The sequence below is a fragment of the Haliotis rufescens genome, unplaced genomic scaffold (assembly GCF_023055435.1).
Source record: "Haliotis rufescens isolate VD_foot unplaced genomic scaffold, xgHalRufe1.0.p SCAF_3, whole genome shotgun sequence".
Classification (NCBI taxonomy): domain Eukaryota; kingdom Metazoa; phylum Mollusca; class Gastropoda; order Lepetellida; family Haliotidae; genus Haliotis; species Haliotis rufescens.
Window position 1 is genome coordinate 51,962,985 of NW_025964001.1, and position 126,043 is coordinate 52,089,027.

At 41.7% G+C, this 126,043-nt stretch overlaps 1 protein-coding gene across 1 annotated transcript; it reads right to left on the reverse strand.

Moving 5' to 3' along the window:
- Positions 1–28,943: 28,943 nt before the first annotated feature.
- On the reverse strand, positions 28,944–99,359 carry LOC124141971 (potassium channel subfamily K member 12-like). The gene is made up of 2 exons (XM_046510178.2): positions 98,242–99,359; positions 28,944–34,167 (listed from the first exon to the last, which is right to left on the reverse strand). Exons 1-2 carry the CDS (start codon positions 98,579–98,581, stop codon positions 33,290–33,292), a joined length of 1,218 nt encoding a protein of 405 aa, XP_046366134.1. The 5' UTR covers positions 98,582–99,359; the 3' UTR covers positions 28,944–33,289.
- Positions 99,360–126,043: the final 26,684 nt, after the last annotated feature.

A 126,043-nucleotide genomic window follows, 5' to 3' on the forward strand; every position in this document is an offset into this window, starting at 1 on the left:
CCTACTGGATACCGGGTATCACCTATCACTGTTTTGTTATACACACGTCCTACTGGATACCAGGTATCACCTATCAATGTCTCGTTATATACACACGTTCTACTGGATACCGGGTATCACCTATCACTGTCTCGTTATATACACGCGTCCTACTGGATACCGGGTTTCACCTATCACTGTCTCGTTATACACACGTTCTGCTGGATAATGGGTACCACCTATCACTGTCTCGTTATATACACTAGTTCTACTGGATACCGGGTACCACCTATCACTGTCTCGTTATATACACGCATCCTACTGGATACCGGGTATCACCTATCACTGTCTCGTTATATACACGCATCCTACTGGATACCGGGTATCACCTATCACTGTCTCGTTAAAAACACACGTCCTACTGAATACCGGGTATCACCTATCACTGTCTCGTTATACACACGTTCTACTGGATACTGGATACCACCTATCACTGTCTCGTTATAAACACGTCCTACTAGATACCAGGGACCACCTATCACTGTCTCGTTATATATACACGTTCTACTGGATACCGGGTACCACCTATCACTGTCTTGTTATATACACGCGTCCTACCGGATACCGGGTATCACCTATCAATGTCTCGTTATATACACGCGTCCTACTGGATACCGGATATCACCTATCACTGTCTCCTTATATACACACGTCCTACTGGATACCGGGTATCACGTATTAATATCTCGTTATATACACCCGTTCTGCTGGATACCGGGTATCACCTATCACTGTCTCCTTATATACACACGTCCTACTGGATACCGGGTATCACGTATCAATGTCTCGTTATATACACGCGTCCTACTGGATACTGGGTATCACGTATCAATGTCTCGTTATATACACTAGTCCTACTGGATACCGGGTATCACCTATCACTGTCTCGTTATATACACACGTTCTACTGGATACCGGGTACCACCTACCACTGTCTTGTTATACACACGTCCTACTGGATACCGGGTTTCACCTATCACTATCTCGTTATATACACGTCCTACTGGATACCGGGTATCAGCTATCAATGTCTCGTTATATACACACGTCCTACTGGATACCGGGTATCACCTATCACTGTCTCGTTATATACACACGTCCTACTGGATACCGGGTATCACCTATCACTGTTTTGTTATACACACGTCCTACTGGATACCAGGTATCACCTATCAATGTCTCGTTATATACACACGTTCTACTGGATACCGGGTATCACCTATCACTGTCTCGTTATATACACGCGTCCTACTGGATACCGGGTTTCACCTATCACTGTCTCGTTATACACACGTTCTGCTGGATAATGGGTACCACCTATCACTGTCTCGTTATATACACTAGTTCTACTGGATACCGGGTACCACCTATCACTGTCTCGTTATATACACGCATCCTACTGGATACCGGGTATCACCTATCACTGTCTCGTTATATACACGCATCCTACTGGATACCGGGTATCACCTATCACTGTCTCGTTAAAAACACACGTCCTACTGAATACCGGGTATCACCTATCACTGTCTCGTTATACACACGTTCTACTGGATACTGGATACCACCTATCACTGTCTCGTTATAAACACGTCCTACTAGATACCAGGGACCACCTATCACTGTCTCGTTATATATACACGTCCTACTGGATACCGGGTACCACCTATCACTGTCTTGTTATATACACGCGTCCTACCGGATACCGGGTATCACCTATCAATGTCTCGTTATATACACGCGTCCTACTGGATACCGGATATCACCTATCACTGTCTCGTTATATACACACGTCCTACTGGATACCGGGTATCACGTATTAATATCTCGTTATATACACCCGTTCTGCTGGATACCGGGTATCACCTATCACTGTCTCCTTATATACACACGTCCTACTGGATACCGGGTATCACGTATCAATGTCTCGTTATATACACACGTCCTACTGGATACCGGGTATCACCTATCAATGTCTCGTTATATACACGCGTCCTACTGGATACTGGGTATCACGTATCAATGTCTCGTTATATACACTAGTCCTACTGGATACCGGGTATCACCTATCACTGTCTCGTTATATACACACGTTCTACTGGATACCGGGTACCACCTACCACTGTCTTGTTATACACACGTCCTACTGGATACCGGGTACCACCTACCACTGTCTTGTTATACACACGTCCTACTGGATACCGGGTTTCACCTATCACTGTTTTGTTATACACACGTCCTACTGGATACTGGGTATCACCTATCAATGTCTCGTTATATACACGTCCTACTGGTTACCGGGTATCACCTATCACTATCTCGTTATATACACGTCCTACTGGATACCGGGTATCAGCTATCAATGTCTCGTTATATACACACGTCCTACTGGATACCGGGTATCACCTATCACTGTCTCGTTATATACACACGTCCTACTGGATACCGGGTATCACCTATCACTGTTTTGTTATACACACGTCCTACTGGATACCGGGTATCACCTATCAATTTCTCGTTATATACACGCGTTCTACTGGATACCGGGTACCACCTATCACTGTCTCGTTATATACACGCGTCCTACTGGATACCGGGTTTCACCTATCACTGTCTCGTTATACACACGTTCTGCTGGATAATGGGTACCACCTATCACTGTCTCGTTATATACACACGTTCTACTGGATACCGGGTACCACCTATCACTGTCTCGTTATATACACGCATCCTACTGGATACTGGGTATCACCTATCACTGTCTCGTTAAAAACACACGTCCTACTGAATACCGGGTATCACCTATCACTGTCTCGTTATACACACGTTCTGCTGGATACCGGATACCACCTATCACTGTCTCGTTATAAACACGTCCTACTAGATACCAGGGACCACCTATCACTGTCTCGTTATATATACACGTCCTACTGGATACCGGGTATCACCTATCACTGTCTTGTTATACACACGTCCTACTGGATACCGGGTATCATCTATCATTGTCTCGTTATATACACACGTTCTGTTGGATACCGGGTACCACCTATCACTGTCTCGCTATATACACGCGTCCTACTGGATACCGGGTACCACCTATCACTGTCTCGTTATGTACACACGTCCTACTGGATACCGGGTATCACCTATCACTGTCTCGTTATATACACGCGTCCTACTGGATACCGGGTATCACCTATCCCTGTCTTGTTATATACACGCGTCCTACTGGATACCGGATATCACCTATCACTGTCTCCTTATATACACACGTCCTACTGGATACCAGGTATCACGTATTAATATCTCGTCATATACACCCGTTCTACTGGATACCGGGTATCACCTATCACTGTCTCGTTATATACATACGTCCTACTGGATACCGGGTATCACCTATCACTGTCTTCTTATATACACACGTCCTACTGGATACCGGGTATCACCTATTACTGTCTCGTTATACACACGTTCTGCTGGATACCGGGTATCACCTATCACTGTCTCGTTATATACACACGTCCTACTGGATACCGGGTACCACCTATCACTGTCTCGTTATATACACGACCTACTAGATACCGGGGACCACCTATCACTGTCTCGTTATATACACACGTCCTACTGGATACCGGGTATCACCTATCACTGTCTTGTTATACACACGTTCTACTGGATACCGGGTATCACCTATCACTGTCTCGTTATATACACGTGTCCTACTGGATACTGGGTATCACCTATCACTGTCTCGTTATATACACACGTTCTACTGGATACCGGGTATCACCTATCACTGTCTCGTTATATACACACGTCCTACTGGATACCGGGTATCACCTATCACTGTCTCGTTATATACACACGTCCTACTGGATACTGGGTATCACCTATCACTGTCTCGTTATATACACACGTCCTACTGGATACCGGGTATCACCTATCACTGTCTCGTTATATACACGCGTCCTACTGGATACCGGGTATCACCTATCACTGTCTCGTTATATACACACGTCCTACTGGATACTGGGTATCACCTATCACTGTCTCGTTATATACACGTCCTACTAGGTGCCGGGGACCACCTATCACCGTCTTGTTATACACACGTTCTACTGGATACCGGGTATCACCTATCACTGTCTCGTTATATACACGCGTCCTACTGGATACCGGGTATCACCTATCACTGTCTCGTTATATACACACGTCCTACTGGATACCGGGTATCACCTATCACTGTCTCGTTATATACACGACCTACTAGATACCGGGGACCACCTATCACTGTCTCTTTATATGTACACACGTCCTACTGGATACCGGGTATCACCTATCACTGTCTTGTTATACACACGTTCTACTGGATACCGGGTATCACCTATCACTGTCTCGTTATATACACGTGTCCTACTGGATACTGGGTATCAGCTATCACTGTCTCGTTATATACACACGTTCTACTGGATACTGGGTATCACCTATCACTGTCTCTTTATATACACACGTCCTACTGGATACCGGGTACCACCTATTAATGTCTCGTTATATACACGCGTCCTACTGGATACCGGGTATCACCTATCACTGTCTCGTTATATACACACGTCCTACTGGATACCGGCTATCACCTATCAGTATCTCGTTATATACACGCGTCCTACTGGATACCGGGTATCACCTATCACTGTCTCGTTATATACACACGTCCTACTGGATACCGGGTATCACCTATCACTGTCTCGTTATATACACACGTCCTACTAGACGCCGGGGATTACCTATCACTGTCTTGTTATACACACGTTCTTCTGGATACTGGGTATCACCTATCACTGTCTCGTTATATACACGCGTCCTACTGGATACCGGGTATCACCTATCACTGTCTCGTTATATACACACGTCCTACTGGATACCGGGTATCACCTATCACTGTCTCGTTATATACACGTCCTACTAGATACCGGGGACCACCTATCACCGTCTTGTTATACACACGTTCTACTGGATACCGGGTATCACCTATCACTGTCTCGTTATATACACACGTTCTGCTGGATGCCGGGTACCACCTATCAATGTCTCGTTATATACACGACCTACTAGATACCGGGGACCACCTATCACCGTCTTGTTATACACACGTCCTACTGGATACCGGGTACCACCTATCACTGTCTCGTTATATACACGCGTCCTACTGGATATCGGGTATCACCTATCACTGTCTCGTTATATACACACGTCCTACTGGATACCGGGTATAAGCGGGCTTATGCTGGATTCCGGGTTGTGAACGTTTTCGTCAGCCTATTTGTGAATTAGTCTAGTTAAAACATCTTTGATATCATGCATGTCAAACAACGTAAAAGGCGACTAACGGGATCGGGTGGTCAGGATCGCTGACTATGTTGATACATGTCATCGATCCCAATTGCGTGGATCGATGCTCATGATGTCGATCACTGGATTGTCTGGTCCAGACTCGATTATTTTACAGACCGCCGTCATATAGCTGGAATATTGCTGAGTGCGGTGTTAAACAACAAACAAACGAAAACAAATCATGTCAAACAAGCCATTTATTCCGCCTGTTAGATGCGTTCATGTAAAACAATGATTTCGGGTTTCAGAATCACAGTTTCCCACAGTGACCATGGGACGTATGTCCAGATGGGCCCAATCCGCTATACAGGTATTGTGTTCACAATTTCCTTGTAGTATCCACACAATATTTTTTTGATATGTGTAACTATAGAAGCACGTGTTATACTGTTCAAACACAACGATGATTACACAGCAATCACTTATTCACGGTGTCCACTTCACCACCAGGTGTTGAGAGCGTGTGTCGGGCGAGAATCAGCTCAGTGTCATCTCCAGAAGGATAATGCATCGAAGAAGAAGAAGAGGAGTTGTCGGCTGTGGCTGTTTAGAATAAGGGGGAAAGACAGAGGCAGCCCACGTCCTGTTACTTGCTCAACAGCAACGGCAGCAACAACAGCAAAATCCCCAACGGCTGCTTCAGGACATGATAGTGAGTTGGTTACAGCGCCTCTGACTAAAACAAATCCGCAGGAATTCAGAATGAACGGCTTAATTAATTGGCAATGTAAATCCTGACCCCAAGCAGATGAACGTTGAGACCAAATGTCGAAAGAGTGAATGAGTTGTATTTCAGTTATATCACGGCGTGTTAGCTTGATGTGGGAGAAAAGCCTGAATTGATGCAGGCACGTTTACAAGCAGGGGTATGGTGTTAACAAAATCTAGAAACATAATCGGGGCGAACCGGGATTTGAACTTCATATCATAGGCCAAACGCCGAAAAAAATATTTCTCTCGGTAACCACCGCCGTATTTGTCCTGAGTACATGTACATTCATTTGAAGAGATACTAAGAAAACATGATCCCCGAGTTATATGTTATTAGCCCCCGACACGAAGTGGTGCTGGGGATATTGGAACGGAGTTCGTTCGTCCGTCTTCCCGTCCGTCCGGTTCTCAAAGGGGACAAATTTTCTCAAAAACCATATAAGTCAGAGAAATGAAATTTTGAACACTGGTGTTACTGGTCGTAATCTCAAATGAGTTCGAAAATTGATGTACATTCAATTTTTACAAAGCTATGGTCCTTGCTCCGTGATTTTCAACTTGCACACTACTGAAATGAAGTTACATGAATGGAAGGCTTTCGAAAATTGGTCCCGTCAATTATTTGTTTACAGAGTTATGGCCCTTGATACATGTTATTTACATTGAGCATAGTGTGTGTCATGGGGACAAGCTTCCCCAGAAACTACTGAAGCTACATGAAAGAAAGTTTGCATGCTTATCTAAGAGATACATGTTCTTTCTAAGAGATAAGACTGCTTTCAAAAATTGGCCCGGTCAATCAATTGTTTACAGTGTTACGGCCTTCGATCCATGTTATTTGTGCAATGGGGACAAGTTTTATCAGAAACAACTAAAGTTAGCTTACCTAAGAGATACTTATCAAGACTGAGTTATTTTTGCCAGAGAAAGGGCCGTTTGTGTGTATTAATTTCACATTTAATAATTTTTTCTGATGACAAAAAGCGTCCCAAGTGCCTATCTCTTCTTCAGGCTTTATGGGGCTCTTTTATAGTTTATGTTCACTACTATATGAACCAACACACTTCTAATGTGCCTCATTGCGGGGGATTCTTCCATTCCATTATTACTCGATTCCGATTGGTCAATCAGAGGTTATCAAATCACAATAAACCCCCTCTGAAACCGTTTTGACGACCAAATCACCAAGGAAGCTAATATTTATAGAATAGAACTCCTTTTTCAGTCATTGTGGGTAGGCTTTTGTAAATAATTATATGTACAATTATAGATTGAAATTCGAGATTTTATATGAAATTTATAAGTTATTATCGACCTACACGGGCACCCCCAAACCACAGGCACTTACCCGGACCCTCACCACCATCCCAACCCTCGCCTCTCCATCACAAATTAGATGATCATGGAGTTATGCTTAATAATCATTAAACGATGTTCGACAGGCACAAATGTTACTGGTGCGCATAAAGAGGAGACTGTCCACGGAAATACGACTTCAAGACGAGGTAGACAAGAGCTGGTAAAGGAAACGTGCGGATTCTCCTTACCTACCCGTGGTACCAAGACGCCTGGCAAGCCGCCCGTGTCTCACAGGAAGCGCGAAGAACAGACACATTTGTGGGCAAAAACGCGCGAAAGGAAGACGTCGGTGCAGGACACAAACACGGTACCTCTACCAGTATTCGGGCCCCTGGGGAAAAATGGGGCACATCGACCAGTAATCATGTCAGGAACTCGACAAGTTGAGAAAAAGGTCTCCTTATCCAGGTACAAGGAAAAGGCGCATCGAAAACAGCCAGCAACCAGGATGAAGGAAAGATCGCCACATCAGCCAGCAACCAGGGTGAAGAAAAGATCGCCACATCAGCCGGCAACCAGGCTTGTAATGGGTAAGGTGGTCCAGGTTTCAGGAAACAGGCAGACGCAGAAAAGGGCTTGGGGAAGTCCAGTCCATATGCGAGTAGCCAAACTAAAGAATAGAAATACGCTACATCAGGTATCTAGACATCTTAGCCCAATGGTAGTGCATGAGACACCAGTGGATAAATCACTACGGTCAGTCCTCAAACGGCTGGACGCTGACGTCCCAGGAAGTTCCAAAACGAAAAAGGTGACATTCGGAGAGAAGGTAAGGGTTATCAGGGTCAACTCCGATGTTCCTGTATTGAAAGCTGGTACTGCTTGCATTGGCCTCAAGGCAACGAGTGCACCCGTGTCCGTCGAGACACTTCCTACGGAAGACATACCTCCCCGACATGCTCCTCCTTCACCTGTCGCACGTCCAAGTGGGGCAGTAGATACTGCACATCCGAGATTAAAGGAAGTCGGATCTTCTGAAGATAACTCCACATCTTCTGAAGGTTCTGTCAAAGACTCACATGACCAACCCCCGCGTTGAGGATAGTCTGGAGCACTGGTTCCAAGTCCCTACTTCACAAAAAAGACGTGTTCACACAACACTGACAAATAGTCCACCCCAACATGTGCATCATACCACATGACACCTCATCGATGCTTCTAGTGAAGACCTGCATTATGAAATGACCAACACTGATGATGGTGTCAACTTAAAGCTCCCCTTCCACCCGGATTGTCCAGGCGTACCTCTTCTGCTTTCAAAGTCAGGCAAAAGAACGTCCGCATCATCAGCAGCAGCTCCAGGATGAATCGACAAGGAAGACCGCATACCCGTGTTTAAACAATATGTGTACCCAAAAATCTGTGCGTAAAAAGAATTTAGTGTGAAATCAACCAACAATCAACAATTGTATTACACAATTAATTAGATTTACAAATCAATGCACATTACTGTAAATCAATTACAATGGCAGTACACAATGAAGTGGTAGTGCAATATTCAACGGCAGTATTAAATGCGAGAGCAGTGGAAATAACAATGACAAGAATGATAATCACCACGCCGCAACTGGGCAATTTTCCGAGATAGGCCTAGGCTGAACACCAGGGCGAAAAGCGATCTTCACACGAAGCTGGTCTTGATGTAATGTCGGATGGAATGTGAGATGAGACAGGCACGCGCCGTTCCACTTACATAGTCTGACGAGCTTCCAACACACAGCGCTAGACCAGCCCAGTGTCCCTAGAACATCACAGAATATTCCACACGTTTCTATAACGCTTGACATCCATTCATGCTATTCCGGAAGTTAACAGATAAGTCGAGCATCGAAATATAATAACTTCCTCACCACTGCTTACATTACATAGTACTACATTCCTGACAACAAGTCATTGTCAAAATACTATGCAATGATCTTGTACTAAGGAAAAAATCTAATACAGTTACACTCATTGTTTAACAATAAATTACACTGCCATATAACACAAGGGAGAACATGCACCAGCGAGCTCAGCCCTCCTCACAAGCCTGTCCCCGACATTGCTCGAAAGTTTGCTTGCGAAGATATTGTGACAACAAATTGCTCTTCTGGTGTAAATTTGGACCAGAGCAATTTCATTTCTCAAACTAATTTTTCGTTTTTATTTGATATACAAGATAACACAAGATGACACAAGATTAAAATACACGTGTTGCCTTCCTTTTGAACTTCCATGACCATCAATGGCATACTGGATATTACACCAAGTCATTGAGGTTATATTTCGTATGTGAGTTAAACTAAACTACCGGGCAAGAGAAAGTTTTCACCGACTTCACTTGACCAAACACCAAAAACAAAGGCATGTGTGAGATTTATGATGATTAATTTATAAACAGAAATAATTTTCCATGAATTAGAATGAAAATGCATTGTAATGCCGATATTGCATTCTCCGCAATACACAAAGAAAGAGTCAAGGGGTCCAAATTAGAAATTACACAAATCAGAGTTCATTGAAAAAGTGCATGAAGAGTCCATTAATGACACAGTAGTCAGGTAACACGTCATCAATAGCGAGTGTGACCACCCTGGGCATCCATGCACGCCAACACACGCCTCCTCATTGACGTCGTCAGTCGGCGGATAACGTCAACAGGGATCCTGTTCCATAAGTTCAATAGAGTCTGTTCAAGTTCCTGTCGGTTCGCTGGAGGCGGTACATGTTGTCTCAGCTGACGATCAAGATGATCCCAGAGATGTTCAATGGGGTTCATATCTGGAGAACAAGGTGGCCAGGGCAATACATTGACGTTAACGTTGTTCAGGTAGTCTTGAACAATTCGGGCGGTGTGAGGCCTTGCGTTGTCTTGTTGCAAAATTAATCCTCTTAGCTGATGTTGAATAAAGGGCACCACAACAGGTCTCAACACTTCATCCCTGTATCGCTGAGCATTCAGGTTTCCTCGGATGTTAACCAGCCGTGCCCATTGCAGTCTGCGTTGACGGCGTAGACGGGTCAAGGCCATTCCACGGAAGGGTCGGTAGGCTCGTATACCAGCCGTACGAAGTCGTCGAAGGACTGTTCGTCTGCTGATGGCATGCCCTAGTGCTGCTGCCGCCGTTGACGTCGCCGTCACACATGTGTTTCGGAGGTGAATCTGCCGGATGTAGCGGTCTTCGGCCGGTGTTGTCACTCTCGGTCTTCCCGATCTTGGCCGCTCTTGAGTCTGTCCTGTCTGTTGGTAGCGGATTATCAACTTGCTGATGGTGGTCTGGGAGCAGATGCAGGTTCTGGCTATCTGACGTTGAGTAGCCCCCATATTGGCCATACAGATCGCTCTGTCTCGTTGCGCTTGTGTAAGTCTGGGCATATTCTTGGTGGGTTTTTTTGCTTACAGAATGCCTGCTCTGTCCAACGTCGGTATTTATGCCATAATTTGCATTTGGACCAATGTCTCAAAATCACGTTTTCCACGTTTTCAACAATGCATGATTTGGAAAGCTGCGTTCGAAAATCTGCGTTGTGGTTGTGGTCATGTTGCATTTGGGCGAATGTTTTCTGCGGGGGTTCAAACCTATACCAGCTTTTTTGCTTTTTATACAACTATTTTTAAAGTGAAAACTTTCTTTTGCCCGGTAGTTTTATTACAATTGTGGAATGACACATTTACCATGTTGTTGTTTTTGTCTGAAGAACCACAAAGCTTAAACTGTGTGCATGATACTCGTTCTTAGAAAGTTCAAGGCATCATGAGAGGAATTTAGCTTCGGTAAATGCTGCAAAAACAAGCTTTTCTCTGTTTTGTATCATATCATATGTGTTGAACAAAATAAGTGTATATAATAAAGTTGAAGTGTTATAAAATCATTACAGTGATTAAGTTACTTTATAAAAAAATATAAATTGATAAATATGTGTTGCGAATAAAGAAGCATTGTTACAATGTATATGCTTCTTTCAAGTTTCAGTATCTATGCAGAATATATTTGGCTACTGTGTACTGTATGTTAAAACAAACATACACGCATGCGCGCGGACACACACTTATAGCTATTGTATACAGAATGCTTTAGGATACATTTTAGACATACTGTATAAATATCCATGTAGTGATTGTATACAGATTGTTCATGGATACAGTTTAGAAACACTGTATAAATGTCCATGTGGTTATTGTATACAGGTTGTTCATGGATACAGTTTAGAAATACTGTTTAAATATCCATGTGGTTATTGTATGCAGGTTGTTCGTGGATACAGTTTACAAATACTGTTTAAATATCCATGTGGTTATTGTATGCAGGTTGTTCGTGGATACAGTTTACAAATACTGCATAAATTTTCTTGTTGTTATTGTATGCAGGTTGTAAATGGATACAATTTAGAAATACTGTGTAAATATCAATGTGGTTATTGTATGCAGGTTGTTTATGGATACAGTTTAGAAATACTGTATAAATATCCATGTGCTTTGTGTATACAGATTGTTCATGGATATAGTTTAGAAATACTGTATAAATATTCTTGTGGTTATTGTATGCAGGTTGTTCATGGATACAGTTTACAAATACTGTGTAAATATCCATGTGGTTATTGTATGCAGGTTGTTCATGGATAGAGTTTAGAAATACTGTATAAATATTTATGTGGTTATTGTATACAGGTTGTTCATGGATACAGTTTAGAAATACTGTATAAATATCCATGTGCTTTGTGTATACAGATTGTTCATGGATATAGTTTACAAATACTGTATAAATAATCTTGTGATTATTGTATGCAGGTTGTTCATGGATACAGTTTACAAATACTGTATAAATATCCATGTGGTTATTGTATGCAGGTTGTTCATGGGTACAGTTTAGAAATACTGTATAAATATCCATGTAGTTATTGTATGCAGGTTGTTCGTGGATACAGTTTAGATATACTGCATAAATATCCATGTGGTTATTGTATGCAGGTTGTTCATGGATACAGTTTAGATATACTGCATAAATATCCATGTGGTTATTGTATGCAGGTTGTTCATGGATACAGTTTAGATATACTGCATAAATATCCATGTGGTTATTGTATGCAGGTTGTTCATGGATACAGTTTAGAAATACTGTATAAATATTTATGTGGTTATTGTATGCAGGTTGTTCATGGATACAGTTTAGAAAGACTGTATAAATATACATGTGCTTTGTGTATACAGATTGTTCATTGATACAGTTTAGAAATACTGTATAAATATCCATGTGGTTATTGTATACAGGTTGTTCATGGATACAGTTTAGAAATACTGTATAAATATCCATGTGCTTTGTGTATACATATTGTTCATGGATACAGTTTAGGAATACTTCATAAATATTCATGTGGTTATTGTATACAGGTTGTTCATGGATGCAGTTTAGAAATACTGTATAAATATCCATGTGGTTATTGTATACAGATTGTTCATGGAAACAGTTTAGAATAATGTATAAATTTTCATGAGGTTATTGTATGCTGGTTGTTCATGGATACAGTTTAGAAATACGGTATTAATATTTATGTGGTTATTGTATACAGGTTGTTCATGATGCAGTTTAGGAAGACTGTATAAATATCCACGTGCTTTGTGTATACAGATTGCTCATGGATATAGTTTAGAAATACTGTATAAATATTCATGTGGTTATTGTATACAGGTTGTTCATGGATACAGTTTAGAAATACTGTATAAATATCCATGTGGTTATTGTATACAGATTGTTCATGGATACAGTTTACAAATACTGTATAAATATCCATGTGGTTATTGTATACAGATTGTTCATGGAAACAGTTTAGAATACTGTATAAATATCCATGTGGTTATTGTATGCAGGTTGTTCATGGATACAGTTTAGAAATAAGGTATTAATATTTATGTGGTTAATGTATACAGGTTGTTCATGATACAGTTTAGAAAGACTATATAAATACTCTTCTGGTTATTGTATGCAGGTTGTTCATGGATACAGTTTAGATATACTGCATAAATATCCATGTGGTTATTGTATGCAGGTTGTTCATGGATACAGTTTAGAAAGACTGTATAAATATCCATGTACTTAGTGTCTACAGATTGTTTGTGGATACAGTTTAGAAATACTGTATCAGTATCCATGTTGTTATTGTATGCAGGTTGTTCATGGATACAGTTTAGAAATACTGTATAAATATTTATGTGGTTATTGTATGCAGGTTGTTCATGGATACGGTTTAGAAAGTCTGTATAAATATCCATGTGCTTTGTGTATACAGATTGTTCATGGATACAGTTTAGAAATACTGTATAAATATTTATGTGGTTATTGTATACAGGTTAGTCATGGATACAGTTTAGAAAGACTGTATAAATATCCATGTGCTTTGTGTATACATATTGTTCATGGATACAGTTAAGAAATACTGTATACATATTTATGTGATTATTGTATACAAGTTGTTCATGGATACAGTTTAGAAATACTGTATAAATATCCATGTGCTTTGTGTATACATATTGTTCATTGATACAGTTTAGAAATACTGTATAAATACTCTTGTGGTTATTGTATTCAGGTTGTTCATGGATGCAGTTTAGAAATACTGTATAAATATCCATGTGGTTATTGTATACAGATTGTTCATGGAAACAGTTTAGAATACTGTATAAATATCCATGTGGTTATTGTATGCAGGTTGTTCATGGATACAGTTTAGAAATACGGTATAAATATCCATGTAGTTATTGTATACAGATTGTTCATGGATACAATTTAGAAATACTGTATGAAAATACATGTGGTTATTGTATTCAGATTGTTCATGGATACAGTTTAGAAATACTGTATAGATATCCATGTGGTTATTGTATACAGGTTGTTCGTGGATACATTTTCGGGATACTGTATAAATATCCACGTGCTTTGTGTATACAGATTGTTCATGGATATAGTTTAGAAATACTGTATAAATTTTCTTGTTGTTATTGTATGCAGGTTGTTCATGGATACAGTTTACAAATACTGTATAAATATCCATGTGGTTATTGTATGCAGGTTGTTCGTGGATACAGTTTACAAATACTGTATAAATATCCATGTAGTTATTGTATGCAGGTTGTACATGGATACAGTTTAGAAATACTGTGTAAATATCCATGTGGTTATTGTATGCAGGTTGTTCATGGATACCGTTTAGAAATACTGTATAAATACTCTTGTGGTTATTGTATGCAGGTTGTTCATGGATACAGTTTAGATATACTGCATAAATATCCATGTGGTTATTGTATGCAGGTTGGTTATGGATACAGTTTAGAAATACTGTATAAATATCCATGTGGTTATTGTATAGAGGTTGTTCATGGATACAGTTTAGAAATACTGTATAAATATCCATGTGCTTTGTGTATACAGATTGTTCATTGATACAGTTTAGAAATACTGTATAAATATCCATGTGGTTTTTGTATACAGGTTGTTCATGGATACAGTTTAGAAATACTGTATAAATATCCATGTGCTTTGTGTATACAGATTGTTCATTGATACAGTTTAGAAATACTGTATAAATATTTATGTGGTTATTGTATACAGGTTGTTCATGATACAGTTTAGAAAGACTGTATACATATCCATGTGCTTTGTGTATACAGATTGTTCATGGATATAGTTTAGAAATACTGTATAAATATTCATGTGGTTTTTGTATACAGGTTGTTCATGGATGCAGTTTAGAAATACTGTATCAATATATATGTGGTTATTGTATACAGATTGTTCATGGAAACAATTTAGAATACTGTATAAATACCCATGTGGTTATTGTATGCAGGTTGTTCATCGATACAGTTTAGAAATACGGTATTAATCATTATGTGGTTATTGTATACAGGTTGTTCATGATACAGTTTAGAAAGACTGTATAAATATCCACGTGCTTTGTGTATACAGATTGTTCATGGATATAGTTTAGAAATACTGTATAAATATTTATGTGGTTATTGTATACAGGTTGTTAATGGATACAGTTTAGAAATACTGTATAAATATCCATGTGCTTTGTGTATACAGATTGTTCATTGATACAGTTTAGAAATACTGTATAAATATTTATGTGGTTATTGTATACAGGTTGTTCATGATACAGTTTAGAAAGACTGTATAAATATCCATGTGCTTTGTGTATACAGATTGTTCATGGATATAGTTTAGAAATACTGTATAAATATATATGTGGTTATTGTATACAAGTTGTTCATGGATACAGTTTAGAAATACTGTATAAATATCCACGTGCTTTGTGTATACAGATTGTTCATGGATACAGTTAAGAAATACTGTATACATATTTATGTGATTATTGTATACAAGTTGTTCATGGATACAGTTTAGAAATACTGTATAAATATCCATGTGCTTTGTGTATACATATTGTTCATTGATACAGTTTAGAAATACTGTATAAATACTCTTGTGGTTATTGTATTCAGGTTGTTCATGGATGCAGTTTAGAAATACTGTATAAATATCCATGTGGTTATTGTATACAGATTGTTCATGGAAACAGTTTAGAATACTGTATAAATATCCATGTGGTTATTGTATGCAGGTTGTTCATGGATACAGTTTAGAAATACGGTATAAATATCCATGTAGTTATTGTATACAGATTGTTCATGGATACAATTTAGAAATACTGTATGAAAATACATGTGGTTATTGTATTCAGATTGTTCATGGATACAGTTTAGAAATACTGTATAGATATCCATGTGGTTATTGTATACAGGTTGTTCGTGGATACATTTTCGGGATACTGTATAAATATCCACGTGCTTTGTGTATACAGATTGTTCATGGATATAGTTTAGAAATACTGTATAAATTTTCTTGTTGTTATTGTATGCAGGTTGTTCATGGATACAGTTTACAAATACTGTATAAATATCCATGTGGTTATTGTATGCAGGTTGTTCGTGGATACAGTTTACAAATACTGTATAAATATCCATGTAGTTATTGTATGCAGGTTGTACATGGATACAGTTTAGAAATACTGTGTAAATATCCATGTGGTTATTGTATGCAGGTTGTTCATGGATACCGTTTAGAAATACTGTATAAATACTCTTGTGGTTATTGTATGCAGGTTGTTCATGGATACAGTTTAGATATACTGCATAAATATCCATGTGGTTATTGTATGCAGGTTGGTTATGGATACAGTTTAGAAATACTGTATAAATATCCATGTGGTTATTGTATAGAGGTTGTTCATGGATACAGTTTAGAAATACTGTATAAATATCCATGTGCTTTGTGTATACAGATTGTTCATTGATACAGTTTAGAAATACTGTATAAATATCCATGTGGTTTTTGTATACAGGTTGTTCATGGATACAGTTTAGAAATACTGTATAAATATCCATGTGCTTTGTGTATACAGATTGTTCATTGATACAGTTTAGAAATACTGTATAAATATTTATGTGGTTATTGTATACAGGTTGTTCATGATACAGTTTAGAAAGACTGTATACATATCCATGTGCTTTGTGTATACAGATTGTTCATGGATATAGTTTAGAAATACTGTATAAATATTCATGTGGTTTTTGTATACAGGTTGTTCATGGATGCAGTTTAGAAATACTGTATCAATATATATGTGGTTATTGTATACAGATTGTTCATGGAAACAATTTAGAATACTGTATAAATACCCATGTGGTTATTGTATGCAGGTTGTTCATCGATACAGTTTAGAAATACGGTATTAATCATTATGTGGTTATTGTATACAGGTTGTTCATGATACAGTTTAGAAAGACTGTATAAATATCCACGTGCTTTGTGTATACAGATTGTTCATGGATATAGTTTAGAAATACTGTATAAATATTTATGTGGTTATTGTATACAGGTTGTTAATGGATACAGTTTAGAAATACTGTATAAATATCCATGTGCTTTGTGTATACAGATTGTTCATTGATACAGTTTAGAAATACTGTATAAATATTTATGTGGTTATTGTATACAGGTTGTTCATGATACAGTTTAGAAAGACTGTATAAATATCCATGTGCTTTGTGTATACAGATTGTTCATGGATATAGTTTAGAAATACTGTATAAATATATATGTGGTTATTGTATACAAGTTGTTCATGGATACAGTTTAGAAATACTGTATAAATATCCACGTGCTTTGTGTATACAGATTGTTCATGGATATAGTTTACAAATACTGTATAAATATTCTTGTGGTTATTGTATACAGGTTGTTCATGGATACAGTTTAGAAATACTGTATAAATATCCATGTGCTTTGTTTATACAGATTGTTCATTGATACAGTTTAGAAATACTGTATAAATATTTATGTGGTTATTGTATACAGGTTGTTCATGGATACAGTTTAGAAATACTGTATAAATATCCATGTGCTTTGTGTATACAGATTGTTCATTGATACAGTTTAGAAATACTGTATAAATATTTATGTGGTTATTGTATACAGGTTGTTCATGATACAGTTTAGAAAGACTGTATAAATATCCATGTGCCTTGTGTATACAGATTGTTCATGGATATAGTTTAGAAATACTGCATAAATATTGATGTGATTTTGTATACAGGTTGTTCATGGATGCATTTTAGAAATACTGTATAAATATCCATGTGGTTATTGTATACAGATTGTTCATGGAAACAATTTAGAATACTGTATAAATATCCATGTGGTTATTGTATGCAGGTTGTTCATGGATACAGTTTAGAAATACGGTATAAATATTTATGAGGTTATTGTATACAGGTTGTTCATGATACAGTTTAGAAATACTGTATAAATATCCATGTGGTTATTGTATACAGATTGTTCATGGAAACAGTTTAGAATACTGTATAAATATCCATGTGGTTATTGTATGCAGGTTGTTCATGGATACAGTTTAGAAATACGGTATAAATATCCATGTAGTTATTGTATACAGATTGTTCATGGATACAGTTTAGAAATACTGTATGAATATACATGTGGTTATTGTATTCAGATTGTTCATGGATACAGTTTAGAAATACTGTATAAATATCCATGTGGTTATTGTATACAGGTTGTTCGTGGATACATTTTCGGGATACTGTATACAATCCATGGTATGTTGGTAGTATACGGACGACAGCTGGGACAACGTTAACCTCATGTACGCCTCTACAGTGTGTACTAGACTGCCTACATTTGTTGGTTATTAAGCAACACTGATGTGTAGAAGAAGGAACATGGATCTCTATCTATATTTGTAAGTCACATGATCACGGATCACATTAAGATGCTCTGTAACTAAACTGCTTGCGCGAACCCAACTGAAAATGAACAAATAAATGTATGTGCAAAGTAATCAAATTAACACGAAATAAACAGTGCATTGGTGTTTCTATTCTTACACAGTAATTGTGTTTCTCTGTTATAACCCAAACTAAACTTGCTTCTCAGGCACTGCCCACATCATCATTAAGTTCATTGCACGTTTCGTTTTTGTTTCCATTTTTATTTTTGTTTTGTGCATTGTGTTTAAGTATTAGGATTTTTATACTTTTTGGAAAATGGAAATAAAAACAAAGCGTGCGACAGACTTTATGATAATGCGGGTGGTGCCTGAGAACCAGGACTATTTTTTAGCCTAAGCTTACAATAATTACAGGGTTAAGATGACTTTGTGTGAGTGGGCCCTTGAGCTGAACGGGAAATTAGAGATGCCAACTTCTACGATTTTGAGCCTAAAATTAAACTTTTTACGCTTGTCCTCCCCCAAATTACGATTTTTGTCATTTTTTGCACGAAATATTTACATGCATAAAATATCACGGAGAGTACATTCTTAATGTACAGCTGGCATGCGTCATTCTACAGCGAAACTAGACCCGTGAAGATTCCGGGGTAGAATAGGTCTTCAGCAACCCATGCTTGCCGTAAAAGGTGACTATGCTTGTCGTAAGAGGCGACTAACGGGATCGGGTGGTCAGGCACGCTGACTTGGTTGAATCATGTCATCGATCCCAATTGCGTGGATCGCTGCTCATGATATTAATCACTGGATTGTCTGGTCCAGACTCGATTATTTACAGACCGCCGTCATATAGCTGGACTATTGCTGAGTGCGGCGTTAAACAACAAACCAACCAACTACAGCGAAACTATGGTGACCAACGAGAGATTTGCTTCCATTTTACTTATTTAGAGCTCCCATGTAATACCAATTTTATGAAACCAGTCAATAGCTCTGGTATTCGGCGAAACAATGTCATGTGACATCAGCCTATCAACAGGGTTGATAGGGTGATCAAGTGTGCATAAGCTCCTCTCAGTAATCTGTCATCTCTACACGCAATGTCGTTGAATAAGCCAAGGGACTTTTTGTCAGTGAAACTTGTTCCCGCAGTCAATAAGCGTGCGCTGTAGTATTACACAATGTGTAAACCAGTTGTATGTTTATTCAACGGGTGGGGTAATAAAGTGTTAAAATATCAATTACTCTTTGATTAATTGTTATAAGGCTTAAACTCACTCAAGTCATTTTATTGATCGATGTTTGCGGGTATAGACAGGGAACTAATTGCATGTACACCGATATCGACACTACATCGACTTACCGAAAAAAATACCAATTATTTGTGTCACATGATGAATGTTTTGAATGTGTGAAGCTTGACCACGTGTTTCACTCGGAGAGAAAATCTGCATCATGGTACTGTTTACATTACGTTTTTATCATATGCAATTATGTTTTTTTCCCCCACTTTTTGTCCCCAAAGCTTTTAGCAACACTTCATTTGATAATGGACACGATGAAATAGAAATCCATGCATGCAATTCTGTGCTTTAGCATTTTAAGCAGTAATTTGAGTACATTTGTTTGCCTCTCTGCTGAAATGGGTTTTATTTGTCTGTCTATGTTGAATACAACTCTCTGGGCTGGATAATGGATCAATTACTCTTGTAAGAAAGAAGCGTTACATACAATTGCAGACAGATAATCTTACGCGAACACATGGCACAATCAAAAACATAATGATAATGTGTATATCGACTATCCAGCTAATGTCTCATCAATAACATATCGCATTCCAAGAACTGGTGGCGCCACACAACACAACACGTTATGTCGGAAGTACACCCTTGCTCTACCGCCTACCTGTCATGTATGGTCGATTATGGATGGGCGTCAAAACACAAACAACTAACGCAGGTGACATTTCAGAGCTTTACTATGTTGAATGTTCATGTTACACATTATGGCTGTCAGTTCTAGACTGGTTCCGCTTGGTGTCGCTGCTCTTGCTCTGCCTTCCAAGGATGAACTGGAGCCAGTTTATCCGTTCTTACTAAAAGTTAGTGTGTGGAATATTGATGAATAATGATTTAGGGTAGCATAAAAATTGCGGAAACTAAACTAAAACGAACTATGTTACATTCCCGATTTCTAAAAGTAGACACGATTTAAAGCTGAAAGATGTGTTCTTGTGGGCCTAAGCATTATAACAAACGAATAAATGGGAGTCCACTGATTTCTTACGTCCTTGCATTCCAACTCAGAAAGTCAGCTTGAATATAAATTGCGCTCATGACTAAGCTTGCTCTCCTTCACCACATCCATGGCCTGAGACGGTGTCGACTCCAACACTGTAGACATTCAGCGTGCTGACGTGGGGTCTTACAGGTCGACATGCACGATTTCCAACTTCTCTCAGTCGATAACGCACAAGGTCGTCTTCTCTTCCCCCATCCACAATCCAGACACAAACAACAAACACACACTGTACATCCCCTGCGGTACGTGACGAAGACATTCAATGACTACACCATACGCCTTTGCAGTGTATGACGTATTCTATAAACCCTTCCTTACAACAGACATTAGCCTCTCAGCTCACTTGCTCTGGCGCCACAGGACGTTGCATCCAACTGTAAGATGATTGGCGAAGAGCCCGCCCACAATACACCGTCTCCAACGTCTAATTACAGTAAAATTAAGGCTACTTTTGCTTGACCGCAGGCGGGGATGAACTACCCGCGCTATGACATCACACACATATATATACTCAATACAGACGCCCTCTATACAAGAGTTACTCCCCATTTTATCTGGTTTGCAAATCAATTCCATTCCATTCCATTCAAACGAAAAGGACTCCACGGACAAGTCCCTCAACCGGGCATACACACCGGGCGTGTACAGGCGCACCTTGTCTGGTGTAACTAGGTCACAGTTTTCGATACACGTTTAAGCCAGAGGTATTTGGTACATGCCTTCAACATTTCTGACATGTTAACATCATTCCATTTGCCTATGTCACGCAAGACTTTGTCAGCCTCTTCACGTCGCGGCTGATCTCTCTAAATGACATGACTAAACGAGTTTTCCCCTTAGGCTTTCGAACATGGAAGGATAAATTGATAAATTCGGCTGTGTCATTGATTTGCTCTGTCTCGCAAATGACTACAGCTTAACGAATCGTGTTCTGGTCCCGTTCCAGAAAACAACCTTTAGGGTAAGGTCGGCACTCCGATTTAAGATCGAGATAAGGTTTGTGAAACCGGTGTAACATCCTATTAAGGTAACCTTAATAAACCTTAGCAAAGGTTGCTTTATTGGAGTAAAACCAGCATGTCCCTGTTGTAGAGAATGAGTGCGTGAGTTCGGTTTTGAGCCACTTTTAGCAATATTTCAGCAATATCACGGCGGGAGGGGGGTGGGGCAAATTTGCTTCACACTTTGTACCCATGTAGGGATTCGAACACGGACCTTCGGCTGACGAGCGAACGCTTTAACCACTAGGCTACTCCACCTCCCACTTATAGTGAGAAAGTCTCCCTTTTCTTTGTGTTAATGGAGGCCCCATGTTGACTACAGCCTCTTACCCATTAGCCCCATTGCATTTGGACATTTTGGGATGGAAGACATCATCATATTGTTCATTTAGTTTTGAGAACGTATCGCTGGTCAAGTGACAAGCAGTTGCCAGGATCAAGTGAAATGTATGGCGGAGATACCGATCTGGGGGCTGATGGTCGTACGTGTTGAGTTCAATCTCGGACTCCTCTATAGAGGCGATTGTACTTACTCCAGATGTTCACTGCGTTTGAAAAGCAAAGGATCACTGCATGGTTGGGATTGTAATTCTGAGGTTTATCCCACCGACTCAATGTCCTGAGTAGGAGGACAGTCTTTCTCGAGGCAAGGGATTAAACTGACCATAATTGCCGAACTAGGCTGTATTTCTGGGCTCGATCGCAGCGCTACCAGTGGCTATTACGAGTTATGTCACTTCTACGTCCCTCCTTTTGACTAATAAGATTCCGCCACTAACATCACTTGCATCTGCTTCAAACAAAATGGCGGCGCTCAATCAAGATGATCTGATCGATAATCACAAATGAATCTATTTTGTGATAAAACGGGTCTTACCTCGCGAAGTGCATCAAATCAGGTGAGCACCTTGATTAAAAACATCAAAAGATTTGGAAAATATCAGCTGACTCCGATTTGACTATACACATGTTCTGCAAATCCTGCAATCGACCGAAATCTACACGGCAGTTTACGAACCAAATTGCGATTTTGTTACGCGATTTGATTGGACTATGCACAGACTCGTTAGTCCAGCCAAATTATAATTCCAGCCAAGTTCGGCAAGGGTGGAAACTGGACCTTTATAGCCAGTCAACTCCCTTGCGTCGAGAAGATTATTGAGGTAAAGATTCGTAGGACTGGTTAGTCTTGGCTCAATGGCCCATATGGTGTTGAGAATCAGTTTGTATTTCAGTTTGAAGTAACTTACCAGGCAGTGCGCTAGTCAGTTGGGCTGATGCAAGCTGACCTGTGTACGTCTGTCAGGGTCTTCTCTACCAGGTTGCGGTTCATCCGATCCTGAATGACCGGAGAACCACAAATCATTAACAGGCTGGATGGGTAGCAATGTCATAAGTAACGAGAAAAAAACGAGTGCCAGTTGAAACTTCTACATCCAGCTCGTTCATAAATGAGGGCGTCTAGCGTGAAGACATGTTTGTCAAGGGCCATCTTGGTGGGCTTCACCAATGACTTTCAAAAGAAAGACATCACCCGCTTGTCTAGCCATTTGTGAGGCTGGTTTAACTGACAGATAGGTGGCCCTCGCAAAGGAGGACCCGAGTGTTGGTGGTTCAGCAAATTTCGAGCGACGAACTGGGTGGTGGGAATAGCAAGCGTTCAGGAATGGTGATTGTATTCACATTGTTGGATGCTAGCTTATCAATCAAACCACTGGGGGCATCACCTGATGATGTTGGATCTTCAGAATCACCACAGTCACCTGCCTCGTTGTCACCTTCGGGCACAAAGAGCGTGCTGTCCATACTGCGCTCATCAGACTCCGGCAGGAAGTTCGATCAGATTGTGTGATTTGCATAGGATGTAGTTTTCAAACTGTTTGCACCGATTGGTGATGCTACTGAGGACATAGTGTGGAAGGATGGCGTGCGCATCACTTTGATGTCCTGTACAGCACGTACTTTGTCCAAGCGCTTAAATATGGCTTGTGATATTTCAGTTTTCAAAGATGAGATTGATATATTACCGTTCTGATCCATACTGTTGTTTTACAAGTTGGGTCAAGCAGGAATTTATTAGCTACAACCATAACACAACCACTACGTTTCAATAGCATGGTGCTTGGTGCTTCTTTGCACCTTGTAATTCGGTATAGTTTTGAATTATTGACCGAGTACAATTCCAGGCATACAGGCATACAGGCATACAGGCACACCGATGGGGCAGGATACGCCCACCTTTCCGCAAACACCTGGTATCACTATTTTATAATGATTAATAAACACATGCTTATGATATAGTTTGAATCGTAATATGGAGATTTCTCATTATTATCGAAATAGTATCTGTTTCTTTTATTCCAATGGAGCCGATTTATGGGTATAACTATCACCGCCAGACACACAGTTGAGGCGCTAGTAAAATATCCCCTTCTGTACAGATTCGGTCAAGGTATGAGTTGCTGTTGTGCCTTACAGACACCGCCGATAATATACTGATACGGCATACCTGTCGCCACTATGCCTTGTCACTGACACTAGCAAAGTGAAACAATCCAACAGTTTGTAGCAATCACTAACAAGGTTCGCAAAATAGCAATAGCTGCCTTCTCTGATCACCAGATAGGTATACCGCAAAACATGTCAATGTCTTAGAACCCGAATACATTATGGTTTATGAAGTAACAGCATGTAATGATTTAACTTTAAAGTTATAACAAATTAGACAAGTGCGTGATTTCTGGAACCGACAAGCATTCCTCAAGGAGAATATTCTTTCATTTTTGTTGAATAAACCTGTTTTGTCCATTTTGGTCACGTTTCGCCAGCGTTGTGGTCGATACGCTAGGGGCAATAAATACATCTCTCGGCAATCGGTTTGGTCGTAAAAAATAATGCAACCTGTGATTCAATTCGGCTCAGTAAACATATTCATGGCAGATAAAGCACCTGTAGCTCAACTGGTGTTAACGAGTGGATATATTGTGAATACAGACAGAACGATACTTCGGAATCTTATGGAGACCCGGAATGAAAATGTATGAAACATTGGAATATAGTGTAACCAGTCACCGCTTCAGAGAAGGGGAACCTCCGCACACATTGGTTCTCGGGAGACGTTCTTTGGTTCAGATTTAGTATTTCTGTATGAACCGCGCCAAACAGCTGGCACCATGACCGGCTTGAATTGGCGCGGCCTGCTGATGAGCGCTGACAGATGAGACATTGTATCCCGCTCCCACAATGTGTTTATAGGATCTATCAATGAGTAAATGCATCAGTTCTACATGATAGGATTTACATACATGGTCTGGTGTGAAGACAGTCTGAGGAATCCCGGGGGCGCTTTGATTACCGCCATCACCACACCGTGCCGCCCCGGTCACGCTAGATGAGATTCAGGCAAATTGACCAAAGGAATGCTTCTCCTGATGTCGATTGGCAAATTCTGTTAGTCTCTATTGTGCTTTTCCCCAGGGAAGACAATCAATGCACCTTTTAGATAAAAAAAACCCACATAATAATTGAAGCCTTTGTGGGGTTTACTTTGGTCACTGAGTCGAATGTTGTTTTGTATAGTGGGCTGCGAAGCAGTCCCACCCACCACCCGACACCTCACCACATATAGATGCAAAGACCCGTTGTTACTCTTATACTAGAGCACCGGTGGTGGAGACGTAGCTGTCATCTCTCATGCTTGCGTTGGCCTTCAAAAGCGCCGTTCTACTTATCTTTGAATTGTTATCCTCTCGACTTTCCAAATCGTTTACCTGTTAATGCATAGGGTATTTCTTCACCTCTCCAGGTAGCAACGGTGGCCGATGCAGATAACGTTACTGGTGAGGTTTACACGGGACATGGGGTTTAACGTCTTGTTTTAGATTATTTGACTTACATAACGTGCGTGCGTGCGTGCGTGCGTGCGTGCGTGCGTGTGTGCGTTCGTGCGTTTTACTCGTTCGGACAAGTGCTGGTTTTATAGTCTAGCCTGTTTAGGATTGTTGCACTTGCACCTCTTGTTTCTTCACTACACAAACGGGAGCAGGACCAGTGACAACCCTGTCCATGACACGGAAATTGAAATTGATAAGAAGGTGCCCATGGGAATATTTATTTGAGTTACACTGCGGTGAGTTGCTACTGTTCCCTGGAGACATGCGTGTAACATTTCCATTCGATGAGTGAATAATGACACATTGATGTTGTCCCCCTTTCGAACCGAACTTAATGACTGAAATATCATCAATGTTAAACAATTCCAATTATATCCTGTGTTAACCATTGTGCAGCAGTAATTATTATTTTACTATCATGTCTGATCCATATGGGCCGAAAGTAAACGAGCTATAAACAGCGTGTGGCACATTCACTAATGGCTCTTGTTCGGGAAGTAGAACATTTGTGACACGCCTTTCGTAAAATCAGTCTGATGCACTAACTAATAATTATAATGCTTTCTATGTATAACGTATACACTAACTGAAGGGAAGATTGATGTCGGTTACATACAATGTGTCATCATAAGTTAAATTGCCTTGTGTTGTATATACAAGTTGCAGATATGACACGCTGGGTGCAAATGTATCTCCTGCGATATTTCGGAGCTGGTGGCACGGGTAACCTATTAGTCTCAGGCGCCGCAATTTTCGTGTAACATTTCCATTCGATGAGTGAATAATGACACATTGGCGTTGTCCCCCTTTCGAACCGAACTTAATGACTGAAATATCATCAATATTAAACAATTCCAATTATATCCTGTGTTTAATATTGTGCAGCAGTAATTTTATAATTTTGATATCATGTCTGATCCATATGGGCCGAAAGTAAACGAGCTATAAACAGCGTGTGGCACATTCACTAATGGCTCTTGTTCGAGAAGTAGAACATGATATGACACGCTGGGTGGAAATGTATCTCCTGCGATATTTCGGAGCTGGTGGCACGGGTAACCTATTAGCCTCAGGCGCCGCAATTTGCTATGTCCCTTGGGCAGTGAGAAACCTATGAACGTGGGTTCGAATTCCGGTTCGATTATGTTTCTAGGTTTGTAAGCGCCATACCCGTGCTCGGCGTTAAACTAACTCTCTCATTTCTGAGCTGAGGCCTGTTCATGATAGAATCTTCCGGACAGCATGTGAGTAATGACAGCATGTGGGTAGTGACAGCATACGGGTAATGACAGCATGTGGGTAGTGACAGCATGTGGGTAGTGACAGCATGTGGGTAATGACAGTATGTGGGTAGTGACAGCATGTGGGTAGTGACGGCATGTGGGTAGTGACAGCATGTGGGTGATGATAGCAGGTGTGTAGTGACAGCATGTGGGTAATGACAGCATGTTGGTAGTGATAGCATGTGGGTAATGACGTGGGTAATAACAGCATGTGGGTAATGACGGAATGTGGGTAATGACAGCATGTGGGTAATGACATGGGTAATGACAGCATGTGGGTAATGACGTCGGTAGTGACAGCATGTGAGTAATGACAGCATGTGGGTAATGACAGCATGTGGGTAGTGACAGTATGTGGGTAATGACGTGGGTAATGTCAGCATGTGGGTAATGACAGCATGTGGGTAATGACAGCATGTGGGTAATGACAGCATATGGGTAGTGACAGCATGTGGGTAATGACGTGGGTAATGACAGCATGCGGGTAACCTATTAGCCTCAGGCGCCGCAATTTGCTATGTCCCTTGGGCAGTGAGAAACCTATGAACGTGGGTTCGAATTCCGGTTCGATTATGTGTCTAGGTTTGTAAGCGCCATACCTCGGCGTTAAACTAACTCTCTCATTTCTGAGCTGAGGCCTGTTCATGATAGAATCTTCCGGACAGCATGTGAGTAATGACAGCATGTGGGTAGTGACAGCATACGGGTAATGACAGCATGTGGGTAGTGACAGCATGTGGGTAGTGACAGCATGTGGGTAATGACAGTATGTGGGTAGTGACAGCATGTGGGTAGTGACGGCATGTGGGTAGTGACAGCATGTGGGTAGTGACAGCATGTGGGTAATGACAGTATGTGTGTAGTGACAGCATGTGGGTAATGACAGCATGTGGGTAGTGACATCATGTGGATAGTGACATCATGTGGGTAGTGACAGCATGTGGGTAATAACAGAATGTGGGTAATGACAGCATGTGGGTAGTGATAGCATGTGGGTAATTACAGCATATGGGTAATGACAGAATGTGGGTAATGACAGCATGTTGGTAATGACGGCATGTGGGTAATGACGTGGGTAATGACAGCATGTGGGTAATGACGTCGGTAGTGACAGCATGTGAGTAATGACAGCATGTGGGTAATGACAGCATGTGGGTAATGACAGCATGTGGGTAATGACGTGGGTAATGTCAGCATGTGGGTAATGACAGCATGTGGGTAATGACAGCATGTAGGTAGTGACAGCATGTGGGTAATGACAGTATGTGGGTAGTGACAGCATGTTGGTAATGACGTGGGTAATGACAGCATGTGGGTAATGACAGCATGTGGGTAATGACAGCATGTGGGTAGTGACAGTAATGACAGCATGTGGGTAGTGACAGCATGTGGGTAGTGACAGCATGTGGGTAGTGACAGCATGTGGGTGATGACAGCATGTGGGTAGTGACAGCATGTGGGTAGTGACAGCATGTGGGTGATGACAGCATGTGGGTAATGACAGTATGTGGGTAGTGACAGCATGTGGGTAATGACGTGGGTTATGACAGCATGTGGGTAATGACAGCATGTGGGTAATGACGTGGGTAGTGACAGCATGTGGGTAATGACAGCATGTGGGTAATGACAATATGTGGGTTATGACATCATCATGAAAGACCAAGATAAACAACATGAGACAAATATATTACGAAATTAGTTTAATACAAAATGCTGTACAAATCTCAGTTCAGATACACCTTTGAGTCAGGAAACATTCACCAGTATTGTACAAGATGTGATTGCAGAAAGTAATGTCAGGCATCCCACATTTTCACTTTCAGGATGGTGGAAATGGAAACAGTAAGCATCCTAGTACATGTATGAGCGTCAATGAACGACCTGTCTGCCCTACATTTGTACCCAAGAATGTCTTACTTTCGCCACATGTTGACAATAACTACACACACTCTAAGTCTGGATCACCTTGAAAGTATATTTTTGTGTCGTCGTACTCTCCCTTTATGTATTAATACAAAATCACAGTGTTCTGGTAGCAAAGCTGTATATACTACTCAAGAGAAGTTAAGGATCCCCGATTCCTTCATATAACTATAGTTAGTCTGTCATGTGATGAAACTGTATATTAATAATAATACATGCCATCTGCCATGACAGATTAACTATAGTAATAACAAAGCATCGGGTGGTCCTTAAACTCGTTTTAGTATTATGAACCACTGTGAATGTTTGGAAAACCAGTGCCGAAATGGGGAAAGTTCCACCATATTATGTCATTACAGCATGTGTGAAACGTGAGTGTGTCCCTTCCCGTCTTTTATAGTGTCCCATTAGGACAAAAAGTTATACCACGTGTTAAACTACTCACTGCGTTAATTGCCCTATATTTTCCAGCTTCTCCAGGAAGTGCTATTATTCAGAAAAACGTATTTGTCCAAATGTCTTCTGTACGCTCTGTGACTAAGTAGCCAAATAAACAGGAATCAGTACTGCCAGCGGCTTGATTGTTCGGGTAACCACATTATGGGGAATGAGGTCGCAGCGCGGCAGTAATGATCATAGCACGGATTTCAGCGAAAATTCAAATTTTGGTGATTGCGGCAAATGGAACGGGGACGTCGTTAAGAAACACGCTGCAAATGAGGACAAAGCAAATTTTCAACGAGTACTGATAATCCTTGAGATGACAATTGCACCGTAGTTAAAGAAAGGTCACGAGGGCTCAAGATGGAATGAGACAAGAAACTGATTTGTCTGTCAGCGACGGGAAGCATTTACAGAGGGGTGGTGCGATTTGGCATTTCTTATCACAACATGTGGACATGGTGTGGACGAGCTGTTGCAACGCACAACCCTCAAAGCCAGGGAGCATACATGAAAGCTGGAAACCTTTCAGAGTTAGGGTGATAGCTTGCCGGTAACAAGGCTTCGTCCGTGGCAGCAGCATGGCTGTATTATACGGCTTATTAGTAGGAGTCATGACGACAGAAAACCGTGGACGGTGGGGCGTTGTATGGCCACCTGATTAAGGGAAATGTGGGCAACCCTTCATGTCTTCTTTGGATGCCATTGGTCATTATTGTCTATTTCAGTCTATCCATTAATCCCACACGCAGTAAATAACAAGTTAGTCGTCTATAGATGTGACTCCCCTGAGTGTCATCCCGTCAAAGACAAAGACTTGTATGGCGGCGGTCTGGACCAGACAATGCAGTGACTGACATCATTAGCATCGATCTACACAATTGGGATACGATGACATTCATCAACCAAGTCAGTGAGCCTGGCCATCCGATCCCGTTAGTCGTCTCTTACGATAATTATAGGTTGATGAAGACCGATTATAACCTGGATCTTCACGGGGGAAGACAAGCATGGGTTGTTGAAGACCGGTTCTAATCTGGATCTTCACGGGGTTAGACAAGCATAGGTGGGTTGTTGAAGATCAATTCTAAGCCGGATCTTCACGGGGGGAGACAAGTATGGGTTGTTAGACCATTTCCAACCCGGAATTTCAAGCTGTCTGAGACAGATGATTTCACACACTGGCGAGGATGCCTGTTTCGGTGTTTTCAGCCTTTACTGTGCGGATGCTATCCCGTATATGTTACCTATGGTGCAGACCCATGTTCGACATTCAGATAGATGTGTCGACATGCAGCTGTATAACTACTAACACCTGGAAACATGTGTGGTATCACAGAATATTTCTCATGTTGCTCAGCTTTCAGAAGATAAAAAGAGTGAAAATCGAATAAATCATTGTTTTCAATGAGAAAACTTTCGTATTAGAACGTTAGAACAGGGTCGTGAAAGCTAGGGGAATTTAATTGTTCTAGGCCCCGTTCCTCAAAGCGATCTAAGCGCTACGATGATTGTAAGCCTATGTTAAAGTATGGGACTTACGATCACCTTAGCGCTAAGATCGCTTTGAGGAACGGGGCCCTGGAGTACGAAATGTACGAAAAGGGACAAAGTTTGATACAGGCAACTATTGGACTACATGATCGGTAATAATAAAAATTTAGCAAAGCCTCTACAAATCTGTATAGCTATCAGATGTATTCATTCCAAAGAAAATGAAACTTCTATTGAGTACCACTTCCATGTTGTGTTTACTTATTTAAACACATTTATAGGTGATGCTAAAATGTATCGGAAGGGCTAATTTCAGAGGTTTTCAGGAATTGGTTTTCTAATATTTTGGACATGAGCAAAACCTTGTACAGAATCGTGTAAGAAAGACATAAGCTATGAGTCCGCCACTGACAGTCTCATAATTTCCATACTCATTTTTCAAAGTTTCTTACATTTGACATTTCCAATGGGCAAAACGGGCCCTTTTCCTACTTCGCTATTTGAAACACTTTGAAACCACATTGATATGTAGGATGCAACAGGATGCAAGCCACTACATAACATGCACACTGAATGGATCAGTTCTAGATGAGTGTCGACACCATCTGCCATGTGTAGCTTCAGATTCTTTAATCCAGTGGTTGTAGAAAATTAAAACGTTTACGTGGTGAAAATGAGACCAACAACAAGCATATATAGATACATAGAAATGGCAGATGTATGTTCAGACCAGCTTCATACAAAACTTAGTAAAGATCTCTTCAAAAACTGCGATGTAACAGTCCAAATTATTGTATAAAAATGACTACGCTGCTACAACGAAAGCACGAGGATGATGCTAACTCCAATATTTTAACATAGACTTACGATGAACATAATTTGCACATAAATATATAAACATATCGATGACCCAAAACGCCCTTCTCAACATGGCTTCCGTGGCGGCCATGTTGGAGATCGGAATCCCAACCAATGGGGATATCTTACTCATAAAGATTCAGATACATACGTCTATTGTATTCTATTTATTTCGTTATATATATGCAACAGGCTTTATTGGACATTTGCAAGTTAAGCCATATAAGTTTTAATTACAAAGAGAGTTTGTTACAAACGGCTTACCTTACCATAGAAGAGAAACTTAGTGATACACATATTTTTTATTGGATGACAATAATTGATTAACAATGTTCATCCTGGGACTTGAATATATTAGTGAGATACATCTTTCTTATATGATGATAAGCTGGACATACCAACAAAATATTAAACTGATGACACAAGTATGACAAGCTTACATTTTCTTTGCTTGCGAGGTACACTTAATTCTAAGTTCTAATTCTCAATTTTTGGATCTGCATCGAAATCTAACAAGTTATATCGTTTATGTGTTTAGTAGTAATTCGTCTTAAATAATCCTCATAGTTTATAAACTATTTTAACTGCAGGGAAACTGGTGTGCTAAATGAATCATCTTGAAACTTGACCTTTTTATGTTGTATAACCATCTTCCCGAGGCAAGGGCGTTAACTAACTATAAAAGTCAGTTAACTCCCCTTGCCTCTGGAAGATGTTGTATAACTGGATGTAGAAACAACTTGGTTATAACTGATGACTCTAGAAATGACCATTATATGATAACACAGTAATACAAAAAATCGGATGTGAGAAGGAAAAGGATATTAACGGATAGAAACGTCAAAATATATCTTCAGACCCACCACACAGTTTCTACATCTCTAAGTCCACACGGACACTTGCATAAATTACCGTGGCGATCATATTGAAATTAGGATTAGAAAAGTTGAGACCCAATCAAGGGATAAGTTATATAATTGCGTTATATTGTCTTGCACTTACGTCAACTATGTGTATGTACATTGGGGTTATTGTGTTGCAACAAGAAATGGGGGAACGACTAATATGAATGTGAAGAAATTAATCAACAGTCTGCTCCGACAATGTGCTTGTTGCATCACACTTCCCAAGGAGCGCCAACGCAAGAATGAAGTATGGGACTTGTGACAGCAAAACTCAATACAAAGAGTGGTCGTGATTAACAAAAGTTAAAATTAAAAAAAATAGCATGCATATATATGCATGTATGTAACTGTCACACTTATAAATAGGGCACTGAGGGATGGAAAATTACATTTCCCGTCATACACCGGGATCAAATTTCATCCTGTCCCAACTTCCGGTTGAGAATTGCTAGAGGCCCCACACCGCCTTGGAACCCGCTAGAACTGTTCCCGCCTCGCTGCGAGGTTTCCCATAACTGTTTTTGCATCATTGCCAAAGATATCTTGTTGGCCTGCAAGAAATCCCTCATTGATATCATTTCCCCCGAGTTACGTCTGTATTCTGAGTCACTATCCCCATCTGGGTCTGCCACAGTTACTGGAGGGGGCTTAGTTCCACGGTGTAGGTGTCCTGGGGTGATTGCATTACGACGGGTTCTAGTCGGTTTTCGGACTTGACACTGGCAGTTCAACCTGCGCAACAACCAGTTTAGAAACTGTTTTATCACAATCGAAGTCACATTGAATAAACTGTATATGCAACAACACCCAATCACAATGAAAATGAAGTTGCCTAAACGGTAGAAGTGGACATTCACGTAGTTGGCTTTTTGGCTTACTACATAATCACCGAATCCTATAGTAGCAAAGGTTACAAAACAGAAGTACATAGCCTCAAAATAAGACCAATCTTCCACGGGATAGTACATAGCCGAGGCACAACAGGCGACAATCCCCGCCCCCAACAGTAGAATAAGCATGACCCAGTAAACAGAAGGTTTCCATGAATCAAGATTTTCATCCTCGGATATCTGTGACGATCGTCGGTCTTTGGAGTCCCGTGAGTCGTTCATGAGACCTTTCCGTTTCAACTCACGCTCATGTATAGCTCGCAGTATGTAGGCTAGGAACGTGATGATTCTCTCCAGGAACAAATTGAAGAACAATATAGCTCCCGCACAACCGAAAAATCCGTAGAATATGAGCACGACCTTCCCGGGAACAGTCTGTGGGGTTGTCATCCCGAATCCTGCAACATACAAAACTATAGAGTCAGAGCATTCACGCTAACAAATGTGAGCATATCGAGACTGTTCGGCCTTTACGGAAAGTTACTGTATCGTGGCAACCCCGTCTGTTTCATTGAAGCCTTTAGTGATCCCTGCGGATGTTATGACCAAAAACTCTGTCTGATGTTTTTAACACGAGAATGTCGACAGGTAGCAACAATGACAGGTCGTCAACGTCTGCGGCTTGCGTTATTTCAGCTGCAACAATATATACTGTTAGGCCCTAATTCACTAAACATGTATCATCAGAGATAGTTTTTATAGAGTTTGTATCATCAGATAGACCTCATAGGGTTTGTATCATCAGAGATAGACCTCATAGGGTTTGTATCATCAGAGATAGATCTCATAGGATTTGTATCATCAGAGATAGACCTCATAGGGTTTGTTTAGTCAGAGATAGACCTCATAGGGTTTGTATCATCAGAGATAGACCTCATAGGGTTTGTATAGTCAGAGATAGACCTTATAGGGTTTGTGTCATCAGAGATAGACCTTATAGGGTTTGTGTCATCAGAGATAGACCTCATAGGGGCTGTATCATCAGAGAAAGACCTCATAGGGTTTGTATCATCACAGATATACCTTATAGGGGTTGTGTCATCAGAGATAGACATCAGGGAGTCTGTATCATCAAAGATCGACCTCAGGGAGTATGTATCATAAGAGATAGATCTTATGGGTCTGTATCATCAAAGAGAGACCTCAGGGGTCTGTATCATCAAAGATAGACCTTAGAGAGTCTGTATCATCAAAGATAGACCTCAGGGGTCTGTATCATCAAAGATAAACCCCAGGGAATCTGTATCATCAAAGATAGACCTCAGGGAGTCTGTATCATCAAAGATAGACCTCAGGGAGTCTGTATCATCAAAGATAGACCTAAGAGAGTATGTATCATCAAAGATAGACCTCAGGGAGTCTGTATCATCAAAGATAGACCTCAGGGAGTCTGTATCATCAAAGATAGACCTTAGGGAGTCTGTATCATCAAAGATAGTATTTAGGGAGTCTGTATCATCAAAGATAGACCTCAGGGAGTCTGTATCATCAAAGATAGACCTCAGGGAGTCTGTATCATCAAAGATAGACCTCAGGGAGTCTGTATCGTCAAAGATAGACCTCAGGGAGTCTGTATCATCAAAGATAGACCTCAGGGAGTCTGTATCATCAAAGATAGACCTCAGGGAGTCTGTATCATCAAAGATAGACCTTAGGGAGTCTGTATCATCGAAGATAGACCTTAGGGAGTCTGTATCATCAAAGATAGACCTTAGGGAGTCTGTATCATCAAAGATAGACCTTAGGGAGTCTGTATCGTCAGAGATAGACCCAAGGGAGTCTGTATCGTCAGAGATAGACCTCAGGGAATCTGTATCATTAAAGATAGACCCCAGGGAGTCTGTATCATCAAAGATAGACCTTAGGGAGTCTATATCATCAAAGATAGACCTTAGGGAGTCTGTACCCTCAAAGATAGACCTCAGGGAGTATGTATCATCAAAGATAGACCCCAGGGAGTCTTTATCATAAGAGACAGACCTTAGGGAGTCTGCATCATCAAAGATAGACCTTAGGGAGTCTGTATCATCGAAGATAGACCTTAGGGAGTCTGTATCATCAAAGATAGACCTCAGGGAGTCTGTATCATCAAAGATAGACCTCAGGGAGTCTGTATCATCAGAGATAGACCCAAGGGAGTCTGTATCGTCAAAGATAGACCTCAGGGAGTCTGTATCATCAAAGATAGACCTTAGGGAGTCTGTATCATCAAAGATAGACCTTAGGGAGTCTGTATCATCAAAGATAGTATTTAGGGAGTCTGTATCATCAAAGATAGACCTCAGGGAGTCTGTATCATAAGATACAGACCTTAGGGAGTCTGTATCATCAAAGATAGACCTTAGGGAGTCTGTATCATCAAAGATAGACCTTAGGGAGTCTGTATCGTCAAAGATAGACATCAGGTAGTCTGTATCATCAAAGATAAACCTCAGGGAGTATGTACCATCAAAGATAGACCTCAGGGAGTCTGTATCATAAGAGATAGACCCCAGGGGTCTGTATCATCAAAGATAGACCTTAGAGAGTCTGTATCATCAGAGATAGACCTCAGGGAGTATGTATCGTCAGAGATAGACCTCAGGGAGTCTGTATCATCAAAGATAGACCCCAGGGAGTCTGTATCGTCAAAGATAGACCTTAGAGAGTATGTATCGTCAGAGGTAGACTTTATAGGGCTTGTGTCGTCTTATATAAATTGTAGATCGTTCGTATCATCCGATTTAGACCGTATATGGTTTGTAACATCCGAAATAGACCTTATAGGGTTCGTGTCATGACGTAATGTTATGTTTGTATCATCTGACATAAGGGAGCAATTAGGGATATAATTCAGCGTAAGGGCGTTATCACTACAGAAACAGAGCGTTTTGATGTTATAAATATAGCTAGAACACAGTGTCGTGACGGTATCACTACTGATAGAACACAGTGTCGCGACGGTATCACTACAGCTAGAACACAGTGTCGTGACGCTATCACTACAGCTAGAACAGCGTTGTAACAGTATCACTACAGCTAGAACACAGTGTCGTGACGCTATCACTACAGCTAGAACAGCGTTGTAACAGTATCACTACAGCTATAACAGCGTTGTAACAGTATCACTACAGCTAGAACACAGTGTCGTGACGCTATCACTACAGCTAGAACAGCGTTGTAACAGTATCACTACAGCTAGAACACAGTGTCGTGACGGTATCACTACAGCTAGAACAGCGTTGTAACAGTATCGCTACAGCTAGAACACAGTGTCGTGACGGTATCACTACTGATAGAACACAGTGTCGCGACGGTATCACTACAGCTAGAACACAGTGTCGTGACGCTATCACTACAGCTAGAACAGCGTTGTAACAGTATCACTACAGCTAGAACACAGTGTCGTGACGCTATCACTACAGCTAGAACAGCGTTGTAACAGTATCACTACAGCTAGAACACAGTGTCGTGACGCTATCACTACAGCTAGAACAGCGTTGTAAAAGTATCACTACAGCTAGAACACAGTGTCGTGACGGTATCACTACAGCTAGAACAGCGTTGTAACAGTATCACTACAGCTAGAACACAGTGTCGTGACGCTATCACTACAGCTAGAACAGCGTTGTAACAGTACCACTACAGCTAGAACACAGTGTCGTGACGCTATCACTACAGCTAGAACAGCGTTGTAACAGTATCGCTACAGCTAGAACACAGTGTCGCGACGGTATCACTACAGCTAGAACACAGTGTCGTGACGCTATCACTACAGCTAGAACAGCGTTGTAACAGTATCACTACAGCTAGAACACAGTGTCGTGACGCTATCACTACAGCTAGAACATATATAGTGTCGTGACGCTATCACTACAGCTAGAACATAGTGTCGTGACGCTATCACTACAGCTAGAACACAGTGTCGTGACGGTATCACTACAGCTAGAACAGCGTTGTAACAGTATCACTACAGCTAGAACACAGTGTCGTGACGCTATCACTACAGCTAGAACAGCGTTGTAACAGTATCACTACAGCTAGAACACAGTGTCATGACGGTATCACTACAGCTAGAACAGCGTTGTAACAGTATCACTACAGCTAGAACACAGTGTCGTGACAGTATCACTACAGCTAGAACAGCGTTGTAACAGTATCGCTACAGCTAGAACACAGTGTCGTGACGGTATCACTACAGCTAGAACACAGTGTCGTGATGGTATCAGTAGAGATAGAAGACAGCGTTGTGACGGTATCAGTAGAGATAGAAGACAGCGTTGTGACAGTATCACTTGGTTTTGTTGGTTTGTTGTTTAACGCCGCACTCAGCAATATTCCAGCTATATGACGGCGGTCAGTAAATAATCGAGTCTGTACCAGACAATCCAGTGATTAATAACATGAGCAGCGATCCACACAATTGGGATCGATGACATGCATCAACCAAGTCATCGAGCCTGACCACCCGATCCCGTTTGTCGCCTCTTACGCCTTTTAGAGCAAGCATGGTTTGCTGAAGACCTATTCTACCCCGGATCTTCACGGGTGGGCACCAATACATGCCAGTAGCCATGGTGGTATCAGTAGAGATAGAACACAGTGTCGTGCCGGTATCAGTAGAGATAGAACACAGCGATGTGACGGTATCAGTAGAGATAGATTGTGAGTATTTCGATCTACGTTAAAGTCATCTGTATTATGAAAGAGCTTCGTCCGAGTAACTCCACGGTAATGCAATCAGAAAGCAAGTAGAAGGCAATCACGACCCTCGCTCTACAGAAGAACCGCAGCGCAAAGTGACAGGGACATGTGGTCAGAACGTGCGCCGCGTTACAGAAGGCATATAAGCTTCAGGGGGAGACGGCTTCTAATGGGTATTGATTGACTACAACGGGTTTCATGCTCGGTTAATTAATCCCCCGATCTGTGTATAAAGTCGTGTTGACAGCTCATGATAACGCGATATCTGACCGGGTTCCCAGGGGAGGCTGTTTTGGAAATACATCACGCCGTTGGACGAGCAAATCACTCTTTTATGTCAGTTTCTAATCTTCATTTACACCCCATTCATGTAAATTGAAACTTAAAACGCACGTTCATTCTTTTCGACGCAAGCAGGAGGATCATCTGTATTGTGAATGATATATCTATGGAAACCCTCCCCCGAGACATGCGCAGTGTGCCTTACGTGTCAAGCGACTGACCGAGTCTCGCATGTGCCGGAATGTAGGGTTGGGACGGGTACCTCGGGTCCCCGGGTCGGGTGGGTACTGAGCAGGACTCGGGTATCCACAGGGCTACCCGGACCCGTGGTTAGTCACGTGATATATTGTTAAATGATAAAAATTATCTAGAACTCTATGGTTACACTACAAATCATTAATGTTCGCATTTCTTTCTGACAATGCACCCATTCCTTCTCATTTTTCATATGGTTGAATAAAGATATAACTTAATACAACTTCAGGTTATGAATGACCAGATTGTTTAATACATATATCTGAATACATTTTGCCAGGGCAGTGCTAAAAATGTTCCCAATCGGACATGTTGAGACATCTCCTGAGACCTACAGTGGGTACCCGGGTAGGGTCGGGTAATAGGGGGGTGGGTTCCCACGTAGTAAATTTGGACTCGTCCCAGCCCTACCGGAAATGTTCTTTGAGTGGAGGAATGAGTTTCGTTTTACAGAACGTTCAACAGTCTTTAAGTTATGCCATCTTAGTGTAGTGGGAAGGTGACGCAGGTAATAGGTATCACCACTTTGGAGACACCACGTCCCTACTGACATAGAATCTTCCCACGAGTACGAACACAACAATGGATAATATTGCACAGCGTACTGAGGTTCCATTTAACTATAGAGGACATCCATTGTCACGAAAGCAAACTTCATCTAAGAACATTTTACATAAAGAACCCTTGAAGTGAACACTACAACGTCTCAATGCAGGCCAAGTCCTGTCGCCAACGCCATATCATGTTTGTGACTAACTGTGTCAAAACCCTTTCCATAATCATTAGACATCTCTGCTAAAAAGAGTCAATTGTACCATTCCGACCATATCATCAGCCTGTGTTTATGAATCACTATGAAATAGTGATGATACCAGGTGTTAGCGAAAAGGTGAACAACACATTAAACACATTGTTCACACGATAAAACCATAAACATGTCTACCATACACGTTTCAGAAAGCTTCACTAAGGCCTTGGAAGTTAACTTGTCATTTGAACTTGTAAACAAGACTCGCATGATGCCCTTTGAAGGAGCATACTCGACTGTGCCTCGAACATTGTGACACCAGAGGCTAGAGCAGCTGTTGTATATTGCTCGACATAAAGGGAGGCTTTACTGTTGCAGCCATCCCTCTTGTTATACATCACTGTCAATGTTGAAGTTGATCACTAGTTCCCCCATGCTTCCCGTTAAAGGTGACTATGCTTGTCGTCATAGGCGACTAACGGGATCTGATGGTCAGGCTCGCTAACTTGGCTGTTGTATGTCATCGTATCCCAATTGCGTGGATCGATGCTCACGATATCAATCACTGGATTGTCTGTTCCAGACTCGATTACTTACAGACCGCCGTCATATAGCTGGAATAAATTTTGTGCAAAAGTTGCAATTTTGATTGGTCAAGAAAAAGTTTTACTCTTCTCGGTATTATTTTTACTCACAATTTGGCAGAAATGGTAGAAAGAAATTACAACGACAAACTTAAAAGTTTTAAAATCATCATGAACTCCACTGGGTAGAAAAACTGTACTTAAAAGTCTTATTTTACCTAAACTAACCCACCTTTTCTCAGCCCTACCTAATCCAAGTGTAAAGTTTATAAAAGAACTCGAAACACCCTGTTTTCGTTTTATATGGAAAAATAAACCAGACAAATTCAGTAGAAATATTATGATGAAACCTTATGAGGAGGGAGGTAAAAGAGTGCCTGATATTAAAAATACAATCATTGCTCAAAAGATATCTTGGATTAAACGTTTGTTCCATTCACATCCACAGTCTAAACTTGCCACTCTTTTGATTAATAATATAGCTCTAACACAAATTGATTTTCTGCAAAAAATGCCAATTCTATATTTCAGTAAAGGTTATTAATAATAGGACCAATGCTTTCTGGAAAGATGTTCTGTGTGCATTGGTAAACTTAATAGAAAAAAGGGAAATTCTAGCAAAGATGAAAAAGATATATTATCACAACCGTTATGGCAAAATACGAATATAAGAATCGGGAACACTTCGGTATATCATAAACATTACCCAGGAAAAGGTATTAAGCATGTAAATGATTTGATAGACGAGAACGGAAATTTTCTAGATCTTTGAGACAAAAAACATGTATACGACTGTAAAACACATTTTCTGGAATATTCTAGTCTTATCCAAGCAATAAAACAATATTTTAAGCGTAAGAGTATAGCCCTAACATCTAAGTTACATCTGTCCTTAATACCATATTTCCTTGAAAACTTAGAAGATGGGGGGGGGGGGGGGGGGTTGTCGGATGTAGGGTATTTTATGATATATTGAATAAGGTATCCAACAATATGAGGTGAGGTGAAATTGGGTTTAACGTCGCGTCCAAGATTATTGCACTTATATAGCGACGTGCATGCACGTGTATGTGTGTGTGTGGCTGCTTGTACTAGTCCGGACTGATGCCGATTTATAGTGCTAGCTCACTGAGATACCATGCCGCAGTTTAACATGAATACCCCACTCAGACACAGTATACTGACTCCGAGCCGACCAGTCCTTGTTTTAGCCCCTTAATGCCGAGCGCCAGACAGGGTAACAACAAGTACAATCTTTTAACGTCTTTTTGTATGACGCGGCCCGGGATCGAACCCTGGACCTTCCGCTCTCCGGGCGGACGCTCTACCACAAGACTCCAACAACAATATGATATCCCAAAAATACATTCGAAGATGGGAACTAGATCTTGATCTTAAGTTGACGGAAAAAAATGGCAAGCGATTGATCGTAACCCCGACAGATATAATGTGTCCTCAAAACAAAATGGTTCCAATACAGTATTATTCATAGAATTATACCAACAAACGAGTTACTATACATACATAAAGAATCATTTCTTTGCAATATTTGTAAACGAGAAAAACAAACCTTAGTGCACATGTTCTTTGAGTGCAAAACTGTAAAACATATCTTGAACGTCCTTACAAAATGGATCAAAGACAAAACTGGAATAGAACTAGAATTTTCAAAATTGACAATTTTATTAGGATATCAACAAAAACGAAATGATGTATTAAATCATATTATAACTGAAACAAAGCAAAACATATTCAAATCAAACATTTCCGATTCCATACCAAATTTCCCACAAAGATAACAAGAAATAACCGATTCATATTACATCGACAGAAATATATCATATGTAAATACACACAGTTCATGACATTTTGTCTCTCTGTCACCACCTATTCGTTTAAACCAACGAACTTGCACAATCCAACAATATGACACTAGAATAGTTTGTTATCATCTATAGATATACTTTGTAACTTGTATGTGTTTAAGACTGTACGTGAACTATTTCTGTAAACTTATTGTTTGTGTACTCCAAAATGAAATAAAATCATAAAAAACTAAAATAAATAAATAAAAGCAAGCAACTAACAAAAGTTCATTTACTCTATATTCAAATAAATTTTGTATAAATATAGAGGGCTAATGGGCAAATGTAGACAATTAACTGAATATTAAGTTTGCTTCTTGATCCTAAACAAAGATTTAAAGCGTAAAATTGTACAAAGTCCAGTAAAGACATTCGAAGTATTACATAGTGTCAACCGCTTTCGAAACTGGAAGGGTGTTGGCACTACACGTGAAAAGGAAGCAATACCATATTGTTCCAAAATCCTCAATCTCACCAGATTACTTCACGGGAGATCTATATGATTATACGTTTAGGTGTCCCTGTCTAGAAAAACATAAAGAAAAGACTGAACCTAAATGGACAAGTCCTGGTGCTGAAAGTCGTCATTTCTAGGAGAGTTTAACAGTTGTAACAAATGGACGTCTTTCTTCAAGCCTAACTGAACATGTTCGTCATGTCCTGCAATCATAGATGCTGCCAGGCTTCCAGAGATCGTTAACTGCCTGTGCCATAATTGTCCGAAGGTCACCTTTCTGACTAATGGCTGTTTTATGAGTGGCCATTCGGTCCAAACATACTTGATGAGCCCTGCTACCCGCCTATCTATATGCACACTGTCTACATTGGTGGCTAGGCTTATCATATATACACTGTCTACATTGGTGGCTAGGCTTATCATATATACACTGTCTACATTGGTGGCTAGGCTTATCTTATATACACTGTCTACATTGGTGGCTGGGCTTATCATATATACACTGTGTACAGTGGTGGCTAGGCTTATCTTATATACACTGTCTACATTGGTGGCTAGGCTTATCATATATACACTGTGTACCGTGGTGGCTAGGCTTATCTTATATACACTGTCTACATTGGTGGCTAGGCTTATCATATATACACTGTGTACCGTGGTGGCTAGGCTTGTCCTATATACACTGTGTACCGTGGTGACTGGGCTTGTCTTATATACACTGTGTACCGTGGTGGCTAGGCTTATCTTATATACACTGTGTACCGTGGTGGCTAGGCTTATCTTATATACACTGTCTACATTGGTGGCTAGGCTTATCATATATACACTGTGTACCGTGGTGGCTAGGCTTGTCCTATATACACTGTGTACCGTGGTGACTGGGCTTGTCTTATATACACTGTGTACCGTGGTGGCTTGGCTTATCTTATATACACTGTGTACCGTGGTGGCTTGGCTTATCTTATATACACTGTGTACCGTGGTGGCTGGGCTTATCATATATACACTGTGTACCGTGGTGGCTAGGCAAGTCTTATACACTGTGTACCGTGGTGGCTAGGCTTGTCTTATATACACTGTGTACCGTGGTGGCTTGGCTTATCTTATATACACTGTGTACCGTGGTGGCTTGGCTTATCTTATATACACTGTGTACCGTGGTGACTGGGCTTGTCTTATATACACTGTGTACCGTGGTGACTAGGCTTGTCTTATATACACTGTGTACCGTGGTGGCTTGGCTTGTCTTATATACACTGTGTACCGTGGTGACTGGGCTTGTCTTATATACACTGTGTACCGTGGTGACTAGGCTTGTCTTATATACACTGTGTACCGTGGTGGCTTGGCTTATCTTATATACACTGTGTACCGTGGTGACTAGGCTTGTCTTATATACACTGTGTACCGTGGTGACTGGGCTTGTCTTATATACACTGTGTACCGTGGTGACTAGGCTTGTCTTATATACACTGTGTACCGTGGTGGCTTGGCTTATCTTATATACACTGTGTACCGTGGTGGCTAGGCTTATCTTATATACACTGTGTACCGTGGTGGCTAGGCTTATCTTATATACACTGTGTACCGTGGTGGCTAGGCAAGTCTTATACACTGTGTACCGTGGTGGCTTGGCTTATCTTATATACACTGTGTACCGTGGTGGCTAGGCAAGTCTTATACACTGTGTACCGTGGTGGCTTGGCTTATCTTATATACACTGTGTACCGTGGTGGCTAGGCAAGTCTTATACACTGTGTACCGTGGTGGCTAGGCTTGTCTTATATACACTGTGTACCGTGGTGGCTAGGCTTATCATATATACACTGTGTACCGTGGTGGCTAGGCAAGTCTTATACACTGTGTACCGTGGTGGCTAGGCTTGTCTTATATACACTGTGTACCGTGGTGACTGGGCTTGTCTTATATACACTGTGTACCTGGGGCCTTTTCGATTAGGCACTTTGGCACTCCCAATTCCTTCCTCAAAGTAAGGGTTGCCTACTATATAGTGTAGTCTCTCGAGTCATATATGAATACGGAAAACTTCCACATTCCTGGGAAAACCCCTGGGAATTCCCTTGCACGGATACAAACGGAATCTGAACCCTTTAACGTTGACCGCTGCGTGTTAGCATACGCTTAGCAAAGTAGGAGAGTTTGACTGCATTCTCGCTACGACCGATCCTTGTGAACAAAACGAAGACATGTATATCCAAACTATCGTATCGACTCGATCTGTATCTGGACTGACAGTGGCAGTCTTCAGTCATCCATGAATTTACCATAGTATCTATTTGAAACCTCTTTACAATCACATTTCAATGATAGGCCAATTGAGTAATGATGACTGACACTTATAATCGTCACAAGTGCATTTACAACTTCAAACATCTCTCCCATCACGTTTATGGTGTCGGCCATTTTGAGGTCTTGTTTCTGATATAAATGTATTAAAACGCGCTGTCACTGTAGGCTACTACTGAGGTAGTTATTAACAGACTTTCTCTACTAATGATGATATTACTTGAATATATTTGTTGTAAACAAACTTCAAAGACGTCACTGTAGAACGCTGTGAGCACACATACGCTCACGTCACTTCTCCTTTTGAGGAACTACATCATGCCGCGATACAGCTGGATGTTAAGTGACTGTCAGTGTAAACATGTAGTCACACTACTAAATAAAATTGTGTGTAGATCGAGGTAAAAATAGTCATATAAAAAATGTACGAATTTTCACTCTGTTTGAGTTTATTGGAGTATGAACCTTCATAGAGCGAGGGCCATAATTAGTAGCATAGACGTTGTTATTCCCCAGTGAAGAAGGGGATTAATTAGATGCCACTTCTGTAGCAAAACACTTTAACAGCAATGTGTTCCTCTGATAAATCATGCGGTTCACGAAATCAGCAAAAACTTGCTAATATTATTATTGCTAAATGTGTGTGTCGATATAAGGCGCCTGTTCATGCAAGACTAGTTTGGCCAACACCAGGTCGGTCATCCTAAGAAGTGAAAATACCTAGGTCAATCAATTGACATCGCTATTACTTCTCTTTAGCATTTGATCGATACAAGGCAAACATTTATACTTAGGTTTCACTAACTCAAACATGTTAAAGAATGTTCAATATTTCCTTTCCTGTTAGAGACGTGCTGTTTCTAACGTTGAACCAGGAAATATTGACTGAAATATTTGCACAGTGTTTTGTTGAAAGAAGATGTCCTACAAATTATGTTTCTTCTGCCCTTTTAGGAAAGGCACCACTGATGATGTTGTTTGGTCAAAACCATAATTAGCATCCTTGGGTAGTGATCGAGGTTGTTGTCCTGGTTTATGTGGTGGGTGTGTTTTGGGGGAAATGGTATATGGGGAGGAAGTGGTGGTGGTAGTGTCGGTGATGGTGGTGGTAGCGGTGATGGTGTCAGTGGTGGTGGTGTCGGAGGTGGTGATGGTGTCGGTGATGGTGATGGTGATGGTGATAGTGATGGTGGTGGTGGTGATGGTAGTAGTGGTAGGGTCGGTGAAGATGGTGGTGTCGGAGGTGGTGATGGTGTCGGTGATGGTGATGGTGATAGTGGTGGTGGTGTCGGTGTCAGTGGTGGTAGTGGTGGTGGTGGTGGTGATGATGATGGTGGTGGTGGAGGTGGTGGTAGTAGTGGTAGTGATGATGGTGATGGTGGTGATTGTGGTAATAGTAAATGGTGGTGCTTGTGGTTGTGGTGGTAGTGGTAGTGGTAGTGGTAGTGGTGGTGGTGGTAGTGATGATGATGATGCTGGTGGAAGTGTCAGTGGTTGTGGTGGTGGTGGTGATGGATGTTGTAGTGGTAGTGGAAGTGGTAGTGGTGGTGGTGATGGTGGTGGTAGTGTCAGTGGTTGTGGTGGTGGTGATGATGATGGTGGTGGTTGTGGTAGTGGTGATGGTGGTGGTGGTGGTGGTGGTGGTGGTGGTAGTGTCAGTGGTGGTGGTGGTTGTGTCGGTGTTGTTGGTAGTAGTAGCGGTGGTGGTGGTGGTGGTAGTGTCAGTGGTGGTGGTGGTGGTAGTGGTGATGGTGTCGGTGGTGGTGGTTCTAGTGTTGATGGTGGTTGTGGTGGTAGTGTCAGTGGTTGTGGTGGTGGTGGTGATGGATGTTGTAGTGGTAGTGGAAGTGGTAGTGGTGGTGGTGGTGATGGTAGTGGTAGTGGTAGTGGTGGTAGTGATGATGATGATGATGGTGGTGGTAGTGTCAGTGGTTGTGGTGGTGGTGGTGATGATGGTGGTGGTTGTGGTAGTGGTGATGGTGGTGGTGGTGGTGGTGGTGGTGGTAGTGTCAGTGGTGGTGGTGGTTGTGTCGGTGTTGTTGGTAGTAGTAGCGGTGGTGGTGGTGGTAGTGTCAATGGTGGTGGTGGTAGTGGTGATGGTGTCGCTTGTGGTGGTTCTAGTGTTGATGGTGGTTGTGGTTATGGCAGTGGTGGTGGTGGTGGTGGTGGTGGTAGTGTCAGTGGTGGTGGTGGTGGTGGTGGTGATGGTGTCGGTGGTGGTGGTTCTAGTGTTGATGGTGGTTGTGGTGGTAGTGTCAGTGGTTGTGGTGGTGGTGGTGATGGATGTTGTAGTGGTAGTGGAAGTGGTAGTGGTGGTGGTGGTGATGGTAGTGGTAGTGGTAGTGGTGGTAGTGATGATGATGATGATGGTTGTGGTAGTGTCAGTGGTTGTGGTGGTGGTGGTGATGATGGTGGTGGTTGTGGTAGTGGTGATGGTGATGGTGGTGGTGGTGGTGGTGGTAGTGTCAGTGGTGGTGGTGGTTGTGTCGGTGTTGTTGGTAGTAGTAGCGGTGGTGGTGGTGGTAGTGTCAATGGTGGTGGTGGTAGTGGTGATGGTGTCGCTTGTGGTGGTTCTAGTGTTGATGGTGGTTGTGGTTATGGCAGTGGTGGTGGTGGTGGTGGTGGTGGTGGTAGCGGTGGTAGTGGTGGTAGTGGTGATGGTGGTGGTGACAGTGGTAGCGGTTGTAGAGGTAGTGGTCATGGTGGTGATAGTGGTAGCGGTGGTGGTGGTGGTGGTAGTGGTGATGGTGATGGAGCAGAATGTGGTAGTGCAGGAGGACGGAGCGTGGCAGTAAAGTTTCAAGTCAGTTCAGCCGTCTAAAGCTGTCATTGAAACTATAACTTTTTGGTGATATTCTGAAAATCCACATCATTCTTCGCTCTCAAATTGTATAACTCACGTAAACAAAAAAATAATTTATAGAGAGGCTTGCAAATCACTCACGTTTCCCTTTTTACCTTAATGGACAAGTTCCCAAACAAATAATGGAGTTGCGACAGACAAACGTGGACCTAAATTGAAAATGGCGTGTTTAATAATTGTATTTTATGTTCATTTAATCTGTAGTTTAATAGCAAGCACATTTGGAAAACATTTTCCTATGATTTATAGTGTAATGTCCCTGTCAATAGCATAAAACATACCGTCGGGGGAATAGCTCAAATCTTTGAACAGCAATTTATGACCTCAAATGTTGTGAGTGTTTGCGTGACTTGCCAGTGACAGAATTAACGAGGAGAAGGGTGACAGACATAAGGACAGATCGTGCTCCCTGTGTATCCGGCCATTTGGACAGTGAGCTGTGAAAAACATCAAATAAGCATCTTGCTTCAACCCCAGTAAGGCATAGACAAAAGGTTTTCACATAGTGTTTCTTTTTATGAATCAGGATCCTCTAGTCAACGTTGAAGAAGTTTTATGTACGTACATTGCGATTATGTGTGCGTGCGTGTGTACGTGTTTCTGGAACTATCTTAGCTTAAATGCCCAACTTGGGACACTAGTAATGAACGTTTGTCACACAACTTACTATGTGCAGATGAAAACAGAAAATGTATTTGTGTTTGTTATTTATGTATTTTTGTATTCATGTGTGGTATAATATCCGCACTTGCTATGTGTATTTGTTTTTATGTGGGCCTGAAATATACTTCTGTGATGATCTTAACGTACTTTTCTATATTTCATCAGGAGCGGCAGGGTAGCTTAGTGGTTAAAGCGTTTGTTCGTCACGCCGAAGGCCCGGGTTCGATTCCCCACATGGTTACAATGTGTGAAGCTGGAATATTGCTAAAAGCGACGTTAAACCACACTCACACATTCAGTTTATTTCATCAACAATAGGGGCGGTCGGGTAGCCAAGTGGTTAAAGCGTTCGCTCGTCACCCCGAAGACCCGGGTTCGATTCCCGACACGGGTACAATGTGTGAAGCCCATTTCTGGTGTCCTCCGCCGTGATATTGCTGGAATATTGCTAAAAGCGTCGTAAAACCATACTCACTCACTCATCAACAATATTTAACATGCATTTTATTTTTGAACACAGTGCTGGACTGTGCACGATTTACACGTGCGTTGAGCCTTGGTAGACCGAGCGACGGCCGACAATACAAACCCATTGCAGTAAGTTACTTTTACATCTGTACCTTGTCGGAGGCAGGGGTACTGAAAAGTTTGGCTCCGAGATCAACATCACGAAGGCAGTTCCGCCCTTTCTGGCCAGATCCTCCGCAATCCTGGATCTGAAGCCGTAGGGATGCTGTACACCTTTGCCACAAATGACGTTGCCCTACAAAGCGACCCTGGACAGCCGCTGTTACACGTGTTTACCTGCTTCGGTGACGTGACGTACCGCGCAATTGGTATCGATACCAAGTCAAGAGATGTTGGTCCAAGGAAGACTGAATATCCTGGCTACAGCCGACAACGGTTCTCCTGCTTCCAGGCGTCAGACGACATAGTTCTGTTGTGCTTCTATCTGTGGCACAGGGTCAACGAGCCCATTCCAGGGGGCGTCATTCATTCCAAATGGGCTGAAACTTGTGAGCAAGCAAGACCATCCGTCCTGCGTATGGTGTATGGTGCGTATGGTGGGTGATCGGGACGCCTTTATTGCGATGCATCAGCCTCAAAAATGGCACCACACATGGGGTCAGTATCTCAGCTTTGTGCAGTGATATTCCAAACAACAAGGTGTTACTGTGTCTTTGCAGTAGCTATAATGCCGCCACAAACTATCATGGAAGCACAACCACAACTACAGCATCCTCAAACGTTCATCGCGCCGTCTGTATTCGCCTACGCCCACCATTGAAGAATATGTTGAATCCGCTCTCATCTGAGACCGTAATTGACGTCCAATGATGTTGATTCCAACTGTAACTTGGTCAGTGGTGGACAAATTGCCCAGCGAGACCGGCATTAAATGCCCATCCCTCAAATTATGCTATGTCTGAAACTTGCCACGCAGGGAAGAGTTAGCAAAGTACCAATTGCGACCCTAGGACGACCAGGTTCTGCTCACGTGGTTTGGTACCGCTGTCACAGTCCATAACCCTCTAAGTGGCGTTAAAGCGTGCTGCTGCCTGTCAGGAACAACGTCCCAATAGCTTTCGCAACATTTTCAATTCTCAAAAATCAACATTTTTTCAAGTGTCTACTGTAATCTGCTACTGTTAATGACGTTGGAAACAAAGTATCCATGCATCGAGTTGCACATACAGTGGTGGAAGTTCCTTCCCTTAAACACTGCCCTCGTGCCCTTAAGTACAAAATATATGACCATTTTGGTCAGATGGCTTGCCTTTGCATGTGTTTGTGACGGGTGCCACAAGTTGGGCAGGCTATGCTCACCTTTGTGTGTTTAGCAGTGGTGTGTTATGAATATGGAAAGGATTTTGTTGCTTTGTTTACCATCTTACAATTTTTATCAGTTACGCTTGTTCACATATTGTTACCTGTAATAATGTCAAAACGCTCATCATCGACTTGGAATATGTTCATATACATATATTTCTTGTTTTCAACTGGCGGCTTTTATTTCACCATCAATATCTATATGAGTGACCCTTTAATAGTTGCGCTGAGTATATTCAGTTTTGATCTAAACCTTAATGACATTTTTGTGACAAACGATACGTACAGCCAGTGAAGCAATGTCATTATTTTCCCCTACTATGCCTTTTTATCAGGTGTTAACATCGTCATGCTTACACGTAGCGTTAACAGAAAATTGCAATTTGAATTGATTTTGGGGTTTTGGCAGATAGGGTTAACGTGCCGTAGGCGCTATTTTTTAAACCATGATGGATTTGTGATACAGCATATCAAGCATCCCTCGTGCAATATCTTGAACTTGAAGTTCGAAGACGTGGAGGTAGGCAGTGAGGGGATATTCCATCTTATTGTCTCAAGGTTTCAAAGAACCAGGTTGAGTTACTTAATGAATGGTAACCAGTTCGCCCCGATTATGTTTCTAGGTTTGTCAGCACCATACCCGTGCTCGTGGGTTTCACCAAGTGGTAAACTTCTGAGACCTGCATTACTTCGGGATTCCCCACATCTTAAGCTGTGACACGCTGTGATCATTTGAAATTTGCAAACAAGGGAATTGATCAAGGTTGTTCAGTTGTAGGAAAGAGTTGCAGACTTGGCAGCTCATGGTGTAAATTCAGTTACTTGTAACTACCAAGACTCATTATACTGGTACCAACCTGCAGGTCATATAGACACAGATGACTTCTCTATTATTGGCAATAAAAACCTTCGTCAGCTTTTCAAATATGGACCAAAATATCGTGAGCAGCCTCCTACCAACTGGGATCAGAACATCAAAATCATTATGGATACTGTCGAAGCATATGCCAATAACTTGACCAAGAGAAAAGAAGAGCCTGTTGAATGTCTTTCAGAGTGGATTAGGTCAGTGCGTGTTGTTGTGAATGGTAGAATGCACAAACTGAAACAGCGGAAACAGAAATGGAACAAACCCATTCTGTCCCTGCCAGCTGTTGTCCAAAGTCTGGTTGCCCTACATGAAAAGTTTGTAGGGCTAACATTATATGTAAGCACCACTGCATTGTTTGTTTGATCAAAGAGCTTGGTAAAAGTGGCACATCAAAAAGTGGCCCAAAATCTGAACTGAGGAAGAAATCTGAAAAAAACATACTTCGGTACTATCAACTTTCGACTTGACTCTAAAACCTGAAGACATGTCTATTCCTCTTTGTACTAAATTACAAAGCTCCATATAAATCCGATATATTGCTTGGTCCAGCACATGTGCCACCAAATCCCTGTCTCAAAGACTAACCATAATCCTTAACACAATCAAGGAAGGACGCTTATTATATTTACAGAAAGATATTTGGGATTGGACAAGTGGAATTAATACAATGTGGATTCTGGAAAGCTCAAAGTGTTTGCTTGACGTTTTACAATCTCAGAGAAAAAACAGGATCAATTCTGTCAAAACATTTGATTTTTTAAACTCTGTACCCACAACTACCCCACATGACAAACGTCAGGACAAACTTCATTCCCTGATCCATGGGGCTTCGCTTACAAAACGTGGTGACCATAGATATAGTTAATTATCTATCTTCAGAGGTTCAGGTCAGTTTGTCAAAAATGAAAGCAAATGCCATCTGAAGTTTACTGAGAAAACAATATGTGAAATGCTGGACTTTCACATTGATAACATGTGTAAAATTTGGTGGTAAGACATTTATGCAAGGTAGGCCACCCCATGAACACCAAGTGTGCTCCCCTTCTTGCTGACCTGTTTCTTTATGCATAGGAATCAGAATTTCTGCTCGGATTGGCTAAGTCAAAAGACGTTTAACTGAAGCTTTAAGTATATCGATGATCTCGATATCGTTCAATAACCATCAGGTAGCCAATTCCCCTCCACTGATTTACCCACCTGAACTAGAAACAAAGGAGACCAGTGAGATCGCATCCTCTTTGCATTGAGTGAAAAAACGCGGTATATGACAACAGGGATGACTTCAACTTTCCAAAAGTCAACGCTCCTTTTATGTCGAGCAATATTCCTTCAGCTCCAGCCCTTGGTGTTTAAATTTCACAACTTTTGAGGTTCAATCGAGCATGCTCTTTGTACCAAGATTTCAGATTTTCCAACGTTTGCTCAAGGTGACACCATTCAAGTTCTCATTGAAGCTTTCAAAATGTTTAATGGTAGACATATGGAGGACATTTCCAAATTAGACGCATCAGTGATAAAATTCCCTATGCAATTCGCTATTTTGACTTGTACCATATGTTCCCGTGTTTTTTTTTTTTCAGATGAACAATTGAATTGCCTTTGCGTGTGTTGTTACGGGTGCCACCAGCCCGGCAGGATACGCTCACCTTTTTGCGAACACCTCGTATCATCACTATTAGATAGGGATTCGTATTAGTTCGCGATAATCGTAGAATCGACTCTTTTGGCAGAGATTTCTTATGAATATGGGAAGGGTTTTGTCCCGCATATTTATCGTTGGGAGAGGTAGTCACATTGCACAATTCTGTAATTACAAGAATGCCAAGATTCATTCTAAAGTGCACACAACTGAGAACTATGCAGATAGGACTTTCAACAGTTCAGTTAGGCGGTGGTAGACGCTCCAGGGGCCACGCAGTAAGTGATGCCCAGGTGTAGTGGGAAGTCACTCCTTTCTGAACATGAACTTACCATGAGAGGTACACGTGTGTGTATCAGGGTGTTTCAAAAAGTTTTATGTAGATATGTGGAAGCTTTGACGCAAATCAGTGACAAAAAATATGTCCGATGCAATTCCCTATTTTTACCATATGTTCCCGTGTTTTTTTCATGTGAACAATTGACTTTTAGCAGAGCTATCTTATCATTATGGATATGTGTTTTGTCATTTTGTCTGTAAGTAAGTGTCTATTGTATGTATCCATACGCCATTTTCTTTGGGACAGTGAGGGCAGAGTGGCAGATCACCACGACCACTTTACCACGTCTATTCTGTTTGTTTTCATTGGGACGTAACCTGATTCAGGGTCACTTCCCTCTGCTCTGAGTAGAATTGGCTTTTAAATTGAAATGGCAAATTGATGTCGCTCACTTAACACTGCCTTTCTACAGCCCTGCCCTTGTATCTTTCTTATAGACGTTTCTCTACGTGGCATCAGGCCAGTTCTCTGCCCCTGTTCTTTCCCATCTGGTGTGCCCGCAACACACAACGTCATCTGACAGGGACAGCTACACCCTCAACAGCACTCGGGCGGTCTACACTGCGCCCGTGGGGAGACGACAGTTCATTTCTCTGTTTGTATAACTGCCCTGGTGGTGGCGATTACTGGCTGGTAGATTAAACAAACAACAGACAGAATCACATGGCGTCAGTTGCAGACTAAGTCTATTGGAGCCAGGAACAACCACGTGTAGGTTTACAAATAAGGAGACATCAATCCAATCAGAAAACGATACCGTCGATCTGTGTTTAACTTCATGAACAATCGGAAAGCTGACTACTCGACCGCCACCTATTGCACTCATCTCCAACGACGTATGATATTTTATTATACAGAATGCCAGAAATGACCATTAAAATTCGCACAGTGCCGTCGGCATTACCACGGCTGAACATGGTTAACTTATGCTTGCATGTTTAACTACACCACACTACGGATGCTCAACATAAAATACATGATAAACTTTTGTTTGTACTTTAATAATCGATAAACATCAAATATGCAGATTCTGCGTGAAGGATGGATGTGAAAGACGTTTCTAACGCCTTCTTCCGTTTCAAACGAAATTTCCACTTTTCATGATCACAGCCTGACTGACACCAGCATGCCATCACAAGTCTGTGAGCCAGCAGTCTTAGTGTCTTCCTGACTATATATGGGATAACAGATTTCTTAAAAACGTTTTCTGTTTCTTTTGGGTACTGCACAGGGACAATGTCATCCTCAATCCTAGCAACCGTCAATCGTTCAACAACTGCCGCCGTGCCTGGACGACGCTATATTTCAATTCAATATAACGCAGCAAAGATAAAAATCTTGAAACAGATAAAGAGCAATGTTAATTGAATGTTGATCTTTGATGAGCGAGATGCAGCACGGGTTCTTCCAGTGCAAAGACTCCGTTGTAGACCTCTGCCAGGGATACATGACACGTCGTTATCCAGAAGGGCACCACAGCAGTGAACGGTGTTTTGTTGGTCATGTTACCGGTCCTAGGAAGTAAGGCATACACAGACAACTGACAGGACTGGGCGAATATGAGAGATAAGATACCGGAAGTACAAGCTGGTTTTAGAAAAAAATATTCAACTATAGATCATATTTTTACACTATATGCTGCAATTCAAAAATGTCCAACACGTCGTAAACACAAGGCTTACGTTGCTTTTATTGATTATTGAGTACTCTGTTATTTTCGTTTTTCATTAGCGAATTAAATTATGAAATCTCAAATAACGGTAAGCATGGTATACAGATGTATCCTGACATCCTTGAACTTTTGATGTTATTTTACTATCTGACACTGTTATTGGTCTACAGAATCAGTTGAATGTATTAGATAAATATACTAAAGAATGGAATTTATCTGTAAATGTAGATAAGACAGAAATTATAGTATTCAGAAAAGGGGGTCCTTTAAATTTTAAGGAAAGATGGTCCTTAAATCGACAACAAATTAATGTAGTTAATGGTTATAAGTATCTCGGCATAATGTTTAATTCAACAGTGAATATGGACAAATGTGTATCTGACTTATCACTGCGAGGGAAACGAGCTTTACTTAATATAATGTCTGTTTCACATAAACTTGGAGTTATTACACCAAAAGTATTTTTCAAATTATTTGATACTCAAATACAGCCAATTCTATTGTATGGATCTGAAGTGTGGGGTTACCGAAGATATGAATGTTTAGAAAGAATTCACCTACTGGCATGTAAAAAGTTTCTTCGCGTTGGAATAGCAACACCAAATAATATGATATATGGAGAATGTGGAAAATACCCACTTTACATTAATTCGCAAATAAAGTGTTTAAAATATTGGTTTAATATCATCCGTATTGCAGAACATCGGCTTCCGAAAAAAGCTTATAACATGCTCTTTCATTTAGATAGTATCGGTAAGGTTACATGGGTATCGCATATTAGGACACTATTATTCTCACATGGACATGGGTATATATGGCTTAACCAATCTGTTGGTGATCAACATTTATTTCTAAATGATTTTCGTAAAATAGCAATAAATATGTTCTATCAAGGGTGGCAATGCAACTTGGAAAACAGTTCACGTTATGATTTGTACAGAACATTTAAGACTTTATTAGAGCCAGAAAAATATCTATCAGTTTTAACAAATAGTCACCTAAGAAATGTATATATTAAATACAGATTTGGCTTGCCAAAACTTATGATTAATTATGGACGGAATATATCACTTGAAAGAATACAAAGAATTTGTCTATTATGTAACTCTGCTATAGAAGACGAAATACATTTTACCTTTGAATGTCCTTATTATGCAGAACAACGTACTAAATATATACCAGAATGTTTCTTATCTAAGACGAGTAGAATAGCGTTTGTTTCTATTTTGTCATCGAATGATGCCGACGTAAAGTTTAAACTGTCTTTATTTGTAAAACATGGGATGGAACTACGAAATAACATGTTGAGTGGAAATTCAGAATTTTAATTACCTTACCCTAGAAAGTCCTGATGATTATCACCGATTGTTAAATGAATGTTATATTTTTATAATTTTGGTGTATCTCCCAATCTGTAAATTCTCACCCACTGTATTTATCTGAACTTGTATATGGGCCGATGGCCTTTGATACAATAAACGTCTTTGACTTGACTTGACTTGACAGGATTGGAAGCCACTAGTAATACTGACTTGTTCAGCCATTTTCGAGACACGGTCACGAAACCACACACCAGACTACAAGGGGGGTACACACATTGCATAGACTAACATCTTGTCTCTGAAAGAACATATCGTACAGAAAAAAATTAGTTGTTAAATTATCTTAATTTAAATTTAATAAAAAGGAGCCCCGAGGCTCTCTTCATTTTCAGATACTGCAGAAATCTAGGCTTGCATGGGCTGTATTTGATATATTTGTACCAGGGTCTGTAAGACAGACTAACACATTACACACAACTACCAGATAGATGAGCAGTCTTCAGCATCCCTTGTTTGTCGTACGGACGATTAATGGGATCGAGTGTTCAGGTTCGCTGACTTGGTTGATGTGTGTTATCGTATCCCATATGCATAGATCGATGATCACTTGATTGTCTGGTCCAGACTCGGTTATTTACGGACCGTTGGTCATAAAGCTTGAATATTGCTGAGAGACACGTTAAACAACAAACAAACAAAACGGTGGCATGTGTTTATGAATCACTATCAAATTAATTGTGATTATACCAGGTGTTCGCGAAAAGGTGATCGTATCCTGCACCGCACCCGCAACAAATACACGCAAAGGTAAGTCAATAGTTCACCTGAAAAAACACAGGCACATATGGTACAAATGGAATTGCATCGGACATCATTTTGAAATGCGTTATCTGTAGTTCTATTAGTGATTATTATTTCTCGATGTACAGCCTCGTGATCATGGTTGTAGATCGCAGTTGTATCCCAGGAAACGTTATATGAGAAATAAGAGATTCTACCACGATAAAAAGGACAAGGTCATGTAAAAGCCCGATAAGAAAATGTTATACGAACTGCATGTATGAACTCATGCGAAAACAAGGACCCAAGGGCTCGACCCCGTGGGTAGTCTGACCGGACCGAGGCAGTCCACCTGATGGGCCGGGTCCTCAGCTCCGTGTTTTCGCATAAGGATCTCGCTGAGAGTAATCAGTTGTTGTGTTTTACCGAAAATCATTCATATACAGCTTAGTTACATTACAGTCACAATTCAGTCGGAATTTTCAGAAAGATCGTGTATTGGCACTCGCAGACGTCAGTTGTTTTGCAGACGAAGTCAGTATTAATTACGTGACAGATCAATAGTGATAATGTGACGAGTCAGTGTTGGAGGTCGATATCGACTTTTACGGGTCAGGTTTCATTGAAATTTCATTGGGTCAGCATTGAAATTTATTGTTTCCTCATGTGATATGGATCCACAATGAAATTAAAACATTCTTAAAATGGTATAACAATACCAATTGACTGACAGGCCTATATGTGAGTAAGGATAAGATATATGGATGAACAAATTCTGTAATAAAGATTTTATTCATTCACATACTGGTACCTTATCCCCACTTAGCACTCCAGCTTCTCCAATGCCTCTTAAAGAAGTTCACATGTAGGACATTAACCGTATCGCAGCCCTACAAAACACTCATGTTACATTGTAAACGGATGAAGCAGATGAAATGGAGATGTTTCCTGTACTCCTTGTACTGCTGCCACGCGGATCACCGCAGGTACATACATGCCAAGGGAAGAGGTTCAAACCGGCACTGGAGCAGGTCTCACGGCCAGTGCACCTCTCCAAGAACAACTATGATGGCTACTCATCTATGGGTTCCTGGTTTGTATGATGGATGCCACTGGAAGCTGAGTAGCTGTAATTAAGTACTTAACACTGCACGAATGAGTCAGTCAATTTCATTCTCGGCTCAGTAACCTGAAAAGCACAACTACAGTTTACGGATGACGACTTGCTTCCACCAAATAACCCTTTTGTTAGTGCGCGTCTATTTGTCAGCAGTGGTCTGAAGGATTAAACAGGCACTGAGGACACAGCTATTGCAAATAACAAGTACAAAGTGCCCGGTGAATGGTCTCCGCATCATCAGGCAAATAAGGGGATATCGCAATGACAAGGACCCAGATGTAAGGAAGAAATGTACATGTTCAACCGAGCGTATGATTGGTGTAGCCTATTAGACTGTTAAGTAGCAACAGGGAGAATACTACTGTGCTACAAGCACATTAAAGTAACAAGGGGGGTATTCTGATGTGCTAAAAACCCTGTAAGGTGGAAAGGGGGTGTATTCTGATGTGCTGCAAGCTTAAGGTAGCAGGGTGTATTCCGATGTGCTACAAGCTTAAGGTAGCAAAGGGGTGTAATCTGATGTGCTACAAGATTAAGGTAGCAGGGTGTATTCTGATGAGCTACAAGATTAAGGTAGCAGGATGTATTCTGATGTGCTACAAGCCCTGTAAGGTGTTACAAGATCCGTAATTTAGCAAGGCGGTGTGTTCTGATGTGCTACAAGCTTGAGGTAGCAATGGGGTGTATTCTGATGTGCTACAAGCTCTGTTAAGTAGCAAGGGGGTGTACTCTGATGTGCTACAAGATTAAGGTAGCAGGGTGTGTTCTGATGTGCTACAAGCTTAAGGTAGCAATGGGGTGTGTTCTGATGTGCTACAAGATTAAGGTAGCAGGGTGTATTCTGATGAGCTACAAGCTTAAGGTAGCCAAGGGGCGCATTCTGATGTGCTACAAGCTTAAAGTAGCAGGGTGTTTTCTGATGTGCTACAGGCTTAAGGTAGCAAGGGGGTATATTCTGATGTGCTACAAGCTTAGGGTAGGAAGGGGGTGTATTCTAATGTGCTACAAACGTAAGGTAGCAATGGGGTGTATTCTGATGTGCTACAAGCTTAAGGTAGCAGTGGGGTGTATTCTGATGTGCTACAAGCCTAAGGTAGCAATGGGGTGTATTCTGATGTGCTACAAGCTCCGTCAGGTGGCATCGTGTAATGTGATGTGCTTCAAGCTCTGTAAGGTAACAATGAGGTGTATTCTGATGTGCTACAAGCTCTGTAAGGTAGCAATGGGGTTTATTCTGATGTGCTACAAGCTTAAAGTAGCAGGGTGTATTCTGACGTGCTACAAGCTTAAGGTAGCAAGGGGGTGTAGTCTGATGTGCTACAAGCTCCGTAAGGTAGCAGGGTGTATATTGATGTGCTACAAGATCGCAAAGGGGTGTATTCTGATGTGCTACAAGATTAAGGTAGCAGAGTGTTTTCTGATGTGCTACAAGCTCCATATAGTAGCAATGGGTTGTATTCTGATTACTACAAGCTCCGTAAGACAGCAGGGTGTATTCTGCGGGATACAAGCTCCGTTTAGTAGCAAGGGGCCGTAGGCCGATGTGCTACAAGCTCCGTAAGGTAGCAGGGTGTATTTTGATGTGCTACAAGCTCGCAAAGGGGTGTATTTTGATGTGCTACAAGATTAAGGTAGCAGGATGTATTCTGATGTGCTACAAGCCCTGTAAGGTGTTACAAGATCCGTAATTTAGCAAGGCGGTGTATTCTGATGTGCTACAAGCTTAAGGTAGCAGGGTGTGTTCTGATGTGCTACAAGCTTAAGGTAGCAATGGGGTGTGTTCTGATGTGCTACAAGCTTAAGGTAGCAGGGTGTGTTCTGATGTGCTACAAGCTTGAGGTAGCAAGGGGGTGTATTCTGATGTGCTACAAGCTTACGGTAATAGGGTGAATTCTGACGTGCTACAAGCTTAAGGTAGCAAGGGGGTGTAGTCTGATGTGCTACAAGCTCCGTAAGGTAGCAGGGTGTATATTGATGTGCTACAAGATCGCAAAGGGGTGTATTCTGATGTGCTACAAGATTAAGGTAGCAGAGTGTTTTCTGATGTGCTACAAGCTCCATATAGTAGCAATGGGTTGTATTCTGATTTCTACAAGCTCCGTAAGACAGCAGGGTGTATTCTGTGGGATACAAGCTCCGTATAGTAGCAAGGGGCCGTAGGCCGATGTGCTACAAGCTCCGTAACGTAGCAGGGTGTATTTTGATGTGCTACAAGCTCGCAAAGGGGTGTATTTTGATGTGCTACAAGATTAAGGAAGCAGGTTGTATTCTGATGTGCTACAAGCCCTGTAAGGTGTAACAAGATCCGTAATTTAGTAAGGCGGTGTGTTCTGATGTGCTACAAGCTTGAGGTAGCAAGGGGGTGTATTCTGATGTGCTACAAGCTCTGTTAAGTAGCAAGGGGGTGTATTCTGATGTGCTACAAGCTTAAGGTAGCAGGGTGTGTTCTGATGTGCTACAAGCTTAAGGTAGCAATGGGGTGTAATCTGATGTGCTACAAGATTAAGGTAGCAGGGTGTATTCTGATGAGCTACAAGCTTAAGGTAGCAAAGGGGCGCATTCTGATGTGCTACAAGCTTAAAGTAGCAGGGTGTTTTCTGATGTGCTACAGGCTTAAGGTAGCAAGGGGGTATATTCTGATGTGCTACAAACGTAAGGTAGCAAGGGGGTGTATTCTGATGTGCTACAAGCTTAAGGTAGCAATGGGGTGTATTCTGATGTGCTACAAGCCTAATGTAGCAATGGGGTGTATTCTGATGTGCTACAAGCCTAATGTAGCAACGGGGTGTATTCTGATGTGCTACAAGCTCCGTCAGGTGGCATCGTGTAATGTGATGTGCTTCAAGCTCTGTAAGGTAACAATGAGGTGTATTCTGATGTGCTACAAGCTCTGTAAGGTAGCAATGGGGTTTATTCTGATGTGCTACAAGCTTACGGTAATAGGGTGTATTCTGACGTGCTACAAGCTTAAGGTAGCAAGGGGGTGTAGTCTGATGTGCTACAAGCTCCGTAAGGTAGCAGGGTGTATATTGATGTGCTACAAGATCGCAAAGGGGTGTATTCTGATGTGCTACAAGATTAAGGTAGCAGAGGGTTTTCTGATGTGCTACAAGCTCCATATAGTAGCAATGGGTTGTATTCTGATTTCTACAAGCTCCGTAAGACAGCAGGGTGTATTCTGCGGGATACAAGCTCCGTATAGTAGCAAGGGGCCGTAGGCCGATGTGCTACAAGCTCCGTAAGGTAGCAGGGTGTATTTTGATGTGCTACAAGCTCGCAAAGGGGTGTATTTTGATGTGCTACAAGATTAAGGTAGCAGGATGTATTCTGATGTGCTACAAGCCCTGTAAGGTGTTACAAGATCCGTAATTTAGCAAGGCGGTGTGTTCTGATGTGCTACAACCTTGAGGTAGCAAGGGGGTGTATTCTGATGTGCTACAAGCTCTGTTAAGTAGCAAGGGGGTGTATTCTGATGTGCTACAAGATTAAGGAAGCAGGGTGTGTTCTGATGTGCTACAAGCTTAAGGTAGCAATGGGGTGTGTTCTGATGTGCTACAAGCTTAAGGTAGCAGGGTGTGTTCTGATGTGCTACAAGCTCTGTTAAGTAGCAAGGGGGTGTATTCTGATGTGCTACAAGATTAAGGTAGCAGGGTGTGTTCTGATGTGCTACAAGCTTAAGGTAGCAATGGGGTGTGTTCTGATGTGCTACAAGCTTAAGGTAGCAGGGTGTGTTCTGATGTGCTACAAGCTTGAGGTAGCAAGGGGGTGTATTCTGATGTGCTGCAGGATTAAGGTAGCAGGCTGTGTTCTGATGTGCTACAGGCTTAAGGTAGCAGGGTGTGTTCTGATGTGCTACAGGCTTAAGGTAGCAGGGTGTGTTCTGATGTGCTACAGGCTTAAGGTAGCAATGGGGTGTATTCTGATGTGCTACAGGCTCCGTAAGGTAGCAATGGGGTGTATTCTGATGTGCTACAAGCTTAAGATAGCGAAGGGGCGTATTCTGATGTGCTACAAGCTCCGTAAGGTAGCAAGGTGGTGTATTCTGATGTGCTAATGTATAAGCATAAACATTTGTGTAACTTGTATCGCGGTTGCATTAATCATTCCCTTAAAGCATAGACATCTATCACATCTCATCACCACGGCCACAAACATGGAGGGACCATAAACAAATGTTTTTTTTATTAAATAAGAAGAGTATTAAACGAAATATATGATTCTGACACCTGAGGTCAGTGACTTGTTCTTGAAACGTATGAACGCTTAACGCCGCTTCCAAATGCCGTATTTTAGAAATGATGTAAACACACCAACGCAGCATCCACGGAGTATGCCCTATGCACACAGAGCCATTGTTAATCATCATTCGAGAACTTTAAACTTGAAAGTAATGTTTCTAACTGCATAGCCGCAGCTTGACTCCTTACCCATACTGACAGTGATAGCCAACGCCTTTCCGTAATGATCTGTGAATTTACTTCAGCACCTTTTAAACACCTTTATAATATCACCTGTCAATGATCGCCAAATTAATCCACAATGATCAACTGATAATCCGCTCCACGCGGTCAGTGACACACATTTAGAACGACATTCATGTCCGATAGTTTGACGCCGTTTAGTTCAATTTCTTAACACGCAGTGAAACTTAGTTAGGTCGAACTAAACAGAGAATACCAATCCTATTTGTTACTCAACAAAGAGGGAAACAGGCCCGTATGGTAGTTTGAAAACAGAAACGCCTCTACGCTCTGACGTGCCGTTGATGGCTGTCAGTGTACATTTGGAGATGCAACACCTAATAAGCATTGACGTTCCGTGGCGTAATAACGTATTTAAATCTCTGAATTAATTCCATATGTCGGAACTAATTACTTTCAGGAGACTTCGTTCTCTTTCTTCTTGTGTTAGTCATTTAAGCAGTATAATTTTACGACGTAGTACAAACAGTTTTAACTACGTCGACATATAACATTTATACAGAGTATCGTGTGATCCGTTTTGTGCGTTGATGCCATTATTCCAGTGAGAACAGTCGCTGTACGTATCTAGCCAAACGTCCTCCAAATCACCACCATGTCCTGGGCTGTCGCCAGTTCGGATAGGTGCAAGTTAATTTGTTCGCTGAGCAAGCGTTGTAATTGAAAGGTGAGTGGACGCTTGCCGCCCCTGGATGTAGTGGTAATTGGTTTTGAGGACGTAAAGAAGCTGCTGGTCACGCTCATCTGTCTTCTGGTGTGAGACTGTCTGCAGCAGGACATGGCGAGTCCATGAGAGTGTTTTATTACTTCCTGGTGAATACTTGTGTCCAGATTCCACTGGTCCTAGGCACGGCAGATACAGGGCAAGTCGGTGACAGCAGGACTACAAACATATGTGATTGTGACGACAGCATCTGTTTACAGTTCTACCGTCCCCGCATTACCCATCCCTGGGTCTGAGACGATATGAACAGACTGTCCCAGTTCTCTAACATACATAGCCACACTGAGGGCCTTTGACGATGTACAGTCGGTCCCAGTTCCCTAACAAAGAAGAAGTAAGGCGGTCACAGTTTTCTAACATACTTTGCAACACGGTAGGCCTGAGACGATGTACAGGTGACCCCATTAATCTAACTTTCATTTTATACTGCTGGCCTGAGGTGATGTACAGGTGACCCCAGTAATCTAACTTTCATTTTATACTGCTGGCCTGAGGTGATGTACAAGTGACCCCAGTAATCTAACTTTCATTTTATACTGCTGGCCTGAGGTGATGTACAAGTGACCCCAATAATCTAACTTTCATTTTATACTGCTGGCCTGAGGTGATGTACAGGTGACCCCAGTAATCTAACTTTCATTTTATACTGCTGGCCTGAGGTGATGTACAAGTGACCCCAATAATCTAACTTTCATTTTATACTGCTGGCCTGAGGTGATGTACAAGTGACCCCAATAATCTAACTTTCATTTTATACTGCTGACCTGAGGTGATGTACAGGTGACCCCAGTAATCTAACTTTCATTTTATACTGCTGGCCTGAGGTGATGTACAGATGACCCCAGTTCACTTATGCATATTGCCACACTGAAGGCATGTGTCCATTGTAGGTGCTGCTTCTGTAGTGCTATATATAATAACAGAGTAATTATCTTGAATACACTGTTTCTCTGAGGCAATATATAACAAGGAGTAATTAACGTGAATAAGCTGTTTCTCTGAGGCAATATATAACAATGGAGTATTAATCTGAATACGCTGTTTCTCTGAGGCAATATTTGACAACTGAGTACTTTACGTTAGTACCCGATTCTGTAAATAGCAGAGTAATTAATGTACGACAGAGTAATTAACTTGAATACGCTGTTTCTCTGAGGCAATATATAACAACAGAATAATTAACTTGAATACGCTGTTTCTCTGAGGCAATATATAACAATAGGGTTATTACCGTTGGTACGCTGTTTCTCTGAGGCAATATATAACAAGAGAGTAATTAACTTGAATACGCTGTTTCTCCGAGGCAATATATATCAATGGGATAATTAACGTGAGTACGCTGTTTCTCTGAGGCAATATATAACAATGGGGTAATTAACGTGAGTACGCTGTTTCTCTGAGGCAATATATAACAACGGAGTAATTAACTTGAATACGCTGTTTCTCTGAGGCAATATATAACAATGGGGTAATTAACGTGAGTACGCTGTTTCTCTGAGGCAATATATAACAACAGAGTAATTAACTTGCATACGCTGTTCTCTGAGGCAATATGTAACAATGGGGTTATTAACGTGAGTACGCTAATATATAACAACAGAGTAATTAACTTGAATACTGAATACGCTGTTTCTCTGAGGCAATATATATATCAGTGGCGTAATTAACTTGAGTACGCTGTTTCTCTGAGGCAATATATAACAATGGGGTAATTAACGTGAGTACGCTGTTTCTCTGAGGCAATATATAACAATGGGGTAATTAACGTGAGTACGCTGTTTCTCTGAGGCAATATATAACAACAGAGTAATTAACTTGAATACGCTGTTTCTCCGAGGCAATATATATCAATGGGATAATTAACGTGAGTACGCTATTTCTCTGAGGCAATATATATCAATGGGGTAATCAACATTAGTGCGTGAGTACGCTGTTTCTCTGAGGCAATATATAACAACAGAGTAATTAACTTGAATACGCTGTTTCCCCGAGGCAATATATATCAATGGGGTAATTAACGTGAGTACGCTGTTTCTCTGAGGCAATATATAACAACTGAATAATTAACGTGAGTACGATGTTTCTCTGGGGCTATATATAACAACAGAGCAGTAACAATTACGTACGCTATTTCCCTGGGCTATGTATAAAAATGGAATAATTAACGTGTGTACGCTGTTTCTCTGGGGCAATATATATATAAAAACAGAGCAATTACAATTAAAATACGTACGCTGTTTCTCTAGGCTATATAACAACATATCATTTAACGAAAGTGCGCTGTTTCTCTGGGGTTGTTTATAAAAACAAAGTAGTTTACGTCAGTACGCTGTTTCTCACGGGCTATATATAAAAATCAACGTAAGTACCCGCCTCTCCGGTTCCATGTATAACTGAGTAATTAACGCGAGGACGCTGTTCCTCTGGTACTCGAGGGTTCATTGATACGTTCTGAACCTCACATAGGAAACACGTAGCCTGTAGACATTAAAATCAATTATTTTCAACATGAGCCCCTTCCACATTGATACACGTTTTCCAAAGATGTTGGGGGAATGTTATCCCAATTTCGTAGTAGAAGTCCTTCACTTGACTGTCCCAAAAGTTATTCACAGCCGCTATGACGTTATCGTTCGAGTGGAAATTGGTTCGGCTACAGCCTCTCTTTGTCTTTACTTCATCTCGCACTTGCCTCCGTGTGTTGCCGTGCCATATAGAAGATAGTCCTCCATGATGACACCCTCTGCATTACAGACCACGAATGTTATAATCTTTCCAGTTATTAGGGCAATATCTGCCTTTTTTTATTCCATTGTTTTGATGGACTATTTGATGGGTGTTTGGACTGGAAGTGGGAAAACAATATTTCACCCATAGTTACAAATCGTTGCAAGAACCTTTGTGGATCAGCTTCAAACAGAACTGGTTATAACGAGACATGTTGTGCCTGGTGAGTTTTCTGTAATCAGAAGCTTTGGTACCCAACGAGCTCATACTTTTTTCATTGCAAAAGTTTCGGTGATAATATGATGTACTTTCTTTTACTTTTCCTTCATGAAATGTACTCTCTCCTGGAAATGTCTACTGAACTAACAATATGATGTTCAGACAGTCAGCCGTTTGTCATCACCATATCGTGGATTATCTTGATTATTTCTGGTGCTGACGTCACAGACCTTCCAGGATGGGGCGTCGTGTTCAAGGCTCTCACTGCTAATCTCAAACTCAGCTGCCCATCTCTTTAGGATGGGGGGGGGGGGGGGGGGGGGCACGGGTGGCCCAGTCGTCTAAGGCGCCCAGAAACCTATGGTTGTGGGTTCGAATCCCGGTTCGCCACGATTATGTTTCTAGGTTTGTCAGCACCATACTCGTGCTCGTTGGTTTCACCGAAGTGGTAAACGTCTGAGACCTGCATCACTTCGGGCTTTCCTCCCACATTAAGCTGACACGCCGCGATGTAACTGGAATACTGTTAAAAGCGGCGTTAAACCCAACTCACTCACTCACTCTTTAGGATGGCCTAGAAAAGGGCACCTTCCCTAATGTTGTTTTCATATCATATCATGGATGGCTTTTAATGTTTTAAAAAGCTCGTTTGTACTTGATTAGTATTTGATTATTGCCCGTTCCTCAAGTTTGTCCATTTTCCAAATGTCACGGACCCCTGGTTAATTTACTGGCCTGTCACACTGAAACCACGTGCTCAATCGACTCAAGTGTTTTTACGGATATACCTCTATGACGTCATGTCATGTCCAAACCACAACATTCACTTTTACGTAATTCCTTCTGTGTGAGGCTCAGAACCTATCAATCAGCCCTCGTAGACATACATTACATTTCAGAACGAAAATACGCAGCTCTTTGGGGCTGTGACAAGGCTGTCAGGGATTATGTTCGGTCGTTTCCAGATAGGTCAGTGTATCACGAGATGGGGCAGTGTGTGAGAGCAGCTCGGCTCGCCATACATATAGACACGAGTAATTGGATTACAACATGAACGACCATAATGCATGACTAATGAAGAGTCTCAAGATTCATGTACGCTGCTTGTGGGCTGACACGTCGGTATTGATTTGAATGCTTTATAAAAGTATTTTTATTTTGTCCGTTTTCCTTCAGGTGTTGTGGGTTGGAACCGTGTGAATACAAGATATCATGTATTAACCATATTTCAACATTTAACTGTTTTAAGTTCCGATCGCTAAGTTTATTACGTCGCAAATAACTGTACTATCGCTGATGCGGCGTTGAGCAATATTCACTCACTCACTCCTATAGTTAAGCATGATACACTCATAATTGGCTGAATAAAAACTACAAAAAAAATCAGCAAAGTCATACAAATGTGAACTATACTGAACCGCAAAAGAAACGTCACCATGGATAGATATATGAGAAATCTTATTTGTCCAAACACTGTAAACATACTTTGAGACTTATTAAAAAGATGAAACTTTGCAAAACTGATCATCAAGGTTGAAATTAAAGTGTCAAATTTTCTTAAAGTGAAACACAACACTAGTCTCTGAGAAAATGGCATCACAAGTCAGTATCTCGTGTGTCCGCCATGTGCATTGCTGACTGCCGTGCAACGTCGATACATGGAATGGTTGAGGCGGTTGATGAAGGCCATAGGCACTTGAGCCCACACTCTGAGGAACGCGTGACACAGTTAAGCTTCAGTTGTCGGCCTTGGTCGGGCGTCATTCAGCCGTCTTTGAATCTCGTACCACCGATGTTCAATGGGATTTCAATCGGGACTGAGGGTAGACCACTGCATGGTTCTGATGCAATTCTGCTGGATAAAGTCTCTCGTTGCTCTCGCAATCTGGGCACGGGCGTTATCATGCTGAAACACGTTGTTGCGGCGACGTGCCAAATGAGGTATGGCGTGTGGTCTCAAGACTTGATCAATGTACCGCCATTGACTGCTGTGTACTGCTGTGACGCCATTGCCTCTCTCTGGACCGATGTTCTGGAAGACCACAGGGCCCGCCTCTGTGCAAGACCAATTGCACCCCACACCATGATGCTCGGACCGCCCCACGTGTCTCTCAACAACACAATCATCCTAAAAACGTTCCCCACGGCATCGCCAGACTCTCTCTCTCTCTCTCTCTCTCTGCCATCTGCTGTTGAGATACAATAACGGCACGCGTCTGAGAAGAGGACTCTTCTCCACTGCTGGTGGTGCAAATGCAGGTGCTGTGTTGCCCACTGAAGACGGTCCCGGCGATGACGTGGTGTCAGAATGGGTCCTCGGTGTGGCCTGTGACAGCGGAGGCGTCTGCTCGTCTAACATCGACGCACGGTGTCCGCACTAATGTGTCGCTGGTGTGTCCCCATGGTCTGTCGAGAAGTTTCCGCAGCAGTAACAAAGCGATCTTGAAAATGATGTCGCACAATCTGACGATCCTGACGTCGGGTGGTGACCCTTGGTCTTCCACTACGTGGTCGGCCATCTGTAGTGTTGGTGGTCTGGTACCGTCGCTGGAGCCTGTATATGGTCCTTACGTGGACTTGGAATGCATTGGCTACTTGCCGGGCAGTTTGTCCAGCTTGCAATCGTCCCTTTGCAATTTTGGCATGTGGTAGCAATTCAATACCGAAGGAATGTTATCCGATCTGGGTGGATTTTTATAGGGCAAGTAATGGGGGAACGCATATGCATTTCAATTTGCACGGAACTCACGTGCATCGTGTTACAACGGCTGTTGCCGCTATGCGTTTGCGCGATCAGTTTTATTTTATCTGCTTTGTTTTTTATAATCAAATTTCATTTTTCCGGACAAGGTAATGTTAAACTTTAGAAACTTTGCCCAAATTTAAACAGATATCTAAATGGCAACTTTTCATGCAATGTTACTTTGGGTGACATTTCTTTTGCGGTTCAGTATATATCACGTTCCGGATATTACGTCATAAGTATGACCCAGGTGTCTTTGTCTTTGTGCAAAGTGTACATTTGTAGCCTTCACCAATGAAGGTACGTCATGCCCCTCTCAAGCATAACGGTTTCTGCGGTCATTACCTGTGGTAACAAGGATAAAGGATTATGTATAACAACAAATTACCATGTGAATAAATTTGTTATAACGTACGTTACTCAGAAACTGATAGAGAGTATTTTGTGTCACTGTGCACACCACGTGCCCACTGGATGTTAAATGTTATCAGGAAACTTGCAACTTGTCTGAGTATTGTGCTAATAACATGTGTCACACAGGGGTGTCGCATAGAGGTGTCACATAGAGGTCACATAAAGGTGTCACATCGGGGTGTCACACAGGGGTGTCACATAGAGGAGTCGCATAGAGGTGTCACATCGGGGTGTCACACAGAGGTGTCACATAGAGGTAACAAAATCGTCAATGTCAAAATATAGCTTATGTTACTCAGCATACCATAATTAATGCGAAGTTTCATGATACATACAGAAATGTTGAAGTAATAGACTGCAAATATTACAGTTTTAATATGTCTGAGTGGCGGTTGTATTTAAAATCGGATCGACATTCTGAGAGAACATGTTGAGAGACTCCAATCTCCAGCCCTGTTTAGCAATCAGACGCTCCTCCATCTTCTTCCTGTCCTTCTGATGCTGTAATTTTATATTGATTTTCTGTCAGAGCACAGACGGTGCTAGTTCTAAACGCATTTTTATTTTGACACTAATACAACACAGTTAAACAATGCATCTCTAAATTTACCCCATAGAGGAGAACATAGATCGCCACCTGGTGAGCTTTGACTCCAGTAGAGAAGCATACATCGCCATCAAGTTAGTTCCGACTCTCGTGAGCATGGCGAGCGTAAATCGACACCAAGAAAGCTTCGACTCTCATGGGAATGAAGAAGGATGGATTGCAACCAAGTGAGCTTCGACTCTCGTGGAGAACGTAACTCGCCACCTAGAGGGCTTCGACTCTGGGGATGGAGGAGCATAGATTGTCACATAGTGAGACTCTCGAAGGGAGTGAGTGAGCGAGTGAGATGGGTTTAACACCGCTTTGAACAGTATTAATTCCACTTGTCCACTCCCAAATACTTTCTGTAAATATAATAAGCGTCCTTCCTTGATTATGTTAAGGATTATGGTTGATCTTTGAGACAGGGATTTGGTGGCACATGTGCTGGACCCAGCAATATATCGGATTTTTATGGAGCTTTGTAATCCAGTACAAAGAGGAATAGACATGTCTTCAGGTTTTAGAGTCAAGTTAAAAGTTGATAGTACCGATGTATGTTTTTTGCAGATTTCTTTCTCACTTAACATACTGGACGCAGTATGTTGCATTATTTGATGTGCCACTTCTACTAAGTTCTTTGATCAAACAATCAATGTAGTGATGCTTACATATAATGTTAGGTTATTATTGCCAATAATAGAGGCTGGTAGCAGTATAATGAGTCTTGGTAGTTACAAGTAACGGTATTTACACCATGAGCTGCCAAGTCTGCAACTCTTTCCTACAATTGAACAACCTGGATCAATTCCCTTGTTTACACATTTCAAATGATCACAGCGTGTCAGCTTATGGTGTGGGGAATCACCGAAGTGATGCAGGTCTCAGACGTTTACCACTTGGTGAAACGCACGAGCACGGGTATGGTGCTGACAAACCTATGAACATAATCGGGACTCGAACCCACCATCATAGGTTTCTGTCGTGCACAAAGGACGCAACTCTGCATAGAGAATTGCGGCGCCGTAGACGACTTGGACACCATCGAGTGATCTTCGACTCTTGAGGAGGTGGAGGACGCGGATCGTTACAGTAGATCGTGGATTCATTAGAAAGGAGAAAGCGACCCAAGATTTCTTTTTTCGCCGAGTATCGAAGCAATCCAGGCTAATCCACTTAATACATCTGCATCTTTCCAACAGGCTCACTACGCTGAAAAGCTTCATCGATGGGCTTCTGGCAGGTTGGTTTTCATTTCTCTTGAGCCAGCTTTATATTGAAAACAATTTGCTTGACGTGATACCATTTAATCAAAGTCAACTGCCACGACTGTGCAGCGTACAACAAGGTGTCACGTCCCGCCCCAAGTGAGCCATTTCTCTTCTTCCAATGGAAATAAAATGCAGAGCGCCAGTTTGTAGCTTAACCGGTTGAACGTTGATTAAGGTCTGAACAATAACACTCAGTGGATCTGTGAATTCATTGCATATCTTTCTGTTTTATGTATTGTATTGTTTTGATTTGAAGGGGGAAACTATGTTACTGACAAGCTAGTATCCTATCTCAGGGTCAAATGAAGATGACTTCTTGCCTTCGGGGACCTATATTTGTTTCCGGTCTGTTCGTAATTGTCCTGTCATTGCCGAGAGGGCAAGACGGCCCAACGTTTAATCTGTCGCAATTATTCTGTGAATACCTGAAGTAAGTCGTGAAAGGAGAAGTGTTTGACAAATAACCACTTAAGATTTGATATGGCTGCGGTAGCCAAATATAAAACTAAAACACACTGCTTAAAAAACACTGCTTACATTCCCAGCTTGTCTGTCACTAGACATACACAACACGCTGCTTACAGTCCAAGCTTGTCTGCCACTAGACATACACAACACACTGCTTACATTCCAAGCTTGCCTGTCACTAGACATACACAACACACTGCTTACATTCCCAGCTTGTCTGCCACAAGACATACACAACACACTGCTTACATTACCAACTTGTCTGCTACTAGACATACATAACACGCTGCTTACATTCCCAGCTTGTCTGCCACAAGACATACACAACACACTGCTTACATTACCAACTTGTCTGCTACTAGACATACATAACACACTGCTTACATTCCCAGCTTGTCTGCCACAAGACATACACAACACACTGCTTACATTACCAGCTTGTCTGCCACTAGACATACACAACACACTGCTTACATTCCAAGCTTGCCTGTCACTAGACATACACAACACACTGCTTACATTCCCAGCTTGTCTGCCACTAGACATACACAACACACTGCTTACATTACCAACTTGTCTGCTACCAGACATACACAACACACTGCTTACATTCCCAGCTTGTCTGCCACTAGACATACACAACACACTGCTTACATTCCAAGCTTGCCTGTCACTAGACATACACAACACACTGCTTACATTCCCAGCTTGTCTGCCACTAGACATACACAACACACTGCTTACATTCCCAGCTTGTCTGCCACTAGACATTCACAACACACTGCTTACATTCCAAGCTTGTCTGCCACTAGACATACACAACACACTGCTTACAGTCCAAGCTTGTCTGTCACTAGACATACACAACACACTGCTTACATTCCCAGCTTGTCTGCCACTAGACATACACAACACACTGCTTACATTACCAGCTTGTCTGTCACTAGACATACACAACACACTGCTTACATTCCCAACTTGTCTGCCACTAGACATACACAACACACTGCTTACATTCCCAACTTGTCTGTCACTAGACATACACAACACACTGCTTACATTCCCAACTTGTCTGTCACTAGACATACACAACACACTGCTTACATTCCCAGCTTGTCTGCCACTAGACATACACAACACACTGCTTACATTCCTAACTTGTCTGCCACTAGACATACACAACACACTGCTTACATTCCCAGCTTGTCTGTCACTAGACATACACAACACACTGCTTACATTCCAAGCTTGTCTGCCACTAGACATACACAACACACTGCTTACATTCCCAGCTTGTCTGCCACTAGACATACACAACACACTGCTTACATTCCAAGCTTGTCTGCCACTAGACATACACAACACACTGCTTACATTCCCAACTTGTCTGTCACTAGACATACACAACACACTGCTTACATTCCCAGCTTGTCTGCCACTAGACATACACAACACACTGCTTACATTACCAACTTGTCTGCCACTAGACATACACAACACACTGCTTACATTACCAACTTGTCTGCCACTAGACATACACAACACACTGCTTACATTACCAACTTGTCTGCCACTAGACATTCACAACACACTGCTTACATTACCAGCTTGTCTGCCACTAGACATACACAACACACTGCTTACATTCCAATCTTGTCTGTCACTAGACATACACAACACACTGCTTACATTCCCAGCGTGTCTGCCACTAGACATACACAACACACTGCTTACATTCCCAGCTTGTCTGCCACTAGACATACACAACACACTGCTTACATTACCAACTTGTCTGCCACTAGACATTCACAACACACTGCTTACATTCCCAGCTTGTCTGCCACTAGACATACACAACACACTGCTTACATTCCAATCTTGTCTGTCACTAGACATACACAACACACTGCTTACATTCCCAGCTTGTCTGCCACTAGACATACACAACACACTGCTTACATTACCAGCTTGTCTGTCACTAGACATACACAACACACTGCTTACATTCCCAACTTGTCTGCCACTAGACATACACAACACACTGCTTACATTCCAATCTTGTCTGTCACTAGACATACACAACACACTGCTTACATTCCCAACTTGTCTGTCACTAGACATACACAACACACTGCTTACATTCCCAACTTGTCTGCTACCAGACATTTGAAATCAGCTCAAACATTGTAACGCCATTTGCATCAAGAATATATTTACTCGAGTATTTTAGTGACAACCTGATCACAATGCAAACTGTTTTCAATACGTAGGTATCTATACAGACGCCATCTGTTGCAGGGGGGAGATGCGGAGGTAGTAATAGTGTGGATCTGCCTTAAAGCGCTGAATGGCGTGCGTCAAGTGCTTGATTGATCCCAATATGGCGACCGCTTGATAAGCTGGAGAGATGACTTTGCGGCCGAGTAATGGAATAGAATCGGCGCCCCGAATGCTTCCCACAAACACCGGTTAAGCGCAGAGATATACTTGGAGAAAGGCATTTTGATCAATTATTTACTTTCTTCAAACATTTTTTGACGCTAACAACTTAGGGATTCAAGTAAGAGGATTAAGTGTTTTCAAATGGACTTGTTTTTATAACATTTTCCATCAAATGCTTGAATATAGTAGAAATTAGGGGAATAAACGTCCTTGTTGAAGTAACTTGAAAACAAAAATTTCTTTGGCTCCTTGAAATGAATTAACCAAGATCGCTGGAAAGAAAATCGTCCCAGTAAATGAAGTCAGCACTGACAAGCGAGTGTGATGGAAATTTCATTATCGAGTAACCACAGTGCGTTTATCTTAATTATGATACCTTCCCTGCTTAGATAACCGAGGGATACACACTTTCCATATCATTCTGTCCTACGGGTAGAACAACGTCACTGGAATATCACATTCAGCACGTTCACCAGACACCTCTATGGCGTGACCGGTCATATTTCGAGTGTAGAGCGAGGGATGGCATTCTCTTTCAGATGTCTGCGTCCCATTCTATCAGCATATGCTTGAATACCAGTCAACATTTGTTAAGGACCAACATAGTCACCTTCAGTTAAGGGTGTAGTCCTGAGCAAATGTTGAGTAGCATAGTTAGTTTTATGTGTTTAAAGCGACATGCGAGTGACACGATGCCTAACGAGGCTACAGGAAAATAATTCTATATAAAGACATAATAGCACATCGGCCGTTGTTGAATAGTCTTAGACAAAGCAGCGGAAAATAACTGTTTTAAACGTGGAGTTCCATATGTGGACAATTACCAGGAACTATGGCATATCCTGTTCCGTTTTAATGTCTACAGAAGCCTGCTGCAACGTCTACTCGGCTTTAGCGTAAAGGGGTATATCGGGTAGGTGTTTAACATGGCGATAACTGGACATGTCACCACCTGTCAAGTTGTCACGTCAACCCTGGCATGCCCGGTGGAATATTTCTCATTAGACCCGGACCGGATCTGTTCTCGTCCTACTCAATAATTCCTTCCTGGTCGCCAACACAACCAGCAAGTGGTTGTAAATAAGGACTGGATGAACACAAGCGCACTTTGTGTCACATTGCCAGAAGCTATGTCAAGTGCCAGTGTACTGTAGTTAAACCTGAGATCCATCTGCTTCTCTAAACCGCCGTTGCTAGAACACTTGCCATGTATTTGCAGTCCAGAGTGAACAGCCACTACAAGACACTCAACCATCGCGATAGCTCTCTGGCTGCAGCGACGAGTATTGTAGCCACACCAGTGTCTCAGTGGGGTCATTGAGGACATAGATAGCCTGGTTATTTTGCATTGCTACTCGTGACGCGAAGGTAATGTATCAACATATGGTGTTCTACCCAACCTGTAGCTAGAGGAGGCGAGTCATGATTTAGTCGTAATAAGAAGCCAGGGAAATGATTGATTTCTATTATTATAGTCGGCACTGTTAGGGTCAGTCTCTGAGGCCATGTGCTGGAGGGCAATGTCAGGCATCACCTATCAAGGGGTAAAAATCGATCGTGTTGTCACATTCAACAATCATATATGAGCCAAACTGACGAGAAAGGGCTCGTTTTAACCATTTGTTTTATTAACAGCAGATACAAACACTAACGGATGAGTCGTCAGAGAACAATATAAACAATGATGGGTTATGCTTTGTTTAGTTACCGAGGAAGCCTTTAAATGTTATTGTTTTCCAAGCAAATGCTTCACTTGCAGATTGACTTAGTTTTAGGGTGACGGTCTTGGAGCCTGGAGCTTGGCCTTGTCCCTGGGGCTGCTGCAGCCAGACACATTTTACACCCCAGTTATTAGATGTTGGTTTGATTGTGTTCTACTCGATAAATCTGAGATTAGTTGCTTTGATTTGATTTGGTTAACGGAATAACCCTTAATTTCTGTTTCGGTCACCTCGTGTTTGCTTGCTCCCCTGAGGAAATCGTCCAGATGTGTCAAGCGGCAGTCTGATCACTAGCGTACATACATACAGTGATGCAGGGACAAGCCCCATCCTTTAAGATAAGAGGATGACAAAATTTACCCTGGTGGTGACGTGAACCGATCCCTTACGTTAGGATAATCAGAAATTGTTCTCTCATGGTGGTGTGAACTGATCCTCTAGGATAGGATAATCAGACAACGTCCTCTGATAGTTTTGTGACCGGACCCTTCAAGTTGAGATAATCAGATATTGCTATCAAATGACTGAACAGTAAACGTACATGGCTTAACACAGGCCAACACAAGGGCACTTGTAAAATCCGTTGTGTGAAGCGCAACAATATTTTCTGAATCCACGCTACCACGATCCACTGACTGTTTTAACGTTTCTCTACCATTTGTTTCCATTGAATCTGAATTTCACTTGCTGTTAGCAGCATGGAAACTTTGTTTGTCCACCGTGAACCCGAGGGTATGCATTTAATCACAATACCCTGCTGTACTTTACAACCGTGTCAAGAAATATCAATTCATATTTTGTCCTGGATTTCAAATTTCCATAAAACCGTACAAAGATGGTCCAGCAAAAGTGCCCTCAAATCCCGGTCTCACAGATTAACCATAATCCTTGATATGACCAAATAAGGACTTTCTTTATATTCCCAGGAAGTACTTGAGACAAGAGGAATTGATATTATGATGATTCTCAAAAGCTCAAAGGATGTCCTGGACATTTTGCAATCTCAGAAAAGAACAAAGTCCAATTACAATGTATGTGAAAACATTTGACTTTTAAACTCTGTACACCACTAGACCACAAGACAAACCTAAGTGAAAGCTTCATTCCTTGATCCATGTGACATTTGTCACTAAACGTTGTGACCATAGAGCTATTTACATCTCTAGCGTCAATATTTCAGAATAATTTGTAAAAAATAAAGTGAAGGCACTTGTCACTTGAGGTTTACTGAGAAAAAAGATACATCAAATGTTGGACTTTCTCAAGGAAACAACGTCTTAACTTTTGCAATGGGACATTTAGGACAGAAGCAGGATACCCCATGGGCTCCTTTGCTGATCTGTCTCTTTATGCACATGAATCAGAATTTCTACTCGGATTGGCAGTCAAAACAAGGGAATTTGACCAAGATGTTTAACTTACGCTTCAGGTATAGCGATGATCTGTTCCCTTGTTTCCCGATTTACCCACCTGAACTAGAAATACGTGCGACCAGAGAAACTGCCTCATCTGTTATATGTCTAGATATTGAGATGTTCACGTGTGTTTTCAAGTGAACAATTGACTTGCCTTTGCAAGTGTTGCAATATGCTAAACTTTTAGAAGACCTGGAATCCCTAATATTTGATAGTGATTCATAAACGCATGCTGATGATATAGTCGGAATCGTAAATGTAATCTGCTTTTAGCAGAGATTTCTTGTGATTAAGGAAAGAGTTTTGTCGCTTTTCATGCTTCAAACGTGTATTGCCTGCTTCCAGTGTGTATTTCCTCTTACAACTGACATCAGCATCATTTATACGCCTTGCTACTTCTATAGTAAGACCTAATGACATTACGTTACATGGCCTCTTAAACACTCTAGTCATGTATTAGAATTACAAATGTTACTCCATTTATTGCTAATATTTTGTAAACCATGAAGTAATAATATTGTTGAACAACATCTGCTGTTGACTATTTAGACTCTCCTGCACACATCCCTACCTGTATTTGCCATGCCTAATTGAAATCTGAATTTGTGGTACGCTCCATATATCATTGCATAATCAGATGCTGCAATAAAGTGAATCTTTGTTGAGTTTAGTCAGATGTTTGCCATATGCTGGTATAGTATTCACCTGTAATCTGTTGCCAAGGAAACGGCATATTGATACACGGTTGGTGCTTCAAATATGGATATGACGAGATACAGAACAACACTAAGACTGGATATCAGGAAAGCATGACATGCTAATATCAATAGTGCATGATATTCTAATAACAGTAAAGCATGACATACTTATATCAGTAGGGCATGATATTCTAATATCAGTAAAGCATGACATACTAATATCAGTAGAGCATGACATATTAATATCAGTAGGGCATGATATTCTAATATCAGTAGGGCATGATATTCTAATATCACTAGGGCATGACATACTAATATCAGTAGGGCATGATATTCTAATATCAGTAGCGCATGACATATTGATATTCTAATATCAGTAGGGCATGACATACTAATATCAATAGGGCATGATATTCTAATATCAGTAGGGCATGACATACTAATATCAGTAGGGCATGATATTCTAATATCAGTAGGGCATGACATATTGATATTCCAATATAAGTAGGGCATGACATACTAATATCAGTAGGGCATGATATTCTAATATCAGTAGGGCATGACATACTAATATCAGTAGGGCATGGTATTCTAATATCAGTAGGGTATGACATATTGATATTCTAATATAAGTAGGGCATGGCATACTAATATCAGTAGGGCATGATATTCTAATATCAGTAGGGCATGATATTCTAGTAAAAGTAGGGCATGTCATACTAATAACAGTAGGGCATGATATTCTAATATCAGTAGGGCATGATATTCTTATATCAGTAGGGCATGACATACTAATATCACTAGGACATGACCTACTAATATCACTAGGGCATGACATACTAATATCACTAGGGCATGACATACTAATATCACTAGGGCATGATATCTTGGTGTCATCACTGGTGTCATCACTGATTTAAGTAATTTCCTCCGCTATTTTGGAATTTGTTTGGTCGGAGATTGGAGTCTGGTTATTGTCTGGCGTTAGCGTTATATATTTACAGTACATATTCCCATGCCATATCCAGTATAGCCGTATACAGATATACCCATCACATCCTGTATACACGCCATGTTAACATACCAATATACACATATATCAAAAACATATCCATATTTACCCATAGTATATGCGATTTGAGTGTATACAGGGCGGTTATTGCAGAGTGATCAATGCATGCGGCGAACAAACTCCTGCGTCATGTCTCAGTTACAGAACGTGTCCCATCACAGGCAAAGTAACCATTGTTCGGCTTCTGCATCTGTTACAGGGGAGGCTGTGAATATATGGATTCCCGTTTTCAATCTGTAGTAGTTTCCACATTCCACAGTAGTGCTCCGCCGCTTCCAATACGCTTTCAAATTCTTACATCGACAACCGCTAGACTGGTTTGTTTGTTTGTCTAAAGCCACATTCAGCAATATTCCAGCTGTATGGCGACGCCTTGTATTTAATCGAGTCTGGACCACAACCCAGTGATTGACATCATGAGCATCGATCTACGCAATTGGGATACGATGACATGCACTCACCCGATGCCGTTAGTCGTTTATCGAAATGAGGACAAATTCTAACCCTGAACGTCACGGGGTACATGACTTGCACAAGCATGCAATATGGTATGTGACTGGAGATACTAGATATGAAGTACGAATTTGAACAAAAACAAATATACTGATGGTAGCGCATCATGTGTTGGGTTCTTGATAGATTCCCAGATTCAATTCTCTCAAAGACCACACGCTACCCCCAGAGGATGACGAAGATTTTTTGTAGGCATTTAGAAGTTGCATATATTTAATAACAATACTCCTTGTGATTGTTATGTAACTGGTATTTGATTGGTATAATTATATACTAATAATTGGTGTGTATTGGCGCCTTTTGCTAGATACGATCATTATTATCGTCGTATGGTCGGCGGCCTGTTGCACATGCTGTTTGATGTTCAATCACTTTCAGCAACACAACAGCGACATACTCGGTCAAGGGGTCGAACAGAAAGTAAAATGTATGCCAGAGATTTCCATCATGCATCCAAAGGTATACTTCATTTTCAATTCCTTTTGAAACAGAATAGGTCAGTACTGCTTTTGTGGTGTGACACGTTTGTTATAACATTTTGGCAATACAGAGTAACTTAGAGTATAATAACTTAACACAGTGTATGGACCTGGGGCGTGGTGATGCGGGGTTGGTCGTAGATGGTAAAAGCGGCAGTTTAATTACTTCACGACGACAGTCACGCGCTGGGGTTGTCCGGACGCTTATCCTGGTGTGATCGATCTTGTCACTTTCCACACACTGGTCATTTTCAGCTGACAACTACTCAGACATCTCACCGACAAGTCCTTAACATAATTAGATAACTGATCAGTATTAACATCGTTAGTAGGAAAATACTGTCCCATCCCGTGTTGATCTGGAAAATACTGATTAGAGATTTCTAACACGATCTACGTGTCTTGTAAGTTCAGAGGGTTGTATCTTCATGATTTTATCTGTGTCCGAATCAATCTGCATATACTCTGCTGATGGGGATGCCAATAGAACGATAATGGTCTTTAAAGTAGATCTCCTTGCTCCCATTTGCAGCAGTGATTGTGTGTGTGCGTGCGTGCGTGCGTGCGTGCGTGCGTGCGTGCGTGCGTGCGTGCGTGTGTGTGTGTGTGTGTGTGTGTGACATGTCGGGCTAGCGAGTATCGAGCGAGTTTGTTTTTATTCCACTTTTAGCAATATTTCAGCAATATCGGCAGGGGACACCAGTAACGGGCTTCACACATTGTACCCATGTCGGGAATCGAACCCGGGTCTTCGGCGTGACTTTATCCACTAGGCTACCCGACCACCCATGGCATGGATACCCAACTCAGGCATAGTATACTGACTCCGTTGTTTTATCCCCGAGAGGCATATTAGGTAACAACAAGTACCATCTTTTAACGTACTATGACGCGGCCGGGGATCGAAACCACCGACTTTCCGCTCTCGGGGAAGACGCTCTGTCCACTAAACCTCGGAGACGGTTCTGCTGCAGAAGTTCTGACAGTCTGACAGGACCATCACCAGTATGTTCTACGTTATGCAAAACCGGCATACAGCATAGTGGACTCGCTCATATATACTTGGGCGGTGGGGTAGCCTCGTGGTCAAAGTTCCCGCTCGTCACGCCGAAGGCCCAGGTACGATTCCCAACGTTTGTACAACTTGTGAAGTCCATTCCTGGTGAAGCCCATTGCTGGAATGGTGCTAACAAAATACTCACCCACTCCTATATACAAAAGACGGCAGGCTAGTTCTACAATTAACCCCTCAGGTGGGAACACGAGGAACCTGAGCAGCCATCAACTTAGTAAATGATTTCAAAAAGTGCCTACAGTATCTGCAACAAAAGTGTCTTCACCTCTATGTTGTATATTTTGAAAGGTGTGATTTTTCAGTCTCTGAAACGGGTTATTTGGTGATGCGGGGACTGGCATTGATTCTTGTCTACGATTCGAAACAAGTCGCCAGATATCAAATGACCCATGTTGTCAGAGAGTGGCTAGAGATTGATGAAGGGGAAAATGGCATTGGCATATACTACGTTGTACATGTAACACTTAAAGAGGGTTAAGCAATCTTCTTTACATCTTCCGAAAAATCATGATACCGAAGAAATCTGGATCCAGTGTGGCAAAGAAGAGTGACCAATATGTTTGTATTATGTATGCTATGCACCAGATCTACTGACTGTTGTGTGGAGCCAGGAATCCTGCTGCCCGAGTGGTTCAACACACCAGCTATTCAAGGCACACATGACGCGCAGGTCGACGACTGGTCTCACACATGAACGACCCAGTAACACGAACTGGACTAAGATTGTTATCCTAACTCACTTCGCCTAGACACAAAACACCTCCACGGCAGTCTGCTTTCTGAGTATTGATCTTGCTGCACCATCTCGTGTTGACTAAATACATAACTGGGCAGTTGTCGGGAAAGCGTTGTCCAATTGTCATGAATATTTTACGTAAGTAGCTACAAGCACGTGTGCAGAGTTGGAGGGCTAATACAAACTGTCCTAGAGTGGTTGACCATGTGCTCTGTGCTCCTCCGAAAGCACAATATCAATACTCTAAGGGGTAAATCATATTAGAGAGTGGTCGATAAGGAGTGAGAGTCTTGTCGGGGTCGGAATAGTGACCGCACTGTCCACTGACAACAGCCTCGCACAGCGTCAAGCCGTTGTCATCGCACCGACGCCAGCGTCCGCGTCAAACAACATCCTGCGTCAACATCCACGAAGATGAGGGCTAGGATTCACTTAATATACATTTATTTCCACTCAAGCGAAGTGACCAAGTGTTTAACCTCTTCGAGGAATCTGGCCTATATCTGTATGCGCAACATACCATTCTGTCCATCATAATACCCACATTAGATAATATCGAATAACGTTAAAATTGGGCTGTACTATGTATCTAAACATACTATGTACGAATACGCTGCACCAGCGTACACAATTTGGCATTTTATAAATTATAGACTGGTCGAATATACATCCGTCTCCTACACCGAACATAATCGATCCAGCACTCGTGCAATGACAATATAACCGTTCCGAAAGAATACATTCTCTTCTGCAAATTGAACGAATTTATGAGGCACCCACATCGACATTCTAACATGTCCACCCCAAGAAGCACCCAATATTTCAGGTCCAGCGTATTGGCGCAATGATACACTAGCCAGTCTCTTGAGACCAGCGATAAGTAGTTAAATCTTAATCAGTCTGTTCTCTATTACAGTATAACTAATGGTGCTGATGTTTTCGTGGCCAAATCATATAATAATGATAATGTTTGATGGCTTAACAGTTCACCACACAGATTTGAAAGCGACGTTATGCGTTTGCAATTGATTTGGTTCACGTGACGTTCTAAATGGTTACTCTAAACGAAATAATAATTTGTCCCCATGTTAATGTCCAATAAGAAGTAAATCGTTCCGGAGACTTGCTGGACGTTCTGAAGATTGATGGTTTTGCTCTTTCCTGAAAAGATATTCTGTCAAAAACTACAATGACTGAAAGGCAATTCCGTCTCAAACTACACTGACTAAAAGGATATCCTTTCTTAAACTACACTGACTAAAAGGATATCCTTTCTTAAACTACACTGACTTAAAAGATATTCTTTCTTAAACTACACTGACTAAAAGGATATCCTTTCTTAAACTACACTGACTAAAAGGATATTCTTTCTTAAACTGCACTGACTGAAAGGATATTCTTTCTTAAACTACACTGACTAAAAGGATATTCTTTCTTAAACTGCACTGACTGAAAGGATATTCTTCCTTAAACTACACTGACTGAAAGGATATCCTTTCTTAAACTACACTGACTAAAAGGATATCCTTTCTTAAACTACACTGACTAAAAGGATATCCTTCCTTAAACTACACTGACTGAAAGGATATTCTTTCTTAAAATACACTGACTGAAAGGATATTCTTTCTTAAACTACACTGACTGAAAGGATATTCTTTCTTAAACTATACTGACTGAAAGGATATCCTTTCTTAAACTACACTGACTAAAAGGATATTCTTCCTTAAACTACACTGACTGAAAGGATATCCTTTCTTAAACTACACTGACTGAAAGGATATCCTTTCTTAAACTACACAGAGTAAAAGGATATTCTTTCTTAAAATACACTGACTGAAAGGATATCCTTTCTTAAACTACACAGAGTAAAAGGATATTCTTCCTTAAACTACACTGACTGAAAGGATATCCTTTCTTAAACTACACAGAGTAAAAGGATATTCTTCCTTAAACTACACTGACTGAAAGGATATTCTTTCTTAAAATACACTGACTGAAAGGATATTCTTTCTCAAACTACACTGACTGATAGGTTATTATGTGTCAAATACATGTATTGTACTGACCTAGATATATTAGGAGAATAAGATACTGGTTAAAATAATTACAAACTTAATATTTTCAGTGCTGTATTAATGCTGTAAAAATTGGTCATATATTAACATGTAAAAGACCATTTGTTTCAGCATGGTTTTGGATAAATCCATAGTCTGTTTAACCTAATACCTTGTGTACATTTTTAAAGCAACGTATCGATTAATTGATATATTTGTCAAAATGGTTGGATGAAATATCTTTTCCTTTGTATAGGAATGTAAAATGTAAATATATATATGAAATATATCTTGATTCTGTACATGATTGTAGATTTAGGTGATGTGGATTTGAGAATAATAATCCAGTACTATACACTGAACATTAATAACATTAAGTAATTTAACTCAGTTGCTGAGTAATGAATGGTTAGCACTTTGGAATTTATTTGTATATTGTGTGTATCTAAATATAGACAGGTTTCCACGACATCTTTCTTTTCTGTTGTTTCTGACGGCTGGAAAAAGGCAACATAGCGGTGAAAAGGTCTATGAACGGATCACTGTAAATCAGTGATGACACCAGGTGTTGGAAGCTCCCGACAACAAAAAGGCAACATAGCGGTGAAAGGTATATGAACGGATCACTGTAAATCAGTGATGACACCAGGTGTTGGAAGCTCCCGACAACAAAAAGGCAACAAAGCGGTGAAAGGTATATGAACGGATCACTGTAAATCAGTGATGACACCAGGTGTTGGAAGCTCCCGACAACAAAGAGGCAACATAGCGGTGAAAGGTATATGAACAGATCACTGTAAATCAGTGATGACACCAGGTGTTGGAAGCTCCCGACAACAAAAAGGCAACATAGCGGTGAAAGGTATATGAACGGATCACTGTAAATCAGTGATGACACCAGGTGTTGGAAGCTCCCGACAACAAAAAGGCAACAAAGCGGTGAAAGGTATATGAACGGATCACTGTAAATCAGTGATGACACCAGGTGTTGGAAGCTCCCGACAACAAAAAGGCAACAAAGCGGTGAAAGATATATGAACGGATCACTGTAAATCAGTGATGACACCAGCTGTTGGAAGCTCCCGACAACAAAAAGGCAACAAAGCGGTGAAAGGTATATGAACGGATCACTGTAAATCAGTGATGACACCAGGTGTTGGAAGCTCCCGACAACAAAAAGGCAACATAGCGGTGAAAGATATATGAACGGATCACTGTAAATCAGTGATGACACCAGCTGTTGGAAGCTCCCGACAACAAAAAGGCAACAAAGCGGTGAAAGGTATATGAACGGATCACTGTAAATCAGTGATGACACCAGCTGTTGGAAGCTCCCGACAACAAAAAGGCAACATAGCGGTGAAAGATATATGAACGGATCACTGTAAATCAGTGATGACACCAGCTGTTGGAAGCTCCCGACAACAAAAAGGCAACATAGCGGTGAAAGATATATGAACGGATCACTGTAAATCAGTGATGACACCAGGTGTTGGAAGCTCCCGACACTCACGCAATTTGAAAGAAAAAATTGTGACGCCGCACAGCAGTTTGTAAACAAACCAGACAATCAAGTGATGGGCCAGAACATCCAGTGACATAAGCAAAGGGTGTGTGTCATAAATGGGAAGACATCATTCGGTTAAAGACATAAGACATCACGTGTTCTTGCAATCTGTTACAGTATTAACAGAAAGCGACATGCCAGACTGTAAACACGCTGTGTTTGTCGGCTCCCCGCTAATAAAACACATTATGTTGTGTTATCGCAACCTGTAACATATGCCATATCAATTATATGAGTTCTTTGTCTACCAAATGCATATTGGCTGGCACCACAGTGGGTTCCAGCACAATAGGTCGCTCCTTTGGTAACAGTCTATACCAACATGTTACTTTTGTATATTATCCACACATAAGTGTACATCTCATGGAGGACATTGGAATATGGATTGAAATGGGTGGTCTGCTATGCCATTACCTGCATCCTTCTAATGTTTATGTGTAGGCTACATGTTACCTTGATACATGTATATTAAATGACACATCTCGTTATCACCTAAATTGATACTGGGACGAACATAATAGCAGCTATCAACTTCAAATACCATCGTAAACAAGACATGTTAATATCGAACTGACAAATGTTGTTTCTGACGCTTTACAAAAGTCAATATCACACACATGGTTATAATGGAGTTGACGAAAGATGCTTTACGTGCCCAAAGCTATATATTTCGATCGTAGAAATACAAGTTGTGCCAGGACTTTTCTTGACTTCCACACAAACAAACGTTTGGGAAAGGACAGACAGTTCCTGGTGACATGGGAAAGACTGACGGGAAATAATTTATGTTACATGAATAATGAACATGTCACTACGCATCACATACATGAATAATGAACATGTCACTACGCATCACTTACATGAATAATGAACATGTCACTACGCATCACTTACATGAATAATGAACATGTCACTACGCATCAATTACATGAATAATGAACATTTCACTACGCATCACATACATGAATAATGAACATGTCACTACGCATCACTTACATGAATAATGAACATGTCACTACGCATCACTTACATGAATAATGAACATGTCTCTACGCATCACTTACATGAATAATGAACATGTCACTACGCATCACTTACATGAATAATGAACATGTCACTACGCATCACTTACATGAATAATGAACATGTCATTACGCATCACTTATATGAATAATTAACGTCTTGATACGCATCACATACATGAATAATGAACATGTCACTACGCATCACTTATATGAATAATGAACGTCTTGATACGCATCACTCACATGAATGATGAACGTCTTGATACTCATCACTTATATGAATAATGAACGTCTTGATACGCATCACTTACATGAATAATGAACTTGTCACTCTGTATTACTTACATGAATAATGAACGTCTTGATACGCATCACTTACATGAATAATGAACATATCACTACGCATCACTTATATGAATAATGAACGTCTTGATACGCATCACTTACCTGAATAATGAACATGTCACTACGCATCACTTAAATGAACAATGAACGTCTTGATACGCATCACTTATATGAATAATGAACGTCTTGATACGCATCACTTATATGAATAATGAACATGTCACTACGCATCACTTAAATGAACAATGAACGTCTTGATACGCATCACTTATATGAATAATGAACGTCTTGATACGCATCACTTATATGAATAATGAACATGTCACTACGCATCACTTAAATGAACAATGAACGTCTTGATACGCATCACTTATATGAATAATGAACGTCTTGATACGCATCACTTATATGAATAATGAACGTCTTGATACGCATCACTTACATGAATAATGAACGTCTTGATACGCATCACTTACATGAATAATGAACGTCTTGATACGCATCACTTATATGAATACTGGACGTCTTGATACGCATCACTTACATGAATAATAATGATCATGTCACTACGCATCACTTACATGAACAATGAACGTCTTGATACGCATCACTTATATGAATACTGGACGTCTTGATACGCATCACTTACATGAATAATGAACGTCTTGATACGCATCATTTACATGAACAATAATGATCATGTCAATACGCATCACTTACATGAACAATGAACGTCTTGATACGCATCACTTATACAAATAGTGAACATCTTGATACGCATCACTTATATGAAGACTGAACGTCTTGATACGCATCACTTATATGAACAATGAACGTCTTGATGCTCATCACTTACATGAATAATGAACGTCTTGATGCTCATCACTTACATGAATAAGGAACGTCTTGATTCTCATCACTTACATGAATAATGAACATCTTGATACACATAACTTACATGAATAATGAACGTCTTGATACTCATCACTTACATGAATAATGAACATGTCAATACGCATCACTTACATGAATAATGAACATGTCAATACGTATCACTTATATGAATAATGAACGTCTTGATACGCATCACTTACATGAATAATGAACGTCTTGATACGCATCACTTATATGAATGATTTACATGTCAATACGCATCACTCACAGAATGATGAACGGCTTGATACTCATCACTTATATGCATGATGAACATGTCAATACGCATCACTTACATGAATAATGAACGTCTTGATACGCATCACTTATATGAATAAGGAACGTCTTGATTCTCATCACTTACATGAATAATGAACATCTTGATACACATAACTTACATGAATAATGAACGTCTTGATACTCATCACTTACATGAATAATGAACATGTCAATACGCATCACTTACATGAATAATGAACATGTCAATACGTATCACTTATATGAATAATTAACGTCTTGATACGCATCACTTACATGAATAATGAACGTCTTGATACGCATCACTTACATGAATGATTTACATGTCAATACGCATAACTCACAGAATGATGAACGTCTTGATACTCATCACTTATATGCATGATGAACATGTTAATACGCATCACTTATATGAATAATGAACGTCTTGATACGCATCACTTACGTGAATAATGAAATGTCAATACGCATTACTTACGCGAATAATGAACGTCTTGATACCCATTAATTACATGAATGATGAACGTCTTGATACGCATCACTTAAAAGGATAATTAGCATGTCACTACGCATCTCTTATATAAACAATGAACATCTTGATACGCATCACGTATATGAATAATGAACGTCTTGATACGCATCATTTATTTGAATAATGAACGCCTCAATATGCAGCTCATTCTATATGTTCACCTGTTTACATAACAAACTTACGCATAATGAACACACAGTTTTAAAAATAAAAATCAACAGATCACATAAAACGTGAAGCCACATCAATAGACAGAGCTCTAGCGTTGCAAATAAACACTATATACCACAGGACTATACGTGATGATACCATGTGTTCGCAAGAAAAATAAACGCATCCTGCCCAACAGTTATACCCATCACAAACACACGCAAACGCAAGTCAATTATTCGCCTGAAAAAATACGGGACCACATGATGCAATCCCTCTACTGACAACACGAACCACCAGTCATTGTTATTTCAAACATTTAACGCCAAATCAACTGATATACTACGGTAACCAGGGATAACAATACTTTAAAAAATCTGAAGAATATAAATCTAGGATTAAAAACTGACTCTGTAACAAGACAAAGCAGCAGTTCCGTATTAGCTTTCGAATGACATGGATGAAGTGTGACATAACTCACATCACCCCTACCCTCAGAGGTCTTCTCTGTCGGCCATTAAAAGAAGGAATCAGCTTCAAACACCTCTGCCTTGCATACCAATGTTACTCTCAATCTGCCCCAATATACAATCCGAACACTCTGACCTGAATCCACATATCTGTCCTGTGAACCTGAAGTAAAACTCTCCAGAACTTTCTCCCTTTCGACTGAATGGATGAATCTCCCCCCAAATCTCTGTGAATGTCCTACCTACTCTGCTTTCAGAACATCAATAAAGACTTACCTCCTCAGCCCAGCTTTCCACTGAACTCTCCTCTCTTGTCTTTGGGCATAATATTTGAGTATGGATCAAGGCACAGCCCCCCCCCCCCCCCCCCCCCCCCCCCCCCGCCCCTACACGCAGTCAAGACAGCGAATGGGACTTCTCCCAGGAGGCGCTGACAAGTCGAACCGACCCACAGATTTTCGGAGAATGTGAAAACTCCCCACACTGCAGACTTCTGCATTACCCAGATTTTGGAAGGGCTGTATTCCTAGTAGCAAACCCGGGTACTCTCCCAATGTCAGTCAACAGATAGGGAGGTACCAAACCTAATGCACCGAGAACAATGGGGAGTCGAACAGCTCCGTACATGGGATGCAGGCGTGACATTTTGTAAGGGAGGTCCGCATATTTGCCATGATATCCTGGATCTTGTCTATCACATCTGTGTTCGAAGGGACAGCGACTTCGATGACATAAATGATTTCATTGGATTTATGAAAAAGAACAAGATCAGGTTTGTTGGCTTGGGTGCGTTAGAGGCACAAACATGGCAAAGACAGTAATAAAAGGATCGAGCCACGTAATCAAGTTGCCAATGATATTGTGTTTGTGCCAAAGCTGAGCATCCATTAACAATGTGTTGGACAGTCTCATTAAACCATTGCATAGTGGAAAGTGACAGGCCCTTAGCAGCAAACAGAAAGACTTCTGCTTCCCTTTTGCAAGCAAGCTGACTTCATCCAAGCCAAGGACAACACACTGCAAATACACTCTATGAAATGGTCGTTCAGAGAGCCTTCCCTTGACCAGACATTCCAGTGATTTATATCATGAGCATCGATCCACGCAATTGGGATACGATAGCATGCATCAACCAAGTCAGCGAGCCTGACAACCCGTTCCCGTTAGTCGCCTCTTACGACAAGCATAGTCGCCGTTTACGGCAAGCACGGGTTGCTGAAAACCTATTCTTCCCCGGAAGTTCACGAGTAGGTTCTTCGCTTGGTTGACACTCATTTCCTCCTTCACACCGCTGTTTACATTTATACATCCATAAACGCCAAACATTGTTGAAGTCAATTCTTAAATATACAAGACACACGAACACTACGTACATTGTCATAACCAGAGTTAAACGTAAATATAACACGCTCGGTTTTAGATGCATTTATTCATGAACAAAGATGAGGATGGAATCACAAATACTTTTTTTGTATTCATCTGTTATACTCAAAAACAATATCGAAACATGGTGTAGCTGTGGTCGGCAGAATGTAAGCCAACATGGGCCATGTTATGTCTACCATAGGCATGAGCTACTCACAAATCACCAAAGAAGCAAAGCTACGTTCTTTTAACGGCCTCAATGTTGTGAGCTTTGTGTGAATCCAACTGTTGCTGCTCGGGCCATTCAATGAGAAAACATATGACTCGAATGATTATACAGAGGTTACTCGTCAACATGAAGTGTTTTGCAGTCACTCCCTCGCACTGGCACCTTGCCAAGGAATACCAGTGCTACAGCCGATTTGTAACATCCTCTTTTGAACAACATAATTTCAAACAATAAATTACTCAAAACGGTATTGCATCATGTAATGTGAAATCAAACGTGATCTTTCCTCAGAACTCAATTGACAATGTTCGTATGCAAGCAAGTCGGCTTTAACAGTTGCAAGTCAACCAAGTACAAACAAGGTCACGTCAGGTCAAGGTCACGTCAGGTCCTTTTCTTGAATAGTACAAAATTGTACTTATTCAGTCGATATTTCATAGGATATTTGAGCTGGTACACCCCTGATGGTTGTTGATTGTTTACCCTACTCCGTTGGTTCTGGCACAAGTTGGAGGTCAGAGGTCAGAGTCAGCAAATATAGCAGGACGCACGCCGCTAGCATCGCACGGCGTTTTGTTTTTTGGTAGCAGTCGACAACCTCGTCAGTATCAGTTTCACCGACACAAGATCAGTCAGGAAGATTTATTCATTATAGATCATCATTATGTGTGTGGTCATGTAATCAAACAGAACCATACACAGTTGTATATTCTGGTTATTTGCAATAACATAGTTTATAGACTATTTCCTCATCGGTGTCATAAAAATACAGGACTGAGCAGGCGTATTAACGTACGGAGTTGCTGGAAGGTCGTTCTCCCACAGTTAACAAACTTTGGCACGAGTTTCCACGAACTGACCGCTCGGGATGTATTTAGATAATTATACAATTTTATTAAAACTACTTTAATCAATGAAGTATAGCAAATATCAATTTTTAACTGATCCGCCTGTTGTCACCAATGTTAAAGCTCTATCACGGCGGTGCTGTTGTCACCAATGTTAAAGCTCTATTACGGCGGTGCTGTTGTCACCAATGTTAAAGCTCTATCACGGCGGTGCTGTTGTCAGCAATGTTAAAGCTCTATCACGTAGGTGCTGTTGTCAGCAATGTTAAAGCTCTATCACGGCGGTGCTGTTGTCAGCAATGTTAAAGCTCTATCACGGCGGTGCTGTTGTCAGCAATGTTCAAGCTCTATCGCGGCGGTGCTGTTGTCACCAATGTTAAAGCTCTATCACGTAGGTGCTGTTGTCACCAATGTTAAAGCTCTATCGCGGCGGTGCTGTTGTCACCAATGTTAAAGCTCTATCACGGCGGTGCTGTTGTCACCAATGTTAAAGCTCTATCACGGCGGTGCTGTTGTCAGCAATGTTAAAGCTCTATCACGGCGGTGCTGTTGTCAGCAATGTTAAAGCTCTATCACGTAGGTGCTGTTGTCACCAATGTTAAAGCTCTATCACGTAGGTGCTGTTGTCACCAATGTTAAAGCTCTATCACGTAGGTGCTGTTGTCACCAATGTTAAAGCTCTATCACGGCGGTGCTGGTGTCACCAATGTTAAAGCTCTATCACGGGGTTGCTGTTGTCACCAATGTTAAAGCTCTATCACGGCGGTGCTGTTGTCACCAATGTTAAAGCTCTATCACGTAGGTGCTGTTGTCACCAATGTTAAAGCTCTATCACGTAGGTGCTGTTGTCACCAATGTTAAAGCTCTATCACGGCGGTGCTGTTGTCACCAATGTTAAAGCTCTATCACGGCGGTGCTGTTGTCACCAATGTTAAAGCTCTATCACGTAGGTGCTGTTGTCAGCAATGTTAAAGCTCTATCACGGCGGCGCTGTTGTCAGCAGTGTGAAAGCTCTATCACGTAGGTGCTGTTGTCAGCAGTGTTAAAGCTCTATCACGTAGGTGCTGTTGTCAGCAGTGTTAAAGCTCTATCACGTAGGTGCTGTTGTCAGCAATGTTAAAGCTCTATCACGGCGGCGCTGTTGTCAGCAGTGTTAAAGCTCTATCGCGATGGTGCTGTTGTCACCAATGTTAAAGCTCTATCACGGCGGTGCTGTTGTCACCAATGTTAAAGCTCTATCACGTAGGTGCTGTTGTCACCAATGTTAAAGCTCTATCACGACGGTGCTGTTGTCACCAATGTTAAAGCTCTATCACGGCGGTGCTGTTGTCACCAATGTTAAAGCTCTATCACGGCGGTGCTGTTGTCACCAATGTTAAAGCTCTATCACGTAGGTGCTGTTGTCAGCAATGTTAAAGCTCTATCACGGCGGCGCTGTTGTCAGCAGTGTTAAAGCTCTATCACGGCGGTGCTGTTGTCAGCAGTGTTAAAGCTCTATCACGTAGGTGCTGTTGTCACCAATGTTAAAGCTCTATCGCGATGGTGCTGTTGTCACCAATGTTAAAGCTCTATCACGTAGGTGCTGTTGTCACCAATGTTAAAGCTCTATCACGTAGGTGCTGTTGTCACCAATGTTAAAGCTCTATCCCGGCGGTGCTGTTGTCAGCAATGTTAAAGCTCTATCACGGCGGTGCTGTTGTCACCAATGTTAAAGCTCTATCACGTAGGTGCTGTAGTCAGCAATGTTAAAGCTCTATCACGTAGGTGCTGTTGTTACCAATGTTAAAGCTCTATCACGTAGGTGCTGTTGTCAGCAATGTTAAAGCTCTATCACGGCGGCGCTGTTGTCAGCAGTGTTAAAGCTCTATCACGTAGGTGCTGTTGTCAGCAATGTTAAAGCTCTATCACGTAGGTGCTGTTGTCACCAATGTTAAAGCTCTATCACGTAGGTGCTGTTGTCACCAATGTTAAAGCTCTATCACGTAGGTGCTGTTGTCACCAATGTTAAAGCTCTATCACGGCGGCGCTGTTGTCAGCAGTGTTAAAGCTCTATCACGTAGGTGCTGTTGTCACCAATGTTAAAGCTCTATCACGTAGGTGCTGTTGTCACCAATGTTAAAGCTCTATCACGGCGGCGCTGTTGTCAGCAGTGTTAAAGCTCTATCACGTAGGTGCTGTTGTCACCAATGTTAAAGCTCTATCACGGCGGTGCTGTTGTCACCAATGTTAAAGCTCTATCACGTAGGTGCTGTTGTCAGCAATGTTAAAGCTCTATCACGGCGGCGCTGTTGTCAGCAGTGTTAAAGCTCTATCACGTAGGTGCTGTTGTCAGCAGTGTTAAAGCTCTATCACGGCGGTGCTGTTGTCACCAATGTTAAAGCTCTATCACGTAGGTGCTGTTGTCAGCAATGTTAAAGCTCTATCACGGCGGTGCTGTTGTCACCAATGTTAAAGCTCTATCACGTAGGTGCTGTTGTCAGCAATGTTAAAGCTCTATCACGGCGGCGCTGTTGTCAGCAGTGTGAAAGCTCTATCACGTAGGTGCTGTTGTCAGCAGTGTTAAAGCTCTATCACGTAGGTGCTGTTGTCAGCAATGTTAAAGCTCTATCACGGCGGTGCTGTTGTCACCAATGTTAAAGCTTTATCACGTAGGTGCTGTTGTCAGCAGTGTTAAAGCTCTATCACGGCGGTGCTGTTGTCACCAATGTTAAAGCTCTATCACGTAGGTGCTGTTGTCAGCAGTGTTAAAGCTCTATCACGTAGGTGCTGTTGTCAGCAGTGTTAAAGCTCTATCACGTAGGTGCTGTTGTCACCAATGTTAAAGCTCTATCGCGATGGTGCTGTTGTCACCAATGTTAAAGCTCTATCACGGCGGTGCTGTTGTCACCAATGTTAAAGCTCTATCACGGCGGTGCTGTTGTCACCAATGTTAAAGCTCTATCACGGCGGCGCTGTTGTCAGCAATGTTAAAGCTCTATCACGATGGTGCTGTTGTCAGCAGTGTTAAAGCTATATCATGGTGGTGCTGTTGTCAGCAATGTTACTGTTATATCACGGCGGTGCTGTTGTCAGCAATGTTAAAGCTCTATCACGATGGTGCTGTTGTCAGCAATGTTACTGTTATATCACGGCGGTGCTGTTGTCAGCAGTGTTAAAGCTCTATCACGGCGGTGTTGTTGTCAGCAATGTTACTGTTATATCACGGCGGTGTTGTTGTCAGCCATGTTACTGTTATATCACGGCGGTGCTGTTGTCAGCAATGTTAAAGCTCTATCACGATGGTGCTGTTGTCAGCAATGTTACTGTTATATCACGGCGGTGCTGTTGTCAGCAATGTTAAAGCTCTATCACGATGGTGCTGTTGTCAGCAATGTTACTGTTATATCACGGCGGTGCTGTTGTCAGCAGTGTTAAAGCTCTATCACGGCGGTGCTGTTGTCAGCAATGTTACTGTTATATCACGGCGGTGTTGTTGTCAGCCATGTTACTGTTATATCACGGCGGTGCTGTTGTCAGCAATGTTAAAGCTCTATCACGATGGTGCTGTTGTCAGCAATGTTACTGTTATATCACGGCGGTGCTGTTGTCAGCAATGTTAAAGCTCTATCACGATGGTGCTGTTGTCAGCAATGTTACTGTTATATCACGGCGGTGCTGTTGTCAGCAGTGTTAAAGCTCTATCACGGCGGTGCTGTTGTCAGCAATGTTACTGTTATATCACGGCGGTGTTGTTGTCAGCCATGTTAAAGCTATATCATGGTGGTGCTGTTGTCAGCAATGTTAAAGCTATATCACGATGGTGCTGTTGTCACCAATGTTACTGTTATATCGCGGCGGTGTTGTTGACATCAATGTTAAAGCTCTATCACAGCGGTGCTGTTGTCAGCAATGTTACAGTTACATTACGGCGGAGCTGTTGTCAGCAATGTTACAGTTACATTACGGTGGTGCTGTTTTCAGCAATGTTACAGTTACATTACGGCGGTGCTGTTGTCAGCAATGTTATAGTTACATTACGGCGATGATGTTGTCAGCAATGTTACAGTTACATTACAGCGGTGCTGTTGTCAGCAATGTTACAGTAACATTACGACGGTGCTGTTGTCAGCAATGTTACAGTTACATTACAGCGGTGCTGTTGTCAGCAATGTTACAGTTACATTACCGCGGTGCTTTTGTCAGCAATGTTACAGTTACATTACCGCGGTGCTTTTGTCAGCAATGTTACAGTTACATTACAGCGGTGCTGTTGTCAGCAATGTTACAGTTACATTACCGCGGTGCTGTTGTCAGCAATGTTACAGTTACATTACAGCGGTGCTGTTGTCAGCAATGTTACAGTTACATTACGGCCGCACTATTGGGGAAAACCGGCTTGCACACAACGCTATTCAATATTTCAACTGACCTATTATTGATTATAAATATTTGATCCGTCCCATATGATATCCTTAAAAAATTGTTTAAAGATATAATATTAGCATCGCACTGTCAGCGCAAATTAAGGTCACAATCACCAAGCATAGATGTGAAATCCGTCAGGCGGCGGAATATTGAATGTTGTGTGTAAGGGAAGGCAGGAGATAAGGAGAGTGATCCTCTGAAATGGTATGCTAACTACCATCAGTCGATCACGCCAATATGATAAGGTTTCGGCATATCATTTGCAAGTCTTATGAAGCAAATAGAATATAAACAAGCACGGCCATTTGCTGCCATTATATCACTTAGGAGCCTTCGTAACAAGAACAAGATCATTTTACCAATGCACCAATCCCTTGACGTCTCGCTCACTGCAGCAATATTTAGGAGATACTTACTTACTCAGAATTAGTAGATTTCATTGTGTGTGTTTTATAGCTGTTAACGAACAGCAAATAGGGGGAACAATCCCATTCGTTTCAACAAGGAAAAAACGTTAATATGTTGCTGCTATGGCAACATACTGTCCTTGGGGACGCAGGAGTTATTATGGACAAAGTGTGGCTTGTATTGCCAGGACTGAAATGACCACCGGGAACAATAAGCAGCATCTTCATTTCCTGTATGAATTAATCGCGTGTGTCTCTTGACCAAGTTGGATAGTGGTAGGGTATGTAGGAAGTCTGTTCTACACGTTGCATAGTGGTCGGGTTGGGCATGCAGGAAGTATGCTGTACACGTTGGATAGTGGTCGGATATGTAGGAAGTCTGTTGTACAAGTTGGATAGTGGTAGTGCATGTAGGGTGTATGTTGTACAAGTTGGATAGTGGTAGGATATGTAGGACGTCTGTTCTACACGTTAGAAAATGGTCAGGCGGGGTATGTAGGAAGTATGTTGTACAAGTTAGATAGCGGTAGGGTAGAGCACGTAGGAAGTCTGTTGTACAAGTTGCATAGTGGCAGGGAATGTAGGGTGTATGTTGTACAAGTTGGATAGTGGTAGGGTGGAGTATGTAGGAAGTTTGTTGTACAAGCTGGATAGTGGCAGTGTATGTAGGGTGTATGTTGTACAAGTTGGATAGCGGTAACGTATGTAGGGTGTATGATGTACCAGTTGGATAGTGGCAAGGCATGTAGGGTGTATGTTGTACACGTTGGATAGCGGTAGGGCATGTAGAGCGTATGTTGTACAAGTTGGATAGCGGGAACGTATGTAGGGTGTATGATGTACAAGTTGGGTCGTGGCAGGGCACGTAGGGTGTTAGGTTTAACGAGTTGGATAGTAGCAGGGTATGTAGGGTGTATGTTGTACAAGTTGGATAGTGGCAGGGTATTTTGGGTCATGATGTACAAGTTGGATTGTGGCAGGGCATGTAGAGTGCATGTTGTACAAGTTGGATAGCGATAGGGTATGAAGGGTGTATGTTGTACAAGTTGGATAGTGGCAGGGTATGTAGGGTCATGATGTACAAGTTGGATAGTGGCAGGGCATGTAGGGTTATGTTGTAAAAGTTGGATAGCGATAGGGTGTGAAGGGTGTATGTTGTACAAGTTGGATAGTGGCAGGGTATGTAGGGTGTATGTTGTACAAGTTGGATAGTGGCAGGGTATGTAGGGTTATGTTGTACAAGTTGGATAGTGGCAGGGTATGTAGGGTCATGATGTACAAGTTGGATAGTGGCAGGGTATGTAGGGTTATGTTGTACAAGTTGGATAGTGGCAGGGCATGTAGGACGTCTTTTTTACACGTTTGGTAGGACAGAGTATGTAGAGGGTATGATACGCAGTTGGGTAGTTTGTCAGTGGTAAATGCGTGTATTTGTTATCCGAGTTAACCATTGGCAAAGGTATATATTTCTTATACAAGTATGTATGTGTATCTGAGAATATGTATGCCAAATATATCTATATAAAACGAAATTACCACAGTATATGTAGCATATGTTACATTGGCACTGCAGTGACAAGTGTCTTCATCCTAGTATCGGCAGCAGCTGTGATTGAGTCACGTTGTCTTCAGTGGTCTTTGTGGTGAGAGAAAAGTTCAATACGCATCTACATTGTCATTGTAGACGGGCGAGTCTAGGAATTTGGTTGGTTGTTGGTGGTGCACATGATAGCCTTAGCATTCAGTTAACACCCGTCATTGGGTGTGTGTGCGTGAGATATATAACGGAAAATCAATATTATTTAACTTTCTAGTCTTACCTATGGTTGAGACGACTGTGCCAACGAAATAGAAAGCCCCTGGGAAGTCCCAGCGAGGTCGCTTGTCCCCAACTATACCAGCGGTCTCCGCTCTCCCATGCAGATCCAGGAGTGTCTGTAGTCGGGACCGGTTTACTTCCGGGTACTGGCTCAAGAAGGTATCCACAGCATCCTGGTAGTGCTTTCTCTCCGTGGTCTCGTTCTCTGCCTCCAACAACATGAATATCCCAGCACCCGCCAACATGTAAATACCCATCACTATGAACAGCAGGACAAAACGGGCGTTGTCTTCTCGGAGGTGGAGAAGAGCGCAGCACCCCCTTCTCCCTGGCCGGCTCATCCTGCCACAACCCCGGACTGATACCCACTCCACCCCCACAGGTGCTGACTCACACCCTGGATCTAACCACGGGGGTTGACGTCACACGGTCGTGATGTCAACACAAACAAACATAGGTGTCAGAAGATCAACATGTGACGATAGCTGTGTTGTCAGGTAGAATATATTAGCCTTGTCCATCGCATCACAACTGACCGTAGTGACCCAGGCCATGTCAACTAGTCCTTCTTGTCCACATTGCATTAGTACTCTCAGAAGCAATAGTGTCAGCTGTTTAGTACACCGCGTAGATTGACTATAGGGTCGAGTTCATTAAGACATGTCAGATGTCCGGTTAAACCTTACCCTGTTGAAGGCAAACACGTACTCCAGTTGGCACCGTTACCCGTGAAACACCCGTTTCTCATCCTGACCCGCTTCCAGAACGTCACTGCCCTAATCACGTCATGGACCTCTCAAGAGACTGTCAAACTCCCCCTCTCAATTATCCCCGTCTCCGTATATTTCATCTTCTCCGGTCCTCTGCTTCTCCTCATGACAATTCCTCAGCGTATCACTGATGGACATTTGCCTCAGCCGACTCTCTATCACACTGACGACAAGTTTTACTTGCGTTCGAGATATGCCTGAGCCAGCAACAGATCCCGACTTTATGACTCGGCATCGCCCGGGTTCTGTCAGTTGTCACTACACAGGGACTCGATACGTACAACTGTGCATTATCGTCAATATCTGGCAGGCTGAGCGAGTGAAGCAGCATCGCCTGGCATCAGGCTCACTGGCGGCCTGCCTGACTGACTGCTTGATCAACGGCACACAGCAACATGTGCGACAATAACTCCCATCATTGAACACAAGCTACTTCTGGTGTCGGCGCAGGGCCTGTAATTACGCAAACATTGCCATGGGATGAATACAATCAAAATATAAACATTTGATGGCCGTCACAGCTGATGCGCGTTATCCGTGAGGAACACTGCCACCCAGGACACAAAGGGTCAACGCTGATGTGATAATCTCACAGAAAAACAAATTATACCATACGGTTAATGCTGGGATTTGCAATTGTAAAGCGCAAGATAGATCACTAAATTGAATAGATGGATGGATGAGTGGGCTGATGGATGGATGGATTGGTGGGTGGCTTGAAGATAGATAAATAGCTGGCTAACCTGGACTAAACATTGCTGGAATGGCCATATGTTTGTTAGGAATTGTCAGGAATCTTGATTGGAAACGTAAAGAAGGCTGTGCAAGTGAGAGACTCCCTGTTAGTCACACTGACGTTGTGTCGTATGAAGTTGCATGATTCAACCTAATTAGAGAAAGGATCACAAACATGGCCAGGCCGTAAACACAGAGTGCACAGCCCGTACAAAACCATCACGGACTTAAGAAAAGACTTCAATATTTTTTTTCGTTTATGGAAATGGATCCGTAAAAACCAATCTCATTAAACACAGATCTTAGTTCTCGCTATCGCTAAACAAAGACCTGAGGAAATCCCAATACGGGCCACGTCAGAACGATCTTTCATCCGACCAATCAGACCGTCGCTTACCAGATCAGGGAAGTGGCAGTCGAAATGTGTTTTCATATCATGCAGCAAAGAAAAGGTTAACACGGGATATTTTGAACGGCAGTTACGGGCTGCACTACTGATTCCGTCCAAACCGTCGTCTATCTCTGGCTCCAATAGGATACTCATTTGACCGGAAGAGACTTTTATCGCCCGTGGGAAGTACAGCAATACAATCTCGGCCATCTATTAGACATTCCAGAATTTTCTTTTGTTTAGTTTTCAAATGTTGAATCAAGAACTGTGTTAAAGTATTTTTCAAGCGTAGGTTAGAATGAAATCGCCAGTTTGTATCTAGTGCCATATAGCTCGAGAAAGATGCTTTCTGATTGGCTACTGTTGACTTCTTGCTAGTCATTTCATTGCCCGGTCAGAGTTCGCTAAATGTGCTTCCGACGTGATCTTTCAGCAAAATAATGCAACACAAGCCCCGCCCATTCTAGTATCATCCAATGAAGAAACAGTAATCCGTTAGTGGGCGGGCCTAATATGTTTTCGGTTTACGGAATCCATAAAAAAAATAATTGCTTAATAAGCCACCGAAATGCCACTGAATCACTTGTAATGCATTGACAACTCCAACACTACCCAACTGCCCCATGCTTGTTTAGACTGGATACCTGTTTACGAATTTACCGTTTTAGCTCACTGAAGGGACCAGTGAGAGTTATTGTATGATGGCGCATCGGCAGTATGCAATCCATGTAGATGGACGGTCCAACAATGAAAACAAATGTGTTAACGACCACCATGATGACTTGTAGCGCACGTGGTGACGGGAACTCCGGAAGTATTAAGCGATCAAGCGCCGTCGCTTTCACTTGTGGGACACTATATGCAAATATGAATAGAGCATACCGACTTCATGGGTAATTTCTTAACCACCGAACAATTAGTGTATGATGAATATCCCACTTACCGACATAGTAATCTATGGAAGCCAAGGAGGGACACTGTCGCGTTGTCGCATTCATGGTAATCGCTTTGAACCATAACGTCATGCATGTCATGAACATCTTCGTTTAAACTTGCGTCTTTCGATGGACAAAAGCTAGAGAGAATGGTGTTGATGTTGGACCCTTTTCTTCACATGGCTTGAGAGAATGGTGTTGATGTGAGACCCTGGCCCCCACATGGCTTGAGAAAATGGTGTTGATGTTGGACCCTTGTCTTCATATGGCTTGAGAGAATGGTGTTGATGTTGGACCCTTGTCTTCACATGGCTTGAGAGAATGGTGTTGATGTTGGAACCTTTGTCTTCACATCGCCAGAGAGAATGGTGTTGATGTGGGACCTTTCTTTTCACATCGCTAGAGAGAATGGTGTTGATGTGGGACCCTTGTCTTCACATCGCCAGAGAGAATGGTGTTGATGTGGGACCCTTGTCTTTACATCGCTAGAGAGAATGATGTTGATGTGGGACCCTTGTCTTCACATTGCTAGAGAGAATGGTGTTGATGTGGGACCTTTGTCTTCACATCGCCAGAGAGAATGGTGTTGATGTGGGACCTTTGTCTTCACATTGCTAGAGAGAATGGTGTTGATGTGGGACCCTTGTCTTCACATCGCCAGAGAGAATGGTGTGGATGTGGGACCCTTGTCTTTACATCGCTAGAGAGAATGATGTTGATGTGGGACCCTTGTCTTCACATTGCTAGAGAGAATGGTGTTGATGTGGGACCTTTGTCTTCACATCGCCAGAGAGAATGGTGTTGATGTGGGACCTTTGTCATCACATTGCTAGAGAGAATGGTGTTGATGTAGGACCTTTGTCTACACATTGCCAGAGAGAATGATGTTGATGTGGGACCTTTATCTTCACATCGCTAGTGAGAGTGGTGTTGATGTGGGACCCTTGTCTTCACCTCCCAACTAGGAAATTATTATGTCATAAGTTAGACTTTTCCTTTCTAGCGTGACTAGTTGAAACATGACCATCTGAAGATTGTGCGCCGGTCCGACTGTACAGCTAGGACACTGTAATGTCCGTCATCATTGTGATCTTTGATATTTCCACTTACTATTGACATTCCGCTTAGAGGGGTTTTTTTAAATGCCAACAGCGGAAGGGGAGCCGTAAAGTTAGGATTATGGTGTTCTGTCGTTGGACTGAAATGCAAACGGAAGCTGACACCATCTCCACACTAATACCCCATGCTGCTCGCAACATCAGGAAGTGGGTCGGCTGAAACACCATCTAAATGTACATGTCTCACATTACTTGTCCATCATCGCCACTGACAACAGCTGGTGGCAGTCTACGACACAACAGGAACAGGCCTGGTGCTGCCGGCGGCGCGAGAAGCGTGAAAACATCGATATTTGTATAGTTATTTGTGATCTGGTTCATGCGCATTATATGTAGAGGTTATCTCACCAATGTGTTTTGGGGTATTAAATAACCTGTATTAGGTATAAATACTATGTATTGAGCTCGCCAAGGTTAGCTTAATGTCCATTCTTAATACAGGCTATTTACCATCTCAAAACACCTAGCGTTATGAGCTCTTTATCATATATAACGCCATTTTCAAAAAAGATTCCAAATGTGACAACAGATGCTATAGTTCCATATGAAACGTGTTTTCATACAGTGGCTTAAATACTATATCGGCAAAGCGACAGTAGCCTACACAGAGGTATAACAAAGTATTGTTTCGTTGCACATTGATGATTGTTTGTGAATGACTGCGTAGAGTTGCACACTGGTGATTGGTTGTGTATGACTATGTAGTGTTACACATTGGTGATTGGTTGTGTGTGACTATGTAGTGTTGCACACTGATGATTGGTTGTGTGTGACTATGTAGTGTTACACATTGGTGATTGTTTGTGTGTGACTATGTAGTGTTGCACACTGATGATTGGTTGTGTGTGACTATGTAGTGTTCACATTGATGATTGTTTGTGTGTGACTATGTAGTGTTGCACAATGATGATTGGTTGTGTGTGACTATGTAGTGTTACACATTGATGATTGTTTGTGTGTGACTATGTAGTGTTGCACAATGATGATTGGTTGTGTGTGACTATGTAGTGTTACACATTGATGATTGTTTGTGTGTGACTATGTAGTGTTGCACACTGATGGTTGTGTGTGTATGACTATGTAGTGTTGCACACTGATGGTTGTGTGTGTATGACTATGTAGTGTTACACATTGATGATTGGTTGTGTGTGACTATGTAGTGTTACACATTGATGATTGGTTGTGTGTGACTATGTAGTGTTACACATTGATGATTGTTTGTGTGTGACTATGTAGTGTTGCACAATGATGATTGGTTGTGTGTGACTATGTAGTGTTACACATTGATGATTGTTTGTGTGTGACTATGTAGTGTTGCACACTGATGGTTGTGTGTGTATGACTATGTAGTGTTGCACACTGATGGTTGTGTGTGTATGACTATGTAGTGTTACACATTGATGATTGGTTGTGTGTGACTATGTAGTGTTACACATTGATGATTGGTTGTGTGTGACTATGTAGTGTTACACATTGATGATTGGTTGTGTGTGACTATGTAGTGTTACACATTGATGATTGTTTGTGTGTGACTATGTAGTGTTTCACACTGATGATTGTGTGTGTATAATTATGTAGTGTTCCCATTGGTGATTGTGTGTTCGTGTGTGTATGTGTGTGGTGTGCACAATGATGATTGTTTGTGTGTGACTATGTAGTGTTGCACACTGATGATTGTGTGTGTATGACTATGTAGTGTTGCACACTGGTGATTGTGTGTGTATAATTATGTAGTGTTCCCATTGGTGATTGTGTGTTCGTGTGTGTATGTGTGTGGTGTGCACAATGATGATTGTTTGTGTGTGACTATGTAGTGTTACACATTGATGATTGGTTGTGTGTGACTATGTAGTGTTACACATTGATGATTGTTTGTGTGTGACTATGTAGTGTTGCACAATGATGATTGGTTGTGTGTGACTATGTAGTGTTACACATTGATGATTGTTTGTGTGTGACTATGTAGTGTTGCACAATGATGATTGGTTGTGTGTGACTATGTAGTGTTACACATTGATGATTGTTTGTGTGTGACTATGTAGTGTTGCACAATGATGATTGGTTGTGTGTGACTATGTAGTGTTACACATTGGTGATTGTTTGTGTGTGACTATGTAGTGTTGCACAATGATGATTGGTTGTGTGTGACTATGTAGTGTTACACAATGATGATTGGTTGTGTGTGACTATGTAGTGTTACACATTGGTGATTGGTTGTGTGTGACTGCGTAGAGTTGCACAATGATGATTGGTTGTGTGTGACTATGTAGTGTTACACATTGATGATTGTGTGTGTATGACTATGTAGTGTTACACATTGATGATTGTGTGTGTATGACTATGTAGTGTTGCACACTGGTGATTGTGTGTGTATAATTATGTAGTGTTCCCATTGGTGATTGTGTGTTCGTGTGTGTATGTGTGTGGTGTGCACAATGATGATTGTTTGTGTGTGACTATGTAGTGTTGCACACTGATGATTGTGTGTGTATGACTATGTAGTGTTGCACACTCGTGATTGTGTGTGTATAATTATGTAGTGTTCCCATTGGTGATTGTGTGTTCGTGTGTGTATGTGTGTGGTGTGCACAATGATGATTGTTTGTGTGTGACTATGTAGTGTTGCACACTGATGATTGTGTGTGTATGACTATGTAGTGTTGCACACTGGTGATTGTGTGTGTATAATTATGTAGTGTTCCCATTGGTGATTGTGTGTTCGTGTGTGTATGTGTGTGGTGTGCACAATGATGATTGTTTGTGTGTGACTATGTAGTGTTGCACACTGATGATTGTGTGTGTATGACTATGTAGTGTTACACATTGATGATTAGTTGTGTGTGACTATGTAGTGTTGCACAATGATGATTGGTTTTGTGTGACTATGTAGTGTTGCAAAATGATGATTGGTTGTGTGTGACTGTGTAGTGTTGCACACTGATGATTGGTTGTGTGTGACTATGTAGTGTTGCACACTGGTGATTGGTTGTGTGTGACAAAAGCAACAGCAAAAATGTCAAAAACTAAAATGGAAATACAGAAATTTTCGCTTCACATTTCAGCGATTCAATAGCTACTTGAAAGTACATTTTCCATGTTTCCGGTTGTTTTTATATATGATTTATCACATATTTGTTTGACAAATTGTGTTAATTTGGAAAAGGTTACGATAAAAGTAAGAGAAATATCAAAATATTGAAAAACAGTCTACATGTCCCTTATAGGCCAGCGTAGTATGAAATGTAAGAGCAGCGGAAATAACAATGACGAGAATAATAATCACCTCACCGCAGCATTGGCCAAGCTTCCAGTTTGAACACCAGGGAGGAACATGATCTTCACGCGAAAGCTGGTCTTGATGTAATGTCAGATGAAATGTGAAGTGAAAAGTGAGATGAGACAGGGACTCGCCTGCTCCACTCATATAGTCTAACCAGCTTCCAGCACTTTCCGCACAGTGATGGACCAGCTCAGTGTCACTAGAACATCACAGAATATTCCACATGTTTCCATAACGCTTGACATCCATCCATGCTATTCGGAAGTTTACAGCATCGAGCATCTAAATAAAGCACCTTCCTCACCACTGCTTACATTAAATAGAACTACATTCGTGACAACTAGGCATTGTCCAATGCAATGAGCTTCTACTGAATCTCAGCACAAACAATGTAATTTAGTTACGCTCATTGTTTAACAATAAATTACACCGCCATAAAACACTAGTTGCAAATTGACCTGAGTTGTGTGTGATTCTCCAGTACTACGCGTTGACATGATGGTTTGTGTGAGTACCTACAGTGTTGCACATTGACATGATGGTTAGTGTGAGTACCTACAGTGTTGCACATTGACATGATGGTTAGTGTGAGTACCTACGGTGTTGCACATTGACATGATGGTTAGTGTGAGTACCTACAGCGTTGCACATTGACATGATGGTTTGTGTGAGTACCTACAGTGTTGCACATTGACATGATGGTTTGTGTGAGTACCTACAGTGTTGCACATTGACATGATGGTTAGTGTGAGTACCTACGGTGTTGCACATTGACATGATGGTTTGTGGGAGTACCTACAGTGTTGCACATTGACATGATGGTTAGTGTTAGTACCTACGGTGTTGCACATTGACATGATTGTTTGTGTGAGTACCTACAGTGTTGCACATTGACATGGTGGTTAGTGTGAGTACCTACGGTGTTGCACATTGACATGATGGTTAGTGTGAGTACCTACAGTGTTGCACATTGACATGATGGTTTGTGTGAGTACCTACAGTGTTGCACATTGACATGATGGTTTGTGTGAGTACCTACAGTGTTGCACATTGACATGATGGTTAGTGTGAGTACCTACGGTGTTGCACATTGACATGATGGTTTGTGGGAGTACCTACAGTGTTGCACATTGACATGATGGTTAGTGTTAGTACCTACGGTGTTGCACATTGACATGATGGTTTGTGGGAGTACCTACAGTGTTGCACATTGACATGGTGGTTAGTGTGAGTACCTACGGTGTTGCACATTGACATGATGGTTAGTGTGAGTACCTACAGTGTTGCAGATTGACATGATGGTTTGTGTGAGTACCTACAGTGTTGCACATTGACATGATGGTTTGTGTGAGTACCTACAGTGTTGCACATTGACATGATGGTTAGTGTGAGTACCTACGGTGTTGCACATTGACATAATGGTTTGTGGGAGTACCTACAGCGTTGCACATTGACATGATGGTTAGTGTTAGTACCTACGGTGTTGCACATTGACATGATGGTTTGTGTGAGTACCTACAGTGTTGCACATTGACATGATGGTTAGTGTGAGTACCTACAGCGTTGCACATTGATATGATGGTTTGTGTGAGTACCTACAGCGTTGCACATTGACATGATGGTTTGTGTGAGTACCTACAGTGTTGCACATTGACATGGTTGTCTGCAAGGTGTTTTTTCAAGATTATGTGACTAAAGTAGTTTCACTGTTATTTCATGGATCACACCGCCATAACTCACAACCCAGTGTGACCCATATTGTTTTGACATTTCCATATGTATACGAAGCATTTGTGTATTCCCATGCCTGATGGTTGGGTCAATATTAAGAAGCGAACACCGAGAGTGTGTACATGTGTTGCACTGGTGCACACGCTGGGTATCCCTGCCGTGGAATACAACTCCATACAACTGTCATACAACGGCCACACTCGTGGAGGTTTACGACAGTTTGATCACCTGATTGGCGACGTGTCTGAAACAATCTGCCTTGCCATTCATCATTTAAACGTTTACCCAGTCACACTGATTATGAGATCCGCTTATGCCTACTCCGCTGATGATATTAAATATTCCCTGGGGAGCCCCGCATTTTATCCCTCGGTATACACTTGGTATCCAAAGCTAAATTTACTCCACTGTATTCAAGTCTCGTAGCCAGCATTTATGCTCTTTACAGATGGCTGATGCAAAAATCGAAAGTTCTAAGAACAGTCGCGCATATATCATGCTAGTTGTCGCACGGAAACTGTATTAATAGTCTCTGAAGAAACAATGACTGTTTGATGAGTGGCATCAGAACCATGGAGAATATAAAACAGGCCATGATATCATTGGGCGATCACTTAGGAACAGATGTTTCAACAGAATAATATACGATAGAAATAGTCAATATGGAAATCAAATAATAACGCTTAAACAACCAGTCCTTCTCAACTCGTTTCCGGAATACCCCGCGAGTCGATTGCGGAGCGGTGGTTGGGAGTTGGGGTTTGGGTTGGGGTTGGGGTGGTACACGGGATGTGATAAGACCTCATGCATGTTCGCGTCTAAAATCAGAAGACGTTCCTTGCTATTCAGATTTATGATGATATCACAACCAATATACCAACATTTACTCAAAGAGATTATTTCGTTTTCTTACTTCGCTTTATCTCTGACTTTTAATTCTCCCTGTTTACAATTCATAGTCTAGTGATTACTTTCTAACGATCGGTCCCACACACGCCCATTAACCCATTTTCACTTTCGCGGTATCGGTATTTTACAAATTTAGATTTTCGTGGTATCGGGGCGACACCCCAATGGTGTCTTCCCATTACTTACTGTTATGACTACTGCTACAGTCATAATGGGAGTGAACTGCTGTTATAGTAATTGACAGTGTAGCCTAGGAAGATATCGAGATGGGTATCTTTCCAAACCAATGCGGTTTTATTGTTATAGAATAGGGTATGGAGTATTTACTCACCTCCTGGAATGCGAATTAAAATATTTGACAAAAGATGGACCAAAATCAAGGCAAACGGATCCTGGCACGACTAAGGGTCGCAACCTTGTACATCGAGTTAGACAACTAGGTCTCTCATTCCCCCATGTACACGAATAAAACATCCTACTGAAGACCCCAACGATGCCAAATTCGTTGTTGTGATGAAGTGAGATGGTGCGATGCAGTGTATTGTCTCAATGACGCCTGCATGAAGCGACATGTTGACGCTCCTCGTTGATGACAATGGGTAGATGGGTGACAATGAAGCAATAAAGTTAGTAACGACAAATATCTTATGTTTATTTGTTTGTTGGTTTGTTTGTTGGTTTGTTTGTTTTAACAGCAATATTCCGCCTTTATGGCGGCTGTCTGTAAACAATCGAGCATCGACCTACGCATTGGGATACGATGACATGCATCAACCAAGTTAGCGACCCTGACCACCGGATCCCGTTAGTCGCCTCTTACGACAAGATTGGGTTACTGACGACCAATTCTAACCCGGGCCTTCATGGGTGTGAAATACCCTATGTATATTTAAGGCAATTGTGATAACAAACAATTAATACTTCCTGAAGCATGGGTCTGTTTGTGATTGCAGATATTAAATATACAAGAACAAGAGGTCGCCTGTTTCACGCTGGAGGTAGTCCTCTTTGTGGGTATTTTGTCGGAGATATATATTTCTGTTAATCCTTCAAGACCTACATTGGAAGAGCCAACCAATGTTCCTGGGAAGCATAACACATTTGTGTCAGAACATCCCGCATGTCCAGTGAACCATTTGTTTGGGGGGAAACCTGTGTAAAATTATTTTTCAACCATTTCTTGAAACAAGTTATAAAAATCCCAGCAAAACCTCCATGATTATATAATGTTCAGTCTCTTACGGGCATGACTTCAAATGTTTCCACTGCCTTGCGAGAGTTCGTTTACAACTGATTTACTGGTATCCCGACAATGGTCCAAAGTGTCATCGTAGTCTGTCTGTATGGATCGATGCTCACAATATCCATCACTGGTTAACTTGGCCCGGAAATGTTTACACACTATAGGCTGGCGCAGTAGAGGTTTCAATAGACCTAAAACCAAATACTGTTTAGAATAACAAGTGTAAACAGACAATCTATGTACGAGGGACGCCACGTCATTCTTCACGCTCTTTTACGAACATAGGTGATAAATTTCCGATATATCTGTCAATAAAATATGTAAGAGGAGTGGATAAATGTATGATTCGTAAGTGACATACATTGAAACGCTTTCAAGAATCCATGGAATCAATTTAATAGGGCGACGCTATTAAACGATTAACCGTCCGTATCTCCACAAAGCGTCATTGTTATTGACAGACAGACAGACAGAGACTCACACAGTGACACAAAGATATATATATATACAGACGACAGACACAGACAGAGACACATAGAGAGATAGACAGACAGACAGCGACACACACAGAGAGGCAGACTCACACAGTGACACAAAGAGAGACTCACACAGTGACACAAAGAGAGAGAGAGAGAGACAGACAGACAGACACAGACACAGACACAGAGATAGAAAGACAGACTCACACAGTGACACAAAGAGAGAGAGATACAGACAGACAGACACAGACACAGACACAGAGATAGAAAGACAGACTCACACAGTGACACAAAGAGAGAGAGAGAGAGAGATACAGACAGACACAGACACAGAGATAGAAAGACAGACTCACACAGTGACACAAAGAGAGAGAGACAGACAGACAGACAGATAGACAAACACAGACACAGACACAGAGAGAGAAAGACAGACTCACACAGTGACACAAAGAGAGAGAGAGAGATATATACATATATATATACAGACAGACAGACACAGACACAGAGATAGAAAGACAGACTCACACAGTGACACAAAGAGAGAGAGAGAGACAGACAGACATACAGACAGAGAGGCAGACTCACACAGTGACACAAAGAGAGAGAGAGAGAGAGACATACAGACAGAGAGGCAGACTCACGCAGTGACACAAAGAGAGAGAGACAGACAGACAGACACAGACACAGAGATAGAAAGACAGACTCACACAGTGACACAAATAGAGAGAGAGAGACAGACAGACAGACAGACAAACACAGACACAGACACAGAGAGAGAAAGACATACTTACACAGTGACACAAATAGAGAGACAGACAGACAGACAGACACAGACACAGACACAGAGATAGAAAGACAGACTCACACAGTGACACAAAGAGAGAGAGAGAGAGACAGACAGACGGACACAGACACAGAGATAGAAAGACACTCTCACACAGTGACACAAAGAGAGAGAGAGAGAGAGACAGACAGACGGACAGACAAACACAGACACAGACACAGAGAGAGAAAGACATACTTACACAGTGACACAAAGAGAGATACAGACAGACAGACAGACAGAGACGGAGACACAGAGAGAAAGACAGACACACACAGTGACACAAAGAGAGAGGGAGAGAGACAGACATACAGGCAGAGAGGCAGACACAGAGATAGAAAGACAGACTCACACAGTGACACAAAGAGAGAGAGAGAGAGAGAGAGACAGACAGACACACAGACAGAGAGGCAGACTCACACAGTGACACAAAGAGAGGGATACAGACAGACAGACAGACAGACTGAGAGGCAGACTCACACAGTGACACAAAGAGAGAGAGAGATACAGACAGACAGACACAGACACAGACACAGAGATAGAAAGACGGACTCACACAGTGACACAAAGAGAGAGAGAGACAGACAGACAGACAGACACAGACACAGACACACAGAGAGAAAGACATACTTACACAGTGACACAAATAGAGAGACAGACAGACAGACAGAGACGGAGACACAGAGAGAAAGACAGACTCACACAGTGACACAAAGAGAGAGGGAGAGAGACAGACATACAGACAGAGAGGCAGACTCACACAGTGACACAAAGAGAGAGAGAGAGAGAGAGATACAGACAGACAGACACAGACACAGAGAGAGAAAGACAGACTCACACAGTGACACAAAGAGAGAGAGAGACAGACAGAGAGGCAGACTCACACAGTGACACAAAGAGAGAGCGAGAGAGAGTGGGATGCAGACAGACAGACACAGACACAGACACAGATAGAGAAAGACAGACTCACACAGTGACACAAAGAGAGAGAGAGAGACAGACAGACAGAGAGGCAGACTCACACAGTGACACAAAGAGAGAGAGAGAGAGATACAGACAGACAGACACAGACACAGACACACAGAGAGAAAGACAGACTCACACAGTGACACAAAGAGAGAGGGAGAGATACAGACAGACGCAGACACAGACACACAGAGAGAAAGACATACTCACAGTGACACAAATAGAGAGACAGACAGACAGACAGAGACGGAGACACAGAGAGAAAGACAGACTCACACAGTGACACAAAGAGAGAGGGAGAGAGACAGACAGACATACAGACAGAGAGGCAGACTCACAAAGTGACACAAAGAGAGAGAGAGATACAGACAGACAGACGCAGACACAGACACACAGAGAGAAAGACATACTCACACAGTGACACAAATAGAGAGACAGACAGACAGACAGAGACGGAGACACAGAGAGAAAGACAGACTCACACAGTGACACAAAGAGAGAGGGAGAGAGACAGACATACAGACAGACAGAGAGACAGACTCACACAGTGACACAAAGAGAGAGAGAGAGATACAGACAGACGCAGACAGAGACACAGAGATAGAAAGACAGACTCACACAGTGACACAAATAGAGAGAGAGACAGACAGACAGAGACAGAGACACAGAGAGAAAGACAGACTCACACAGTGGCACAAAGAGAGAGAGAGACAGACAGACAGGCACAGAGAAAGACAGACTCACACAGTGGCACAAAGAGAGAGAGGGACAGACAGACAGAGACAGGGGACAGAGAGAAAGACAGACTCACACAGTGGCACAAAGAGAGAGAGGGACAGACAGACAGGCACAGAGAAAGACAAACTCACACAGTGGCACAAAGAGAGAGAGGGACAGACAGACAGGCACAGAGAAAGACAGACTCACACAGTGGCACAAAGAGAGAGAGGGACAGACAGACAGAGACAGAGACACAGAGAGAAAGACAGACTCACACAGTGGCACAAAGAGAGAGAGGGACAGACAGACAGAGACAGAGACACAGAGAGAAAGACAGACTCACACAGTGGCACAAAGAGAGAGAGGGACAGACAGACAGGCACAGAGAAAGACAAACTCACACAGTGGCACAAAGAGAGAGAGGGACAGACAGACAGAGACAGAGACACAGAGAGAAAGACAGACTCACACAGTGGCACAAAGAGAGAGAGGGACAGACAGACAGGCACAGAGAAAGACAGACTCACACAGTGGCACAAAGAGAGAGAGGGACAGACAGACAGGCACAGAGAAAGACAGACTCACGCAGTGGCACAAAGAGAGAGAGGGACAGACAGACAGAGACAGAGACACAGAGAGAAAGACAGACTCACACAGTGGCACGAAGAGAGAGAGGGACAGACAGACAGGCACAGAGAAAGACAGACTCACACAGTGGCACAAAGAGAGAGAGAGACAGACAGACAGACAGAGAAAGAGCGAGAGATATTCCCACATAAAAAAGAGCCCGTGTGTATAAGCAAGGCATGTGAGTGTATGAGGATACATTCCTGATATACACTGGGAGTTCCAGAGCAAGGCGAGGATGTCTTCACTGTCGGTATCATCCAATAGGGTTGCTGTGTTCAGTATCATGAAATATTGATCACTCCTTTACCCTCTCGCCGTCGGTAATTCCGTTGTAATTAAGCTATCAGAATAGCACTACAGGATATTTTTCTGACGATTTTGCAATACATGGGAACAGTTTAAGCCCTTGTTTTCCTCGACATGTTTAAGTGGTGTTAACGTTGATACAAACGCATCTTTGCTTAGAAATGATAATTATTGCTTTGCACATCCTATCATTTTAACGGCCCCGCAAAAGACTGTATACAGATCGTGTTTTACCAAAGAATTGCTAAACGTTATCAAAACTTGACTAGACTGAAATTAGTCGCCGAAACACTGCACACGTAAGGTACAATACACAGCTATGACACACGTATCAAACAACGAGTAACTATTTCGTGTTTGTTTCATATTTAGTCAGCATCAAACATGGGTGAATCCTATATTGTGCCCGGCAGTTCAGTGGTTAACAAAGACGGAGACAAGGAGCAATTGTGAAACGCTGATTGATAAGTACACACAAAGTGTGTGGTTTACGATGATTCGGCATTACAAGCGAACAAAGCCAGCATGCCTTGAATATGTGGTTGTCAAGAGTTCGTGAAGCTGGTAAGTGCACTTGTTACTGGCAGAACCTCATTCAGCGAGTCCACCACTTTGTTCCCACAGACTGAGGATAAGTCTTGTGAATTTGTAGAACTTCACAAACACGAGGCGAATAAGGAGCTGACGCAGCAGACATATTCCCGATACAGCTCCAGTCTAAATATATCAACCATTCTTCAATGACATCCATGTTGTTTGTGGTGGTCAGTTGGAAAACTCAGGTATTCAGAGCGATTCATGTACATGTATGTGGCAGTGTATCCTTGTTGTTCGTGGCGGTCTTTGGTATCCGTGTGGTTTGTAGTGGTCAGTGGATCCTTGTATGTTGTAGTCAGTGTATTTTTGTTGTGTGTGGCTGTCAGTGGGATTCTTGTTGTTTGTGGCGGTCAGTGGAAATCTTGTTTGTGGCGGTCAGTGGGATTCTTGTTATTCGTGGCGGTCAGTGGGATTCTTGTTGTTTGTGACGGTTTGTAGGATTCTTGTTGTTTGTGGCGGTTTGTCGGATTCTTGTTGTTTGTGGCGGTTTGTGGGATTCTTGTTTGTGGCAGTTTGTGGGATTCTTGTTGTTTATGGTGGGTAGTGGGATTCTTGTTGTTTGTGGCGGATAGTGGGATTCTTGTTGTTTGTGGCGGGTATTGGGATTCTTGTTGTTTGTGGCGGTTTGTGGGATTCTTGTTGTTTGTGGCAGTTAGTGGGATTCTTGTTGTTTGTGGCGGTTTGTGGGATTCTTCTTGTTTGTGGCGGTTTGTGGGATTCTTGTTTGTGGCGGTTTGTGGGATTCTTGTTGTTTATGGTGGGTAGTGGGATTCTTGTTGTTTGTGGCGGACGGTGGGATTCTTGTTGTTTGTGGTGGGTAGTGGGATTCTTGTTGTTTGTTGCGGGTAGTGGGATTCTTGTTGTTTGTGGCGGTTTGTGGGATTCTTGTTTGTGGCGATCAGTGGAACTCTTGTTGTTTGTTGCGGTTTGTGGGATTCTTCTTGTTTGTGGCGGTGTGTGGGATTCTTGTTGTTTATGGTGGGAAGTGGGATTCTTGTTATTCGTGGCGGTCAGTGGGATTCTTGTTGTTTGTGGCGGTGTGTGGGATTCTTGTTGTTTATGGTGGGAAGTGGGATTCTTGTTATTCGTGGCGGTCAGTGGGATTCTTGTTGTTTGTGACGGTTTGTAGGATTCTTGTTGTTTGTGGCGGGTAGTGGGATTCTTGTTGTTTGTTGCGGGTAGTTGGATTCTTGTTTGTGGCGGTTTGTGGGATTCTTGTTGTTTATGGTGGGTATTGGGATTCTTGTTTGTGGCGGTTTGTGGGATTCTTGTTTGTGGCGGTTTGTGGGATTCTTGTTGTTAATGGTGGGTAGTGGGATTATTGTTGTTTATGGTGGGTAGTGGGATTCTTCTTGTTTGTGGCGGTTTGTGGGATTCTTGTTTGTGGCGTGTAGTGGGATTCTTGTTGTTTGTGGCGGTTTGTGGGATTCTTCTTGTTAATGGTGGGTAGTGGGATTCTTGTTGTTTGTGGTGGTCAGTGGGATTCTTGTTTGTGGCAGTCAGTGGGGTTCTTGTTGTTTGTGGCAGTCAGTGGGATTCTTGTTGTATGTGGCGGTCAGTGGGATTCTTGTTGTTTGTGGAGGGTTGTGGGATTCTTGTTGTTTGTGGCGGTCAGTGGGATTCTTGTTTGTGGCATTCTTGTTGTTTGTGGCAGTCAGTGGGGTTCTTGTTGTTTGTGGCGGGTGGTGGGTTTCTTGTTGTTTGTGGCGGGTGGTGGGTTTCTTGTTGTTTGTGGCGGTCAGTGGGATTCTTGTTGTTTGTGGCGGTCAGTAGGATTCTTGTTGTTTGTGGCGGGTAGTGGGTTTCTTGTTGTTTGTGGCGGTCAGTGGGATTCTTGTTGTTTGTGGCGGGTAGTGGGTTTCTTGTTGTTTGTGGCGGTCAGTGGGATTCTTGTTGTTTGTATGAAGCAATGGGAATCTTGTAGTTTTTTTAGTTTTCTGAGTAAGTTCCAGGTGAAAAGTAGGCTACAGAGAACACCCTGACAACCTCGTCACTCTGGCTCCAGAGAACACTCTGACAACCTCGCCACTCGTACTCCAGAGAACACCCTGACAACCTCGCCATTCTTACTCCAGAGAACACCCTGACAACCTCGCCACTCGTACTCCAGAGAACACCCTGACAACCTCGCCATTCTTACTCCAGAGAACACCCTGACAACCTCGCCACTCGTACTCCAGAGAACACCCTGACAACCTCGCCATTCTTACTCCAGAGAACACCCTGACAACCTCGCCACTCGTACTCCAGAGAACACCCTGACAACCTCGCCACTCGTACTCCAGAGAACACCCTGACAACCTCGTCACTTGCACTCCAGAGAACACCCTGACAACCTCGCCACTCGTACTCCAGAGAACACCCTGACAACCTCGTCACTCGTACTCCAGAGAACACCCTGACAACCTCGTCACTCGTACTCCAGAGAACACCCTGACAACCTCGCCACTCGTACTCCAGAGAACACCCTGACAACCTCGTCTCTCTGGCTCCAGAGAACACCCTGACAACCTCGTCACTCGTACTCCAGAGAACACCCTGACAACCTCGTCTTCTGGCTCCAGAGAACACCCTGACAACCTCGTCACTCGTACTCCAGAGAACACCCTGACAACCTCGTCTCTCTGGCTCCAGAGAACACCCTGACAACCTCGTCTCTCTGGCTCCAGAGAACACTCTGACATCCTCGCCACTCGTACTCCAGAGAACACTCTGACATCCTCGCCCGCTTTGAACAATATTTTAAACATATTTATCAATGTGGCACAGTATATATGTTTCAGCCTATTACATCTTTAAGGGGCCCGTGAAGACCCGGGGTAGCATAGGTCTTCAGCAATCCATGCTTGTCGTAAAAGGAGACCATGCTTGTCGTAAGAGGCGACTAACGGGATCGGTTGGTCAAGCTCGCTGACTTAGTTGATGCATGTCACCGTATCCAAATTGCGTGCATCGATGTTCATGATATCAATCACTGGATTGTCCGGTCCAGACTCGATTATTTACAAACCGTCGTCATATAGCTGGAATATTGTCGTGTGCGGCGTTTACCAACAAACAAAATATCTTTGTGGTACATAATCTAATAGCCTAATCCCCCAGTCAGCTCAATGTGAAGTGCCCATATGTTTGGAACAATAAACATTTTTGGAGAAAACCGGATATTACTCTTCTTCAGATCCGCTTTTTCTTCCGAGTGGATGGAGTGTTTTGTCATGTGTGGGGAACGGGTTGAGGCTAGAGGTGTTATAGGATACACTGATCAGCTAATTGGCGAGTTGCATACAGAAAATCAATGTGACTGACAGACATGGAGTTACGTAAACCGTTGATATGATGGCTGTAAGAATAGGCTTCACAACACGCTCGCCACTGGTAATTAGTTTCTATTATGTAAACCCAGGGATTTACACAGGTTTGCAATGTCGATGTCTCAGCTATTTCCATACCTTGGCGGTGGGTGAATGTTTTGAGGTGATGAAGGCAGACAATGGTTTGTGTAAACTGTATGTTGACTGGTTAGACCATATATACTCGCTTTTATTCACTTGTGTGTGTAAGCTGTATGTTGACTGGTTAGACCATATATACTCGCTTTTATTCACTTGTGTGTGTAAGCTGTATGTTGACTGGTTAGACCATATATACTCGCTTTTATACACTTGTGTGTGTAAGCTGTATGTTGACTGGTTAGACCATATATACTCGCTTTTATTCACTTGTGTGTGTAAGCTGTATGTTGACTGGTTAGACCATATATACTCGCTTTTATTCACTTGTGTGTGGCCGCGCTTTCCCATTCTAAACCAGAGGGTAGTAAGTGTGTGGTCTAATTTATGATGAAAACAGGCTTGGATTACTAAGAAGTCTCTTTTTGAATCAAACCATGGTTTTAAAATAATTTAACAGATAAACTGTCTCAATTGTGGTGAAGGCTTAAATACACGGCTGCGCCTATTATCATTTAACTCAGCACCCAACGTTTGTTTGTTTGTTTGTTAACGCCGCACTCCCCAATAGCTCAGCTACAGTATATGTCGTCGTTCTGTAAATAATGGAGTCTGGGACAGACAATCCAGTGATTGATATCAGGAGCATCGATCTACGTAAATGGGACACGATGACGTGCATTAACGTGCATTAAGTGAGTCTGACCACCCGATCACGTTAGTCGCCTCTTACTTCAAGCATTGGTTGCTGAAGATCAATTCTTAGCCGGATCTTCACGGGTCAACTCCAAAAGCGAACAAACGAACCTCGGTACAGATTGATTTTTCTGTCTTCACTTGATTCGCGAAAAATGTTCTAAGTTCGATTTGTTTGGTCTAATATCAGCGTGTTGGATTTATTAATAAACCTGAGTACTGTGAAGGTGTGTGTGTGTGGGGGGGGGGGGGAACTCATGAGGATTTACTCAAAAGTCAAGGCTGTTTTCATTAAAAGAAATTCAGAAATTCGGGGCCAAACCTTTATCCAGTACATAACAGATTAAGACGAGACGTATTATATTCTAATTCCTGGCTGCATTGCCGTGAGGTTAATTTAACTAGGCTTTAGATGTTATTATTACATATATGCAATACAGGGTGTGACTGGAGGTAGATTAAGCGACCTATGTGTAACACGTGATACGTCTATTAGCAATACATACGTATGTGACCAGCTCCAAACGTAGGAAAGGATATGTCATAGTATGTGCGCCGTGTGAAGAGTAGCTTGTAAGCATCGTTTTACCAAATATTAAAATGGTCAGTTATAATTCTGGTTGACGTGTGATGCATTTATTATAATGATGCCAGATGTCTACCATTCCATTCTAGCATTAGGCTCTTGTATTCTGAGGTACAAATACTACGTTACAGCATGATAGGTTTGGTTGCTGGCGTCGAATGAATACCACTTCTGAAGCACTCAGCGACCTGACCAATATACCCTCCTGTAATAGCCCCATGTGGGTGGGAGTATAGCGTCACGGACTGATGCCAGTGTCATGGTGACGCTTTATGTAACATCGGGATCAGTGATTGTGTTGTATTTCATTCTATCCCACCGTATACAACATATGGCTGTAGTTAATGCTCCTAGCCCGGTGTCCGTGGCAATGGTGATTATCCCAGTGTGCCTGGCGTCCTGTTGACAGAGACGGGTAACTGGACAAACACTGTCTGTCAGTATCCTTCGTTACAGAATAAACACATGAGCCTGAACAGGTATTATGCATGCTATTTCATCGTTACAGTCAGTCATTACCACACCTCCTACCGTTACCATGTAGAGTTACGAATCAGGTTTATCATACACGTAATGAAACAAACTGGTTATATAGGAAAGAGAGGTCACGATTGTATGTTGATTAACTTTCAATGCCATGGTATTTACAGTTATCCCTATGGGGATTCAAGAATATTCCTAGAAATTCGGAATAGGCCCCCAGGAACCCATGCTTATTTTCAGAGCCGACTTAAAATGGGATCGGGTAGACAGGGCATGTGGTTTGTCTGACTGGGATGATGGCCTGTTCCTGATTACTTAGAGATGGCCGTGATAAGATAGACTGTTGCTGACTGCAGTCGACAAATGAAATCAAATAACAGAGGACATTGTCATTACATAGATTCCCAATAAAGCGTGATTGGTCCGGAGACATGTCGTACCAATGAAGAGAGGGGATTTTCTAAACCGCCGGGCAAAAGAAAGGGTACATCTATTTGTGATGGCTAATTTTATTTGAAAAAAAACAAGAATTTTTTTATACGATGTTGATGTCTTTCATACGGGTATCATAGTTGTGTTTTGGACCTTGAGTGTGTGTGCAGTGTTTTCAGACTAGAAACGCTTTGATAACGTTTATAATTATATTTTCGTCAAAGCCAATTTTCAAGTGTATACTTTCTTACAGGATGTAAGCGCCGTCCGTGCCAAACCGGAAGTTGTTAGGTAACTATCATTTTATTGCTCGACAATGAAAACATTTAATTATCCTAGTTCAATCATTGAATTGCGCAGAACTGTTGCACACCTTCTTCTTGTACAATTTCAAAGTTAATTATCGCTCTAATTTCAGTGACATCGTATACATAGTTGCGATAATCTGTTTTGCCCACACGAATCTGTTTACAAGAATCTATTCTTCGACCCCCTGCAAACATTTAATTGTCCTCCTGCAATGAACTGCACTGACATGTTGAACACCTTCTTATTGTTTTCAAACAGGAACATGTAATGCTTGTTAACGGTGAGGTCTGTCACCGCCAGGTCTACTTTCTGTAATAACGGGTTATGTCCCCGGGACATGAATATAACATTGTTGCAATTAATTTACATAACTGACTAATATTGTCAAAATAATTATGATATATTGAATATAAATTGACATCAGAGATGTTAACCATTTTGGCGACCATCTTGGATTTTCTACCACCAGGTGGTGCTGCTGAGGTGGATGCATATCCAGAAATGTTCGGAATAATTCAATGTATAAGTGTGCCAAGTTTGGTGCTTTTAACCCAAAGTGCACAATTTTGACAAAAATCCAGCTTTAACCGCCCCACTAAACACTGGGGACACGCGCTGTCCGTGCCAAACCGGAAGTTGGTAGGTAACTACCATTTTCTCGTTGGACAGTGGTAAAAGGTAATTTCTCCCGAGCACATGAAGCATGACTTCGTGCAAGTTTTGAGCCCTTTGAACTATACTTTAGAACAAACACGTAGTCACAAGCAGGGGCACAAGATGATGGCAAAGAATGTTTTTATCCTATTTTCAACGATTGGGTGTTGAGTGGAGTAGAGCATGGTGGATAGATTTGATTGAAGCTCTGACTGGTCAATGATTTAAAGTACCACGATGATTGATAACTCTCGAGTGTCCGTTTCCTCAAGCGCACAGTGCCTCCAGTATAGTATCTATGTGGTAGTGGCATAAATGCATCAACATTCTTCTTCCTTCGTTTTCACGTCTGCTCATACATCTAGACTGTTGATAATCACGTTGACTGAAACATCAAGAATCTTGTTATCATATTTACTTGTACATTGACACTATTGATATCACGTCAACTTATCCACCAAGACTCTTGTTATCATGTTTACTTGTACACAAGATTGATATCACGTCAACGTATCCATCAAGACCCTTGTTATCATGTTTACTTGTACATTGACACTATTGATATCACGTCAACTTATCCACCAAGACTCTTGTTATCATGTTTACTTGTACACAAGATTGATATCACGTCAACGTATCCATCAAGACCCTTGTTATCATGTTTACTTGTACATTGACACTATTGATATCACGTCAACTTATCCACAAAGACTCTTGTTATCATGTTTACTTGTACACAAGATTGATATCACGTCAACTTATCAATCAAGAATCTTGATATCACGTTTACTGGTACACAAGATTGATATCACGTCAACTTATCCATCCAGACTCTTGTTATCATGTTTTCTTGTACATCGACACTGTTGATATCAATTCAATGTTTCTTATCGAAATTGTTGATATCACGTCTCCAGAAACCCAGATACTGTGAATATCATGTACACTTATACACAAGATCGATAGCAATCTACTTATACATTTCTTGTTTTTATTGTCTACTTCTACACAAGTCTATAGGACAGTACTCTAACCAGTCTATATGACTGTTCTCTAACCAGTCTATAGGACCGTACTCTAACCAGTTTATAGGGCCGTACGCTATTCAGTCTATAGGACTGTTCTCTAATCAGTCTATAGGACCGTACTCTAACCAGTCTATAGGACCATACTCTAACCAGGCTAAAGGACTGTTCTCTAACCAGTCTATAGGACCGTACTCTAACCAGTCTATAGGACCGTACGCTAACCAGTCTATAGGACTGTTCTCTAACCAGTCTATAGGACCGTACTCTAACCAGTCTATAGGACCGTACGCTAACCAGTCTATAGGACCGTACGCTAACCAGTCTATAGGACTGTTCTCTAACCAGTCTATAGGACCGTACTCTAACCAGTCTATAGGACAGTACTCTAACCAGCCTATAGGACTGTTCTCTAACCAGTCTATAGGACCGTACGCTAACCAGTCTATAAGACCGTACGCTAACCAGTCTATAGGACCGTACTCTAGCCAGTCTATAGGAGTGTACTCGAACCAGTCTATAGGACTGTTCTCTAACCAGTCTATATGGCTGTATTCTAACCAGCCTCAGCAACTGTCTCAGAGCTGTACACTATTCTGTCTTTAAACCTGCACTCTAATCAGTTTTAATAACAGTGACAAGACTTTACCCTAACCTCTAACCCATTTGTAACGGTGACAGGACATTCATGACGTCATTACGCCGACATACCATCTGCAAGTATTATTACATTAAGTATTTAGCGAGGCCATAATTGGCAGCCTTATTAAGTTAAGAAAAGGGAAGTAATTTTGGCGCGCTGCAATTAAGTGTGAATTGGGCTATAAACATCGCCTTGAATCGGATTACAATTCCGTGTCCTCCATTCCGTCTTGGGAGTGGCATCTCATCTGAAGTGTCTCTCGTGTTGAAACGGACTACCATTTACCAAATACCGCCTTTTATCATGTCTTGGTTACTTGTGTTCACAGCAGAAGTCTCCCAACAAACGATACCCAGTAGATTTCAAATAGCATAAGTTATAACCTGGGTTTGTATGCACGGTCCACACACTGTAGCATTTATTTGGGGAGCAATGTTCACAATGAACAGTTTTATAAGTACAAATTCTCAACATTACTTTTAAAAAAACAACCTATTCTTTGCTTGTAGACAAAGTTTTACGCTTTTGTTACTCCTCTGTAGTCTGTTACTTGGTGACATGTTAACTTCTAAGTCTTATCGCCATCTGTTGTCATTCTCCAATTGTAAATTCCAGTGTGTGAGTGAGTGAAATAGTTCAGCTATGTTACAGGTGTATCGCCGCGACTTGTGCAAGATTAGCACAGCCACAAGTAAAAATGAAACTTATCAGTTCATAAGAAAACATAAACATTTTATTCGATAAGAAAAGCCAAATGTGTTTTCTATTCTGCGTTTTACACAGTATATTCTAAGTCTGCAAACCATAGTGTTAGTGGGCAGAAAAATGTGTTATTTTACTCGACTGAAATATCGAGTTTATAGTTCAGATTGAAATAGTACTAAATGCATAACTAAAAGAGTTTATATCGTCTACGGGTGAGAAATAAATAAAGGATGCGTGTCTTTCTTTGACAAATAACACGTGACGTGACAAAATTCACATATTTATGCTTCACGCAATATAAGTCAAACGTTATTGTTTAAAGACACGCTGACTATGTCAGTCAGGCAGACTGAAAGTAGTTAAGGGTTATATCGGTTTTATATTTTCAGATACATGTAGATATAGTATTCATCACTAAATCCATAAAATCGTATGTGAAACATGTATCACAGGTGAATGACACCATATTCCACGTCATTTTTGTTGGCGAAATTTGTTGTGACGTTACATTGTTATTATGCTGGAGTCATGTCTTACCTTCCTGGTAGCTTCTTGACAGTGTCTTCAAGATTTTAATGAATCATCTTCAATATAGTAGACACAGAGCGCCACCTATCGGCTGTGGTGGTCAGACGCCCAGCATCAAGCTCTGCTAAATTTTATTTGAAAGGATTCCAAAAGGAGTCAGAAAACATCAGACTTGATTATATTTGTTCCTACAGGCTTAGTTAGTGACTATCCTTACTATAAAATGAGCATCCCGCTGGTATTCTGGACGATACGAATTGATGTATTTCGCCATCCACGAGGCACTCGTCAAATCGGCCATATTGGCCCCTACACCCAGTATACAACGTGGCTTTCTCATGCTGATGTAGGCTTCCGTCTCATGGGCACTACACTGGTTTTATCAAGCATTGCATGTGTAAGTACAGCTACCTTCCAACTATTTGATGAACAATTACTTTGTGGAGATGTAGAAATTAATCCAGGACCGAGAAGGTTAGATGAAACTGCTTTTGATGTGTTTATGAATGAACTTATACAGGAGCTTCGTACATTAAACAACGAACATGTCACACAAGGACATGAAGGAAATGAAGGAATTCGAAAAGGCATTGGCGTTATTAAAATCGAGAAACAAATTTTGAAAATAGGTGTCGAAGCGCTAAATGCACGTCAAGGGTGTTGGAATTCAGTCTTTCATCTCAGAAGCCAGAGGACCCCTCCCAGATGGAAAATCTCATCAAAAAGGTAAATGATCAGCAAGATTGTGTGGAAAGACAAGAGCAATACACTGATGGAACTAACTAACTTTTGATTTGCTTCAATGTGATATTTTGAATCAGCATACCAAGGAAGGTGAGCCACCATTCAAATCTGAAGATATTTCGACAGCCCATAGGCTACGAACAAGTTCTACCACACATGCAAGGCCAGTTATTGTGAAATTCCATTCTTTTGACACTTAACTGAGAGCGATTAGCCCCCGACCTGGCCTGAAAGACAGTGGGATTGGCATTGCTAGTGACCTTACCTTATCACAGAGAAAGACTATTCATGATCTCAAAAGCATCAACAAGAAAGGCTCCTTCGGGAATGGGAAATTGGTAGTTGTTGAACTCGCCCCAGAAGTTACGACAAATGCCAGGCCACAAGATACCAATAACAGTGCTTCTAATAATAGGGATACAGCTGTATCGAAAGTAAGAGAACCACCTATGACTCGATTCAAGACAGGCAGAGAACAGGGCCCCGTTCCACAAAACGATCTTAGCGCTAAGATGATCGTAACTCCCACTTTAACATAGGCTTACGACAATCATAGCACTAAGATCGCTTTGTGGAACAGGGTACATTTAACAGCTAAGGGTGCGGCCACGGCCAGGATTTCTGTCAATCAGGCAATAACCAAGGGGAATGTCTATTCTGGAATATTTCTGGCATTGTGAACAAACTTACTGACCACAGCTTTCTCACATTTATATGATTTCATAGGACGCCCTCTTGCCAAAATGTATGTGAAACAAACATTGATTTCCCAGAATGCTATATTCACACTTTTTAACAAGTCACTATTTGGTACTGACAATGATGTGTTATTTGCATGTGTCTATATCCATCCTTATGACTCTCCTTGGTATCAAACCAAATCAACAAAATGTAGCATCTCAATGTTACAAGACTTACATGGATCCAATTTCATTGCAGAGATATATAGAGGCAAGAAATAAGTATATAACAGTGTTGAGAGACAACAAACGTTAACCAAATGTTAGATCTTGTAACACTCTGTTAGCGACACAATAGTAAGGCGTTTTGGTCTGTTTTCGATAGGCTTTCACACAGTTCATCACATCGACCCAATATATCCATAACACAATGGTATAATTATTTAATAATACATTTAACCCGGATGATCAAGTTGACGATGAAGGTATATATTTAAACAATATTGATGAAGGTTTAGATGGCATAATACCGATTACTGAAGATGCAGTTCAAGAAGCAGTAAAGGTTTGAAATGTAACATCTGCCGGTACTGACAGGTTAATTGCGGAGTTCTTCCACAGTTCCTTTGGTTTGTTAATGCCATATTTGGTAGTATTATTCAATGCCATATTTGATTCCACACACTTTCCCGAAGCAATCATTGTTCCATTGCGTAAACAGGAGGATAATTATTCATCTAATAATTACAGAGGTATAACAATTTTAAGCACCTTTAGTAAAATATATGTATCTGGTCTGAATAGACGCTTGACATTTTAGACTAATGCCTCTAATATACTTGTGGAATCACAGGCCGGATTTCTTCAGGGGTACTCCACCATTGACAACATATTCATTTTACAGTATTTCAACGGTATTTATCAAAGAAAAGGGGGAAGTTCATGTTCTATTTGTAGATTTTTCAAAACCTTTTGATTTGGTTAATAGGTCGAAATTATGGACGATTTTGAAAAGGAGAAGGGTCACTCCAAAAATGTTAAATTGAATACAAGCTATTTATAATCGGGTACGTTCATGTGTTAAGTCTAATAATATGTGTTCGGATATGTTTGATTGTGAGTTTTGGTGTACGGCTGGGTTGTGTCCTTAGTCCATATCTCTTCTCTATATCTATCTATGAATTAGCACAGGAAAATGAATCCACATGTAAACCTGGTATCCAGTTTCATCCAGAG

Bases quoted from the DNA above. Each gene is read 5' to 3' on its own strand.
- LOC124141971 (XM_046510178.2), bottom strand. From the start codon at position 98,581: ATGAGCCGGCCAGGGAGAAGGGGGTGCTGCGCTCTTCTCCACCTCCGA. The intron at 34,168-98,241 runs GTAAGACTAGAA...TGTATGTTGCAG, and splicing joins CACAGTCGTCTCAACCATAG to GATTCGGGATGACAACCCCA.